Source organism: Notamacropus eugenii, chromosome 1 (genome assembly GCF_028372415.1).
Source record: "Notamacropus eugenii isolate mMacEug1 chromosome 1, mMacEug1.pri_v2, whole genome shotgun sequence".
Lineage (NCBI taxonomy): Eukaryota > Metazoa > Chordata > Mammalia > Diprotodontia > Macropodidae > Notamacropus > Notamacropus eugenii.
This window is the reverse complement of record NC_092872.1, coordinates 248,866,516-249,010,694: the sequence shown is the minus strand read 5'-3', so window position 1 is coordinate 249,010,694 and position 144,179 is coordinate 248,866,516. Positions and strand designations below refer to the sequence as shown.

The 144,179-nt window shown below is 43.5% G+C and overlaps 2 protein-coding genes and 1 pseudogene across 3 annotated transcripts; 1 reads left to right on the top strand and 2 right to left on the bottom strand.

Moving 5' to 3' along the window:
* Positions 1 to 42,023: 42,023 nt before the first annotated feature.
* Positions 42,024 to 42,747, bottom strand: LOC140517332 (vesicle-associated membrane protein 4 pseudogene; annotated as a pseudogene).
* Positions 42,748 to 46,665: 3,918 nt separating this feature from the next.
* PKD2L1 (polycystin 2 like 1, transient receptor potential cation channel) lies at positions 46,666 to 133,980 on the top strand. 2 transcript variants are annotated; one of them, XM_072628469.1, is made up of 16 exons: positions 46,666 to 46,748; positions 107,053 to 107,378; positions 107,894 to 108,007; positions 118,739 to 118,866; positions 119,309 to 119,562; positions 121,064 to 121,288; positions 121,458 to 121,686; positions 124,905 to 125,075; positions 125,401 to 125,582; positions 125,980 to 126,100; positions 127,256 to 127,354; positions 127,573 to 127,694; positions 128,398 to 128,524; positions 128,624 to 128,742; positions 133,026 to 133,101; positions 133,464 to 133,980. In XM_072628469.1, exons 2-16 carry the CDS (start codon positions 107,123 to 107,125, stop codon positions 133,611 to 133,613), a joined length of 2,373 nt encoding a protein of 790 aa, XP_072484570.1. In that variant the 5' UTR covers positions 46,666 to 46,748; positions 107,053 to 107,122; the 3' UTR covers positions 133,614 to 133,980. The 2 variants fall into 2 exon arrangements, with proteins under 2 accessions (XP_072484570.1, XP_072484571.1); XM_072628470.1 differs by lacking the exon at positions 121,064 to 121,288.
* On the bottom strand, positions 51,281 to 67,286 carry SCD (stearoyl-CoA desaturase). Its single transcript, XM_072628471.1, has 6 exons — positions 66,713 to 67,286; positions 65,324 to 65,615; positions 61,251 to 61,381; positions 59,521 to 59,726; positions 58,371 to 58,603; positions 51,281 to 54,723 (listed from the first exon to the last, which is right to left on the bottom strand). The coding sequence occupies exons 1-6, from the start codon at positions 66,737 to 66,739 to the stop codon at positions 54,524 to 54,526; spliced, it is 1,089 nt and encodes a 362-aa protein (XP_072484572.1). The 5' UTR covers positions 66,740 to 67,286; the 3' UTR covers positions 51,281 to 54,523.
* Positions 133,981 to 144,179: the final 10,199 nt, after the last annotated feature.

Genomic DNA, 144,179 nt, shown 5'->3' with positions numbered 1-144,179 from the left:
CTCTAAAGAGATATTTTGCTCTATAGAATGAAGTGTATTTTTATAGTCAATAAATAGTAAGCATGAAGGATCTTGTATTTTGCTTATCCTTTAATCAGCTGGTGTTGATCAAGATATGATCTACTCTGCAGTATTACTTAACATCATAGTCTGCTTGTTGCCTATGAAGCCCACCCGGATGGGAGTTCAATACTCATATCAAGAACTCCCTTGATGTAGATCATTTGCCTACAAATTTACATAGATGGGAAAATTCGTATATGAGATGGTAGTTATCGGTGTTCTCTTGATTACCCAGCACTTAGCTCAGTACTTATTACATAGTAGACGTTTAAACGCTTGTTGAATTGAACTGGTAACATTTTTGGAAGGTAGTAATAAAGTCTGAAATTGTTTCCATGACTTTGTATGTTCTCCTACTTCAGATACCTTTGAAATCAATCACCCAATGCACTCAAAACTGTGTCATACCTTCTGTACATGTGGTCTGTTCCATTTATTTCCTCCATCTTTATTTCTTTACTGCTCTTTCCATTTCTTCTATAAGGCTTATTATTAGTATTCAAATGAGGTGGTTCTACTCTCAGTGGTGAAGAGTTTGCTATAAAAAAAATCTTTAGAATGCCCTTCCATCTTTCATCTATTTACTGTCTTTTTAACTTTTGTCTTTTAATGCCTTCAGGATAACTTAATTTCATCTCTTGCCTTTCTTTTTTTCTCATTTGGCTTTGGGAAACCTATTTTCCATTCCTAGAGATAAATCTGCATTGGTTTTGTTTTATTTTTAATATTTTGATTGCTTATTCATTAATAAAAGCATTTATTTTTATTTGTTTATTTTTGTTTATTACTTATTTTATACATTTATTTTATAAATAATATTTTTTCCTCACTACCATTCTCCAATTGAATAATGAAAAATCCTACATAACAAGTATGCATAGTGGGAAATGCAAATTCCCACTTTGTCCATGTGAAAAATTGCATTTCTCATTCTGCAAATATTATTTTTCCCAGAAAGCATAACAAAAGAGATATTTCTTAGCAGTTTTGGATAAGATTGCTGCTTTTTGTCCTTCATTCTCAAAGAAGACCATGACGTCAAGGACAGGTAATGCCATAACATGCAAGTGAATTGGATTTAAGTGATGAAAGGCTATGCAAAATCACCAGCCTCACTTTTACCTCTGGAGCCATGTGGGTCCAATGACCAGATATAGATCAGGACAACAGAAGATGGCCTGGGATGCTGCAGGGAACGTTGGCCTTTTCAAGCTAAAGTCTTTAACAGGTCTCAATTTGCCTGAGGGAAAGTCTATTCAGTGATTAAGGCTTAATAAGAAATGAGGCAAAGAATGGCCTTAAAAAAAAAAAATCTGTGAGGGGAAGACCCTCAGGGTTTCTGGGCAAAACAGAAACAACTGCTATTTACATTCATTCTGAGCCAATCAGAGCCCAAACAATGACCAAGTAGGGCTAGACCTGGTACGTATTATTGACTGATCAGTGAGAGTGAGAGTGATTTGGACAGCCAGAGAGATTTGGGGTTAAGGCTGGTCTTTAAGAGAAAAGGGGAAAAAAAGTTTCAGAGATTAAAAATTTACATTCCCTTTGGGGTGTGATATCCTATGTGGACAGAGGAAAGAGAGAGAGAGAGAGAGAGAGAGAGAGAGAGAGAGAGAGAGAGAGAGAGAGAGAGAGAGAGAGAGAGAAGGAAAGGAAGGCAGACAAATTTTATACACACATATACATACATAATAGCAGATATAGAACAAAATGGAATCAACTAAAAATCCAATTTTGACAGCCTCTTTTGTCATCTTTGCCCATCTGAGGGGTGTGAGGTAGCATCTCCGGATCACTTTAATTAGTATCTCTTTAATTGTTAGTGATTTGGAACATTTTTTTTTTTTCCCATATGGTTGTTGATAGATTGAGTTTCTTCTTTTGGAAACTGCCTGTTGATAGCCTCTAACCATTTATCTATTGGGGACTGGTTCTCAGTCTTATAAATTTGAATCAGTTCCCTATATATCTTGGATATGAGACATTTAACAGGATAAAAAAGTTGCTACAAAGGTTTTAATTTTTTTCTTTTTCCTATTTGCTTGTTTCCCTTCTAATTTTTGATGAAACAAATGGTTTGGGTCTTGCCAAGCTCTTTTGAAATTGTTTCTTCCCTCCTCTGATTCTTACTTGTTAATGATTTAGTATTGCTTACAGTTTTTTATCATAATATAGAGGGTCTTCAATAAGTTTGTAAACCAGCGTTGGCCTGAACTGATATCTCTCTACTTGGCAAATAGATGGGGTTTGTTTTTAAGTTCTTTTAATCCCTTTATTAAAGTAATTGATTTACATCGTTAAACTTCCTTACAACATTATCATCAGATTAAGTGTCTTTTCATTCTATTTCCCATTTTTTCATTTTCATCAACTTGTGTAAACAGGTCATTTTGGTGTTGTTTTAAATGCTTATCATATTTTTTCTCTACATCTTAATTTTTTCCCCACTTCTAGCTTTGTATTAAATGTGATCTGTGCTCTAACAAGTTGGTGCTCTGACATCCACAGACAACTAAATTTATGAACAATTTCCACATCAGTATCACAGATTGTGATGCATCATGTTAATGTAATGGAATATACTTGTGATATAAGAAATGATGAAGATGAAGGTTATAAAAAGGCATTATACGAATCGATTCAAAGTGAAATAAGGAGAACCAAGAAAAGTACTGACACAATTTGGTTATTATCAAACAATGTAAATGGGAAAGAGCAAGTTAACAAAAAGAAATCAAATGCTAGGTGATTGTGTATAATAAATAATGATAATATAAAGCTTCCTTCTTTGCAGAGGTGGGGGATGGGGAAGGTAGACCATAGCCTATGCTATCAGACTGATAATTTGTTAATTTGACTGAACTGTTTTCTCCACCCACCCCACTTCTTTTTTGTTGTTATAAAAGCCCCTCTTTGACTAGAGGAGGAAGGGGAGGAGGGATATATTTGGAATATAAACTGTAGTGGTGGAAAAAAGGTATTAATAAGAAGTTGAAAAGAAAAGAATGGCAAAGATAAAGGCTTTATTTAGATAGGAGACAATAGCTGTCTCTTTTTCTCTTTTTATGTCCTGGGGCACCCAGGAAATTTAAGATTTGTAACGCATATTTACCTAGGCTTAGAGGCAGATGGGGATAGGCTCTGGATGGAGAGAGAGGCTCAGATAAATAAAACCTAGCCCTTAGAGGCACGCTGTCCCCTTGGGGCAATGAGACATATTTATGCAAACAGAGAATTAGATAATATTGTCACGTGCTCTGTAAGTGAGGCAAACAAGGATGGAAAGTTTAGAAGAGGAGAGATTAGTTTGCCTGAAGTCATCCTTGGGAGCTTCCCCTGGGAGGTAGGACTGGGAATGGACTTTTAAAGATTGGAGGATTTGCATCAGCTGGAGTGGGGAGAGAGCTGGGAAGGCTGAGGCAGAAGTGAACATATTGGTGGATGGACAAAGACCTATTCACATCCTTTGGGACTGAAGTCTAAGGGAAGCTGGGGATGAAGGTTTTCAACTGGGACTCTTCCACTCAGCCCTGTGTGTTGGGAGCACATGAACCAAACAGAGGATGGTGGCTGATGATGGAGGTGTCTTATCAGTATATCCCGCCCAGTGATCAAAAAGTCCTTAAACTGATCATTCATCAAACAAAATAGAGCCTATGTTGGGAAATCCATTTAGACATCTTTAACTTAGTAACCTTGTGAGGCTTTGCTGCCTTTGAGTGCAAGGGTGAAGGACTCCTTCACTCATACCCTATAAAGGGAAGACCTGAGGGGTGCTTCCTTCTTCTCTCCCCTTAGGCCACATAGAACCAGAAATGGAGTTTTTTGTTCCCTCTTTTCTGTTCTAGATGTAAAGAGTGATGTCTCTAATCTGTTTGGGATTACATGCCACAAGAATCAGGAAATCCATGAATCCAACCCAGATGCTGTAGCCAGACCTGGAGAGAATCTAGCAAGATCTTGAGCGGCTGGGTCTAGGACTTCCACCCATCAGCTAGGCTCCCTCCACCTTCACACTCCCATACATACACACCTATATCTGTGTATGTGTGTGTGTATATATATGTGCATGTACACATGTATATCTCCAGATTGGAGATTTCATTCCCTATACCTAGAATACCTATATCCATCTATGTATCTTTCCATCTGTGACATCTGGGATACCACGTGTGTATATGTGTACATACTGTTGTTCAGTCTTTAAGTCATGTCCCTTCTAACTCCTTTTCAAAAATATTTTTTCTTTCCCCCCCAATTACGTGTTAAAACAATTTTTTTTAACATATGAGGTTTCTTTTTTTGAGTTTCAAGTTCTATCTCTCCTCTCTCTTTTGTCCCCTCCTCCCTCATTTAGAGGGTAAGCACTCAGATATAGGTTATGCATAAGAACAAACAGAAGCATGTGCAGTCATATAAAACATACAAGAAGCATGTCCAACTCTTCATGAGCCTATGGATCATAGCATGCTAATGCTGTACATAGGGTTTTCTTGGAAAAGATACTGGAGTAGTTTGTCATTTCCTTCTCCAGCTCATTTTACAGGTGAGGAAACTGAAGTGAACATGATTAAGTGATTTGCCCAGGGGCACACAGTTAATCAGTGTCTGAGATCAGACTGGAACTCAGGTTTTCCTGACTCTGAGCCCAACACTTTATCCACACCTGTGTGCACACACACATACATAAATACATATATGTGTGTATAACATATATATGGTGTGTATGTATATATACACATATGTATGTATATACATTTATAATTATGCACAGATGTGTATGTATATACATTTATGTGTGCACTATACAGTACACATCTATGTGCACACATGCACTTGTGTGTGTATGTGCATATATAAATGCTTGTGTGTGGCTCCACTCACAGGGCCACAGGGCCTACTGCATTTAATACCACCACTCCCTTCTCAGGTACACTGAGGGATGTATATGTGTGTGTGTGTGTGTGTGTATGTGTATACATATATATGCACATATATTTATGAATATATATATTATGTGTGTATGTGTACACACACATAGACAGGCAGGAAGACAGATAAACAGATACACACACTCTTGTATTGGAATTGATCACCTAGTGATACTGCTCATGTGTAGATATCCCCTGGATATTGACAGCATTCAGATGCCATGGAAAGGATGCAACTCATGCTCTCATCTGGGCTGGCAGTCTTCCTCTCTCTAATGATTCTTAGCTGAGAGTTCTTGTGTGCCCACCCCAAAATTTGGTCTACCTGTCTTTGGAGACACAGTCAACTTTGGATTGGTTGCATGCTAAGGCCAAGTGTCAAACAGCTGGCTGAACATCCTGGTCTGAACATACTGGGGAGGGAAGTCAGTTCTTAGCATTCTTAAGAGTATTCCCTGGGGCTGTGAAAAAAATCCATATGATCCTTTTCATACTGTGCTTTATGCATCTGCACACAGTTTATTCATGCTTGAATATTTAGATGCTGTAATTTCAACATTAGCTAAATGTGTGTGATGTACCTTGACCATATTGCAAGATCCAGACATTTTTATCTACGGAATGTATGATTACAAATGGTTGTTGCACTGAGGCCATGGTAATCAGTTCCAGTACATAACTCACCTCTCTTCTTGGGGAAAATAAACAGAGATGGCCCTGCCAACAACTGTGTAAGCTAGGCAGAGCCTTTCTTTCCATGTTCTCAGACTGCATCTTCTAATCCTTTAATGCTTTCATGTGTCCATTCAGAAGGAATAGACAAGGTCGGGGTCTATGGGATCTATTGTGGGATTCCCTTTGCCTGGATAGAGCCCTCCTAGAAATCTTAATATTTACTGGGAATTCTCTGCCCCCTGTACCTCCAGCCCTCTCAGGAAGCTGAACATAGCTGAAATGACTTTCTGGGCATGTCCTAGAAATTCTTTCTTTAGAAAACTACAATGACTTCAGTTTTATTCTTTGTCTCGACCATGCTTCCTACCCTCTGGATCCACCTTCCTACATGACTTTTGTAATTGCACAAAAGGACACTGATCTGAAATCATACAGCCATTATGTCCTCAACACTTCCATGGACTTCTTCTGCCCAAGACACATTCCTTTCCTTTTCACTTTTAGAGCCCCGAATCCACCAATACTTGGGTCCTAGAATTTCAGAGGATCGTAGTTTTAAAGCCAACTCAAAAGTTACTAGCTCTAAGTTACTTTAGAGAGGAGAAGGGAAATAAGAATTTAGTAAGTGCCTACTATGTGCCAGGCATTGTGCTAAGCGCTTTACAATTATTATATCAATTGATCCTCACAACAGTTGTAGGAATTAGATGCTATTATCATTCCCATTTTACAGTTGAGGAAACAAGCAGACAGAAGTTAAGTAGTAGTAACTGTCATTTATATAAAACTTTAAGGTTGACACATATTTTCTCATTTGATCTTCATGGTAACTTGTTAACCCTTCTATATACTACACCAGAGGTTCTCATGTAGACCCATGGGGACTTCTAGGATTCTTTCAGAGGTCTGTAACATCAAAATAAATCAGAATTATATTAAGATGTTTTCATTTCTAATTTCATTTCAATAAAGCTAATCAAAATAAACAAAAGCTCTTTGAAAGTGTCCTCAGTAATTACGGAGTATAATGAGGTTCTAAGACAAAATGTTTGAGAAGCCCTACACTACACTGTAACCTCACTTTTTGCCCTGGAGAGGGGACCCGGGCTATCTGACCTCAATGACAGAGGACCTGTTTCCCCATTCCCAGGGCACATCCTGATTTTTTGCCAACCTCACTACCAGGACTGTAAGTGTCTGCATGTTTCTCATGACCTTGATGAAAAACTGCCCACTGGTAAGTTCATATCTACAGGTAAACCCAATGGTCAGAGATGCTTCCATGAATGCATAAGTCACCATAGCCTTAGCACTCCCATAACCTGGAAACCTATAGTCTTCTACTAGGCTCCAATCACTGAGGTAATGGATTCTGCAGTGCCTGCATCTGCTTAATGATTGCTTGTTTACTTGACCTCAACCACTTCCTCTTTATGCTCAAAAATCTGGGTCTCTCTGATGGGTTGCTTGGGTGTTTGTACTTGGACTCCAATCCCAAGATCACATTTCTCCCTAGTTTCAAAACACTATCCCTGACCGTTTTCTCCCCAGTCCAAGGACATTATGACTAGCAATAACTCATGCGTAGGCCCCAGTAAGACAAACTACCTTTCCCCACAATTACTCATGAACGGTTACTCAGGAAAATAAACTATCTTTCCCAAACACAAGAACAAGTTGACCTCTGAAGAAATTCTCTTGCAAAAATAGGACTATCTTATAACCACAGAAGATTTATCATGTATTAATTCCCAAAGTTATCATATTCAATCCAGAGGTCAAGTTATAGACATTGACTCTCAAAACTATTTTGCTACAGATGTAACAGACCAAAAATGCACGCCTGAGAAACCTCTTCCCCTGGTTTCCAGTAGTGAATGATGCCTGTGACCAAGGCTGCATGTTATCACCTGATTAACCTATCTGCCATATAATCCTCTGCTTTTCCTGTATAAGCTTTAGCATCACTTCTGTTAAGTTGCAAGTTCCTTAGGGGATGCAAGTTCCCTAAGGAGCTCTGCCCATGATAATGGCATTGCAATAAACCTTTACCACCTAGACTTAAAGAATGCTTGAGTCTGTGAATTCATTCCAGACAAACCTCTCCTGTACTCTGGTCTTTGGAGGGGTCCCTGAACCTCAAACCACATTATCCCCTCTCTACCTCCTTTTCCTTTTGGCCAAATGATCATTGAATTGCACGAGCTAGTCTGCAAAATTCAGTGTCAAGTCACCAAATATTTATTAAATACCTACACAATGACAAATGTTTACCACATGCAATATTACTTTTGGTACTATGTATATAAAGGTAAAAATTGTGTAATATTCTCTTCCATGAATCTCTTGGATTTAGTCATCTGTTTTCTTTCTCTCTTTTTTTTAAAGCAATCAGGGTTAAGTGATTTGCTCAGGGTCAGACAGATAATGTCTGAAGCTGATTTTGAACTCAGGTCCTCCTAACTTCAGGGTCAGTACTCTCTCTATTATGACACCTAGTTGCATCAGATTTAGTCATCCAACCAGGTCTTTAGAAGTCAAATTATTGGGGGAGGAGCCAAGATGGCGGAGTAGAAAGATACACATAGGATAGCTCGGAACCCACAGCCCATAAAATACCTGTAAATAAGAACTCCCAACAAAGTCAGGAGCAGCAGAAGCCACAGAACAACTGAGTGGAGGAGATTTCTGTTCCAGAGAGACCTGAAAAACTGACATCAAAGGTCCGTCGTGCACCAGACCCAGAGCAGAGCCCAGCCCTGCCTCGGCCACATGGCACCGAGAGGAGCAGATCCGAGCAGGCTTCAGGGACAGAATCTCCAGCAGCTGCGCAGGTTCCTCCACCCACAGGTGCCAAAGGTCAGTGAGAGGGTCTTTTCAGCTTGCAGAGAGGGGAGTGGGGTGTCTCCATAACTCAGGCCCCCTTGGGAGGCAGCAGCAGAGGCAGCAACAGACAGGGGCTCCCAAAGTAGGCAGGAGCTCAGATCCATTGTTGAAGGTCTCTGCATAAACCCCCTGAGGGAACTGAGCCTTGTGTAGAGGCCCTGCCCCCACCTGAGCACCTGAACTTAATCTCACACTGAATAGCAGCCCTGCCCCCACCAAAAGCCCTGAGGCTGGGAAGCAGTATTTGAATCTCAGAACCCAAGCGCTGGCTGGGTGGAACTGGAGGCATGGTAGGTGTGGAGAGGACACTCAGAAGTCAAGTAACTGGCTGGGAAAATGCCCAGAAAAGGGGGGAAAAAATAAGACCATAGAAGGTTACTTTCTTGGTGAACAGATATCTCTTCCCTTCCTTTCAGATGAGGAAGTACAATGCTTACTATCAGGGAAAGACATAGAAATCAAGGCTTCTGTATCCCAAACATCCAAAATAAATATTCCATGGGCTCAGGCCATGGAAGAGCTCAAAAAGGATTTTGAAAATCAAGTTAGAGAGGTGGAAGAAAAAGTGGGAAGAGAAATGAGAGAGATGCAAGAATAGCATGAAAAGCAGGTCAACACCTTGCTAAAGGAGACCACAAAAAATGCTGAAGAAAATAACACCTTGAAAAATAGGCTAACTCAATTGGCAAAAGAGGTTCAAAAAGCCAATGAGGAGAAGAATGCTTTCAAAAGCAGAATTAGCCAAATGGAAAAGGAGGTTCAAAAGCTCAATGAAGAAAATAGTTCTTTCAAAATTAGAATGGAACAGATGGAGGCCAATGACTTTATGAGAAACCAAGAAATCACAAAACAAAACCAAAAGAATGAAAAAATGGAAGATAATGTGAAATATCTCATTGGAAAAACAACTGACCTGGAAAACAGGTCCAGGAGAGACAATTTAAAAATTATGGGAGTACCTGAAAGCCATGATCAAAAAAAGAGCCTAGACATCATCTTTCATGAAATTATTAAGGAAAACTGCCTTGAGATTTTAGAACCAGAGGGCAAAATAAGTATTCAAGGAATCCACAGATCACCTCCTGAAAGAGATCCAAAAAGAGAAACTCCTAGGAACATTGTGGCCAAATTCCAGAGTTCCCAGGTCAAGGAGAAAATATTGCAAGCAGCTAGAAAGAAACAATTCAAGTACTGTGGAAATACAATCAGGATAACACAAGATCTAGCAGCTTCTACATTAAGGGATCGAAAGATGTAGAATATGATATTCCAGAAGTCAAAGGAACTAGGACTAAAACCAAGAATCACCTACCCAGCAAAACTGAGTATAATACTTCAGGGGAAAAATTAGTCTTTCAATGAAATTGGGGACTTTCAAGCATTCGTGATGAAAAGACCAGAGCTGAAAAGAAAACATGACTTTCAAACACAAGAATGAAGAGAAGCATGAAAAGGTAAACAGCAAAGAGAAGTCATAAGGGACTTAATAAAGTTGAACTGTTTACATTCCTACATGGAAAGACAATATTTGTAACTCTTGAAACTTTTCAATATCTGGGTAGTGGGTGGGATTACACACACACACACACACACACACACACACGTACACACACATACACACAGCATGGAGTGAATTGAATAGGATGGGATCATATCTTAAAAAAATGAAATTAAGTGGTGAGAAAGATATATTGGGAGGAGAAAGGGAGAAATGGAATGGGGCAAATTATCTCTCATAAAAGAAGCAAGCAAAAGACTTTTTAGTGGAGGGAAAAAGAGGGGAGGTGAGAGAAAATCATGAAGTTTACTTTCATCACATTCCACTAAAGGAAGGAATAAAACGCACGCTCATTTTGGTACGAAAACCTATCTTACAATACAGGAAAGTGGGGGATAAGGGGATAAGCAGGGTGGGGGGGGATGATGGAAGGGAGGGCAATGGGAGGAGAGAGCAATTTGAAGTCAACACTGTTGGGGAGGGACAGGATCAAAAGAGAGAATAGAAGCAATAGGGGGCAGGATAGGATGGAGGGAAATATAGTTAGTCTTACACAGCACGACTATTATGGAAGTCATTTGCAAAACTACACAGATGTGGCCTATATTGAATTGCTTGCCTTCCAAAGGGAATGGGTGGGGAGGGAGGGATGAAGAGAAGTTGGAACTCAAAGTTTTAGGAACAACTGTCGAGTACTGTTCTTGCTACTAGGAAATAAGAAATACAGGTAAAGGGGTATAGAAAGTTATCTGGCCCTACAGGACAAAAGAGAAGATGGGGACAAGGGAAAGGAGGCATGATAGAAGAGAGGGCAGATTGGTGATAGGGGCAATTAGAATGCTCAGTGTTTTGGGGTGGGGGGAGGGGACAAGTGGGGAGAAAATTTGGAACCCAAAATTTTGTGAAAATGAATGTTAAAAGTTAAATAAATAAATTTAAAAAAATAATAAAACAAATGCCAGAAAAAAGAAAAAGAAATAGAAGTCAAATTATTTTCTAGCCCTCTCTCATATTTCCTCCTATAAACCCTCCCTAAAATATGTCAATTAACATGATCTTTTCCAAACTCAAAAAATTCTTATCTCTTGGAATCTATGATTTTAAGTGATGAATGAGATATTATGAAATAATAATAGATTAAGAAGTTCTTCTTGTTGACGAGATCTGGTTCCAAATCTTGTTTCTAAGAATTATTTGCTATATGAACTTTGACTGACTACTTAACCTCAAAGTGCTCTTGTTCAAAAGAAAACTATTTAAGATCCTGAGTTACAGAATAAGTTATTTGTTGGCATCCATAGGAGTTTCTACCATACCAGTGGAATGACTATAACCCAGAACTTCAGGAATAGTTTTAAAACTATTCTTGACAGTTTCCGCAGAACTCTTGACAATGAAAACACAGGTAGTGTCCATGAGCAGTGTAAGCTGTCCGGACTGGCTCATGAACTTTCTTCCCTGAGCCTACAGAAAGGCTGTGTGTGACTTTTACTACCAAGTGAAGAAAGGTTTATCTGTTACCCACCAGTAACAGGTACTTTTTTCCAGTCACTAATCTAGTGTCTACCTGGAGTCTTTTCTGGCATGTGCGTAAATTTTGTTGTTGTTCAGTCATTTTCTCAATTGCGTCTGATTCTGTGACCCCTTTTGGGATTTTCTTGACAAAGACACTAGCATGGTTTACCATTTCCTTCTGTAGCTCATTTTACACATGTGGAAACTGAGACAAAAATGGTGAAGTGACTTCTGAGGCCATATTTGAACTCAGGGAGAGGAGTCTACCTGACTCCAGACTGGGAACTCTACGCACTATACCACCTAGCTTCATGAAACCACCTTCTAAAAGGCATTAGTGTCCTTTCACTTGCCTTCAGAGGGCATTCTGCTTGTAGATTCCTTAGATTGCCCCCACACTTTACTTTCACACACTATTACCCACCCCCATCTCCAACTGCCATCAAACCTACAATTTCAAGCTGTTGGATTGTGCAGCTTCAGAATTTAATACGGGGGTGGGGGTCAGGGAGACAGATCAGATGGGATATTACTAAAAATATTAAAAGAATGAAATCTATATCTCTAGTACTCACACCCCATATCCAGGCTTCTTTTCTTTCTTCATAACTCCCCTGGTACTATAGGGATCAGGCACTCCCAGGAAGAAGGTACTCAACATACAGTGTTCACATTCTTTATTGAACATAAAAATTTCAATACTCTTACATGAGACCATTTACCTTCCTTGATTTCCCTAAATTTCCTTTTCTTCATTCTAGGGGGCCTCAACTTATATTCACACTCCCTCAAACACTCTTACTACTCAGTTCCTTAATGTCTTCATTTCATGTGACCTACTTCACCGCACTTTAGATATACATAATGATAGTCATACACTTGATCTTGCCATCAGCCATAAAAGCTCCATTTCCATATTTATGAATTCTGAAATTCCCTTATCTGATCATGACCTGTTATAATTCCACCTCAGTGTCTGCCTTGCAACCCCAAACCCTACTCTTCAATCTCTCCATGGTCTCCAGTCACTTGACCTTTTGCTTCCTTCCCAGCCATCAGCCCTGCATTGCTTACACTTTTTTCCCTTCCCCATCGTGACTTCTTAGTGAACCAATTAAGCATTACAGTGCGTTATTCTAACCAGAAACTCTGATGGTCTTCTTCCCCCAAATTGATTTTTTGTAAAGACAAATTAGGCCATCTTTTGCCTCAATTCTTACCTAGCCTATAACTTCTGAATGGGTTTCCACCCTGTCTTAATTTTAAAAAAAAGTAGAGTGTGGTAAGAGAATGAATGTGCTAAGATCTGCTCACCTCCAGAACTCTAGATTTGGTGTAATCTGCTTCTGCTCCCCTGCTCCTCTTCTCTTTTCTCAAACCTCAATCCAATCAGATTTTTATCCTTTCGTTTTTTTTTAATCCCTCTCTAGTTAAAGTTTATTTTTCTTAAGCCTAATCATTCCCTTAATCTGTCCTCCTTCATATTCCTTTCTTCCCTTTCTTCTCTTTGTTTTTCTGCCAAATGAAACATATTTCTATATAAAACTTTTTGTGTTAATATGATTGTGTGTGTATTCTTTCCTCCTTCAACTTCAGATGAAAGTAAGGTTCAAATATCACCTGTTTGCCTCTCCCTTCCTTCTTGCTTATATATTCTTCTGCTTGTGTGACTTGATTATGTAATACCATTTCCCTCACTCTCCTTGTCATCCTTTCCCCCAACACCTTTTCATTCTCTTTAAGATTGTCAAAATGTAACTAAACCACTCTCGAGGCCCTCTGTCTTATTAATTCCCCTCTGTGATCCCTGATAATAATAAGGTTCTGAGAGGACAAATGTCTTATCTCCCCATATTAGAATATAATCAGTTTATCCTCTTTAGTAACACAAAATTGCTCACCGATGCTTATCCTTTTCTGTTTCTTTTGACTTGTGTTTTTATTTCTAAGTTTCTATTCAGCTCTGATTTTTTCATCAGAAATACTTTGAAACACTCTATTTCATTATTTATTCATATTTATCATTGAAAATGACATTAAAGATGAGGCGTTACCATCTACTTAGTGGCTATACCCTAAGGATTGTAGCATCATTCCATCTGAACTGTAATCATAGGTATTATGTCCCTCCTTAAAGCTCTATGAGCTTCTAGAGAGCAGACTGTCTTATTTTTCTGTTGGTGGCTCCAGTACTTAGCACAGTAGTTTGCATGTAGTAAGCACTTAATAAATGTTTTATTCATCCATTCAATAAAGGTCCATTCTTCCCCTATAGGATTTTACTCAGTTTTTCTGGGTAAGTTATTCATGGTTGTAAGCCTATATCTTTTGCCTTCTGGAATACCATATTCAAAGGACTCCATTCCTTTATTGTGGTGGCTGCTAAATCTTGTGGGATCTTGGCTGTGGTTCCTTGATACTTGAATTTTTTCTTTCTGACTGCTTGCAATATTTTTATTTTGAATGAAAAAATACAAGAAAACATAAAATATCACATAGCAAAAACAACTGAACTGGAAAACAGAGACAATTTAAGAATCATTGGACTACATGAAAGCCATTACCAAAATAAGAGCCTAGATATCATATTTCAAAAAAATCAAAAAACAAAATTTTCAAGGTCTCTTAGAACCAGAGAACAAAGTGAAAATTCAAAAAATCACTGTTCATCTGAAAGAAATCCCAAAGTGAAACTCTTAGGAATCTTATAGTAAAAACCCAGAGCTTCTAGGTCAAATTAAGGAAAGGAATAGTTCAGGAGTGGGAAACCTGCATTCTCAAGACCACATTTGACCTCAAGGATGCAGGTTTCTCACTCCTAGAATAGTCTTAAGCAAAATAATCTCTAACTAAGGCTTATTTCTAAGAAGGCCTTAAAAAAAGAAAGACTAAAAACTTGTTTTGTTGATCTCTGTGGGGGAAAGAGACAACAAACCTAGAATACTGGAGCTGAACTCACTCCTTCCCTCTCACCTCTGATTTCTGCTTTACAAAATGGAGGCAGGAAATAAAGAGGAGGAAAAGTATATGAAAATAAGATAAAGGGAAATACAAACTTAACACTCATATTATGAATGTGAATGAGATGAACTTACTCATAAAACAAAAGAAGGTAGTAGAATGGATTAGAAAGTAAAATATAACAATATGTTGTTTTCAAAAAATATTTGAAATAGAAAGATTCAAAAAGAGTTAAAATAAAGGGCTGGAACGAAGTCTATTTTGCTCTGGCTGAAATAAAAAGGGCAAGCAAGGGTCATGATCTCAGACAACAACAACAACAAAATGGACTTAATTTAAAAAGATAAATGGGGAAACTACATTTTGCTGAAAGATATCATAGACAATAAATTAATATCAATTATAAAATATATATACCAAATGGCATAGCATTTATATACTAAAAGGAAAAGTTAAGTGAATTAATACTATAATAATGGAAACATCAACTTACCCCTCTCAGATATAGATAAATCTAATCATAAAAAAGAGGGGAGTGGAGCCAAGATGGCAGAGTAGGAAGATGAACCTGCTCTAGCTCTACCCCCATAGCCCATAAAATACTGGTAGAAAATGACTCTAAACAAATTATAGAGCAGCAGAAGGCACAAAAAGACAGTGAAAGAGATTTCCAGCCCAAGACAGCTTGGAAGGCCCATAGGAAAGGTCTATCACGTCAGGCTCATAGTGGAGCACAATTCAGGGCAACACTGGTTTACAAACTTGTTGAAGACCCTCTACATCATGATAGAAGACTGTAAGTAATACCAAATCATTAATAAGTAAGAATCAGAGGAGGGAAGAAACAATTTCAAAAGAGCTTAGCAAGACCCAAACCATTTGTTTCATCAAAAATTAGAAGGGAAACAAGCAAATACGAAAAAGAAAAAAATTAAAACCTTTGTAGCAATTTTTTTATCCTGTTAAAAGTCTCGTATCCAAGATATATAGGGAACAGATTCAAATTTATAAGACTCAGAACCAGTCCCCAACAGATAAATGGTTAGAGGCTATCAACAGGCAGTTTCCAAAAGAAGAAACTCTATCTATCAACAACCATATGGGGAAAAAAATGTTCCAAATCACTAATAATTAGATTGGTTAACACAATGGCAGGTGGGCTATATTAAAATGAGGGTCTTGGAGTGCGTGACTGAGGTCACCCAAATCTTGCAAAGGGATATCAATTTCCTTATCAGCCATCTTGAAAGAAAGAGAAAATCAGCATTTTCATAGACCTATCTGAGAAAACACAATGATTAGGAAGATACTCATTAGTTCAAACTTAGAATTTCTTTTATTTTCTTGGCCTGGGTAAATCTCTAGATTTCCCACACTGGTTGGTTTCTGGATGAGAGAGTAGAAAAGAAGGAAAACCTTGGTCCTGATTCAATAATTAGTTACTAAATATGAGTGAAATATTCATTTCTCACAGTTTATTGCTTATTGTGATTGATTGCTGTGTATTATGAATATGTATGTACTTTTGAAATGTGCATGAGTTGGGTCCTGTATGTTGTTAGGCATGCTATCACTGTAGTGTTCTGCCAGGTGATGGTCTGTATAGTGCCATGTCTACCATTTATGGGCATTTGTTTTATTTCCATTTCAACAGTATTAAAATTAAGTTACCTAGGATGCCATGAAAATCATCTTTATTGTTTTAAAACACTGATGCTTGTGGTTATGCTGTATACATAGAGGGTTTGGATTTGCCTGGGCTAATCTTTGCGAGGGATTCCAAAGAGTTTTGGCCCAGGGGAGAAATGTCACCTGAATCTCAATAGCTCCTTGGAATAGGACTCTCTCCCTCAGTAGAAATCAATATCCTATGCTTACAGAGGGACTATGTGAGGGGTAGAGTTAGAAGGAGCAGAAGAAAGAAGAGCTCTAGAGTCTCTTCAAATCTGATTAAGGATCTTTAGTTTTTTGGGGCTTTGAGTGTGTTTCTGACTTCCAGATTCAAGAAAGGAGATGGATGATGGTAATGCTACTTAGGGTTGCCTAAAGAAAAGACTCCGGAATGAAGCTGTCATGAGAGGAGCTAACAGTCTCCACCCTTTCCCAATTCCCAGTTTGACACACTAGAGACTTTGGAGAACTTCCCCTTGGGTGAGATCTACGACTCTTCTTTCTTTTGGTTGAGATGAGCTACCTCCCTCCCAATGGGAGAACTCCTGTACTCTGTGTTGTCTGGTATATATTCTCCTAGGTATACTTTTTCTAATTTGTTTTGCTATGATTTGGATAAATGAATCTCTTGACTACTTACCATATGTGTTCATTATGGAACTGGTATGTGGTGGGATAGGAGTCAAGTCTTGAATATAAAACTTGGGGTTATGCTTCTCCTTAATTAGTGAAACAGCAATCAGAAGTTAGCATGAACTATATCCACTAGACTAATAATATTTAAGGGATGAGATAGATATAATTCCAGCCTGGTACCCACTCTTTCTGAGGAGAGCAAAGTGTCTAAGCTTCTGCTGGCCCCAACCTTCTGCTTCCTTCCTGGCACTAATGAAAGTCTCCCTTGGAGAAAGGTGGGGAGAAGACACTAGAGATGACTATTTTTTCTCTCTGATCAACACAATACCTTCATGCTATGTGTAGGGGATAACCCTCACAACCCAAGACTTCCTAGGTTTCTCTGAAACCATCTCCATAGTTTCTTATGACTTAATAGTATTTTATCAAATACTTTAACCATAACTTATTTAGCCATTCTCTAATTCAATCAATAAACATTTATTAAGCACCTACTACTTGTCAGGCACACACACACACACACACACACACATATATATATAGACAGAGATGATAAGGCATGATAAGGTACTAGACACTGAAGTCATTGCTCAAGCTGAACTGCCAAGTATTCAAACTATGCTTCAGAGAGAGCAACTCTGATGGGCTGGGCACGTAGTTTGAATGCAAAATGTATGCTTGCCAAAAAGACTATTTTATGGAGAACTTGCACGGGGCAAGTGATCACATGGTGGCCAGAAGAAATGATACAAGGACACTCTCAAGGTCTCTCTCAAGAACTTTGGATTTGACTGTGCAACATGGGAGACATTGGCACAGGACTGCTCAGCATTGCGTGCCCACATGAGAAAAGATGCTGTGCTCTTTGAGCAAAGCAGAATTGAGACAGCACAAAGTAAACGCAGGATGCACAAATTTGGGATCTCCACTCTAAATATTCAAATGGACTATCTGTGCCCAACCTGTGATAGAGCATTCTGAGCTCATATTGGTTTGATCAACCACAGTCAGACACACTGAAATTTCACTTTACAATGGTAATGTCACTTTGGTCCTCTTTGAAGACAAAGGACAACAACCAACCAACTACAGAGAGAGAGCACAGGGTGAGTTGATTAAGAAGGGATGATATCTAAAATAAATAAAATTAAGGAGTGAGAGGAATATATTGGGAGGAGAAAGGGAGAAATGAAAGGGAGCAATTTATCTCTCATAAAATTATCTCTCATGAAAGAGGCAAGAATAAGTTTATTCAATGGAGGAGAAAAGGGAGGAGGTAAGAGGGAAAAAGTGAAGCTTACTCTCTTCACATTTGGCTTATGGATGGAATAAGATGCTCACTCAATTTGGTTTGAAAATCTATATTATACTACAGGAAAGTAGGGGAGAAGGGGACAAGCAGGGTGAGAGGGATGATAGGGAGGGCAAATGGGAGAACGGAGTAATAAGAAGTTAACACTTATGGAGAGGGACAAGGTCAAAAGAGAGAATAGAATAAATGGGGGGCAGGATAGGATGGAGGGAAATATAGTTAGTCTTACACAACATGACTATTATGGAAGTCTTTTGCAAAACTACACATATATAGCCTATATTGAATTGCTTGCCTTCTTTGTGGAGATGTGTGGGGAGGGAGGAAGGGAGGGAAGTTGGAGTTCCAAGTATTAGGAATGAATGTTGAGAAATGTTTTTGCATACAACTGGGAAATAAGAAATACAGGTAATGGGGTATAGAAATCTACCTTGCCCTACAAGAAAAGACAGAAGATGAAGATAAGGGAAGGGAGGGGTGTGATAGAAGGGAGGGCATATTGAAGGAAGGGGTAATCAGAGTGCAAGACGTTATGGGCTGGGGGAGGGGAGAGATGGGGAGAAAATTTGGAACTCAAAATTGTGTGGAAATGAATGTTGAAAACTAAAAATTAATAAATAAACATTTAAAATTTAAAAAAAGAATGAATGCTAAAAATTGTCTTAGCATGCAACTGGAAGTTAAGCTATACAGGCAATGAGTATAGAAATCTATTCTATCCTACAGGAAAATAGAGGGGAAGGGGGATGGAAGAAGGGAGTACAGACTGGAGGAAGGGGTGGATGGGGTACATGTTGTCCTGGGGTGGGGGGTGGGGAGAGATGAGGAGAAAATTTTGAATTCAAATACTTGTGGAAGTGAATGTTAAGAACTTAAATAAATCATACATTAAAAAAAGAAAATAAAAAAAGAAATGAAAAATTTCAATAGAATTTTAGGAAATATAGCTATAACAGACCTTTGAAGATTATTGAATAGGAATAGAAAGAACATTTCTCAGTTATGCATGTCACCTTCACAGAAGTCAATTATGTGTTTGTGTATAAAAACCTCACAAGCATATGCAGAAAAGTTAAACGCATATTTCATGATTCACAAAATGATAAAAATTATATAAAAGGCCACTGATGAAATGATTAAAATTAATTGGAGACTAAATAAATCAATCCTAAGTTTTCAGGATGTCACTCTCTTCTGGTTCTCATCCTATCTATTTGATTACCCCTTCTCTTTATCCTTTACTGGGTTGTCTTCCAGATCATGTGTTCTAATCATTCTAATGGTAGGTGTTCCTAGAATTATATCCTGGGCTCTCTTGTCTTTTGCTTCTATATGACTTCACTGGTGATATTTTCAGCTTCCATAGATCATTTCTATGTTGATGATTCTCAGATCTACCTATCTTGCCTAACCTCTATGTTGACCAATAATCTTAAATCTCCGACTGCCTTTCAAGCATCATGAACTGGATGTCGAAAAGATATCTTAAACTCAACATATCCAAAACCAAACTCATTATCTTTCCCCCTAAACCATACCCCACCTTGTTACCTTCCCTAGTCCTGTAGAAGACAACAGTATCCTCCCAGTTTCTCAGGCTCTTAACCTAGGAGTCACCTTGAACTTCTCACTATCTCTCACCCCCGTCCCCATTCGATCTATTACCAAAGCCTATTCATTTCACCTTTTCAACATCTCTTGAATACTTCCCTTTCTTTCCTCTGATGCTGCCATGATTATAGTATAGGTCCTAATCACCTTACACTTGAACTATTGTAATAGTCTACTGATAGATCTGCCTGCCTCAAGTCTCTCCCTACTACGATCCATCCTCCAATCATTAAAATGATTTTCCTGGCATGTACAGGATGTTCAGAGAGGACTAGCACCTGTGATGTGAGGACTTTTTGAGCCCTTTTCAGGGCTACTCATCCACCTTTGATATTCCTCTCTTGAATTGGAAGCCAGAAACACACCCAAAGCCCAAAAAAAACTAAAGATCCTTAATCAGACTTGAAGAGACTCTAGAGCTCTCCTTTCTTCTGCTCCTTCTAACTCTACCCTCACATAGTCCCTCTGTAAGCATAGGATATTGATTTCTACTGAGGGAGAGAGTCCTATTCCAAGGAGCTATTGAGATTCAGGTAACTTTCCTCCCCTGAGCCAAAACTCTTTGGAGTCCCTTGCAAAGATTAGCCCAGGCAAATCCAAACCCTCTATGTATACAGCATAACCATAAGCATCAGTGTTTTAAAACAATAAAGATGATTTTCATGGCATCCTAGGTAACTTAATTTTAATACTGTTGAAATGGAAATAAACCAAATGCACATAAATGGTAGACATGGTACTATACAGAGCATCACCTGGCAGGACACTACAGTGACAGCATGCCTAACAACATACAGGACCCAACCCATGAGCATTTCAGAAGTACATACATATTCATAATACACAGCAATCAATCACAATAAGCAATAAACTGTAAGAAATGAATATTTCACTCATATTTAATAACTAATTATTGAATCAGGACCAAGGTTTTCCTTCTTTTCTACTCTCTCATCCAGAAACCAACCAGTGTGGGAAATCTAGAGATTTACCCAGGCCAAGAAAATAAAAGAAATTCTAAGTTTGAACTAATGAGTATCTTCCTAATCATTGTGTTTTCTCAGATAGGTCTATGAAAATGCTGATTTTCTCTTTCTTTCAAGATGGCTGATGAGGAAATTGATATCCCTTTGCAAGATTTGGGTGACCTCAGTCACACTCTCCAAGATCCTCATTTTAATATAGCCCACCTCCCATTGTGTTAACCAGAGTTGATTGGCACTTCTAGGAACAGCTACTCTTCAAAGAGCATATATAAACTGTAAGCCCACCACCATTTGGGGTATTTGGTCCAAAAGAAAAAGCCAAATGACTGTCCTTTTATTAATAACATGCTGGTCTTATTAACAAAATGATTAAATTACCCAGAAACTTTTAATTTTTCAGTCATCACAGAGTATTACTTATTGTTCACAGTAATGTGTGTGTTCATCCTTTGTTGCCAAAGAAGACCATACCATCAGAAAATAAGCAAACCTAGCTATCTGCAACAATTGGTTCATTGGTTGTTGCCCTTCATTCTCAAAGAGAACCAAAATGACATCACTATGATAAAATCAAGTTTCAGCGTATCTGATTATGGCTAATCAGACCCAATATGAGCTGGGAATACTCTACCATAGATTGGGCACAGATAGTCCGTGTGAACATTTGCATGTCCTACATTTCCTTTGAACTATTTCAGTTCTGCTTTGCTCATAGAGTACAGCACCTTCTCTGATGTGAGCATGCCATGATGAGTGGTCCTGTGACAGTGTCTCCCATGTCACACAATCAATTCCAAAGTTCTTGAGAGTGTCCTTGTATTACCTCTTCTGACCACCATGTGATTGCCTGCCCCATGTGAGTTCTCCATAAAATAATCTTTTTGTCAAGTGTACATTTTGCATTTGAACAATGGGACCAGACCATTGGAGTTGAGTTCTCTGAAGCATAGTTTGAATGCTTGCCAGTTCATTTGGAGCAAGGACCTCAGCGTCTGGTACCTTATCCTGCCAGGTGATCTTCAGAATCTTACTAAGACAGTTCAAATGGAAGCAATTTAGTTTCTTAGCATGGTGCTGGTAGACTGTCCATGTTTCATAGGCATACAACAATAAGGTTAGTACAACAGCTCTGTAGACCTTCAGTTTGGTAGTCAGTCTAACACCTATTCTCTCCCTTACTTTCCTTCAAAGCCTCCCAAACACTGAGCTAGCTCTGGCAATGTGTGCATCAACCTCATTATCTATGTGTGCATCCCTGGAATGTACATTACCAAGGTAAGTGAACTAATCCACAGCATTCAAAACTTCTTCATTTGCTGTAACCAATGGTTCCATGTATGGATGGTGTGGTGGTAGTTGATGGAGCACTTGTGCTTTCTTGGTGTTAATTGTTAGGCCAAAATTAGCACAAGCAGCATAGAACTGATCCATACTTTGTTGCATCTCAGCTTCAGAGGCTTCATTGATTGCACAGTCATCCACAAACAGAAAATCATGCACCAACACTCCCTCCACTTTGGTCTTGAGCTTGTAGCCTTTTCAAATTGAAGAATTCACCATCAGTGTGGTAACTAACTTTGATGCCATGTTCATCCTCATTGAAAGCATTTGACAACATGGCTGAAAACATCATGCTAAAAAGCATGGGAACAAGCACACAGCCCTGTTTCACTCCACTGGTGACTGGGAAGGCATGAGAGCTTTGTCCACTATCCAGAACCCTGGCAAACATGCCATCATGAAATTGACATACAATATTGACGAACTTCCCCGGGCAACCAAATTTTGACATAATTTTCCATAAGCCCTCATGACTAACAGTGTCAAAGGACTTGGTCAGGTCTACAAACATTGTCTACAGACCTCTGTTCTGCTCCTGGCATTTTTTCTGGAGTTGTCAGGCAGCAAACACCATATTGACTTTCTGAAGCCACACTGACTCTCAGGTAGATGGCCATCTTCCTGCTGAAGGATCAGTCTATTAAGGAGGACTCTAGCAAGAATCTTGTCAGCAGTGACTAAGAGAGAGACACACACACTCACCCTTCCTTCCCTCCCCCCCGCCCCCCACTGTCACAGGACAATCTATTAACTTAACCTTTATAGAGATGGACAACAGAGGCATTCTTGAACTCCTTGGGGATAGCCTCTTCTTGCCATATAATCTGGAAAATTTCAGTCAGCTTTTGTATAAGCAATGGTCCCCCTACCTTGTAAATCTCAGCTGGAATGGAATTAGCACCAGGTGTTTTGCCACATGAAATGAGCCTAATGGCCCTCAAAGCTTCTTTCTCAGTTGGAAGTTCAGGTAAGGAGGGACTAACTTCAACCTGAGGTAAATGGCTAATGACCTCAGCATTGATTCATGATGGTCTGTTGAGAATACTATGGAATTGTTCAGCTCAGCTCTCTAGGATCATGTCCTTATCTCTAATCAGTGTGGTTCCATCCGCACTGAGTAGGTGAGTGCTATATATAAATACAACTATATCTACATCTATGTAATGCAACTTAACAATAAGCAATAGTATATTTAAAAAAACTCTTAACAAATAGATGTTGTTGTAAGTGACCATAATACAAAATGTAGTCAAATAAACATAATAGAAAGATAAAAATAAGCATACTCAAACATGCAGTAATTCCCATGTACAGCAGTAAACACATGTACATGTAATTATATGAAGGCACATTTCACATGTGCAATTTCTCAAATGGTTGTCTTGATACATTTGCAACTATGTCTTCTGGTTTACTTTATATCATAACTTAGCTGAGAGACTGGTCTTGTCACTGACAGATATCTTAGCTCCTATATCAGAGCGAGTAGTTACTGGCTGACCTTCAGGATCATTATAGACTTGTGTGCCAATGTCCAGATTAGTCATGTCAGGTCAGCTAGTGGAATATTTGAGCTCTGTGGGTTGAATCTGTACTCCAGAAATCTGAAGGAGTTTTGGGCAGGAAAAGTGATGGAAACACACTGATTAGTGATAAGGACATGATCCTAGAGAACTGGGCTGAACAATTCCATAGTGTTCTCAACAGACCATCATGAATCAATGCTGAGGTCATTAGCCATTTACCTCTGGGATCAGTTCTCCTCCTTGTAATAACATATGTAGTCTCCTTCACCAATCCATCACTTTCTGTGACCGTCTAGGTCAGAAAGCCTTTGTATAGATCGTGGGCCATATCTTTTCCTCAGTCTTTGTCTAATGAGTCTCCATCAGTTCTCTCCACCTACTCATTCGAAAGTCCAACTAACTCTCCTATGGGAAATTGATGGTTTCAGTGAATAATTCCAATAGGGGCCCCTCAATTCTCTAGGGCTGCTTTGTAAATAGGTAAGTTGCCCAGTCTCTCGATAACTTTGTATGGGTTGGCTTTCCAAAGGTCAGCTGATCTGTGGGTGCCTTGAATGCCAAGGTTTCTCAATAAAACTTATCTCCTTCTTGAAGATCTTGACAAGGTACTCTGGCATCATAACTTTTTAAAATTTTGTTTCTGTCACAGATCTTCTGAGCTAAAGATGTGGTTGGTTATTAGGCATCTCTTGGTTTCTCCTGCAGCTGAGAAATAGACTGAGAGCAAGTAGTTGTATTATCACTTCCTTCATCTGAGATACCAAACCACAGGTCAATAGGTAGGCATGGTTCTCACCCAAACATGAGCAAAGTATCACATAAATCATATAGCATCATTCCTGGTGGGATTATATGTATATACTTGAAATGATACGTTGACCCCACTGAATCTTTTGTTCTGATCTCAGTGTTCCCATTGTGTTCAACAGCGTAGGATTAAAATATTCACACTGTGGATCTCCTTGAGGATGATAAGAAACAGTCTTAGATTTGTTTTATATCTGCCAAGGCCAACATTTCCTTGAGCAGCTTGATCTCCAAGTCTCTACCTTGGTCAAAGTAGATTCTGGCAAGAAATCCATACACTGAATAACACTTTTTCTATAACACCTTAGCAACAGTAAATACTTTTTAGTTTCTGGTTGAATACGCTTATGTGGACTTAAATGGTCAATCACCACCAAGATATAACTCATATTTTGACTATCTCTTTCCATGGATAGAAAGTCAATACAGACAAACTCTAAAGTCTTACTGGTACTTATGTGCTCCAAATACGTAGCAAAAGTCAGTAATGTTTTTCCTTGAATACATCTGGCACAGTTTTCAAAACTTGTTCCTCTAACATGTAAGAGGCACAATCCTCCCCGTGTAACTCTTTAGTTTCTGGGGAGAGGAAGAGGATTACTCCTAGCTTAGGTCAGTTCTTATAGACCACATTTCCAGTTCCAAGTCCAAAATTTCCCTCAGATTCAAGTCCCAAACACCCTAGAATCTTAGCTCCAGTGTCACCCATGGCACAAAGTCCTGTCTTTCCCATTAAGGTCACCTCTGGTACCTGAAACTGAGGACACACATAAAACAGAAATAAACACTCCCAGTCCCATTTCTCAGAGTGGGGATGAAAAAGAGATGAGTAGGGAAGGCAAGTCCCTACTTTAGAAGCCCAGATAATACTTGTATAAACTGCTCAAGAGTAAAGTGGATAGAACCAAGGAAACAATTTTATATGATAATAATATAAAGATAATCAACTTGGAATGTCTTAGCGCAATCTAGTCAACACAATGACCAACCATGGACTCTTGATGAAATAGACAGACTACCCACCTCTTGATAGAGAGATAATGGACCCAGTGTGTAAATCAAGACTTTTTTTTTATGTTGCCAATGTGGGGATTTATTTTGATTATAAATGTTTGTAACAGGGGATTTTGCGTTTCTAGCTTTTTCAATGGGAGAGGGGCAAGGAGGAAGGGAAAGAAAGGGGTTATTCTTTTTCAAAAAAAGAATTCAAGATTCAAAAAATAGTAAAAAAAAAAAAAAAAAAAGAAGAACTTACTGTAGCAGAGTTTCTTACCCTTTTTTGTTTTATAGACTACTTTGGCAATCTGGCAAATCTGTGGACCTCATCTCATAATATTTTTAAATGCACAAAATAAAATACATAAGATTACAAAGGAAACCAATAATATTAGGATAATTATAAAAAATATTTTAAAAATAAGTTCCCAGACTCCAAATGAATCCTCCATTAATCCTATCCAAATTAAGAACCCTAAAGTTCTTATAATTTTCAGGTGCTTCAGCACGCTCTCCTCTCTTCTGTTCTGTCCCCTTTCCAGCTCTCCTTTATGAGATCTCTTCCCCAATCAAGATGCAAAGTGCTTCAGGGTAGCGATTGTCTTGTTTCCTTGTGTTTTCATCTTAACGCCTGGCATATAGAAGTGCTTTTAAAATGTTTTATCTAGCACTATCTATCCTTCTCTAGGAGTCAGGTGGCACAGTGGATACAATGCTGGGCCTGGAATCAGGAAGACCCAAATTCACATTCTGCCTCATACACTTATTAGCTGTACGACCCTGGGCAATCCATTCATATCTGTTTGTTTCAATGTCCTCATCTGTAATATGGGGCTGATCATAGCAGCTACCTCCCAGGATTGTTGTAAGGATCAAATGATTTAATGATTGAAAAGTGCCTGACACATAGTGAGTGCTTTGTAAATATCAGCTATTATTATCATCTTCCCACATAATCTATGATCCAGTTAGACAGGTCTGTTTTTTATTCTACATACAATCTCCCAACTCCCTTTTCATTGACTACCCTCCATTCCTGGAATACTTGTCGCTTCTCTTCCATCTCTTAACTTCCCTGGCTTCCTTCAACACTCATCACATCTCCCACCTTCTGTAGGAGACTTTTCTCAGCTCCACCCCACTGCTGGTACCCGGCCAATGAGAACACCTTCCAGTCGCTTGGTATCCAGTTTACATGTACCGGGTTCTTTTGCACATATCTCGAGTTAGAGTGAATTCCTTGAGAGCAAGGGGGCTGTTTTTGCTTTTCTTTCTATCACCAGCTCTTAGCCTAGGACACAGTAGGAACTTAATATATGCTTATTAACTGGCTGAAATGATTTATCTATTCAGTCACACAATAAGTTAGTGATAGAGCTAAGAACAAAACCCACATCTTTTGACCCCTATACTGCCTGTTATCTCTTCCAAGAAGACAATGCCCGAGGGTAACTTCAATTAGACACTGTTAAAGTTCAATAAGATTAATTAGGCAAATTGGGATTAGATTTCCAGAACATTTCCTAATACATTAATCTGTTTATAAAATGTTTTATCAATGAAATTAGCTCAGTACCCCTTCAGCAGGGGCGGGGGGGGGGGGGGGGGTGCGGGAAAGGAGGGAAGCCAGCTGTGGAGAAAGACCGTTATGGAAAGTTCTTCTCCAGTGACCAGAAGGTGTTAAGGCTGAGGGAGGAAGACCTCTCTGAATTGGCCCTGGCTTTAACTTGATCCCAAATGACCCAATATTCAGAATAACTCACCCTTACATACCAAAGCTACAACATGAAATTTTCTTTCAGCTTCTGCCTACAAGGCAGTCTTCATGTGTAGCATTCATGAGAAGTTTGGGCCAGGCGCCAGTCTGATTTCTCTTTTTTTTTTTTCCAAGATGAATAGGCATTTGCTCAGAAAGGAATCAAGGGCCTGGGAAATATTCCTACCACTAGAAGACAATCATGGATTGCTGTTAATTCAGTTTGGTCCCAGAACTAAAAATCTTTGCACAGAAAAGGAAGAGGCAGTTTGACTTGATGAACCAAAGATCAAGAATTCAGGATGTTCATTCTTCATTTTGGTTCACCCTTTTCTTCCTGGACAGGGGGCTCCTTTCTCATCTCTGCCACTCTATACCACAAACATGGCCACATGCCATGATCACGCCATTTGAGATTGCAAGGACAAAACCACATGGGTTCCAGTTAAACCGCAACTCTATTTTCTCTAAAAGAGAATGGCAGAGGAGCAGCTAGGTAGTGCAGTGGAGAAGAGCACTGGTCCTGAAATCAGGAGGACCTGAGTTCAAATGTGACCTCAGACATTTACTGGTTGTGTGACCCTGGGTGAGTCACTTAACCCACATTCTCTTAAAAAGGGGGAGAAGAGAGGTAAAGAAAGCTGACTCTGAAATTAGATGAGACCAGGATTTGAGTCCCATTTAAAAAAAATATCGATTAGCTGCCTGATCATGAAGAAAATACAATCACTTTGAGCCTCAGTTTTCTCATCTGTAAAATGAGGACCACCTGTAGTTCTTTCCTCATTGGTATATTGCTGAGGAGTAAATAAAATAATTTCAGTAAAGTGCTGGGTAATTTCCCCAGGTCTATTTCCTCATTTGTAACATGAGAGGTTTAGATTAAATGTCTCTAAGGTGGGATCTTGACTTTGAAGCTTCATATTATGTTGTACTGCAGGAAGCAGAAGCCTCACGGTCAGAATGCAGAAGGAAGGGAGCAGGTCTCCCAAGCCTCAGGAGCAGTCTATCAAGAGTATGGGAGGAATCATTTTAGCCTGGTTTGAAGAGAAGGTGCCTGTTTTCTAGCCTCCTTTTAAGGAGCTGGCTAGGCTTCTGGGGAATGATTACCGTACCTAGAATAGCTTGTAGTAGTTTAAATTTTGTTATTTGCATTTTCTGGGTGTGGAAACTGATGGGGGAGGGAAAGTAACCTGCCAGTGGTCACACAGCCAGGAGGTAAATGAATGTGGTTGTGGCAGAATGGGGGATGGGGTAGACAGATGCCCCCAGTACCCACTTCTGAGCAATGAAGGAACTTGGATCTCTCACAGAAGAGGTGGAAAGCAGCGCCCAAGACCTCTTGGGTTTCTCAGTGGCCAAACCTCTTATACCTTCCTTAAGCTGAAGGTTCCCATCTAGGGCCCTCCAGGACATCCTTAAGGTTGCTGCTTTTTAACTGGCCTTTCCAGAGGTTCAGCCAGACAAAACCATCTGCACCAACTATCTTATTACCATTTTTCTGGATGGCATTTCCACATGGCACCATGTTTTCAGAGAAGCAGGGGAATAGACAGGGCCTAACAGTCATAGGAGGAGATCATCAGCCCTTGATAGTTGGTAACAGACTGGGTCTTCAAGCTTGGAGAGCCATTGATCCCCCACTGGACTAGGGAATAACTATGTGAAAATTGCCTGTATGGTCAAGTCCATGAAGGGTTTCCCAGTATTGTACAAATCCCTACATTGCCCTTAATCTGGAAGATCCCATCTGACTGAAAACCTTTTGTCGCAATAGTGTTGGGAGATAGAGGTGGAGGTGGGGAGCTATCTCTCCCAGTAAAATAAGGAAGCCTAGGGAACATTCATCTCTCTCCTTTTATAGAGAGAGGGATTGTTGCTTCCCATGACTACTCTCAAGGGATTCTGAAATTGGAATTGTTCAAGGGTATGTGAGCTAAACTCAGGAAGACCTGAGTTCAAAGCCAGCCTCCTACACTTACAAGCTATGTGACCCTGGGCAATTTGCTTAACCCCATTGCATCCAAAAACAAAACAAACGAACAAAAAAGAGTGTATGGTCCCAATGGAACACTCAGATGTCGAGCTGAGTTAAAGGTAGGTGATAATGCCAAAGCATTTGGAGGCTAGCCTCTGAGTCAGTCTGAGGCAGCTAGGGGGAATCAGGAAGACATGAATTTAAATCCAAATTCAGATACTTATTAGCTGCGTGACCCTGGGCAAGTCAGTTAACTTCTATCTCATTTCCCTCATGTGTAAAATGGGGATGATAATAGCACTTAGCTCACAGGATTATTGTGAAGAACAAATGGAATTATAACAGTAAAGCACTTAGTACCCTGCCTGGCACAGAGTAGGTACTTAAAAAATGTATGTGTCTTGTATACCTGCTACCCCACCTGCCATCTACTTGCCTGCCTACCCATCCATTGGTTTGCAGGCTTGCCCACTGACTATCTGCCTCTTGTCACAAGATGCTGGTGACATGTCAATAAATCAACAAGTATTTATTAAGTTCCTACTGTGTGCCAGGCATTGTGCTAGACAATGGGGACACAAGCACTACATCTAGTACATGCACATGTGTGTATGTGTGTGTATGTGTGTATATGTGAGAGACAGTGAGACAAAGAGAGACAGAGAGAGACTGGATGAGAAAAACTGTGGGAAAAGACTATCTCTGGGGAGTACTCTATGTTCTGAGGTGAGGGAAAATTCAGGCTGAATCTATGCCATACTCCTTTGAAACCCCAGCAGTAGCTCTTAGGTCCCAGGTGGTATCTCCAACACCTTCTCTGCTGTTTGCTAACCAAGGTTTAAGAAACTTATTTTATACTAGGCAACCCAAATGAACCACATCTGAAGAGAAGGGGACATGCTCTGCTATACCAAGCACTCTAAGTCGCCTCCTTTTCTTCATGACATCCTGCGAGTGGGGGTAGGAAGAAGGGAAGGGTGTTTCTCCTCCTACGGAAGGGGCCCAGTGGTGATGCTGAGCTAGCTCTTTGAAAGAGGGAGTGTGGATTTGTGAAAGAGGCAAGAGTAAGCCTGGAGGGCCAGCTTTTATAATGTTACGTAACATGGTGATTGCGCCTAGGAAACAGGGTAAATGGCTTTGAACTTGGAGAAAACAAGAAGCCTTTCTGAAGTCTTGGCAAACGTCAAGAATACATAACTAACTCTGTTTAGCAATAGTTCGAAGGACGTAGAAGACCCAGGTGTTTGGGAGAATGGGAGCTAGGTGGTGCCACCTACCCACTCACCCCTTATTATTCCATCAATTCCTTCATCCAACATTTCTTAAAAACCTGCCTTGTGCAAGGCTAGGCACAGAAAGCGCAAGCAAAGATGGAGAAGTTGGCTTCCCCCTTTGGGAGCCAATAGCTTACAGGTCACCAAATGCTTTCTATTCAACAACTCTATGGGATAGGTACGGTAAATATTATTATCCCTATTTTATGAATTGACAAACTGATGTTCACAGAGACAGAGAAAATACGCATGGTATAACGATAGAACTAGATTTGGAGCTCACTATAGATCCCTTCCTCACCCATATCTGCTAGGCCTGGAATCAGGAAGACCTGAGTTCAAATCCAGCCTCAGACACTTACTAGATGTGTGACTGGGCAAGTCATTTAACCTCTTTGCCTCAGTTTCTGCATTTGTGAAATGGGAATAATAACAGACCCTACCTCCCAGGATTGTAATTGTAAACAAGGTAAGAACTGTAAAACATGTAGCACAGTGCCCAGCACATAATAGGTGTTACATAAATGTCAGCTATCTTATTCCTGTTATTATTTACTTGGTTCATGTTTTGTATTTATGTATCTGTACCCATATTGCTTCTCACAGACAGAATATAAATTCCCAGGGCCCGTGAGTTGGGAATGGCTGAACAGGTTATGGTATATGAACATGATGAAATACTATTGTGCTATAAAAAATAGTGAATGAGGTGGTTTCAGAGAAACCTAGGAAGCTTTGTATGAATGGTTGCAGAGTGAAGGAAGCAAAACCAGGGGAACAATTTATAAAATAGCAAGAATATTAGAAAGACAAAGAACTTTAAAAGACTTAGGGACTCTGAGCACCACGATGACCAACCACAATTCAAGAGGACTTGAGACGAAACATGCTATCCCCCTCCTGAGAGGGATGTGAAGGACTCAGAATCTGTCTGTCTGTCTGTCTGTCTGTCTCTCTCTCTCTCTCTCTCTCTCTCTCTCTCTCTCTCTCTCTCTCTCTCTCTCTCTCTCACACACACACACACACACACACACACACACACACACACAGATGGGTCAATATAAATACGTACATATTTATAATGGCATTTTGTTTTTCTGACTTTCTCAGTTGGGCTGAGTAGGAGAGAGAAGGAACAGGAGGGAAAGAAGTGGATCTGAAAAAAACATTTAAAGATAAAAAATCTAAGCCACGGGTACAGTGACTGTTTTCATTGCTGTCTATGCATCCGCAGCACTTTAGGACCTGGAAGGGAGTGAGGGCTCCGTTACTGTTTATTCACAATACTATAGGATCACAGATTTAGAGCCAAAAGGACCTCTGATATCATTAGGTTTACAAATGAGGAAACTGAGGCCAAAGTACTTTGCCCAAAGTCACATAGCTATAATGGGAGCAGACTGAGATTTGAACTAGGGTTCCAGGTTAAAATACTGACTGCTATTTTCCTACATGGATGATCACAAGCGAGTCACTTTTTGTTGTTTAGACCTCACTTTCCTCACCTGCAAAATGAGGAGTGGATTGGTAGAGATTCTGTTTAAGGTCCCTTTCTAAATCTATGACCCCTTGGACTTGCTCAGAGAGCAAGGTTGAGTTGATCGTGAAACCAAGACTCCAACCCAGGTCTCCTGACTCCAAATTCCTTGCTCTTTTCACCACACTGCCTTTCTTGTGCAATGGGGATCTTCATATGCACCAAACCCCCTCATCTGGGCTAACTGATGGGGTGAGCACATGAGCCAAATCCCCATACTCTCAGAAGAGTATGTAACAGCCGCTTCTGGGTCTGTACCCTCCTACTCCAGGAGGGCAGATAAGATATGGTTATCACAATAGGAGACAATTTAAAAGTGATTCAGGAAAGACAAAAATAAACATTACAAGATGACCAGGATACCATGAAGGAATGTTACTTTGAAAGACTTAAGCATTTTGATCAATACAGTCACAAATCTTGACTTCATAAGTCTAGGTTCATAGGAGCAGAGATTTAGACCTGGAAGGGGCCTCAAACACCATTCACTTCAACGGCCTCATTTCAGGGAGGCCCAGGAAGCAAAGTGATTTGTCTGTGGACACAAGTAGTGTCAAGTGTGACATTTGAACCCAGGACCCCTGACTCTAGAGGCTCTTGCCAGAGAGGTCCAGAAAGATATCACCAATATGCTGATTTGTTTTGTCTGATTATACTTATCTGTCACAAGGGAGGCAGGGTTGTTTGGAGCCAGGGTAGAGGAAGAGTGAGTTATTGGATAGTGACAAAGATGCAGAGGAAGAAGAAGAAGGAGAAGGAGAAGAAGAAGAAGAAGAAGAAGAAGGAGGAGGAGGAGGAGGAGGAGGAGGAGGAGGAGGAGGAGGAGGAGAAGGAGGAGGAGGAGGAGGAAGGAAGGAAAGAAGAAAGAAAGAAAGAAGGAAGAAGGAAGGAAGGAAGAAAAGAAAAGCATCAATAAAATATTTTTTAAAATAAAAGGGAAAAAGTTTGGAAGGGCAATTTTGTTACTACTATATTACATTTATATACACTTTAAAAACTATGTGACAGAAGTTCCTAGTATTATATACAGTTCTCTTCTTTATTTTCTTTGTAATTTGAAATATTTGTGTGTGTGCATGATTAAGTTAATAACTTCTGGATTGTTGTTTTTTTTAATGTTATAGAAGTTAAGAACCAGGTGAAGTTTCTTTGACTGAGATGGGTCTTAGGGATAGGGACTGAATTTAGGATTTCTTTGGTATAGGGAATTCCCAGTTGAGGAAACTTCATTTACCAGCTGAAGTTGGTGCCTTGTCTTCCAATTGATAATCTTAGAGGGTTGCCTAGAGCATTGAATTAAATGATTTGCCCAGGGTCACACAGCCAGTATGTGTCAGAGGAAACACTTGAATTCAGGTCTTCCAGACTCTGAGATCAATTTTCTATTCACTAGGCTAGAGTGCCTTAAAAGATTGGTCTTAAAAGGACCGTTAATATTTGGCTGGCAGAGAGGAGGACGGAAAGTAGGTGTTTCCTCATCTGCCCAATGAGAGCTTGGTTAGATGACTGCTAAGGACCTTCTAAGTCGAACTTATTGGAATTCGCCTTTCTTTGTAACCCCAGTGCTTAGCACAGGGCCTGGCACATAGTAGGAGTTTAATTAATACTAGATGACTGACTGGCTAACTGATTCTAGGAACTCTGGACTCAGGGGTCCTGGATTAATTTCGTCTGTGCAATTTATCAGCTTTGGGGGCTGAGACAAATCACTTAACCTCTCTGAAAATGCATTTCCTGGTCTGTTAAAGGCAGACATAATATTAAGTGGTCCTAGCTATTTCAGAGAATTGGGAGAGAGCACTCCTTATCAGCCTCTAAAATCCTATGACCTTTGGCTTCCCTCCCCCTCCCTCACCTGTAGAGAAATGATTATTTCCTTGACCTCATCATTACCTACAAGTATTCTTCTGGCACAATCCTGAAAAGCTTCCTTCTGATTTTAACCTCTTAAAATTCCTCTTTGTCCTCCAGTCCTTCCATTTCTCTCTGATTTCCCAATCTATCACCACTCCTGCTCTGGCCTCCCTTTTCTTCCCTTCATGGTCTTGACTTCATAATTAGTCATTTCAGCTGAATACCTAATCCTCTATCCAGGAATCCTTGTCCTCTCAAAACTCATGCCTTGTCAAATTCCAACCTTGCTGCTAAAAAAAGCCTACTGATTGGCTAGGTCTCCACATGTGTGATATCTAATCTTATCTGGGCCCTCACTGTTCCATAGCCATCCCTTTATTGTTACTTAATAGACTCTCATAGTCCTCACAGTGGTTGTTCTAAATCTCTTCTCTTTGAGTCCCCTCCACCACTGCCTCTCATCAGAGGGCCTTGCCTCCTCCTTAATAGGGACAAAAGAGGCTATCTTTCTCTACTACCTCAAAACCTTTGTGCAAAATGCCTTCTTCTCTCCCAGTTTATTTCAATCTCCAAAGAAGAGGTGGCTTTTCTCCATGCTAAAGAGGAAATCTTTACCTGTGTCCTTGATCCATTTTTCTCCTGTCTCCTCTGAGTGCTTGCCTCTTTGGCATCTTCCTCTCTCATACTCAGTCTTTTCTTTCAATCCCTTTCTCTTTCCCCATTTTCTGCAAACTTACTTGGGCAAGTCTGATTGATCTAAAAGCCTTCACTTGATTTGGCCAGCTCCTCAAATTATCATCCTATATCTCTCTTCCATTGCACAACCTAACTCCTAGAACAAACAGTCTACATCTATCTCACTCCCACTCATTTCTCCTTTTTTCCATTTCTGCAAAGTTACCATCTATCTCTTAACTTCTAATCTGATGACTTCTTCTCAGTCATCACCCTTTTTGACCTTTGGTCAACTCTTAAGATTGTCCATCATTCCCTCAAGGCTCTGTCTGTCCTGGACCCTGTCCTCTTTTCTGTATGTGAGAGAATCATTCTCAGGTGATTTCAGCAGCTCACCAGTCATCTCAACAGCTTGGTGGCAAAGTGGAGTGAATACTAGAGTTGATTTCAAGAAGACCTGAGTTCAACCCTGACTTAGATACAGCCTAGCTGTGTGGGCAAGTTACTTAACCCTTATGAGTCTTTTCTATAAAGCGGGAAATTTTTCCTCTTCTGTAAAATGGGAAATTTTTCCTCTTCTGTAAAATAAGAAATAATGGTACCCTCCTCAAAGGATTGCTGCGAGGATCAAATGAGATATTATATGTGTAAAATGCTTTGCAAATCCTAAAGTAACATGTAAATGCTGGCTATTATTATTATCCCTACAAAGATGTCTCCCCAATCTCTCTCTATAACCATTCACTAGCCTGAACTCCAGTGGTCATCACCAGTAGCCAGTTGGATGTTTCCAACTTAGCAGATGCTAAGAGGTTTGGGAGAGGAGGCAGGGTATACACATGCAGTGTTTTCAGGTGAGAGTTGAACTGCCCTATTTTTTCTTTACATAAAAAATATTACGAAAGAAGTTGGACTGAACTAATGGCATCATTTATTCAATCAAAAAACTTTTTAAAAAAGTATTTACCATATTCCAGGTACTGTGCTAGGACCTGAAATACAAAGATAATAATGAAGAGTCCTCACCCTGGCACTCTGTTTACATCACCCATCCCTTCTTCTAAGTCTTTCAGAGATCTGAAGATGGAAGGGAATTCAGAGGCCATCTTGTTTAATCCCCCCATCTTAAAAGATGAAGAAACTGACACTCAGGGAGGTTAAGTGATTTGTTCAGGGTTATATAGGTAGGAAACCAAAGTGGTAGCATTTGAACACAGTTCCTTTGACATTATACCTAATGTGATTTCCACATACCAAGCTACCTTCTTATACTACATTGCCTCCCATCAGCCCATTGTCTCTTTCTACTGTAAATTTAAATCTTTTACTTGCTATTCCAAGGAAATAAAAATATTCCTTGCTCCTCATTGTCAATTTCTGTTGATGCCCTCACCCAATTACCTTGTATTGTATTTTGTACATTAATACTTCCAAACACAAACTTTTCTTACATGAAAAAAGGAAGGAAGGAAGAAAGGAAGGAAGGAAGGAAGGAGAAAGGGAGGAAGAAAGGGAGGAATAAAAAGAAGAAGAAGGAAGGGAGGGAAGGAGGGAGGAAAGGGAGGAAGAAAAGAAGGAAAGAAAAAAGCATTTATTAAGTACTTATTATGTGCCCACACTGTGCTACAAAGTGATACAAATACTGAGCAAGTAAAACAGTCCCTACCCACAAGGAGCTAGCTTATGTTCTATTGTAGAGAGCATAGAAAGAGGAACTAGAAAGGAGAGTAGGTAAGGCATGAACAAAGCAGCATGGTAGAGAAATGGGCAAGGAGGGATATAGAGGCTTGGTTCTGGGCAACATAAGGTCACACACACCCCCTTCAGAGTCCAGGGTTCCAGGGGGCACAGTCAGGTGGGAGGGAGATGAAGAGAATGTCCAGAATTATCCCAGCAGCTTGATTTCAAAATGGCCAAGAAATGTGTATACTTACACAGGTACAGACTGCCTTCTCTAATGGAATATAAACTCTTCCAGAGGTTGATTTTTATTTGTAACTCCATGGCCTAGCCTAGTGCCTGGCATACAGTAGGTGCTTTAAAAATAAGTTTGTTGATTGAATGATTGATTCCATCAGTCCATTCCAATTTCTTTCATCAGTTTCCTAATCTGTAAAAAATTATATTGGACTTAATGATTTTTAAAATATCTTCTGTTTGGAAATTCATGATCCTATGATCTCCCCTTTCCATATTTTCCATTCTTTACCACCTATTTAAACAGATTAAGCAATTCACCTCTCCCTGTCTTCACTTAATTATTACTTCCTTTGCCCAGAATACTTTGCTCCCATGCTTGCAAACCTTTTTGTCCCTTGAATCACACATCTTCTAGGAAGATTAAACAGAAACCTTCACCAAAATATTTTAGAGTAGATTATACTTTCTATACCACTAACTCAAGTGAATTGACAAGCATTTGTCAATCTACTGTATGCCAGGCACAGCGCTAAGCACTAAGGATACAAAGAAAGGCAAAAATTCCATCCATGTCCTCAGGTAGCTCAGAGTCCAGTGGAGGAGACAACATGCAAATAACTACGTACATGCAATTTATCTAGAGGGTTAATGGGAGGTAAACTCAGGGGGAAGCTCCTTGCAGGATTTGGATAAATACAGTGAAAAGGCACCCAGTCACCTGCAAAGGATAGCAAGAAGGCCAATAATTTTGGATCCTGTATGGAAGGGATCAAAGTGTTCCAAAGATTGGAAAGGCTGGAAGGGACCAGGTGGTTAAAAAGCTTTAAAAACCAAAAGGAAGATTTTTCTATTTGATCCTAGAGGTAATAAGAAGACACTGGCATTTACTGACTAGGAGAAAATGACAGGGTTAGACCTAGACTTTAAAAAGAAAATCATTTTGGCAGGTGAGTGGATTAGAGAGGGAAGAAACTTGAGTCAGGGAGACCAATGAGAAGATTCTTGTCTCAGCATGTGGTAGGACCTACACCAGAGGGATGACTATGTGAGTGGAGGAAAGGGGACACTTGGGAAAACTTTTCTGAAGGTAGAAATGACAAGACTTAGCAACTGAAGGCAAAGAAGTCTGTCTGGATTTCCAGACAGAAGTCTGCACAGTGTGCAAGTAGTCACCTAAGAATAGTTCCAGATGAGTGGGGGAGGGTCTTGGGCAGCATATTGGGGTGTAGCCTTCACCCTTTGTGGAAAGTGGTGCTAGGATCCCATCTCTTGGCACTGCTTATTGGAGCCAAGAAAGCATCATGGATAGATGCCTTTAGGGATATTAGCCAGGACTCCAGGGGTCCCATTTCCAAAGGAACCGCTGTGGACTATCATTACTCAGTATTTCTACCCTACCCTAGTGTATTTCTCTTATCAGGATAAGCATTCACATCTTCATAAAGTATGTCAAAAGGAAGACTCCTTTTGCCAATGACAGAGAACATAGTTTGTGACTTTGCAGAAGCCTAGTGTTCTATAAAATGTTTCCTTCCAATCACCCATCCCAGGATTCTGCTCTCAAGAGCCATATTGGGAAATGGAGCCCAGAAGTGAGGCAGAAGAGTGCCTTGGAGTCATAATACCTAAATTCGAATCCAGGCTCTGAGAGAGTACCTGGGTGTGTCCCCTACCCACCCACCCACCAGTTAAGGAGCAAACACTTTGGGGAGCAGAGAGGAATTTGGGGTGTGAGATACTGTTTAAAATAAACTGTTTATAACACAGCTATGGTTATTACAAAGATTACAGAGACTAATCATCTTGTTATCTGACATCCTAGTTTATCTTAGAAAATCTATTTTTTTTAATCAAAGAAGCAAAGTAACAAAGCGGGAAGAGATCTTAGAGTCCACTATCTAGTCCAATTGGTAACCAATCAAGAAGCATCCTCCTCCCTCCACCAATGACCTGAAAATGGTCCTCTAGCCTCTCCTTGAATACCTCTAGGGATGAGGAACTTACTACCTCCCAAGGCAACCCATTCCACTTTCAGACAGTTTTAATGGTTAGCAAGTTTTAAGGGGGGTGGGGGGAATTTCCTCTATTCAACATCCACTCAGTGCTCCTGGCTCCATCCCCTGGGGCCAAAAAGAACGAAGATGATCCCTCTTCCACAGCAGATTTCTTCAAATGCTCAAAGCCAGCTCTTGCAGGTTCACCTCAAGCTCTTGCTCTCCTACACTCATCCCTTCCTTCAACCTATCCTTAGGTGAGATAGTTTCTAATTTCTTCCCCAGCTTCCTCTGATTGTACTCCAGTTTGCTAGCATCCTTTCCTTCATGCCATCCAGACTGAACCCAATATCCTAAGGTAGTCTGACCAGGACCAGGACACAGTGCACTGGAACTGATGAGGGCTGGAAGAGAGGTATGAGACCCCCACAAAGACCAGGGTACCAGAGGCAAGTTGTCTGGAGAAGAATTCACAGACTCAGGCATTGTTGAGGTCAAGGAAAGATTTATTACGCTTTTCAGCAGGCAAAAGTTCTTAGGGAATCTGAAACCTTAGAGGGGTACAGGTAATGCTTATATAGGATATTCTATAGTACCACTTGTGCCAAAGATGCTAGCTAGGTGTTTTGGAGTGAGATTAGGGAGTGGTTAAGAAGTGGTCAGTTCTTAAAGAACTTTAAGTTCTTAAAGAAACATGCACTTTTGGTATTTTACCCAAAGTTCACTGGGAAATAGCCCAAGGCTGGTTTTAGGCCTGAAACCTCACTAAGTCAACCAACTGTCAGGGCTAGTTCAGAAATACCAGGTTGCTCTCATCAATGTCTTGTTAGACAAGATAAATGTAAGAAAGTATATGTATGTCTAAGTCTAGGATACATATGACTGATCAGTGAGTAGCAAATGTAATGACCCAGTGCACGGCTGGTTCAAACTCATGAACTCTACAGGTGCAGCTGACTACTATAGCAGGAAGGGAGATAGCGATTGTTGCTGGAGCAGGCTGAGTCCCTGGGCTGGAGAGAAACTGCCTGAGATAGTATTTTGAGGCTAGGGAGAGGTGATTTTTTAAAGAGAAATGTGATTTTAGAATTGGGGCCCAAGCCTGTGCACCCACATCAGAACCACCTCTTCCACTTGGTATAGACACTCTATTTTTATTACCACAGTCTAAGATAATTAAATGATAGCTAGCATTTGTAGAGTGGCAACACATTTTACACTCATTCTGTCCTTACAACAATCCCAAGAGGTAGATATTATAATTATCCCTATTTTATGGATAAAGAAACTGAGGCTGAGAGATGTCAGTGACTTGCCCCTGTAGCTAGTAAGTATCTGAGGCAGAATTTGAACCAGCTCTTCCCAACTCCAACTGCTTCTGACAGTATTGTCTTGTTTGTCTCTACTATGTCACACTATGGACCAATACTGAGTTTAAAGTCCACTAGAATCCTCAGGTCTGTTTCACACAGATGTTGGCCTACCCAGTCACCTCTCTGCTGACCTGTATTTACACAGCTGAGTATTTGTCTCATCTTGCCCAGGCACCCATGCCAGTGGTTGAGGCCAGGTAGGAGGCTGTAGGAGGGGAAAACCCCTTGGGGGGGAGGGTAGCAGGGCAGAATTTCTTCAGAGCACCCCAAGTCTAGGGGTTAAGGTAGATGTGGGGAGATCAGTTGTGGAGCTGGAGATCAAGGCCAGGTGGTCACTGCTGGATCAAGATACCAGAGTGTAAGGGAGCTGAGGGTCTGGCTATCTTAGCTGCTCTCCCCAAAGAGGCTTCTTGTTCTAGTGTTTGCCTTTTCTTGCACAGACTGGCCAGAATGGTGTTTGGCCTGATTTGCTGCGTACCTTCCTGCCTCACTTGCACTAATAAGGCAACAAGGTCAAATAGCATCCATCCTCCAAAACAGCTTTCCCTTCTCCAACTTGGGCCCCAGCACACACATGCGCACCCATGTGCACACACATGCACTAACCTGTACACATGCACAAAGACACATGCAGGGTGCGCACACAATCACACACATGCACACACACACCTCAAGGCCAGCACTTGATAGGATTACAATGCCAGAAAGGCATTGTGAGAAAGTGTCTCTCAATTCCAAGGTGTGTAAATTGGGTGCTATGCCACACCTCACCTTCTCTCTTGGGGCCTCTCTACCAGTCCTCTGGTTCTGGGGACAGTCCTATCATCTCTCTGAGACAGTGGATTTTTCTTGCCCATCCAACATTAGCCATAGTAGGTTGGGCTCTTTAGGGCACAGTTTGGCTTGGAATGAGCCCCTCATAACAAAGAATAGTGGAACACAGATGATCTGAGGAGAATAACCCCAAAATACGTTGTAGGAATTACCACCTGAATAATGGCAGAAAGGCTCTTTCTGCCAATTTCCAAGGTCTATTAGTGTGATAGGAAGGTAGTCAGATATGATCCCATTTGGACAAGGATTCCCCCCTACCCTCTAACCCTGGGGGAATAATACACCAATCTGTCTGGTGTATCCATGGTGTAGCCAGCTCATATAGTAGTCCTAAATACCTCCAGGTAGGTGCTGTTGGTAGAAACTGGGATAACGGTAGGAAAAAAACAGAGAGTGGACTAGTGGATTGAGTTATAATGAAATGTCATGGTTGGCAATAGTTTAGCCTAACTATTCTGACAGTAAGGAAGGAAGTAGTAGAATTACCATTCTAGAGATGCATTAGTGACATCAGTCTGTCCAACCTACCAGATGATATAAGGAAAGAGAATAAGCACATATTAAGTACTTTCTATGTGCCAGGGACTATGCTAAATGCTTTTACAAATATCACCTCATTTGAACTTCACAACTGTGTGATGTACCTACTATTATCATCATCCCCATTTTACAGTTGAGGAAACTGAGGTAGAAAGATGACTTACCCAGGGTCACACAGCTAGTAAATTACTGAGAGTGGATTTGAACTGAGGTCTTCCTGAGTCCAGGCCCAATGTATTATCCAAGGGCTTTTTAAACTTTTTCTACTCTTGACCCCTTCAGAGTTTCTTACCTTGTGGATCTCGACCCCTCTCTTCACTATGCCACCTAACTGCCTATAATAAAATGTGGAAAGGAGTATCTTTACCTGGAGGCCCATGAATACTACAGATCTTGACTGGAGGAGATTTGAGAGGGACAGTCATGAAGTTGGAAAACCACTTTCAGGAACAGATGATGGGAAGTCTGAGGCAGGAAAGGAAGTTAGGGTCAAGATAACAACACCAAGATGGCATCGTATTTGTTTTTAACAGGCAAAATAGGTTTACTGGAATTTCTTTAGTCATAGCTGAAAGTAGCAGTGTTGAAAACATTACTTTCTCCATAGATATATGGGAGCCATTTCTAAAACCTAGTTTTTTTACACGAGAAAAACTATACATTTTGTAATCATTAACTGAATGGTTACCATCCCTTTTTGCATAAAGTTTCATCTCAACTCCCACGCTATCCCTAAACTTGATGAATACAACAAATTCTACCCCCTCTAGTTTACAATAGGGAGTTGTGTTAAATTATAAATGTCATCATCAATGTTTAACTTTGTATACAAATAATGTATTGGCAAGTATCAAGTTTCAAATTAGGCTCCTATAATATGGAAAAGTAGATGTTTCTGTTTTAAAAATAAATTAATGACAGCATATTTTGGTGAAGGGAAGGAAGCTAATCAGGGACTTGTCAATGCTCCAATTTGAACTGGACACTTGCCTCTTTTCTACTTCTTGAGGAAAAATACTTTTGAAGGTCATATACATATTTCATTAAATTACGCAGCAATCTTTTTTTTAATTGTCCCAGGGTTTGTTTTGTTGGAGATCTCTGGTCCCCCAATTCAAGACGAGGAATGAGAATCACCAGTAAAGGGCTATCAGCCACTAGAGCCACGATGGCCTTCATTTTGCGTCCATGCTACCACATTGGTCTTCCAACCTCTTTAGATCTGTTGCTAAAAGCTGTTGCGTTATCTGATAAGCTTTCTGATTTGTCTTGTACCTCATCCAGACTCTCTCCTCTTTCAATCATTTGTGCAATATTGTCTCCCATGACATCAGTTACTTCAGTCACCTGATTCTGTACACGTCTAATTTTGTTGTTCCAAGGTCCAAATTTTGGGCGCGATAAGCCCCTTAGGAAAAAATCCTCTTATTTGGCTGAATCTTTTTCCAAAAGATTTCTCCTTTCACTTTTCATGGAACCAGTAACATCATCATCATTTAGGTGGAGTTTGAATTTAGGAGGCATCTTTATTACTCAAAGAGTTGGTTTCCTTTTCCCAACTTTAAGAGGCAGATATATACCACCTGGGCATCCTCCCTGGCTTCTTGTTGCCCCCTTAGAGCCAGGTCAGGCCAAGTTGGGCAGGGGAAGGGAAAGGGAAGAAAGAGAAAGGGAAGAGGAAGAGGAAGGGAAGAGGAAAATGGCTGAGGGGGTGGACCCAGCATCAGACTTTTTGCTCCTCCACTGTTCAACACCAAGGTGGCATCATATTTACATAGGTACACGTTGTTTCCTGCAGCAGATCATATGCTCTTTGAGAGCAGGGGCAATTCTGTTCACGTCTTTGAATCCTTAGCAATTGGCAGTTTCTGGCAAATAGTAAGTGTTAAATCAGAGGTGGGAAACCTGCTGCCTCAAGTTGCTCTCTGGGTTCTCAGGTTTGGTTTTTTGATTAAATCTGGTTGGATGCATCAAAGGGCCACACTTGAGGACTTAGAGGGCCACATTTGGCCTCAAGGTCGCAGATTCCTCATCCCTGTGCTAAATAAATGCTTCTTGGTTGTTTGATACTCTTGATTTCATGCCTGTAAGTCTTATCTCCCCAGACAGACTGTAAGCTCCCTGAAGTTTTTGGTTTTTAGCCCAGTGCTACACAGAAAATTACAGTCTCAGGGCTGGGAGGGACCCTAGAAGTCATCCAGTCTAGCTCACAGCTGAACATGAATCTATGTACACCAACCCTAAGAAGTGGTCATCCGGCTGCCTGAAACTCACTTGATGTGAAACAGTTCACATAACTCTTCAGGTAGTTCTAATTGTTGGGATTTTTCTTGTATTACGTATGCTCCTTTGGAGATTCTACTTATCCACCCTTTGCTCCCTCCCGCCCTCTGAGGCCAAGCAGAAAAGTTAAATTGCCTCTTCCACAGGACAACCCTTCAAATACTTAAAGACAGCCATTATAGTGACCTAAATCTACTCTACTCCAGACTAAACACTCCCAGTTTCCCTAGCCAGTCCAGCTGAGCAAGATAGTATCCCATCCATCTCCTGAGCTTTTAACAGAAGTAAACTTAATGGGGACTCCTTGAAGACAGAAAGGAATTCCTAAGGCTAGGAGTCAGGAGGTATACCTGGGCTCCATGTGTTCTCCTGCATCTGAAACTGTACCACAAAAGTTGATGAGAACTTATCAATCTTAGTACAGGCACTGTGCTAAGGGGTGGGGAGACAAAGAAAAGCAAAAAGAACTCTGATATCAGAGATCACCATCCAATGAGGGAGAGATCATACAAACACTGTGAGCAGCAAGAGAAAGTCAAATTGTTTATAATCGGAAAGAAAGACACTACCTTCAAGGGGCATGTTAGTCATGCCAAGGATATAATGGGCAAAAAGATCCCTTTGATCTTTAGCATGGAGCCTGTTCTTTGGGTTCTTTGGATATGTGTGTGTGTGTGTGTGTGTGTGTGTGTGTGTGTGTGTGTGTGTACTGCAAGGAGAAAGTGGTTCCTTACACAACAGATGAGGTCTTGATTGTCCTTCATTTTCAAAAAAGACTGCGGATATCACAGGTGATCTCTTAACTTATTTATGAAATGGATTTGAATGAGGTCCACTTGTGCAAAGTGTGTATTAGAAGCCATAAACCTGCAGGGTTTCTCCTAGAATCCTGAAGAAAAGAATAAAAATATTTTCTTTCTTGGGGACCTAACCTTCCAGTTCCATGTGAACCAAATGAGAGGCCCAGGGAAGGAATTTGTACATTAGATTTTACTTTCCTTCAGGTACTCTATTATCCAGCTACACTGACACTTTGCTTTCCTTAAATAAGACCTTTCAGCTGCCCACCTCCATGCCTATGCACTGACTGTCCCTCACACCTGGAATGTTCTCCCTCCTCTCCCGGTTTCCCTGACTTCTTTCAAGACTCAGCTCAAGCCCTATCTTTGGCAATAGCCCTTTTTTTATCTCTCAGCTCTTCCCTCTATGGCTTTTGTCCAATTTATCCTGTCCATAGATTGTCTGAACATCGATTTTTGCATGCTGTTTTCTTCCTTCCCTCCTTGAAGGATGGCTGAGATCATAATTTTCCCTTTCTTTATATCTGATGTAAGGTGGTTTCCAGTCCTCTCACTAGCCTAGTCATCCTCCTGGGCATGCTCTCTAGGCTAGTCAATATCCTTCCTAAATTGGTGCCTGGAATCTGATCCAAAACTCTTCAGATATGGTGCGAGTGGTCTGAGCAGGGCAGAGTCCAGTGGGACTGTCAAAGCAGATGCTCAGTAAACATGTTGCTCACTTATCAAAACCCCAGCTTATAGAATGGGTGTGTTGGGAAACAGATAGGTAGTCTTCCTGAGTCCCTGGTCCTAGAATGTCAGCCTTGAAGTAGTCCTCGACCCAGGAGGGGACACTTCCCTAAAGCCCTCTTTGTAATTAAGGGAGGGCATAGGGCATGGGGAAAAAATGCAATTCAGCCTGGGCTTTAGGTACTAATCTCCAGAAATTCCTGTTTTCTTGCCTGGATGAGAGTTAGGTCCTTGTTCTGGCTTTATCATCACATGGTTTTCAGTTTGGGCACCACCATGCTCACTGAGACTAGACTCAGAAAATCTTTGTGTGCCTACTCAGTCTGTCCTACTCCTCACTGTCCGACCTTGCAGGTCCTGATGGAGACCTTAATGGAGGAGAGTAAAAATATGCATCGAACAGAACTCCCTACTGGCCCTGCTGTCCTTCTCTGTCCCCCAGGGCACCAGAGGTTGAATACTGAATAAATAGTGCCCCTAAGGAGCATTACAGTCAGGAAGACCAGAATTCAAATCCAATAAATTGTGAGCTCCTGGGGGTGGAAGTGCGAGTGGGATGCCCTTCTTTGCTACCTCAGTGGTTAATACAGGGCTTGGCACATGGTAGGCACTGGGTAAATGTTTACTGACTGAAATCCTGCCTCAAGCCACTAGTTTTGTAACCCTGGGCAATTCACTTAGTTTCTCTAAACCTTGGTTTTCTCATCTGTAAAATGAGACCAGTTAAAACACTTATCTTAAAGAGTTATTGTGTAGATCAAAAGAAATCCTATATGTAATGTGCTTTAAAAACACTAGCGTGATATATAAAAGTTAGCTGTTACAGTTTTTGTTCCTTCTGATTCCAAACCTACTATATCTCCACAAGGACCCTTGCCCACATATAATAGTACAGGGTGTGGCAAAAGTCTTAGTGTAGTTTTAAGTTAAGACTTTTGGGAATATGTGGTATATGTATATATATATATATATACACATATATGCAAAGTACTTTGCAAACCTGAAGTGCTAGATAATTATCAGCTGCTACTATTCACTGCATTTGATACATACCATGACCTTGTAAGATAAGGGCTATCCTATCATCCCCATGAATAGAAAGCTTGTGAAATAGGAGCTATCATTATCCCCATTTTACAGATGAGGAAACTGAGGCACCAAGAGAGCGGAGGATCACAGGAAGCTTGTCTAAGGTGGGATTCGACTGCTCGTCTTCTCGACTCCAAGTTCCACACACTAGGGCCACACAACAGCATATTGACTCTTCTAATGCAAAGGTCACTGGATCAATCGATCAGTCCGTGTGGCACGAGGCAAAGACACCTGGATGTGGCCGTAGCCAAGTGTGTCACTTAAAACTCTCTTGGCTGAAGTGACCAAAAGGAGGGACTTCGAAGGTCCCTTCCACCTCTAAATCCATGACTCTATTTAGACTGTGAGGCCTTGAGAAGAGGAACCGGTTTTGAGGCTTTTCTTTGTACCCTGCCTGGAGGGTTGAGCACCAGTACAGGGCACACAGGAGGCGCCCACCCCGTTTAATGAGCTCCTGCTCTGCGCCAGGCTAAGCACTGGGGATACAAAAAGAGCAATTAAGTAAAAGACAGTCCCTGGAAAAAAAATCAGACACATCAGTTCTGAGCAAGAAGAAAGGGGGCTGCGCTGCCGTCCTCCCGGCTCGGACCCCGAGGCGATGACTCTCTGGGCCGCCGGGACTTCCCAGCGCCCGGGGAAGGAATGGCAGGTGTCATTCTTTACTCTCGGCCGGGCGGGCGGCTCCTAGCAGGTAAGGCGAGGCTGGGGGGCGGGGGTGGGGGCAGTCCCCAGAGAGGGGCTGCCCACAGAAAGGGGGCTGGGAGCGGTTTGTCCGGGAGGCCCGGAGCCAGGCATGTCCCCCTGATTGGAGCAGCCGGCATCAGACAAGTTCGCCGGCCGCTGATTGGCGCTGCCTGGGTCAGGCGCTGTAGGCTGTTGTAAACGTAAACATGACCGACAGTAACCTGGGCCCGGGGACGGGGTGGGGGTGGGGCGGGAGGGGCGGAGGGGGAGAGCGGGCCCGCCTCTCCATTCATTTCCCCAGCGGCCCCGCCCCACCCCGCCCAGCCCTGCCCGGCTGCCGCTGGCTCGCAGCCCACACCCAGCCTGTCTTTGTGTAGCGGAGCTTCGTGCGCGGGGCTGATGCTCCGCCGCAGACCCCGGGGTCTCGGCAGGGCTGGGGGAGGGGAGGGCCACGTGTGGGGGGGCCCCCCTGCACTGGGCTCTGGAACAGCCGATTGGGGAAGCAGGGCCAAGTGGTGATAGCGAGCTAGCAGGCTTGCCCCTGGACTTTTTGTCCAGAAGCCTGGGCTTAGCACTCAGCGTGCTTAGCGCTGAGTAGGCGCTCACTAAATGCTTGTTATCTGGGTATAAGGGGGCACCTGCCCCTCTCCCTACCAGAGGGACCCTCGTTGGGGGCGATGGTGGTTGAATGAACACCAGGCTGTTAGGAAATTTGACTCCATGTGGCTTTCAATAAGTCCTGTCCACCCTATTGGCCTCAGTTTCCTCATTGGAAAATTGTGCCCCAAGACCATTAAAGCCCTTCCCGGCTTTGAAATTCTAGCTGTGCTATCTAGGCCTTCTGGAAGAGAGAAGGAACAGTGTATTTCAATATTAGAATATCCCTCATGAACAAACTGCCTCACTGTCTTCATCTGTAAACTTAGGGGTAGGACCCTTTGATGACCCCGAAAGCCCCCCTTCCAGCCCTAGAGCTTTGCTCCTACAATTTGGTGATGACCCTATTTTCGTGGTTCTTCCTCCTCTCTCCCCTTCTGGCAGCAGTTCTGTGGTCAGCCAAGAAGCCCCGAAACCTCTAATTAGCTCTAGCTGCCCCCAGCACTCTGGTCAGAAGAAACTGGGAAGGGGCCTTTTTGGCAGCTCTCAGGCTGAGTCAGCAGGGCAGAGCTTGCACACTGGCCCTTTGTGAACTGCCTTGAGGCAGACGGGGAGGCTGTAGCAAGGCTGGGTAGACACTAGGCACTGGGCACTGGGTAGGGACAGCTAGGCAGCTTGGACAAAAAAGCATTCTACCTCCAACTAGCTAGCTCTCCCATCGCCAGATCTCTGCCCTGCCTGGGCCTGCTGTGGGGGCCTGAGGCTTATGGCCTGTAGTTCTAAGTCAGCACTTTTCTGGGAGTGTAGAAAGTTAACCAGCAGTCACAGGACTCTGCCCCCACTCTCAGTGACATTTCACCCAGTTCAAAGCAATGGTAGGGTATGAGAGGATGCCCTCAGTTACTGAGTAGTCAACAACAGGAGCTGAGAGCCCTCTTTGTCCAGGGCCCTCCCTGTGGAACTAGGTGGGGTAGGCAGCATTTATAATAGAGGCGTTTATAAAGGCACCCAATCTGATGGGGAAGGCAGGAGCCACACAAATCCAGTACTATTCAGAGCAGCCCAAGCCTCAGCCAAGCCAGACTCAGATGGCATGAGATGGGAGGCACGATCAGAGCAGAATCACAGATCATCACCCTCTGAAGGACCTTAGAGGGCAGCATGGAGGTGGTCACAAGCACCCTAGATTTGAGTCTTATCTCTGAACACTGCCAATTTATTTAACTCCTTTGAGTCTGTTGGGTTTTTTTCATCTGTAAAGATGAGGTGGTGTCTTGCTAGTGAACAACTTCTATGTTTGGAGTAATTTGTCCCCATAATTCACGAACGTGGACTCTGCGTTAAGACCTCCTACTTGTAATTTTGCAGAGCAGGTTCTCATGTGTAATGGTAGGACAAGATCTGCCCCCACTCCCACCCCCAGCTCCCTACACCGATGCAAGTTAAAAAAAATCAGACAAGGTGAGAAAAAGATGATGTAACCTTTAGAAGACTAAGTAAATGTGTTACTTCTATCTAATCCAACCCCCTGCCCAATGGATGAATCCCTTCTAAAAACCATGCCTGCCAAGGAGTTCTGTTTGGAGACATCTAGTGATGTGGAACTCAGTTACCTGGCTAGGTAGCCTTTTCTATTATTCGACAGCTACCATTGTTAGAAAGTGCTTCCTTACCTTCTGCACAAAGCTGTTTTCCTCCATTGTTTTCTGGATTTAGAGTTTTGAGAGGGAGGAGACTAAATGTAATCCCGGTTCTACATTGTAACTCTACAGCTGTTGGGGGAGAACCCTAGCATATACCCTTTTGAGTGGGAGGCAAGGAAAGCAGGGCTTCCAGAAGGTCCTAGGGAAGGGAAAGGAAATATGAATCTATATAGTCCCTACTGTGTGTCAGGCACTGTGCTTTATTTTTTTTTTTTAATACAAATATTAACTCATTTGATCTTAGAAGGAAAAAGAGTAGTTCTTTGGCTAGGGAGGACTTAAGCATAAAGTGATGAAAAGAGGACATGTAGGTGTGTATGATGTTATACATTGTATATACACACAATATACATAACATTGTACAGAAGGCAGTGTTAGGTATTAGGACTAACACTGTACTTGGAATGAGATCGCCAGACTTTGAACGCTGACTCAGCCATTTACTAGCTACAGGACTGATTTCCCTGGTCAAGCTTCAGTTTTCCCATCTGTAAAATGGGGCAATAATGTACTACTCCCTTCATAGGCAACATGGTGTGAGTAAAATTCTGTATAAACCACACGTCAGACTTGTGAGCTGTGCTTTTTTCTCTGCTGGCTTTCACTACAGCTTTGTGAGAAGGTAGGGTGGAGGATGGCTAGTGAAGGCAGCCCTAGTGATTGGGACTGCACCTTATGTTAGGACTTTCACGGGTCCAGGGCCCTGAAGCTTGGCCTAGGTTGGCTGAGGGGCTGGGGTGGATAAGGGAGTCTGGCTTTCAGACCTTCAAGGGGAAATCAAGGACATCAGTGGCCCTTAGCAGAACCTTTGGGGTCCTGATTCCCCATCCTCCTGGAGCAGGTGGGTAACACTAAGATGTGCCTAGGTCCTGTGCCAGCTGATGAAGAGACATCAATCCTGGTCTCCTGAGCTCCAGCTCTTGGCCTGACTCTGACTGGCCTACTACCCCGCAAGATGCAGTACTGTCCTTCCTCTCTTTGAAGTGAAACTCAGGCTCTTTCCCTGAGGGGCTGGGGAAGATTAGAGCATCTGCCTCCACTACCCAGGGACTTCTACAATTTCCCTAATTGAATGCCCCAGTGATCAGGTGAAATTGAATAGAGGAGGTTATGGTCAAAGAATCCAGTTTCTAGGGGCTGATCTGTTGCTGGTGAGCTGGCCTATCCTTGCCTTCAAAGCAGACTGACTCCCCTCTCTCCCCTGGTGCTGGTCCTCTGGCCTCACCCACGAGAATTCAGTCCTCTTTATTCTTCTGTGGGCTCTCAGGAGGGCTTCCTATATTACCTTGGCCACTTCACAGCCTCCATTTCCCCTACATATTCTGCTTCCCCAATTCATTATCACAGAGTAGGCCCACAAAAGTCTACTCAGGGACATGTTCTCAGACACATGTAGGTTTTTGTACATGAGCACCCACTCACGTACCTGGATGCACACACATCCACTTGAATGTGCATACTCACACAGTATGCATACAAGTATGTCTGTGTTACCAAGTGCTCACTGAAGTACAAAGGCAGTCATACCCACTACCCAGCTACATTTAGGGGGCAAACTCTGGCTTCGAAGTAAGCAGTCGACTTTGCGGTACTGCACGCCTGTATCTGAACACTGTGTTCACGTGTGTGCTTCTATATCCATATTTATATATGGCTAAGTAGGATCAGGATGTATATGAGAGGCTCTGGGGGGGGGGCTGATAGGAGCAGGGAGGGTCCCGTCCTAGCCCCCCAGTGAAAGCTAAGCCTGTTCCCTTTGCATTTTGTGCCCCCCACCCCATCTCTGGTTCAAGCAATGGCATAATTTTCCTTGCCCAGTTCTCTACTCTGGCTTCCTCCTGGGGGGCAGTGTCTGGGAGGGCTAAGGGCTAGGCAGACCCTCCCTTTCCTCAGCTGAGCTTCCCACCTACAGCCCCGGCAGTCCAGAGATGAGCCTCTGGGCTGGGAGGGGCAGGCAACTTCCCAGAACCAGCTGGCTGGTGGGGGGGAGGGAGGGGCAGGGGAGACTTGCTAGCTCGAGTTACGTGTCTGCCGGCAGGACCTTCGCCCAGCCTTCATTTAACCTAGAGTAACCTTTCCTCCAGTCACCAGGTCTGGGAGGGAGCAGGGCAGAGGGGCTGGGTCAACTCTGACTGCTACAGTAGGTTATCCACTCTTAAAGGGACAGGATGCAATTAGGGCAGTTCCCTAGCAGGGAGAAGGTGACGGATACAAGCAACAAATCCCTCCACAGGACAAATTCAGATTCACTTCACTTTTATTATGAACAAACACAATCTCAGATCAGTAAATGACTTCAGAGTCAATATTAATAGAAATTATTCCAAAATTATTCTTTGCAGGTCACAGATACTACGATCCAAAATAAAGGAAAAAAATTCCCAACCCAGGAAAAGGTATCCTGCTCATTTTTCCATAGCAACAGAGTTGCTGAGCTCTCCAGCTTCACCTCCCCCCCCACAATCCACCCCCTTCCCAACATGCTCAGCTCAGCCACTCCATCTCTACCTCGAGCCAGGCTCCTAGAGGTCCATGGCATCTTGTAAGAAGCTTCCTCAGCTGAAGGATTCCAAGGTGCTTTACAAACCTTAGTCCCACCTCACAACTGCCCTGTGAGGTAGGTCAGTATTATTATCCCTATTTTTAACAGACAGGGAAACTGAGGCACAGAATAGTTAAGTGACTTGCCCAGAGTTACACAGCAAGTCAGTGGCAGAGCTTGGGAGGGGAGTCCCTCTCCCTAAACCACTCTAGTAACACATCCATCTTATTTCCTTCCATTTCTTGCTCTGGCTTGTGTGAGCTGAACTTTCAGGATACAAGCAAACCAAGGGGAAAGTTTCTATTTTAAATGCTGCAACCATTTTTTTAAAATCTAAAACAAAACAAAACAAAAAAAAAACCAAACAACACCTAAATCAAATACATTCAAATTACTTCCACCTGCCATGCGGGCCCCTTAACAAGAAAGCCCCCAGAAAAAAAAACAAAAAAATTTTTTTTTTTCTAAACTGAAGCACAGAAACGCAGTCCTACAAATTGTCAATTCTCCTGCTGGGTCTGGGTCTCGGCTCTCCCACCAGCTGCTCTCTCTAATCAGAGAGGCTGTAAAGAAAGCAGCAAGTAGGGAAGTGGAGGCAGACTCCCCCTCAATACTGATTAGAACCCACAGAAGGCACCCAGAGGAACTTGTTAGCCTGTCCACAAAGCAAGGAGTAATGGAAATTCAGGCTCTCGTCAGTCCTAAGTCCATTTTTAATTGTTTGTTTCTAAATAGATTTCTTTGCTTTGAGCTTTGTCCTCTTCTGATAGCGTTCCTTCCCCGACAGTCAAGAAAGATGCCAGGACTCCACCTGGTCTTGTGCAGGGTCAGAGTATGGATCTCCACTGAACATTTTTAGAAGAGACAAGCTGTTTTCATTGTATTTATTTTGCGATGTCTTTTGGGATTAAAATACCCCACAGACCTCCCTTAAGGGTAGGCCCACACAGGCCAGCAGATCTAAACTAAACATGGACATTTCTATCTATTTCTTTCCTACTGGGATGAACAGCTCAGAAGTCTGGGTTTCCAAACCAGTCTGAACCTTCTACCCAGGCCTGTTTATTCTTAGAACCCATAAAGAAAGCAAGCTGCCCTCTCCCACCCCTACCCCAACCATGGGGCTGGCATTTCCAGTAAGACAGCAGCAAAGCCAGGGAAGAGCAGGGGAAGGTGCTTTGAGATCCCTCAAGTACCAGTGGTGGGTTTTCCTACACCTGTTTCTCTGGCTAGGTGGTGGCAACATTTCCTTAAGCCAGTTGGGCCAAAAACTGGTCAAGTGTGACCTTTACACCAGCTCTGGCAGGCAAGAAGTTAGAGTGAGGTCTTCCAATGATTTCCCTTCCAATCAAGAGAGTCACTCAGTCCCCTCCCTAAACCCAGGCAGAAGCCCTGTCACTCAGCAGCCCTGGGCTTGGCTTGCACAGTTAACATAGAACACCCAGCATGCCAAGGATGAGAGGGAAAATGATATTTAAAAAAAAAAAAAAAAGGCCTCCTCCCTCTTCAGTGACTGCCTTATTGGGATGACATTGGTGTTTAGTTGGGGATTAGCTGAGTTTCCATCTGACCCAGGGATATTCCCCCGGCAGGTTTGCCAGCTCTGCCTTGAGTCAGCAGGGTAGTGGAGCAGTGAGGGAAGGAGAACAGATGCAGGTCAATTGAATGGGGCAGCCACATTAGAGAGGGAGAACCTGTGGTGCTCCCTGGCCCCAAGCAATTCCAGCCAAGGCTACTGCTGCCTGCCCAGAGACAGGAGGGGCAAGGGGCTAGGGAGACTAGGGGAAGCCAAGGGTCAGCCCAAAATCCTTACTGTGCCACCTCAGGCAAGTTTTAGGTTCTGGAGAGTATGAGAGAACAGTGGGAAAGGATGGATAGGATGTGTATGCTGCAGAAGGGACCGCCATGGATGCACCTACAATTGATGTTCAATTCGTTTCATTTTCTATAGGGAGAGGAAGGATCTTGGACCCTTCAGACCTGATCTGTTTCTAAGCCCTGCCCCTAGCCTTTTGGGCTCCTGCTCAGTAGTGAGGGGCAGGGGAGCCAACACACTCATTCCTCCTCCTCTTCTCCCAATTCTCCTGGATGAAGGAGGGGGGAACGTTGAGGTTGCTTTGTTTTACTTTTCCAATGAGTTCAGTTTCCTTAACTTTTCCCCCAATCCCTCTCCAGGTCAAGCCAATTTCATTAGGAACTGGAGCTCCTGTCCCATAGTTCCCTAGGTGTGCTTAATGCTGCCTTGCCCCAAGCTTTATGGAAGCATCCCTTTTATGATTTAGCATCACTCCAGCCTGGGGTTTCCCAGGCCTTTGGGACACAGAGCAAGCCCACTTGGTTGAGCAGCGGGCTAGCTGGATGGTTGCCAAAGAATTGTCCTTTTTTCTCACCCCCCTCCTCCCCAATCAGAGTAGGCATGCTACTTCCCTTCCCCCTGCCTCAGTTTCCAGGAGGAAACAGCAGCCAAGAAGAATGACCCTCCACTCTAGCTGGTGGGGAGTGAGGCCTGCCCTGAAAAAGCTGGGAAAGTGGCCTTGATTCCTTTCTGGGTCTACTCCTCACCCCCCCACCTCAGGGAGGGCCAGAAGGAAGAGAAATCACTGAGGGGGAAAGGTCACCAACAGTGACACTACAGAAAGAGAGCCCCCAGCCCAGGGCACACCAGCTGCTTGCTTAGGAGGCAGTGAAGGTGGGAGGGGAAAGAAGAGAAGGAAAGAGCAGAACAGGGGAAGGAAAAGATAAGGAGGAAGAGAAAAAAAAGGTCTCAGCATTCACAAAGGCAGAGTTGTTGGCTTTCAATACATTTGCACTGTAAAGGAATACTGTATTGGAATGGGTTAAAAAATCATCTTTAGCATCTGGTAGCATTATTCAGTAGTTAATAAAGAGAATATTAGACCTCTGCCCAGCTGGCTTGGTGGGGGGGTGAGGAGGGAGGCCTCAGCCGCTCTTTGAGCTTCCTTCACCGGTTCTAGAGCATCTGGCAAGGATGGTGGCCTTGGAGACTCTCTTCCGGTCGTAGGCCAAACCCAGGAGACACATGCAATCAATGAAGAAGGTGGTGAAGTTGATGTGCCAGCGGTACTCACTGGCAGAGTAATCATATGGGAAGGTGTGATGGTAGTTGTGGAAGCCTTCACCTGTTACAGCAAGAGCAGAGAAGCACAGGGGGTGAGCAGGGCATTGGAAGGCCAACCGAACCCCAACCCTTAGGGAGTTATGGCTCAGCAGACAAGGTGAGAACTGCCCTCTGACATGTGGAGGATCATGCCTTCCCTACCAACCAATCAATCAACCAACATGCACTGGTACTCTATCTACTAGGAACCAAGAGCCAATGTAGACAGCAGAACAAGTATATACAAGATATATGCAAAGTAAATACAAGGTACTTTGGGGTGGAGGAACTAGTAAGAGAAGGGCCTCAGGCAGGAATGGACATTTGAGCTGAGCTCTGATGGAAACTAAAGGAAGAGAGTAGAAGGGAGGGCATTACTGGAATAGGTCACAGCCTGAGTGAAGACCTGGAGTTGCCTAGAGCTGGAATGTAATTTCTAAGGAATGGCAGAAGACAGTATGACTGAAATGTAAATGTGCAGAAAGAACCAAGTGCACTAAGACTCAAAATGTAGGTTATGAAGGGCTTTAAATGTCAAGCAAAGGGGTCTGTATTTCATCCTGGAGGCAACAGGCAGCCATTATAGGTTATTGAGCAAAGGTATGACCTGTACTTTAGGAAGGAAAAAAAATCACTTTGGTAACTGGGTGAAAAATGGATTTAGAGAGATTTGAAAAGCAGGGAGTCCAATTAAGGGATAACTGAAGTAGTCCAAGTGAGTATGTGATGGCCTGAACTAGGGTAGTGGCTATGGGTGGAGGGAAAGAGATGTGGACTCAACCTCTCTGGCCTGCTATTTGAAGTAGAGAACTGGAAGGAAGAGGACAGGGATACCTCTGCACTGCAAGGGGAAAGAGAGCTCTGGAATCCCTGCCTGTAGCTACTGCTGGCTCAGCACATGCTGGCATGGTTATGCACCCTTCTCTAAGCTCCAGGTTCCCTGGGGAGCCAGTCCTGGGTCCCAGCCAGAGAGCTAAAAAGCCCCACTAAGCAGAGATTCTTGGGGCAGTAAAGGCAGGTTTCCTCTTGGCTGAATAACAGTATGACATTTACACAGTAAACACACTATATTTACATAGACTATTGTTTTTGATCATTAAAACCTAAGAAGGTAAGAAGGACTAGAGGCATTATTATCCTCTTTTTACAAATGAGGAAACTGAGGCAAACATGGTTAAGTGTCTTGCCCGAGGTCACACAGCTACTATGTGTCTGAGGCTGGATTTGAACTTGGAAAGATGAGTCTTCTCTCATTCTAGCATTCTGTGCACTGCCACCTAACTGCTCAAGAAAAGGAACTTTAGAGGTATTAGCTCCCTCTTAACCAAAGATAATTAATTTGGGCTCGAAGAGGTTAAGGCATAGCCCAAGATCACAAAACTAAGTGTCAGAAGTGAAATCTGAACCCAGACTTTCCTGATTCCAAATCTAACACTATCCACTAGTCCACACTGCCTCTTCCAAAAAATCCTGATTTGTATAAGGTTTGCTGTCTGTAGGCAAAGGTTTCCCTGAGCCCAGAAACAAAGATTTCTAAGTCCTTCCCATTGCCCTGGGCCATGGCTTTCTTTTCCTGTTGGTGAATAAGGGTGAAAATACTGACCTACCTTGAAGGCCCTACTGCTGCTTTAATACAAGCCCCAGACTGATAAAAGTGTCCCAGCAATAGCAATGACACTATTAATAATATCTGAGGGCAGGAAATCCTGGCTAAATGACAGGACCGGAGATCACGAACTATACTCTGATACTTGCTTATCTACAATGTGAACCCCATGAGAGGGAGGGATAACTCCAGGGCCAAAGGTTGAGGTTGCTCAGAGGGATATCAGTGCCAACGTGGAGAAGCAAAGGGGACCTCTAGGGAGCTGGAGGTGTGGAAAGCACTTCAAACAAGGGCTGGCCTAGGAGGACATGTGCAGAGGGGCATCTCCTCCTTGGTGGACCAGGGGCAGAGAGCAAGCTGCAGGGCAAGATTTTTGCCCCCATCATGGGTAAAGAGCATCAAGGAGTTGGTGAACATGAGGTGGATCGTTTGCCCTGACACTCCCAGACTTCTGTTTATTGTTTTAAGTGACATTCACATACAAGAACATAGTAACAGAGCCAATGCCAAAAGAAGACTGAAAATTAACATGTTAACATTGGGCTTGTGGTCAATGCCTAGGAGAGGTGGAGGCAGCAAGGGAAGAGTCCACAGGTATGCCCAGAAGACAGTGAAAGGTGATGCCAAGGTGATAAAAACCAGGAAGATGAAACAGGAGCAAGAGCGCAAAACCACAGCCAAAAACCATCAGAAAGAACAGGGACGTTGTAAAGGGGGATGGGGGTCACAGAAGGGCCCTTAGAAGTAATCTAGTCCAATCTCTTCATTTTGTAAGAGCTAGAGATGAAGTAACTACCTGTCTCTCCAGCCATATGTGGCAGAGGTAGGATTCCCACCTAGATCTTCTGACCCCCAAAGCCAGTCGCCTTTTCTATTCCCTTGGAGAGGGGGACAGGGAGGGCAAAGTACCTGTAGCTAGGTAAGCTGCAGTTGGAGTTCTTCAGTGGAAAAGTGACACTAAAGTTTACCTCACTCATTTGACAGATGCTAACACAGAACTGAGGCACATAGATTAGGCCTTTTGGCTAGGCCTGTAAAGTAAGGCTAAGGTGAGTTGGAAGAGACAAGCAATCCCTTTAACCTTGACTACTGGGCTGAGGCAGAGGCACACACCCTGAATGGGTGGAAGGGGCAGCCAAGGTGGGAGGGACAAAGAATAAGGAAGAATGGGATGGCAAGGAGAGGGACATGACCACAACCAATTGATTTGTGTTCTATCACCAGTGAGTGTCATGGCCCCTGCTCCATAACCAAATCAAACTGTGGGGATGCTGTGGAATTGAGGGACCATTTTTGTAAAGGATTAATACATATTAAATAATAACAACCTATATGCATAACATATACAAAAGAAACTTTCTGGTCAGTCCAGATAGATAGATTCCCCTCATGGATGTTGTGCCCTTTGGAAAATTCCTCACCCAAGTGAGGCTAAGGCTAATCCAAGACAAAGAAGGCTGTATTGGGGAGAACGAGGCAAGTAACCAACTTCATTTTGCACATCTGTACATACCTAGGTATCCACTCTGGAGATATCCAATATGAATCCAACCCTGCTATTTTGAAGATGAGAAAACTAGTAGAACACGAGTTACCTTGAGGTCAGGGACTATTTTGTGTTTATCTCTGTACCCCTGAACCTAGCACAGTATCTGATACATGCAGGAAGCATGCTAAACTGAGCCATGGCAGAAATGTTAGATGGCTTGTCTATAGTCACATAGAGCTGGGCTTCCAAACCAGGTGACAGACTCCCAAACCGGCGGTTTTCTTATTCTGCCATACCAAGATGAGAGTCTTGGGATTTCAGGTGAAAGATTCTTTCACCTACAGAGCAACAGAATTTGAGCTAGAAGAGGCCAACCACCACCTGGTCTAAACCCCACACCTCTCCCTTTGCATTATGTCTATAGGCCCAGGATGAGAGAGATCCTCTGGAAAGGATAGGCCCTACTTGTCAAGGAGAAACCTGAGATGCCAAGCTGGCAGGCAGGTTCAGCCCCCCCAGTACAACCAACCAAGTAGCCCAGTAGTCTTGTCCTCCCTACCTCCTGGGAACATACCTGCTGCTCCCAAGGCCACCAGGATATTCTCCCGGGGGTTGATGTTTTTGTCATAGGGCCGGGTGCCATACATATGAGCAGCACTGTTCACCAGCCAGGTGGCATTGAGCACGAGAGTATAGCGCAGGAAGGTGGCGACATACAGGCTGTGAGCAAAATGCTCACCCCAGAAGTACCAGGGGATGAAGGTGGGCAAGATGAAGCACATGAGGAGGATGCCCGGCTTGTAGTATCTGTCAACAGAAGATGTGGCAACCTGAAGTCAAGGGTCCCTCAGCTCAGCTGGGCTTTCCTCCAACCTCACATTTACATGAGGGATGGTGGGATAGGACAGGAGTAGAGAGGATAATATTACGGGTCCTTGCTCCTGGGCTAAAAAGGACCTCAGATTGTCTAATCTCCCTCCTTTATTTTACAGAGGAGGAAATTGAGGCCCTGAGACCCAGGGTTACCCAGGTACTATGGGAGATAGGATTTGAACCTAAGTTCCCTGGCTCTGGCTCTCTCTCTAGGAATCACACTGCCTCCACTGTTGCTCCTGGGTTTCTACTTCTTCTTACCCACCTTCTTTTTACATATAGCCCATGGAAGTGTAGATCTCTTCCCATCCTGGAGACCATCCAGGCTAGAAGCCTCATTCCCCACCCAGGCCCGGAGTATTATCCAAGAGGCCAAGACCTCAGCCACAGAAAGTACTGTGGAATAATGAACTAACTTCCATTTCTATACTGCTTCAAAGACATTATCTGACTCTTCTAACTCACACTAACCATGTGAGAGAGGTATTTTATAGGTGAGGAAATTGAGGTTCAAGAGAAATTAAGTGACTTGCCTGGCCAGTATCATATGACTTAGGCAGTAAATGCACTCGTCTTCCTAAAGACATATCCACTATGCAGCATTTCTTAAGCACTTACTATGTTCTAGGCATTGCACTAGGAACTTTACACATTCAGTCCTCACCAACAACCCTGGAAGATAGGAGCCATCATTATCCCCATTTTACAGATGAGGAAACTCAGGCTGACAGGGTGACTAATCCAGGGTCTCATGGCTAGTAAACAACTGAGGTCAGACTTGAACTCAGGTCTTCCTGATTCAAGGCCCAGGCATTCTCTCCACCAGCTCCCTTGGCCCCCCTTCCACTCACCTCCTCTGGAACATCACCAGCTTCTCAGCCTTCAGATCGGACAAGTCAAGCAAACGGCCCTTCTCAATGACATCTGGGTGTTTTCGCACTAGCAGCCAGCCCACATGGGAGAAGAAAAACCCCCGTCGGGCATTATGAGGATCGGCATCTGTCTCAGAGAACTTATGATGGACACGGTGGTCACGGGCCCACTCAAAAATGTCATTCTGGAGGGAAAAAAGAGAGATGGACAAGCATGAGATAAGGAAAAGCACGAAATTGCTGGGAACCCTGCTAGCTCTCCTTGTCCCAGAAAATTGGATAAGGCAATGCTGGACAAAGGTCCCACTAGACTAACCTAGACATCTCCTATTGCCCAGACAGCTGGCCCATCAAACTGTCCTGAGAACCGTCATTCTACTCTAAGCACCTGGAAAAAGAGAGGGGCCTCTACTGGATATGTCAGTTCCCTAGATCACAGGACATGCTACATAATTGTTCCAGTCCCTATTCAGTGTGTAGACATCCTGCAGGTCCTCCCAGATGCCCTCCAGAAATGAAGGGCTGAACTGCATAACTGAGGAGAGTAAGGCATATCCAGGACGCATGCCAGGCAGGGGAAATGGAATGGATGTTTACCTACTCAATGTTCACTCTCCTGGATTTACATGCCTATAGCTTGGAGCCTAATAGTCAGTAAAGGTTCCTCCCTAGCCTTTGGAGGGTCTTGCTTTGGAAAGACTAACTCTTGACCTGGCTGGCCTGAGAGCAACGTACAGTTTCAGACAGGTCCAGTAAATAAACTGGAATGGTAGGCCTTGTGATTACACAGATCTGAGGGGGAATTGGACCTCTATGAGACCCTTGGCTCATTGCCTCTGCAAAAGGACACCCAATGGGTAAGCTCTCCAAGAGTGGAGTACATACCCATCTGTCAAAGGCCTGACCCAGTGAGTGAGGACAGAGCAGAGTGTGAACCCTGGATGGAGTCCCTTAAAGCTAGCTTATATAAATGCATAATTGGATATAATCCCAAGGCTGGGAGAGATGTTGAAAGAGCCACAAATCCTTTGTATCATGTACTCCTTGGGTAGCCGGGTGAGGCCTATGGATTCCTTTTCAGAATGTTTTTAAATGCATACAATAAAATATATAGGATTACAAAGGAAATCAAATCCAAATACAGTTATCCACATATTTTTTAAATAAATGCAAAGCCCTCAAGTTAAGAAGCCCCTGCTCTAATCCCATTGAGACTCACCCAAAAAGCCAATATGGACAGAAAAGTTTAGGTTTTTTCTAATTAGGAACCTCTCAGATGTGCTTTCCCTTGCTTTTTCCCTCATTAGAATATAAGCTCCTTGAGGACAGGCAGGGGCTATTTCACTTTTGTCTCTGTAGCCCCAGTGCCTCCCACTGTGCTCAGCAAATAGTAGGCACTTACTAGATGCTTATTGTTCTTCCTAAGACAATAGTTGTACAGCACTTAACACAATGCCTGGTATACAGGAGGTGTTTAATAAGTTTATATCCTTCCCTTCCCTTCCCCTCCTCCTATATCTAACACCAGAGCTCTGTCTGTCCTGGGGAGCCCTCTAGGGTTAGAGAAGAAAACCCGGTGCCCTCCTAGAGGGGAGGAGGCCTCTGACTCCACACTGTCAGCCTCTGGATGGGACCTGGAGGAGCAGTGGTAAACAATAAATGGGAACATAAGGTAGGCCATGTCGGGCCAGACCCCGATAGCTCCTCACCTGGAAGGCCATGGTGTTAGCAATCGTCAGAAAGACTCGGAGGGGCAGGCGTGCCTTGTAGGTTCTGTGACTCCAGAGGCGGTGGGCTCCTGCGGTGATGCCCAGGGCGCTGATCATATAGTACACAAATCCTGTTTGCCAGAAGGAAGGAGTAAGTCAGTGTACATTTCTTCTTTGTACATTGCTCTGAATGCACATTTCCTTCAACGTACATTTCCTTACTGTACATTTCTCCCTTATAAGAGGAAGAAATGGGAAAGGCCAATCTTAAGGGAAAGGTAGGCCACTGTTGAGGTAGTATTCACTCTGACCCAGATCTGTTTGTAATTGGTACCTTAGGTTTCACTTCCCTGGAGCTGAAGAATCTCCCAGCCACCTCCCAAGGGCTTGATGGAGGCTCAGGAGATAATATCAGTATCTCTGAGCACTGAGAGCTCTAACAAAGCAGGCAGAGGAGAGCAAGCCCTCCCCGAACCCAGCTCTGAAGGCCTGCTGCAGAGAGAGGCTGCAGCTGGGGGTTGCTTTGGCCTCACTCAGCTGTCTCTAGGCCACAGATAGGGCTTCTCCTCCAAGTCTTTGAACCCCACAACCAACTTTCTCCATCAGCCAGCCCACCCTCTTTAAAGGCAAAGCTATTTATTTCCAGACAGTGCTTGGGAACAGTTTAGAAATGTCAGCTTCACACATGTGAAGCCTCCAGGACTGAGTGAGAACAGAAGCCCCACAGAGTTACCAGGCACATTTTCTGCCTAAGAATGGGCTTGCTGGGTTACCCCAGCTTCCCAGAGGACAGAGATCTCTGGGAAGCCAAGAGAGGAACAGCAATTAGCAGCTGCTCATAATGTTTAATCCTAAGGGGGAAAAACCTGTCAGGCAATAAGCCTTCACTGGCTACTAACTTATGATACCAGAGATTAGTCAAGGAATACCAGGAAATTAGTCAAGAGGCAGTGTGGTGTTATGGATAGAGTGCTAGACAAGTGAACCAAGAAGCCCTGGGTTCAAATCTCACCTCAGGTACTTACTAGCTGTGTGACCTAGACAAATCATAAGACCTTTGTTGAGTGGAACGGTGGTGGAAAACTCCTAGTCTAGAGTCTGGAGCATCTATATTCAAATCCTACCACTACCATTGGGTGATCTTAAATGAGACATGTCATAGTCCTGGGTCCTTACTTTCTTCCTCTGTAAAATGAAAGGGTTGGACTAGATGGCCTCTAAAGTCCCTTCCAGCTGTTGATTAATGAGCCTATTATCCTCATCTGTAAAATGGGAATAATAGCCCCCTCCTCCAAGAGCTCATGTGAGATTCAAATGAAAGAACAGCTGAAAAGCCTTTTTTTGGCTATACAAATGCTAGCTGAAACTTTAACCCAGTCCACTTGTTTCTTTCCCCAAGGACTTTGGGGTTCTCCTTAAAGATACATGGAGTCTTCATGGAATCCTGTAGATCACTCCAATCCCTAGTTCTTATCACTCAAGAAGACCCTAAGTGGCCTCTAGACACCAAGAGGGAAGACTCCCCACAGGGGGACAAATCCAAATTACTAAATTCATACCAGAAAGAGGAGCAGGAGGCCTGGCCTTTAGGGCTAGGAAGCTCTAGTCTCTCCATCCCGGATATAGTCCTCATGCCTTACACTCTCTATACACCAAGCCTCAGCCACCTTGACCTCAGCACACTCTCACAGGATGGAATACAAACCCATCTGTGCAGCCAGGGAAATCAAGGCACAGATCATGGGTAGACTTGCCCAGAATCACACAGTGAGTCAGTGGGTAAAGCTAGGAATAGAACCCAGGAGTCCCGTCTCCCACACTCTGGCTCTTTTCTCTTGCAACACCCACAGAGTCTGTCAAAGGAATACTAAAACCCAAAGGCAAGGCTATTAGAATCCCTGGGGAGAAGATCTCAGGATGGGGGGGCGGTACACAAGTATCATTGAGTCAGCACTGAGCACTGCCAGGCACAGCCCAGCCTAAAGAAGCCTTAGTCAGGTTCTTTTTTTCTATGACAGAGAGAATGAGGTATAAATGGGCAGGAAAGGGCTCTTCAAGCTTTTCTACAAAGGCTACCTGGGTATTGCCTCCTCTCATCTTGCCTCTCCCAGCTGCCAAGCCCATCAGGGTAAAGGTGTTCAGGTCCCCAGATCCTAGTTCCATCATAAGCACAAATGAATCTCTCTTTTCCACCTCCATGCCAGGCACTAGCTTTTCTTCCTGGGGTAGGGCAGGGCAGTGCCTCAAACAGCCCCAGTAAAATAAGAGAGCCTTTTCCATATCAGGCCATACCATTTCACACCCCCCAGGGTCCTCCAGATATGCTGAATGATGCCCTGCTCCCCAATAATGGGTCTCCCACAAGCTCCTGGCTGGAAAGAAGACCCTTAGGAGGCTAGCTCATCTTCCTCTCTTTCCAGGTAGAGCTGTCTATGACTCTATGGTTCCCTTTGGAGATTCCTCCCAACCTTTGTCCCATCTTGCCAGGAAGACCCAGCAGAGATGGAGCATAGCTGCTGGGCTCTTCCATGTCAGAACTTTTCCTGGGCCCAAGGCTGCCTAAGGCTGGTCTGCCTGCCTGCCTACCTCTCCTGGGCTTCCCATCCCATCCCTGGGAGCCTCTCTTGAGTCTACAGAAGAGACAGGATTAGGTTACTGTCCCCATTCTTCAACTGGAGAAAAAAGCCTTGAAGAGAGAGCTCAGGGCAGTGTTTCCATGTTTGCAGCAGAAGGTGGGATCCCCCCAGGCCAAAGTTCCCAAATCTCAGGAAGCCTGAGGTGACACCAGGGAGCAATTACCCAGTTCCCGGACCCTTACAGTCACGGGAAACCTGACCTGCTAAGAAGAACAGATGTCTTTTAGTGCCTTAAAGTTTGCAAAGCATTATGTCTGGAGTTTACAACAATACTGGGAGGCATTATTAGCTCCATTTTACAGATGAAGATGCCAACATTCAGAGAGGTAAAGGTATAAGCGTGTAGTCACAACTGCTAAGAGGCAGAATTCGAATATGAACCTGCTGACTCCTAGGTCAACACTTTATCCACTATCCCTTCTGATCCCACATCCACAAATGGGCTTTCTAAGTCGTCTTTTGGCTCAGCCTTTCACTTTATACCATAGGTCCCCCTCTCTCTTCAGGACCTACAATAATAATAGCTCAACTCCCTTCAGGTCTGGATAGAAGGATCCTAACACCCATATCTGCCAGCTTGTGGCCTCAGAATGGGAGGGATGGGGCCACCCCTGTGAGAGGCACATGTATGAGGCCCTGGGACCAGCACACACAGATGGAGGGCCCTGAAAAGCCCCATCAGAGATGGCAAGGAGCTGAGATGCTTCTCTTAAAGCAGCCCTTTGTTACTTAGCTGGCACAAGGCCTGGGGTCTGCTCCCTGCTCCTCTTGGCTCCCTGTCCTCTCCAGGCCTGTCTTGCTTGCTCCAGGCCAGCCTGGCTTGCTTTGGCCCTTCCTCCAGGGCAGCCAAATCCCAGGGGCCAGGGGTGGCAGTGGGAGATGGAGACAGTAGGGAGAGACGTGGTTGAAGCAGGCAAGATGGAAGGCTTTGGGGAGAGAGGTTCATGAGGTCTGCTGCTTTTGAAGACTAATTATATGCTGAGGCACACCCAGCCACCACAGTCATGTAACATGGATATGGGAATCTTCCCTGAGCCTCTCCCCACTAAGGGGAATCAGCCTGGCTCTAGGGGGCCTGAACGAAGGACTCTTTTCCTGGCAGAAAAGAAGGAAGGGATTGAGGCACAAAGGACCTAGAATCAGAGAGCATTTCATGGTTTTCAGTGTATTTTATGCCCAGGATTTCATTTCTGAGGCACATGGTGGGTACCTACCCTGTTCCCTCAACAGCAGCCAGTGCCAAATTTCTTCCCCACCTCCCTACCATGTGGCTCCATCCACCTCCAAGCCAGGCCACCACCTCAGGGCTCCCCTTTCCCCACAGCAGGGATTGAGAGGGCCTACTCCTGCACCCAACAAAGGAGATCTGCCTCCGGGACCAACAGGAGGCTCCCTCTCCCTTAGTAATAGGAAGGTCAGAAAGGTCAGTCCACTTACCCCACAGCAAGGTATAGATATGGGAGGAAGGCAACAGAAAGATCCCGTACAGGGCTCCCAAATGAAGCATGCCCATCAGGATGATGTTCCTCCACACATATACGAATTTGGGTTTGGGGCCTTCCTTCTCTCGGTAAGTGGGGTCAAATATATCATCCCGCATCTCATAGGTGATCCCCTCTTCATGATCAGCAGGTGCTTTTGATGTTGCCTTGGTCACTCCATTCTGCAGGGCTCTGGAGGTAGGGGCTGTGATGGTGGTTGTGGTGGTCATGGTGTAGGAGGGGGAGATCTGGGGACCAAGAAAAAGAAACCCTACAATGAGCCATCCTGGAGGGGTTGCTTGGTGTTGTGGTAAAGAGCGCTGAATTGAAAATCAGGGGACCTGGGTTTGAATTTTGACTGGGCCATGAACACTGACCAGGCCGAAGTTACTTCCCCTTTTTGGGTTTCAGTTTTCTCAGTGAAATGAGGGTTTGGACTAAGTAGCTTTTGAGGTCCTTTCTAGGTCTAAATTTATGATCCTGTGGGCTTGATTACCTCTGCTACAGTCCAGAAACCCAGTAGGATGGGCTCCTAATAGAAGCCAAGTTCCCGGAGGGCAGGGGCAATTCTTCTTTTGCCTCAGTTTCCCAAAGGTCTAGCACAATTCTTTGAACAATGAAGGAAATTATATATGCATTTACACAAAGAGACTCATATACATAGCTAGCTATAGATAGATATACATAGGTATTACATAGATATATAGGAACATATTTGTAGAATTGATTTGGCTCAGCTCCTGTCCCCTGAAACAAGAAAACTCGAGGGGGCTCTGGGAAAAGAGACTGTAAAAGTAGAGGGTTTAGTGCAGAAAGGAGGGGATCTGAGGACTCAAAGGGATTGGGGAGGGAAGGAGAGGAGCTTAGAGAGATAGTCAAACACTGTTTCGTCTTGTATCCCGAAAGTATCCTAAAACCGGGGGTTCCTCGGTTGATGGGGCCAAGACCCCCAGCTAAGGAGGAGGCCAACATCGTTCTAGAGAGATAAAGTCCTCCCTTCCCAAAGCGTGGTGCTGGGAGGGAGGGTCTGGTGCAGAGGCATGAGTAGAGCTGGATCTATTAATGAACAAGCATTCGATAAGCATTAATACAAAGTATTCTGTTGAGCCACTTGCTACTTGTGTGACCTTGGACGAGTCATTCATCCTCTTTGTAAAATGGGGAGTGGGGTGGACAAGATGGTCTCCGATGTCCTTTCCTGCTCTAAATGCCAGTTCCATCCTCGCCTGCACAGCGCTCTCCCCCACGCACACCCCAGACCCTCCCTCCTCTTTCCCTCACTGGCTGCCAGTTCTGAAGCTCCAGCGACACCAGGGGCGCCACGGCTTTTTCCAAGGGGCCTCACCTCCTCCTGTAGCAAGTGGGCCGGCATCTGGGTTCTCCCGGAGCAGGACTCGCTCGCTCGATCTTCCTGGGCTGGAGCTGCCGAGGGAGAGGGGGGGCACTTGGAATCAGGATTCGGCTTTTGGAGAACACAGGCCGCCCCCGAACACCGCACCTTCCCGCCCAGTCCCGCTGCTGCTGCCGCCGCGCGTTCGGAGCCGGGCTGCGTGCCCCGATCGCTAGCGCTCTCTCTCTCGGTCTCGCTCGCTCGCTCGCGGAGCCTCTCGCCCTTCCAGCGAGCTCTCTCCACGTCCACGATCCAGACGCGTTCTGCTCTAGCCTCTCCGACCGGGAGGATTTAAAGGCCCTAGCTGACGCCCGGGGACCCTGTCCTGGATTTCCTCAGACCCCCTTTTATCCTCTGCCAACTCGAGCCAAAGTGCGCAGTAGGGGCCGTTGGCAGAGGCTGCCCGGCGTGGAGGGTGCGAGAGGGCGGGCGAGGGGAGGAGACAGAGCGCCGGGGCGTGGAGAGGGCCGGGGCCGAAGAGCGGCTAGCGCCAGGGATGCAGCCGCCGCCGCCGCCGCCGCCGGGGAAATGCTAATGATGCCTCCGTGCGCCCCAGCGCGCCATTGGCCGAGGGGAATTTGGTGCCACCTTAGTCTGCCTTCGCCATTGGCTCGGCGCAATCTGCTGTTCCCTCTGCCGCGAGCGAGCGGCTGGGCCCCGACCCCTCGCTCACCCGCCGTCCACCCCCCACCCCGAGTCCCTCCCTCCTTCCTGCCTGCCCTCCTCCCCCTGCCCCCCCTTCCCAGCCTCCCGCCTTCAGACCGGCCAGCGGACAACTGTTCCCCGCTGCACGTCCTGGTGGGGGGGGCCCTCCGAGGGAGGGGCAGGCCTGGGGTCTCCGAGGGGGAGGGGAGAAGGGGGGGATGGGAGAAGCGGGGGATGGGAAGAGGTCTGAGGCTTGGACCGCCCGCGATCCCGGGCCCGAGGGGCGCTCCCCAAAGTTTAGCCTGAAGCCCCAGAGTGGCGTCCGGCGCCCGCTCAACATTCCTGCCAACCTCTGCACGCCTGGGCAGAAACGTGAAGGCGACAGGGTTTGGAGTCCCGCAACCGACAGCAAAGGGGATCCTAGAGGGGTCACCCCCCCAAAGCCCCTTCCTCCGAATCCCCGGGTTACTTCCTCCATGCTGTTCCCCCTGTATCCCCCTCCTCCCCAGGGCAACAGCATTGGCCCCGCCAAAGCCCCCCCTCCTTAATGCAGCCCAGTTTCACAGCCCACAGCTAGGACCCGGTGCCCTGCGCTACAGAGACCAGCTGGTGAATTCAGACATGCGCATACCATCCCGAACACCAGCTCAGCGGGTCTGGTCACACACACCGGACCAACGAGTGCACACGATCGCATTCTCACACTAGGGTATACGCGCACCCCCCGCCCTTTACATTCACATACCACTAGACACACACACAGACCCTGTTACAACTGATACACTAGTGTATACACCCTGAACTCGGACGCTCACGCCGGTACATACTGTTTTATGCAGAGGGTTTATTAGTCTCTCACACACTAGTGTCTACACACAGATCGGTGTCAGTCCGAGACCATAGTTAATTACACAGGCCAAGTATATACATGGACAGAAACACAAACATTCCTACACCGGCGTATAGATAGAGATGCTATTATACTCTGGACAGCATTGTACACAGTCACAAATCCCAGTATGGACAATCACCCCAAGACCAGTATACAAACACAAGATACACAGAGCAAGAGCCCCAAGCATGCAGTCACGTTCACACGTACTCCTAGGCACATATTCTTCTGGTAGCAATGTCTCAGAGATTCTTTGGGGTTCTGGAATGTCACCCCATGCTCTTTTCTTTGTGTTCAAGGTTCAGTTAGCAAATCTCCCTAGTGCAAAACCAGAGAATGCTCAGAGCTGACCCCTCCCAGTAGAAGGGCTGCCGTGTGAAAACCGCCCCCTCTGCCCCCCTCCAGTGTCCTGCCCTGTCCTGCCCAGAGCAGGGGTGTGCTACCAAGCTGCCCAGTGTCAGTGCTGTACCAGGACAATGACGCAGGGAAATGACAGTCTTTGATCTCTGAATGTAGAGCAGCCACCCAGAGGGGTATATGCATTAGAGGGCCAACTCCGCCCCCTCCTCCCCTCAAGGAGCCCCTCCAGGATCCATCTTCTTATTCAGATTGTGCCCCGCCCCCTCAGCAATTTGGTGAAATGGAAAGAGCGTGGGGAAACTTAAAGTAAGAAAACCTGGACATGAGTCTCAGCTCTGCCTTTGTGATTTAGGGTTAATTATTCTCTGAGCCTCATTTTCTTCATCTGCCAAAAGATGGAATCAGATTAAAATGATTTCCCGTAGTAAATCCTAAAAGGCTAAAATCCTTCACTGAACCCTCTTCTACACCCAGCCTCTTTGCCAGTGGCTTCTGCTGAACTTGCTCAGTTATGAACCCACTACCCACATTTCCCATTTCTGCCTCCATATGGTACTCCCCAAGCTGTTTCCCACCCCAGGCTGAGGTGAGATGGCCTTTGGATCCTGTGTAGGTTGGGGCTCAGCCTCTGAGAGAGAGGCCCCAGATCAAGGAGATGCCAGGAGCTTGCTAGTCATATCTTCCCAAATGCAAGACTATCCTTTCCTCCCTTGGCTAGGACTATTCTCAAGGTCACACAATCCTTCAGGGCCAGTTACAAGGATTCGGGTTTTCCCCATTTGTGTTTCTCACAAGTTTAAGGTCCCTGGAAGAATGTCGTCATCTTACTCCTCAATGACCTGAAGAAATATCAAGTCATCTGTACACCACCACCACCTCCCCCTCTTCTAACTGTCCTTTTGTTCCTTCTCCCTTCCAGAAAGCATTGAGGGATCTCCTATCAGGTACTTATCTCTGGGGTAAGTAAGTGACATGGAGGTTAGCTTTAGTTAGGATAAGGTTTTCCTCTCAAGGTCTAAACGTATTCCTCCCTGTTTTTCAAGGAGATTCTGAAATGGGCAGGCAGTACCCTAAAAACAGATGATCTCCAGGGAAGGGCTCTCTGAGGCTAGTGAAAGGTTGCTGCTGTTCTTGTACTTACCAGTGACAGAGCAGGAAGTTTTAGTCTCATTGGGATCTTGGAGGGAGGTGGAAAAGGGAAATGTTATTGTTTGACTGACTTTTCATGACCTTATTTGAATTTTTCTTGGCCAAGATACTAGAGTGGTTTGCCATTTCCTTCCCCAGCTCATTTTACAGATGAGGAAACTGAGGCAAATAGAGTTAAATGGCTTGCCCAGGGTCACACAACTAGTAAGTGTCTGAACTTGGGAAGAGGCGTCCTAGGTGGGACTGAAGTGTTCAACACTCCTTTGCATCAACAGTTGGAAACAGCAGGAGAGGTGTGGTGGAGGCTTTTGATCTGGTATCAGAGATTTGAATCTGTACTTTGCCACTTATTATTTGTGTGATTGTTTCCCAGAGATGAAGGAAATGGATTAGCTGATGGATTAGCTGATGTCAGTTTCTCCCAGTTTGAAATCTTTGGATCCAATACTTTGTGGGGAGGGAGAGGGAATGGAAGTGAGAGAGACATGGTGTCTGGTGGGAAAAGCACTGAATCTGGTGTCAGAAGACTTGGGTTCTGCTATTCACAATGTGACTTTGGGATAATTATTGAAGCCCCCCATTTTTGCCTACAGGATTTAGCATTGAATCCTCAGTCCGGCGGTCAAGACCCTCCATCTGCTGTCCAGCCCTATGTCCTTTTTCTAGGGAAACAGCATGGAGCAGAGTCAGAGGGCATGGCTCCAAATCCTGGCTTAGCCCCTCACCAGATAAGTGGAATTCAGGGGAAGTGTCAACCTCTCTGGGACTGTGGGAGTTAGAATCAATGACCTTTGAGGTCTCTTTCTGCTCTAAATCCATGAGCCTACTATTCTAGATGTACTCTATAGCTCCTGGCTTGTCCTCAAGGACTTTACTATATTTATGTTGACAACCTCTCTGAAAGTCCAATAACTCAATTCTTCAACCTACTAAATTCTAATTACCATACTTAGACTCACACTGATGTGATCACACCTTAGACCTCATAGTTTCTAGATGTTGCATGACCTGACCTATGAGATCCCACCCTCCAACCATGACCTATCCCATTAAATTAGATGCTCTGTTGCTTACACTAAATAGACTCCTTGCCCTTCCCATTGTCTTTGGTCACTTTGTCCATCTCCTCCCTGTTTACTCCTCTTATACTCTAATTTCATTTGCCTTTTCACCCAGTCTTGATCCCATGATTTGCTGTTTTCATGTTTGTTCAGCTATTACATGAAAATGCCTCACACCCCTTCCTCCCATGGCATCCCATCCTTTCTAACCTAAGAATTCTTATCCCTTTGTAACTCCTACCACCTGATTCCTCTGATTCAATTCTGGGATGCTGAGCATTACTTGAGAAAGTAATGGAATTGGGATAATTTGACCCCAAACCAAGAACAGTCCAAGACTTTAGCTGGGCCCCTGCTGCTGCTCATCAGGCCTTCAGTTTCACTTAAAAAAATCCCATTCTCCAATACCATCTCCAGTGCTCACAGCAGATGCCCTGGTCTCCTACCTTCCTGGGAAGATTGAGGTCATCTCATTGAAATGCTTCCTTTCCCTATTCCTCAAACTTTCTTAACATCATCACCTTCTCTCCTCCTTGCCTCATCACACAAGAAAGGATAATCCTTGTCCTTAAAACGAATCCTTCTACCTTTTACCTTGATCTCATTCCCTTTTACATCCTCAGTCTCTCCCTCTCCCACAGACTTCTTCCCACCTTTCCACAAACATGTTCAGATTTGCCCAATGCTTGTCTTGACCTTTCTAGGCCAAGTAGGTGTTGGGCCATTTTTCTATTCCCTTTCATGTCTATACTTCGTTAAAAAAAGAGTTGGCTATGCTTAATATTTTCACTTCCTCATTATCAATTCTTTCTGCAACCCCTTGCAAAAGAACTATCATTTCTACCATGCAATTGAAACTTCTTTCTTCAAGATCAACCATCTTGTAGTCACCAAATCCAGTGGCCTTTTCCCAGCCTTCATCCTCCCTGACCCACTTAGCAGTATTCAGTACTGTTGGTCCCTGCTCCTACTGGCTGTTCACTTCTCTGTCTTTAGAAACACCACACTCTTGATTCTCCTCCTACCTTTAACCATGTCCATTTCCTTTAATAATGTCTCCCTCTCTTCTTGATTCCTTCATATGGATATTTCCCATGTGGCTGTCCTTGGCGGCCTCTTTTCCTTCTAGTATAGTTATCTTTGTTGGTGTCTTACCTTTTTACCAGATTCTAAACTACTTAAAGGTGGAGACTGCCTTTTTTCTAAACCTTGTATTTCCTTTAGTGCATATCTTCTGGAATCAGGAGGTTTTAATAAATGTCTGATTTTGTTTTGTTTTGTTTTTTTGGGGATAGAATTTGTATTCTTGGACCCTGACTTAAGATAAAGGAATGGTAGGATACTGGCCAGGAATATAGGCAGGCCATCCATCCATCTATCTATCTATCTATCTATCTATCTATCTATCTATCTATCTATCTATCTATCCATCATCTACCTATCTATCGCAAGTGCATGCAAAACTGTGGTGGGCCTGTTTCCAGACATCTTGATAGAAAGGTCCTAGAAAGGTCCTTTGTCTCTCCTTTTTTTCCCTCCCTCTACTTCAGAGCCCAAGTTGGTGTCCTCTGACTGCTTCCTGTTGGCCATTACCACTAAAGGATTTGTACTATGTTATAACCAAAGTTTTTAAAATTGGTTACTGAGCCAGAACTCCAAGAAATATACTAAAGAGGTAATTCCCTGCCCTCAGGACTCTGACCCTGAACCTACTCCCACCCTTTGCCTGTGAAGTGTTAATGACAACTCAGAGCTCTGGAGGGTCTGGGAGAGAGATATAGTTCCCTACCACCTGGTCAAGAGAAGTGAGTACATGTCCTTCTAGGCGTCTGTGAATAGAATGAAGCCACTGCTCATTTGTGTATTTTTTCCTTTGGTACAGGGTCCTGTTTTCCTTTGCCATTTACTAGCTAGATTTCTTGCTCAAAGAACAAGCCTTAAACCCAATTCACTCTGGAGCCCAAAGATTGGACCACAGGTCCCCACCCACCCTCCTAGCACAGAGTGAATGTAAATACTAAATAGTAATTGTTTCTCTTTTGCCCAGGAGACCTAGGGGTCTTCCCCTCCCAGTTTGATTTTTTTTTTAATTAAAGGGGCTGTCCCTTGAGCAACTACTTAAAGAGGCCTATTCATTGAAAAGGGGTATCTCACTCAAAGTGAGAATCTGAAAAGACCTTTGCCTAAAATGGTCAGAGTCTCCTATTGCATCCTGGACCATTTCCAGTCATCCTGATGAATACCTGACCACTTGACCCAGATGGCTCAGGAGGAGAAAGTGAGGTTGGTGACCTTGCACAGCCCTCCCTTCCTCAAATCAAAGTCAAGTGCAAATCATGTCATCATCTTAATATCATGGTCTTCTTTAAGACCAAAGGACAAACACAGCAGGACCCTGTGAGATTTCAAAAGGCAGCTGCCTTCTTTCTTCACTTTCCTGGGTACCTGAGCCCATGGCACTTGGATAGTGGCTCCCAGAGCAGTTGTAGCTGTAAGAGCAGTCCAAAGGGAAAGAATTGCCTGAAGAGATCAACAGCCAGAAGGAAGGGGCCCATGTGGCACTGATTCAACCTGTGTTCAATGAAGGTAATTGTAAAATGGCTAATGAGCAACCCTCACAAAGAAACTTTATACAAATGTTCTGACTAGGCTTGAATATTAGCTTCTCTACAGATTATAATAATTTTGTGATTCTTTACTGTGAAATAGTTCCATTTCTGTGTGGGAATCAAATGGCCTGTTCTATAGTTATTTCACGTTTATATTCCTGATCTTATATAAACAGGTATCAATCACAAAGAAGATATACCCAGGCTTGGAGGGTACCTTGTGAATTAGAGAGATAAAGTGGGACTAAGTCCTTTGGGTGGAGCTGCCTGGGGGCAAGGGGAGAAGTCCCTAGCAACTACTACAGTGTTCTTAGAAGGATGACCACCAACCAGATGAGGCCAAGCCCAGACACAGTTTGCCAGAAGATATCTATCTTGACAGAGGGGTAGTGAAGAGCCATGGTGAAATGCCAAATGCCTATTCAGAAGTCCCACAAAATATTTTATGTTCTGATGAGGTTTAATTCTCAGTCTCCCTGAAGAGTATGACAATGGTTAGAAGTGAATATACTGAATTTTGTTTTAAACGCTTGTGAAAATTTGTGCTTGTGAGAGTTTTGTGCCTTTCTTAGCATAAATGAAATAAATACCTGTCCCATACCTGATTGATGTTACAACATTGGATACTTTTCTACTCCCCTCCTTGAGGAGACCGCAGAGCCAAGATCGAAGTTTTAAGTAAAGTGTTCCTGGGGTGCTTGGATAATGGTTTAATGTGCATGGGAAAAAAAGGGAGAGTCTAATTCCTTGCTTGAGAGGCCAGGCTCCCCCAGGACTGAACTGGGGTTGACCACCCACATAAGTCCAGAAGAGGTGGGTCTCCTCAGTGCAAAGGGATGGGGTATAATGCCCGAGATCACCCTTGCTTCAGTTGCTTGGGCCCAGGATTAGTTCTTAACTGTTAGAAAGAACAGGCAGAAAATAAAAACTGAATGTAACAAAAAGATAAAGATCAAATGACACTCAAATGAAGAGACATGAGAGGACATTCCCAACCTACCCCTTCTTGGAGGAACGGAGTAACCACAGGTGTTCTCCACATTGTTTTCAGACTTTTTCAATGTGTCAATCAGTTGTGCCGCCTTTTTTTTCCTCTCTAAAATAAATACTGTTTGCTATATGGAATGGCCCTCAGAGGGTGAAGGGAGGACACATGGCATACTATGGTGTAGGAAACAGAGAATATCAACCAAAACTTAAAGGGAAAAGAAAAAGAAAAGAATAAGTAGGATTCCATGGTCTCCAATTCTAAAGAGCAAATTTGGCTGAAGGTGGATGGGAAACTCTTTAATGAACTTTGGATGGTAGAAACAGTTCTAATGAGCAAGGAAATAGGGAGCTGTCAGAAGAAAATGGTGTGAATGTGAAGATAACTCATTAACCAAGTCGCATTATAAATAACTTACATAGCAGGTAGATTCAGGGGCAGACAGCTTGAGTATAAATACTATAAAAAGAGTTGCCCTATAAAGTCTTTTCAGAATAGTGTCAGGATGGATCAAGGAAATGAATCAGGGGAAAAACCCCCAAAGCCTCCTCCTCCCAACACACCAGTCCTCAAGTTGACTGAATGGCAGGGGCAACTGAAAGGGCTTTTGGAAAAATCCATGTATCGAGTAATAGGAAAGTCAATGAAGGGATCAACCTAGTGCCCAGAATGGACTGATCAATGAAAAGGGATGACACAGAGAGAGGGCACAACTACTCTACCCATCTTGTTTGTTTTTTCTTTATCAAGAACAATCTTTGGACTGGGAAAGAGAAAACAAAAAATGTATAACAAGGGGCTACACACCTAGATAACTGATGAGAAATGCTAGTGCTTTCCTTATGCAAATTACCTTTTGCATAAATAAATAAAATTTATTTTGTTTATATTTATATATTATTTCTCAAATTAGAATGCAAGCTGAGGGTAGTGGCTGTTTTATTTTTGTCTTTGTATCTCTGGTACAGTTCCTGGTATACAGCAGGCTTTTAATAAATGCTTGTTGATTTATTTATTGAGATGGTAAGAAAACCTCTTTCAACAGTTCATCACTGGGCAATTATGTTGAGGAAATAGGCCTGGGGAAATTAAATAAATTGCTCAAAGCTATCTAGGTAGAAGGTAGGAGATTCAGAAATCAAACTCAGGTTCTCCCAACTCCAAATTCCAAGTTTTTTTCATGGCACCACGCAGCCTCCTTTGGGGTACCACATTGGAGGAAAAACATTGACAAGCTGAAGGGTGTCTAGAACAGGGTGAGGAGGATGTAAAAGGATGTGAAAGTAAGAATGGATTGAAGGAAGTGGGATGTTTAAACTGGAGAAGAGAAGACGTAAAGCAGTCTTGAAGGTCTGTCACGTGTAAAAGAGATCACATTTGCTCCACTTGACTTCAGAGGGTAGATCTAGGCACAATGGGTTGATGTTGCAGAGAGGCACCTTTTGGCTGGAAGAAAAACCTTACTACTTATTCAGAGTTGTTCAGAAGTAAAGTTGGCTACCTTAGGAGGTAGTTAGAGGTCTTTTGGCAGAGGGTGAATGCCTGCTTATGTATGGGTTGGACTAGATAGCGTGTGGGGTCCCTTCCAATCTGAGACCTTGATTTGAAAAAAGACTTTGGTTCAACGCCCAACCACCAGGTTGAGGAACCTGGAGCCTAGAGAGATTAAGTCACACAGATAGAAAGTATCTGAGTCAGCACTTGAACCAAGGTCTTTCTGACTCCAAATCCATGTTCTCTGTCCATGAGGCCATGCTAATTCTAGAATGGGATTCCTTGCTCTGAACTGATGAAAACTGGCAAGTTAACTCCATTCTTTGGAAGCATGATGAAATGACCTTAAGTTTTCCATATGAGAGCCTGCTTTCCCCCTTTCCCATGGGGGCAGTAAGTCTCATTCCTTCACCCCTTCTTTTATCCCCTCCCTCCAATTGCTTAGCTCACAGCTGTTGCTTCTAGAGTTCATGCCCAGTTTTGTTCCTGTCTCCTTTTCTCTGTCTTCCCCCATAAGGTCAATTATTCTGCAATCAGGTTTTGGCAGATTAGAGTCCATGGGCTGAGTCCAGGCCAGACGGAGACTCTGCTGTGGTGATGGCCAATGCCTCCAAGAGGTTAATCTAGGTGCCGGTCAGATAGAGGTGGTGTGAGGAAATGCAGTGCCATAACTCAGTGAACTCAGCTAGAGATCTTTAAGGAAACAGAGGACTTCTTATCTCTGTTTTCTGGGCAGAAATAAGCCTTCTTGGAACTAATTTGGAAGCTTTTCTCCTCTTCACTTGTATTCTTAAGCCTTATACTCTTCCTCAGAGAGACACCTGGGTTAGGGGGGTGGGCAGGAAGCTAGAAGTCAGGAGATGGTCATCTCTGGGTGCCAGCCAACTGGGAGTTAGGCCTTTTAGGCTGTGGTGAGGTGAAATTGCCAGCCACCTGCATTGGTCAAAATTCATGTGAAGGCATCAGAATATTTTAGCCCTTAGACTGACAATCATGGAGAAATAGGAAGGAACAGAATATCCCTGTGAGTATGAGGAAAGAGTCCCATCTCTCTTACTCCCTGCCCCCAAGATGGGGCAGTGGTAGGAGTGGTGGGTTCCCACCTTCCAGGACCTGGGAAGGGGCAGTAGACTCCTCTAGGCATCTATGACCTGAATGGGTGGGGTTCCCTCTTCTCCCCAGCCCAAGATAGCCAAAGGCTAGACTGAGGGGGTTTGTTTCTATTCTGCTCCTGGCTTCTCATGGTAATGACTCATGCTTGGCAGTGAATGCCCTGGGTTGCCACATCTGGCACCTGGGCTGCCACTCAGGCCTGGCCAACAGCGCATAAGACAGAATGCCAGCACCTCCCCCAGGGTTGGGCTCTGCTTAGCCAGGTCTCCTGAGGCCAGTAGTAAATTTTTGCCTCTATCTGCTTTTGCTCAAGACCCAGCAGCTGGCATGTCAGCCATCTCTTGACCTTTACTTTCAGAGCCAGAGCATCTCAGGCTGCTCCTACGCTGAGTCTGACTCTACATAGCATCTGCCCACTGCCCATCTCCTTTCTTCTTTTCTCATGGAGGCTATTTGGGAGGGGGGGTGCTCAGAGGCGGGTGAGGATCCTAATTTTGGAAAGGAAGGCCTTGGGAGGCATTCAAAAAGTCAAAAGGGTAAGACTTTGTGACTCCAAGACCTTTTGCCAAGGAGGGCACTGGCCTTGGAGTCTGGAGACACGTGGAGTAAGGATACCAGCTTTGAGCCTGAGTGAGCCCCCTAATTTGTCAGAGCTTCAGTTTTCTGTGTCAGAGGTGGGATAATAATCCTCACCCCTCAGGGCTATTGCAAGCTCTTAGGGAGGCACGGCTAGTAGGCTCTTAACCCTTGTCAGAAAAGGTCTGGGCCTAGAGTTCTGTCTTTAAACCTAGCCCTGTCACCAAGTCATGCTTTTCCTCCTTTCTCCCCTCCTCTGTAATGAGACCAGTTTCAGCTTCCCCTGCTGTTACCCTGAGGAGTCTGGGTTGTCTCCAGGTAATGTCTCCAGAGCAGTGTGCAGCCTTCCCCCGTCCCCCCCACCCCAGCTTCTCCAGGGTCCTATAGAGCCTAACACTAATCTATCACCTTGTACAAATAGAGAGCCTGCCAGGACACATTGTCCTGTGTTCCCATTTCCTGGTGAGTTCATGTGCTTACCCATCCTTACTTCCCATGGTATCAGGGCTCAAGATCAGTGCCATCTGCATGTACGCACACACACAAACATACACAAATCTTCACTATGCGGCTCTCCCATGGATCTGACAGCTTTTTATTCCTTAATATACATACATATGTACACACATACACATATACGTACATATATACACAATACACATATACATACATACATACATATGTATGTATGTATGTGTGTGTGTGTGTGTATGTATATGTATATTTGCCTTTGAGACTCCGAAGTTAGCCAGGCTTCATCACAGAGAGAAGGGATCAGGTTTCTCCATGGACCTCAGAATCCTCCCTGAGCCTCAGTCACAGATGGACAGACAAACTGACTGAAGAGAAACAGACAGGAGGATTTGGGGTGGGTACCCTCTCTCCACTGGCAAACATATCCAGGATCTCACAGAAGAAACAGGCCTAAGTGTCCTAGGTCGTTTTGCCCCAAGTCTAACCCTGAGGCAGCCAGGTCCTTTCCCAGTGATGGCTTCCACCCAGCCCCTTATGCTTCCTCCCTTTGGAAGTTTGAGATCCTCTCCTGAGGGACCCTGGGGCAGAGGACATCAGTGCTCTTGTGGCCAGGGAGAAGGCTGCTAGTTAGTTTTTCTGGGCCAGAGACCAATAACTACAAATGTTTCTAAGATCCAGGGCAGTTATAGTTTACAGGTGTGAAGTGCTTTTAACATTTAAGTTGTGAGACCAAGGACAAATCACTTAACTTGTCTTTGAAGTTCAGTTTCTTCATCTATAAAATGGGAGTAATAACCTTCCCCCTCACACACTCTATGTTGTAGCCAAACTTTTTATGTACGCTGGGGTGGTTCCTTTTAAGAAGGCAGAGAGCCAGTCATGAGGAGCATTGGAATCTCAGATTAGGGTTTGGATCATTAACATTCCTTTTTTTCTGCCTGAGGTATAAAAAACCTAGTCTTTGGGGAATGGGTTTGAGCTTTCTGTGAATTCCCACTTCCCTGCCCTGGGGAATGTAGAGACCTGCTGAGCAGGGGTGTAGCATCTGTTTGAATTAGAGATAAGTATTTCTTCTGGCTGTAAGTAAATTTTTAAAATTGAAATTTATGGTCCGTGAATATTTTATAGATCCCAATCCCAGACCTGAATCCTTGGATCAACCTGAGCTGGGCCTGGTTCCAGAACACTGGTTTACTTACTGTGGTTCCCTATACAAGACATTCCATCTTCCAACTTCCTTTACCCAGAATTCTCTTCCTCTTCATGACCTGTAATGTATACAGTGCCTAGCACATAGTAGGTGCTTAATAAATGTTTATTGATTGACTGTCTCCCTTAAAGACTCAGATCACTTCCTATAAGTGCCTTTTCCTAGTTATTAGTGCTTTCTCTTTGCCGCCCCCCCATTACTCTGTATTTACTTATACATTTTATTTTTATGTATCTGTGTAGTTATTCTCTAGTAGAATGTAAGCCCCTTGAGGATAGGGACTATTTCATTTGGGGAGGGTTTGCTTCTTTACTGACTTGAACTTCGTCAAGTAGTACCTAGCTTACCAATGTTGGGAGTATCAAGTGAAAAACTTCTGTGTATAGCATTTTATAAACCTTAAAACACTATTGATGTCAACTATGATTATCTCATTCATCTCATCTTTTTCATGGAATAGAGAGAGAGAGTCCTAGAAGAAGTCGCTATCCTATTATTATTTTTTAAAAACATGTTTTATGAAATATTGTAGGGATGGTGAAAATAACTGTTCTTCGTATTTGAATCCAAGAATTGAAATGTAAACTCATCTTCTGTAGATTCATCTTGAGGACCACTCTCATTGCACATAGGATGATGAGATGAGAGGTATTTCATCCTCTTCCCATATAGTTTGAATTTCTTTCACTATGTCTCTAGTTTTGAAAAGTTTTTCATTCTTCATTGCTGAGAGATGATGATCATTTGGTTTGATGATACCTATTTAAAATATCGTTATTCCATTTTTATAGATCAATGTGATATCTGGGTGATTATGGGAGACAGCTTTATCCGCCATAATGCTCTGGTTTCAGGACGTTGTATTCACTGAATTCTCAAGGGAATTTTGAGATTTGTATTTATAATATGGGGATTTGTTGTGTTTATAAAAGATTATAATCTACGGATTCTAATCATCCCATGTTTTTGTAGTATTTGCTAGGTGCTAAACTTTGGTGACCTATAATGATGCATTGCACAGTTTCTCCTTCAGTCATCTGCATTATCAATAAGTTTAGACTTTGTAAGGATAACCCCCTATAACTTCTGATGGCTGTGACCTACTCCTAGATTGCCATCATAAACTCCTATGTCAAATCCCCATGATTAAACAGATCCACATTACTAAGTCATTTGTGCAATACTTTTTTGTCAACATCTTATTGGAAGAGTTCATGTGGGATATTGTCTTTAGAGGCCCTTTTGATTCCATGCTTGGATCTCAGCTATTTCATGGGCTCCTTCTGAGATAACTGACATATCCATTGACCTGTACTTATCCCTCATCAGCTTTTCTGGGGCTTAGTGGCTTGATTGTTTCAGAAATACTTTATCATTTCTCTTCCTCCTCTTTGATGAGGAAGTATTAATCTTTCTATTGTGTTTGTCCTTCATTCTCAAAGAGGACCATGACATCAAGATGATGACATGACTTGCAATTGACTTTGATTTGAGTGAGGGAGAGCTGTGCAAGGTCACCAGCTTCACTTTCTCCTCCAGGGTTATCTGGGTCCAGTGGCCAGATATTCATCAGGACAACTGGAGATGGTCTAGGTCCCAGTAATGGGAGACCCTGGCCAATTGAGGCTAAGATCTTTTCAGATTTTCACTTTGAGAGAGATAACACCCATTTCCCCATTCCATGAATAAACCTCTTTAAGATGGCCCCTTTAATAAAAAAAAAAAAGTCAAACTGGGAGGGGAAGACCCTCCGGGTTCCAAGAGAAACAGTTATGGTTTAGTATTTGCATTCACTTTGTACTGGGAGGGCAGGGACCTATTGTCCAATCTATGAGCTCTAGAGTGAATTGGGCTTAAGGCTTGGTCTTTGAGCAAGAAATCTAGCCTATAAACACAAAGGAAAAGAGACAGCTTTTGGGCATGGAAGTGTACCTTCCTCTGAGCAGAGCACCCCAGCTAAGGAAGGAAAGGAGATGAGGGGAGGTGAGGGGACAGGAGAAGAGGGAAGGGAAATGAGGGGAGGGGGAGAGGGGAAGGGAGGGGAAGAATCACTGCTACTCACTCACAGATTGTGTTTGTTCTTCTTTCTCCAAGAGGACCAGAATGACATCAGAGACATGATGACATGACTTGCAGTTGACTTTTATACTAAATACTACTAATCTTTCTGTAGTTGCTGTAGGATGAGAAGCCTGTGCTTTTTAAATATTGTATGAATTTTTGTTAGGTTCCCAATCTGCTATCATCTGTTTTCTGTTTCCAAAAGTGTATGTTGACTGGTGTTGAGTTATTGGATTCTGAGGCATGAGATTCTCAGGGGTGCACAGAAGAGACACAGTATTCCATGGGAGCAGGGTAGTTAACTAAGTATACATCTATGACAGAAGGCAGTTACCCAGGCAGGCAGTTAGCTAGTCGGTCAGTCAGTCAGTTGTCAATTGATGAGCACTTATTAAGTTATCACTGTGTGCCCTCAACAGAATGATTTCTGATTTCCTGCCAGGGAAGGCCATGAGCACATAAAACAGCTTTCTGGGAGCTGACCTTAAAGGTGAAAAAAGTTTGCGTGCCTCCATCTTCCCCTGACATGGACAGGAGTTCCAAAACGAATGGTCATTGGGGTAGGCACCTAAGGACTACATAATTTCCCCTCCCTTGATCTGCTTCCTCATGGTTAAGGGCCCTGAGGTGACTCCCACATCCAGAATTATTATGGACCAACACCTCCTTATCCTGCCTCCAGGCAGAGCGTCCAGGACTCCCTTGACTCCAGTCTTGGATTGGGATCCAAATTCTTGCTCTACCTCTCTATCCCTTTTTTCACTGGCTGGATTCCTATTGGAGGATCATCCATCTAGAGCAGGAATGGGCCATGAAAGTCCTGTGGTTCCATCCCCTCATTTTCCACTTAAGGAAACTGAGGTCCAGGGATATCAAGTGACTTGCATGAGATAGAACAGTTGATGTCAGAGGCAGGATGTGAAACCAAGTCCTCTGACTGCAGAGCTGTTGTTGCTCTATGCTCGGTTCCAGGCTTTCTCCAGGCAAAGGGTGAAGTCATCCTGAATCATGTTGCCCTGCGGTAACCTCCTGGCTTACCTTTATCTTCCTTTACAGGCTCAGATAATCCCAAGTAACCAGTGCTGGGAGCTCCAAAGGGCAGCTAGCATTAGGCTGCCATAGGATAGGGGGAGCCCAAGGACCAACGCATTTGTTTCCCCTACGGGAGATTTTCTGACTAGGACCCCTGAGTCCCAAACACTGCTTTCTGGAAGTTTCTTACCCATGATCCCAAAATACTTACATGAGTTTTCAGTTCATGAGCACTCAATGAGTATTTGCTGAGACCCTCTCTGGGCCTTGTTTTCCCCTAGGAGCCTCATGATGTCTGGGGGAAGCCATAAGGAGCAAAACTGTTCATGAGAGGAGCTGGTGGGGGAGACAGCCAAGGGTGCATATGAGGAAATCTCATGGAGATAGTGTAAAAGTTCTGCCCCTGGGTTTAAGGAATTAGTTTCACAAGATGAAAAGAGCAGAGCTCAACAAGAATTTCTGCCAAAAAGGTCTGGGTGTTTGGGTAGACTGTCAGCTCAGTATGAGTCAAGTTTATGACATTATGACAGAAGCTAATTTAATTTTAGGCTTCACTAGGGGACTATAATGTCCAGAACATGAGAAATGATCGTCCACATCTTAAAAAGGGCACTGCCAAGCTGAAAGTCATCTGCTGCCAAGTAGAAGAGGAAGAGGATGATGAATCCGTCCACTGGAGACCATTCCATTCAAGGATCAGTTTAAAAAACAGGAATAATAATTCTGGAGAAAATCCAGGCAGATATGAAAGCTGTCTTTACGTCCTGTGCAAGGAAGATCGAAATTGTTTTACTTGGTCCAAGGGGGAAGAATTTGAGACCAATGGGTAGAAACTTCAGAGGGGAAGATTTTAGCTTTGTTATAAAGAAAATTTTCCTAACACTTAGAGGAATTTGAAAATGGAATGTAGTCCCTCCAGCAGGTTTTCCATCTCTGGAGGTCATCAAATGGAGGCTATGGGACTATTTGTCAGGACAATGAGGAAGGCATTCTTTGTCAACTCCAGGCCAGATTAGATAGACCTTGAGGTCCTTTCCAATCCTCTGATTCTAAATTCATTACCCTCAGAACCATGAGCTGAAATGTGGTGAGAGTTTCCCTCTTGAAACTCTGGTTTCAAATCGACTCAAGATTATGTAATCAGCACAAAAACAAACAAACAAAAATACAGAAAACTTTCTCTGTCCCCAAGGAGTACATTTTACCAGTTGAAATAACACATATGCAGATAAATAAATATTTTGTTCTGTATATTTATGCACACTGAGGTTATCTACTCAAATGTCTATATTCTGGGCAAATAGGGTTTGTGACAAATGAAATTTCACTTTTGTTATTGACTTTTCCTTTTGATTAAGCGGTGAGGGTGTGTAGTGTGGATTGTAAGAGTCTTATATGGTCTGAGAAGGCGTATAGGAGGAGGTAGGGAAAGAGGTGAACCCTGAGAGAAATATAACTTGGAGAGGTGAGGAAAGGACAATGGGAGAGGCTGGGATTCCAAAAAAAAAAAAGAAGGAAAAGAGACAGGAATGGTTGTAATACATACCCAGGAGATAATCTGAGGGGGAGAGGGCAGAGAGAAAACTGGGAATGGCAGAGAGAAGACTAGGAATTACAGAACCCTAGGTCTCGGTCAAGAAGTGACCTGACCTGAGAGGCCATCTTGTCAAACTCTCTCTCATTTACTGATCGAAAAACAAGTTAAAACAACTTGCCTAAGGTCCCATAGGCTGTAAAGGGCAGTGGCAAGATTTGAATCCAGATCCCCTAACTGGAGAGCCAATGCTTTTCCCAATGAGTCATGCTGTCTTATATATAAGAATGTTTCTCTCTCTTAGTAGGGAACCTAGGTCCCTTTTCCAGAACAGATCTGACCTTTTAGGCCCTACGAGTCACCCCCTGAAAACCTGACCATGGGCCCTGGCCTACCTAAGTATAAAGCAGTCAATTCCCCATGGCTCAGAGCTGGATGATTTAGTAGTTTTCCTTCCCTCCTCAACCTGGATATCATGCAAGGTCAAAGCTGCCCAGAAGACTAGAAGGAAATGGCATTCTTTCTTTGGCTTTGGCCCTGTCTCTCTCTTTGGTTTTGAATCAGGTCATTCTGGGCTGGTTTCCAGGCTGTTTCTTCAGCAGTCTATACCCTTGAGCAGCCTGGACCTCGAGTCCAGAGTTACTTTGCCCTCCTTTCTCAAGACATTCAGGGTTTGAGATGCAGGAACAGCTGGAGCCTATGGCTCAGTCTTCATACTACATAATTAGCCACAGAAATCCATTTCTTCACCTCTTACTGACTGAAACATCAGAGATTGGTTCATATTGGCACTGTCCCAGGCCTGTCTTCCAGCTGAGACCAAGGCAAGGAAAGTGAGTGGACCAAAGGTGAGTTTCTACAAAACCCAAATCTGAGTACCCACCTTACCCCTTCTCCCAGTCATCTAGGACCCTGTAGCCTTCATTGCCTTGAGCTAGAGCCGAGGTTGGTGTTGTGGTCAGACCTGACTCACCATATCCTCTCCATATAGCTTATGTGCCTGGTATCACAGAGATTTCATATTCCTATAACATAAACATACATGAAGGAAGTGATATATGTATACACACACATATGTGTATGTATATATACATGTGTGTATATATATATGTGTATATATATATATATATAAATATAAATATATGAACATACACACACACTCTTTCCTAATCCCTGGACAGCTGTGATCCTTTCCACTCAAAGTCTAGAAGTCATACTACCCTTCATAAGATTACAACCTTTAGAACTGAACAGAGGTGACCCCTTCATTTTATTTATTTAGGATCTTTTTACATTAAATTTCAAGTAAAAGTTCCACCTTTTCTTCTTCCCACCTCCATTCCTCATTGAGAAAGCAAGAAAAATCAAACTCTTGTTACAAATGTGAACCATCAAACACATTGAGTTCCCAAACTGGCTGTATTCTCTCAAAATGTGTCTCAATCTGCACTCAATCAACTGTCTATCAGGAGGCAGGTGGACTATTTCATCATTAATCTTTTGGATTGTGACTTAACTTCTTAATTTTATAGATGAGAAAGCTGGGGCCCAGAAAGGTAGATGACTTACCCAAAGAGCTATTACATAATAGCTGGATTCCAAACCTAAATCCTCTAGCTCAAAAATCTAGTCTTTCCCCCATTACATCCCTGACTGTCAAAGAAGCATTCAGTGTGGGATAAAAATCCAAGTGCTCTGACTCCAAATCCAAGACTCCCCCCACCCAAATCTCAGAAGTTTGTTCCTATATCCCATTATGAACTTAATTTCTTCACCCCAACTCTAAAGAGCTAATTCTTATCCCAGGCAGGTCCTGGTCCTTCTCAGCCCATGGAGACTTATGGCCAATTCCAAACCAAACATGTCATCTTCTTCATTAGGGAGCTGGGTCTCTTTTTTTCACCATTCTCTCCTCGAGTACACTATAAGGTCAAAAAGAGCAGTCGACCAACAAAGATAGCCTCTCCTTCTCTTGGGTGCCCCATGGTGCTCAGCTAAGATCTAGCTTGGGGCTAGATCTATTTGGGGCTTAATGAACACCTGACTTCTTGTTTTGCTGTGAATGATGTGTGTGTGTGTGTGTGTGTGTGTGTGTGTGTGTGTGTGTGTGTTCTGGCTGTATGTTTCTGTATCTGTAATCTTCTATCACTGCTTGCCTGATACCTTTATGAGAAGACAGGTTTCTTATGAGCTTACTCATAGACCGTATGTTATTTTATTTTTGTACTCCTAATCCCTTACAAACAATACAACAAATGCTTAAAATATGTTTGTGCATTTGTGGAATTCATTAAGCCTTGGGGAGCTGTTTCCCATTCCAATGGAATCCTAAATCCTTCTCTCTCTTTTTTTTTTTTTGTGGAGAATTGTAACTCATCCAAGATGTGTCCCACCCAAGACAAATGCTGACATTCATTTTTTCCTCTAAGATGCCATGTCTCATCAATAAATATGATTCCTGTCCACTTCCTAGAGATTGTGCCTCATCTCAACTACATCCTGTCACCTTCCCCTCAATACTTGGGAATCTGTGTCTCATCCCAATCAGATTCTGACTCCTGCCCTAAACCCGGAGAGGAGGTGTTCCACCCTACCTAGAATCATACTCATTTTCTTTCATCCCCCCTATTCCTGGAGGTTTTAAAAAAAAGACTGGATCCCCATGTCAGAGGTATCTGTAGAGGGTATTTTTGAGCAGGTGTGAGTTGCTATCCCTCCTGAGGGGAGTACCTTCCATGAGAGGAGGGTGGTTTTCATTCCCCAGCTGCTAGAGCTGGAGGTAGGAATCCCCTCTAAGGGTATCTTCCATTAATTTTCTATATATCTTATATTTATCTAATTATTTAGATGTTTGGCTTTTCTATTAGAATGCGAATTTCTATTAGAATGTTCAGCACCATGTCAGGAACATAACAAATGAATGTTCTTTGTCCTAGAAGAGAACCATGACTAACAAATGCTTAATGATTGACTAAATGACCTCTCAGTGCTCAGCTTGGAAACTGTGACTGTCTTATCCTAGGTTTCTGTCAGATCAGTAGCCATCTTACTAGTTCCTAGGGATCTGTATCCCATCCCAACCAGACCCTGACCCCTTTTCTCCAATCGTTGATGAGTTTTGTCCCATTCTGGCCAGATATAAACCAGTTTCCCCACATTCCTGGGGATTTGTGTCCAATTCCAGTGAACCCTTCATTTCTCCATCTCCTAGAGGCTGTGCTCCATCCCTGCCAGGCCCAGTTTCCTCTTTCTTGACTCCCAAGAGCCAGCGCTGCCCTCTCTCCCTGCTCCCCCAACCCTACCCATCCCTTCCCTCTTCTATCTGCAGTAAGATTAGACATGGTGATCCTGTTGGCTTTGGCCCCTTTCTGGGCTTTGTAAGACCACAGGAATCCACGGGGGGAGAAGCTATGATGTGAAACCATGATTTCTCCCATAACATCTGTGGGAAGGAGACAGGGTGTGACTCTGTCCTTTTCCAGGCCAAGGAAGAGAAAGAGTTGGAGTCTTGCTGACTAGCTTACAAGTCCCATGGGGTTAAGGGAAAGGAGTGGAAGGTTTTGGCTGGGTTAGGATATAGCTCTCCAGGGGCTGGTAAATTTTTGCATCTGGTTATGATAGGACATAATCTGATCTCATTAGAAACTTGTTCTATATCTGACACAATTTCTAGGCCCTCAAAATAGGGAGGGTTACCACATAACTAGATAGTTCCCAAGAGAGAGAAGGGCCTACAGCCAGGGGAAACTGACACCATCCTATGGCTCAAGACTGGGTATTAACATTTCCTTCTGTGTAGCAAGGATTTAGTCAGGGAATAGATATAGAGGAGGCACTGAGTTTCAGCTGAAGGGCACTGAGTATAATGTAGAACAGGAGAGAAGACCTTTCACCAGGTTACTGAGCATAGGTGGTTCAGGCTCCAAAGGGAAACTGATCTGAACAATCTTCTCTCCTGCCTTCCACCCGAACTGTCCCCTTTGCTGGTGTGGATGGCTCCTCTTGAACAGAGGAACAGACCTGGAGTTGTTAAGTCAACAAACATTTCTCATTCACCTACTATGTGCCAGGCATGGTGCTAAGCACAGAAGATCAAAATCATCTCTGTCCTTAAGGAGATTACAATCTAATGGAGGAGATCACAAGCAAATAATTAGGTATAAAGCAGAGATATACAGGATTCACTGGAGATAATCAACCGAGGGAAAGTACCAGTATTAAGGAAGGCAGGGAAAGTCTTCTTGCAGAAGGTGAAATTTTAGCTGGGACTTGAAGGAAACCACATGACAATGGTAAAGAGAGACAGTCAATGAAAATGCTCACTAGCCAGATAGTGACGTGAAGGAGAAACATGGATGAAGCCAGTGACACTGGATCTTAGAGTAATCAGAGGAGAGTGAGTTGTAAGAAGATTGGAAAAGTAGGAGGAATTATGAAGGGGAAAGGGAAAGCATGGACATAGCACCTACTGTGTGCGAAGCATTTTACAGAAATTATTTCATTTGATCCTCACAACAACCCTGTGAGGTAGGTGCTGTTATCATCCCCACTTTATGGTTAAAAAAACTGAGGCAAACAGAGGTGAAGTGACTTTCCCAAGTCATACAACTAGTAGGAGTCTGAGGACAAATTTGTATTCAGGTCTTCCTGACTCCAGGCCCAGCACTCTTTACCATTTAGCTAACCTTAACAGCCAGAGGATTTTATATTTGATCCTGGAAAAAATAAGGAGTTTCTTTCATAGGGAGGTCATATGGTCTGACCTGTGCTTTAGGAAGAGATGTGAATCAGCTGGGGGTTTTGAGAGACCCCCCCCCCCCCTCCAAGTAAGGATGTTGGGTAAACTCAACCTGGTAGTTTTTAAATTATTAGGTGCCAGAAAATTTTCCTCTTTTAGACCCAGGGATGGACTGAAAGAACAGCAGAGATGAGGTGACTGAGGAGAGAAATGATTTGTTAAGGGAATTTAGATAGAAGAGACGACTTCTCAGGGTCCCTGCCTTCCCATCCTCTGGTCTCTGCAAACCTGAGTCTCCAGTGACAGTGGGGGTGAGCTCTGCTGCCATCTGGTGGTCATTTTGTGTCTGGTGCCATAACAGTTCCTCTACTAACTTAAATGCGCGCTGGTCAGAATGGAGAAAAGGCCCTGTCTGTTGTCCATGTCTTTCTCACTGCATTGGTGGTAAACTAGAGGATCACAGCTTTTAGAACTGGAAGAGATCTTCAAGACGATCTATTCGTCTATTCAACCATTCCATTTTTACACGAGGAAACCAAGGCCCAGAAAGAAATGACTCTGTCAAGGTCATATATGCCGTAAGAAAAGAGCAAGGATTGGAACCCAGTTCCTCAGACTCTTAATCCATGACACCAGGCTGCTATGTAGAAAAGTAATGCTTTCCTTGAACTCTTTCTAACTCACTGAGACAGGGAGGGCTTTGCACAGTTCTCAGCAAATAGTCCATGTCACTACAAAACAAAGCAACTCTCCCCTCCTCATTCCCCATCTGTTGTGCCTATTAATACCCTCCGTGGCTCCTGTCTTTAGGACATGAGTCTCTTTACCCAGATGCCTGGAGAATACCTGCTAGGTGGCTAAGTGGATAGAAAGACTGCTGGGGCTGGAGTCAGGAAGATGAATTCATATTTGACCTCAGGCACTCACTGGCTGTGTGACTCTAAGGCAAGTCACTTAAATACTTATTTTCTTTTCCCCCTCTGTTCCTCCCCCTCCCCCTTCCTCCTTTACCCTCCCTTCACCTTCCCTCCCTTTCCTTTCTTCCTCCCTTTCTCCTTCCCTCCTTCTTTCTTTCCTCCCTCCCTTCCTCCCTCTGTCCTCTCTCCCTTCCTTCCTTCCATCCTTCCTTCTTCCCTTCCTCCCTTTCTTCTTTTTTTCCTTCCCTCCCTCCCTTCTTTGCTTCCATGATTTCCTAGGGACCACCAACCCAAGGCACTGAGCCAGGCAGATTCAGATTAAGTCTGATGAAACAGTCAGAAAGTGATATTTGGATTGATGGAATTTTTGGGGGGGAATCTGGAGTAGGCTGGGGGGCCACACACTAGCTCAGCTAAAACATGATCATTGATCATCCCAGGATAGGAACTTTTATCCTAGGATAGGTTGTTTGCCTTAGCTTTCCTGGGTAGGGGTGGATTAAAATTGGAAGGAATGGGCCATTTTTCCAAGGTGAAACCAAACTTTGCAGGTGTTGGTGATGACAGCCAAAGGCCAGGCCTAGTCCTATTGGGAAAAAGGGAAGGTGGATAGAGAGAAGGAATCTTCATTGTTCTAATAAAGCTGGACCTTGTTCCTTAAACTGTAGCTCCATCTCAGTGGTGCTGGCCAGTTCTGCCTTTTCTCCTGGTGGCATCTGTATTCTGTGAATATTTAATTCAGGCAGTGGTCAAAATCTAAGAGAAAAAAGCAAGGGAGAAGGAGAGGGAGAAAAGAGACCACTATGTGTCAAAGAGTGTGGAATGCTGTCAAATGCAAATATAAAGAGCCATGAGGGAGAATTAAATATGCTGTGGGTACTCCTCTGAAGTATGTCATGAGTGTCTGTTTGACCTGTCCATTCATTTATCATTGAATAGATTACAGACCGATGGACACAGGGACATTTGGACATGGAAAGCAAATTGGGAACCTTGAAAACAAAGGAATCATACAAAGAAAAAACATAAACCAGTCAGAACTACGAAATGTACAAGGCAGCAGAGAAAGGAAAGAAAGGGATACAATGGGCCATTTGGGTGAAGAAATCAAGCCCCACCAGGATTCATGAGCTGGTAGATATTCCATGGTGATTCCCTCCAAATTCCCAAGATGAAGTTCCATCAATTCAAATGTGATTTTCTGACTGTTTCATCAGACTTAGCTTGATCCTGTCTGGTTTGGTGTCCTGGGATGGTCCAGTGGCTCTTAGGAAATCGTGGAAGTAGGAAATCCTCCATAACTCTTCTGGGAGGGGAAGGAGTGGCTCAGCAACATCTAGAGGATGCTCTCCAAGTATCTTCTTCCCTCAAGATGGCTGGATAGCCATCAGGACATCCAGGTTATGCACTTTGGCAGAGAAATGGGAGTGGGCAGACTTTCCCTTAACAGTGACTTTCCTCATTAAGAAAGGGGACAGAGGTCCATATATGAATGGGTTGCTGAAGGCAGGAGCTATTATTTTTCTGGGGACCACACTAATTTCTATAGCAAATTACACATTTGAAAATGCTTTCCTCACTGCAACCCTGAAATAGAAATAGAAATACAGTTCATTTTGCAGATAAGAAAATGGAGCCTGGGAGAGGTGGGGTAGGGGAAAGAAATGGCTTGCCTACCATTACATTAGGAATAAGTGATGGCCTAGGGCTTTCAGACTCTTGGTTCTATGTCCTTCCCACTCCACCATCCTACCTCAAACACTGTTTTCACCCTTGACCCCTAGTGCAGAATCAAAACCTCAATTTTATCTTAAGCTCATCAGACCACAGATTCCGAGCCAGAAGGGACTATAGAGATTATCTGGCCTAATAACCCTCAGAAAAGGAAATGAAGGTCATACACTGACTTGCCCAAGATCTCCTCCGTGGCATGGTTAGAGTCAACTCAAAATCATAGATCAACATTTTCGCATCTCCAGTGAGAGTCCTGATTTTCTCCTCTGACTTCACAAGTTTAGTGATGTCTTTGAACTTGCCTTTCTGGAACTGTTTGGAATGGGGTGTAGGTGCTTCTGGAAGGGCGAGACCAAAGGGAAGACTTCATTCTCTATTTTGCCACCTGGGAAGTAAGAAGGCATAATGAGGTGACTTCCGAATTCCTTCTGACTCCCTCTGTCCCTCCTTTCTCTGAGAGCCTACAAACTTCTAGGATTCAGAAAATAGAACAGCCCATCCCCCAGACAGAACATGGATGGAGTTAGCCCATGAGATTGCAGGTCAGTTGGAGGAAGCTTTTCTCTCTTTCCTCCTCAATACATACCTTGACTGTTACAGAGAGATTAGTTTAAAGCTCATATCTTCAAGAAACTGTTGTTGTTTATTTGTTTTTCAGTTGTGTCCAATTCTTCATGATCCCATTTGGGGTTTTCTTGGCAAAGATGCTGAAGTGGTTTGTCATTTTCTTCTCTAGAAGATGAGGAAATAGTCCAAGAGGGTTAAGTGACTTGCCCAGGGTCACACACCTAATAAGTGTCTGAGGCCAGATTTGAACTCAGGAAGATGAGTCTTTTTGACTTCAGGCCCAGCACTCTATCCACTGCACTATTTAGCTGAGACTTCACTAAACTGATTCAATAAACAGGCTTATTCCTGGTCCCTTCTTCCCATGGAAAAGGGTAAAATTTAGGGGAACAAGATAATTCTATTCCCTTTCATTAGGCACTTGTCTCCTTACAAAGGATTTCTTCTTCAATTGCTTACCACTATTGTTATTATTTATGAATCTCTTTCCCTCTCTCACCTTTATATAACATAGAATCAGGAGGCTGACAAAATAGTTGTCTGATATGATTGAGCGCAGTGGATGGGGAGCCATGAGGAAATTTCGGTCCTAGAACAGATGCGACACACATTTTGACTTTGGAGGACTGTTGTCCAAGGTCTGTCCCAGAGCCTCTCACCAGATGAATCACATGATCACAGAATTTGAGAGTTGGAAGACACCTCAATGGACATTGAGTCCAACCCATACCCCAAAGGAACAAGTTGGTTTAAAGACCCCAAAGCAGCTCCTTCCACTTTGAGAGAACTCTAATAGTTAGGAAGTTTTTCCTGACATCAAAGCTAAATCATCTCTTTTTATCTTCTACCCACAGATCTTGGTTCCACCCTCTGGAGCCAATTGGGACAAGGCTTTTCTTTCTTCCATATGACAGACTTTTAAATACTTCAAGTCCCCCTAAGTCTTCTAAACCGGAATCTTCTCTCCAGACTAAGTATCCCCAGCTTCTTTAGTGAGCCCACTTCTAATGGGTCAGAGCCAGGGGCTCTTTGGTGAACATAGAATCCAAGCATAGGGAACTGGATGCTCTTGATTGATGTTTTCATCCCACCACGAATAGTCCTCTCCATTTAGGGATATTTCTGTGCTCTGTGGGATCCTGATTGGGGAAAAGCCACAAAATACAGTAAAAAGTGAAAAGCCATTTAATTAAACTCTGTGAAAGGTGGAAGCCCAGACATAGTGACCTGTTTAAAATCACAACTTAGATACTGAATCATAATTCAGACACTGAATCATAACTTAGATATCAACACATGACCAGTACATGATCAATATTGAACCTTGAGTGCCTGAGCATTTACCCAATAGCTCTGGGTAAACGCCTGGATGGCTGGGAACTGGCTTCAATACTAAGTATAAACTGAATTATTAGCCAAAACATTAACTAAGCAGAAAACCCCCAAATATCCACCAATCCACAGTGAAGCACCCTATGGCTCCTCTTCCCTTTGTCTGATTTCTATAATTACCATGGGAATTTTTTTCCTGGGGATCCACTGGTAGCCGCCCCACATTGCCCATTTATAAGTGTTCATAATAGTTGATTAAACTCCAATAATCAATTTGGAGCCCCTCGGCCTCTTGCTTTGGTATCAAACTCACCCCACAGTTATGGGGGAAGTACAGGGTTCCCCAGCCAAGGGAATTACACAATTTATAGGTTCACATTTCCAACTCTCCACCCTTCCACTAAAGACTGACCTACAGATCCTTTGTCAATATTCTGTATCAGACTTAAAAAGAAAAATTTCTTCTGTTACAATGTTACCTTACCTTTACAATTTCCAAGATGATAGCCTATTTCTATTTGCTTCTTTCTAGGGTGGTTGCCTCATGGGGATTTAGGGAGACATTCTGCTACACATTTACAAAGAATCCATCCAGCTATATCCCTACTGGGACAATCTCAGTTGATGGTTGGAGAATCTATGATATGTTAGGGACCTCAAAGGTATTTCTGGAATGTAACAGTAGCTCTGTTACTACCACCTGAAATCTCTTAATCTTTGTGGGCCTAGAATTTCCTTGTCCATAAAATAAAAGGATTGGATTAGATGATCTCTAAGATCCTTTCCAGCCCTAAAGCCCCAAATCCATGATACTTGTCCAGATCTGTGTTACTCTGAAACATTTTTTAGCTACTGTATCATATTGTTGATTCATATTAAGCTTATTGAATTGTCTAAACCCTTCCATTCTGGACTCCTGAAGGTTATTGGCTTGAACCTAAAGAGCTGTACTTAGTATTTCTTCCTATTCACATGTTTGTGCTGGAGTCAGTTTGAATTGGCTCATGAAATCCAGATGTAAAATTTTCAGTGTATTTACACCTTAGAAATTGGCAAATACTTTAAATCGGGGCTTGATTTGTTGTTTTGTTGATTGTCTAATCTTAAGAAAGTGGTGGAAAAAATGTTATGACAAAGATTAAACTTAAAAATAGGTCATGTTTATATTTTTTCTCTAGAATTCTGGTTGTTAAATATTTACCAGCATACTCTTACCTATTCAATTTCTTCTGTTCAGTTTAGGCCATCATTCCAGCCTGTTGAATTCTTTTTGGATAATGACATTGCCATGTAACATATTAGTTATCCTTTCTAGTTTTTTCAGGTGTAAATGTAGCAGATATATGTTCTATGGCCTCATCCAAGCCATTGATAAGAAGGTTGAACAGCAGAAACAAGGACAGCTTTACTAGAGATCTCTCCTTCCTCTACCCCTTCCCCCACTGACATGGGATGAAACTTATGACTAGAATGTAGATTTGGAAAGTTGTATCTCATTCTAAAGGAACAAGGTAGGTAATGTCTGAGTAGTAGTAGTAGGAGTAGTAGTAGGAGTAGTAGTAGTAGTAGTAGCAGCAGCAGCAGTAGCAGTAGCAACAGCAGCAGCAGCAGCACCCATTAAGAAACTGTAGTCATGAGAAGAATTTTAAGAACCAGAGAGAAAAAAAACATAGTGGAGAGGTTTTGGGAAAAGACCATTAGTTGCCAAAAGAGAGAAATTTTATTGTCAGAGTATTCCCTAGATTGACCCGACAGGAAAATAGTTCAGGAGACATTTCAATTCTGGCACATGTGGCATGTACCAGTAGTGATGGGGGAATTCCAATTACAGGGACATCTAGAAGACTCTCCTTACCAAAAGCACTAGGTTGTAAACTCCTGAGGACAGAGACCATGCTTTTGGTTTTCTTTGTGCCTCCTGCATTTAGAGTAGTTGTCTTGTACATAGTAAATACTTTGTAAATGGTGTTGAATGACTGACAGAGCAGTTCATTTCTTGAATGAGATGAACAATAATTTCATCTTTCAAAAAGTAGAAAAAACATAAAGGGAAATTCTGTTTTAGGTCTCATTCTCACAAACTAGTTAATGGGGTAGAAATGGTGGGACTCTTGGGTGGAAGCTATGACCTCTCCAGTGTGGAATTAATGATAAAGGAGAAGGATAGACACAATCTGATATGTTCCCTTTATTTTGGGGATTAGGGATAGATGGTATGTAGGTTAAGGTCACCATAGAGGGATGAGAAACTCTTAAAAAACAAAAATTTGAAGGAAATAAGAAACAATTCTGTTGAGGTAGAAAAGGAGAGTTGTTTAAACAGACAGATGTGGATGCACCAATCAACCAATTTATAAATTTTAAAGATTTGCACATAAGGTAGAAGCAAGGGCAGGTAATGGAAGATAGATACAAAAGGGTGCCATGAACCTGTAACCATCATATCAAGAATGCTAATGGTCATTTTGGGCTGAGAAGTGAGGAAAGAGAAAGATAACAAAAAAAGCTTGTAATCTCTTTTTAAAGTGTGTTAAAATTGTGTCCTATTCTGGTCCCTCTAACCACTGCTCTCTCCCTTCCAGTCAGTATAGTAAGTACAAGGAGAGCAATAGTGAGAAATAAGATTGCAAAGGGGAACCTGGATTGAAAACTACATGGAAAAAATAGTGACTAGAAAGTTAATAACAAAAGTTAACGGGAGATAAAAGGAAAGTGTCAAGTTGTCTTTGATCAGTTGAAGTCCAGATGAGTTACATCTTCGGGTACTAAAAGACCTGTAGATGTGATTGCTGAGATATTATCAGTGATCTTTGAAAGATCTTGGAGAATGGGAGAGGAATGACAAAGTTGGAGAAGGAAAACAACTTTGATTTTCCAAAAAAGGGATATACTCTAAGTCAAGGAGTTTGATTTCAATTCCTGGAAAAATTCTAGAATGTCTTATCAAAGGGATGGTTAGCAAACAGAGGAAGCATTTGAGGAAAAAGAAACAGTGACTGCAAAGGGTCACCCTGGCTTCATCAAGAGCAAACCAGGCCAAATTAACTTTTATTTGGTTGTAAGACTCTTCCATCAGGGGAATATATTGCAGAACCTCCTGAGGGAGACCCATAATCATTCAAAAGAATTTAATCTAACTATCCATATGGAAAAAAAGAAAAAACAACTAAGTAGTCTATACTATGATATGTTATCCTTGACTTCTCCCTTTCACCCCACACCCCCTGTTTCCAATCTGTTTCCAAGTCTCATTTATTCTACCTTCACAATATCTCTCCAATATGCCTGCTTCTTTCCTCTGACACTGCCGCCGTTCTGGTGCAGGCCTTCATAATCTCATGCCTGGACTATTGTGATAGCCTTCTGGTTGGTCGCCTAACCTTAAATCTCTCCCCACTCCAATTCATTTTCCACTTATCTGTCAAATTAATTTTCCTAAAATGTAGGTCTGACCATGTCACTTCTCTTTCCCCTCTACCCTGGCTCTGCTACCTGTTCCACAAAATTCCAGTGATTCCCTTTTACCTCCTGGATTAAATATAAAATCCTCTGGCTTTTAAAATACTTTGTGACCTGGTCCCTTTTTCCTTTCCAGTCTTTTTACACCATACTTCCCCACCCAGCCTTATATGTCAGGATCTGGTGATACTGGCCTTCTTGCTACTCCTTACACAAGAGACTACAGTTTTTGATTTAGGGCTTTTTCACTGACCATCCTCAATGCCTGGAATTCTCTCCTACCCCACCCACACTTCCTGGCTTCCCTTAAGTCCTTGCTTAAATCTCATCTTCTATAAGAAGTCTTCCCTGGTAGAGTCAAGATGGTATATTAGAGGCAGCCCTCCAGCTGAAGTCTCAACGTTTCCCTCCAAACAACTTTAAAATAACACTTCAAATCAAATTTTGGACTGGCAGAGCCAATAAAAGGTCAGGGTGAGGCATTTTTTCTAGCCTAAGAAAACTTAGGAGGTCTACAGGAGCAGTCTGGGGTAGGAGTTTATCAGGAGTGTACATGTGCTGTGGCAGTAGCAGCAGCTTTGGAAGCTTTCTGCCCAGAGACACTAAGGGGGTCAGTCAACTGGTTAGAAATATGTTGCAGGGAATCTGTTTCTGGCACTGAGTACAGCTGGTGCTGATCAGCAACTCTATTGCCCATACACAGTTCTAGGTCTCAGTTCTAGGGTGGAGAGAAGCACTGATAGTTGGTCACAAGGGAGCAGGGACTCTGGTTACAGTTCAAAGCAAAGAGGAATGCTAGTACTTGTAACTGCAGGGTAGTTGGGGCCCTTCCTGGGTAAAGACAAGATCATAGACCAGGAGAACAATGACCACACCTCTTCCTAGATCACCTGGAAGTACTGAAAACATTCAGATCCCTAGAGCTAGTGCAGAAAACGGCATCCCCTTGGTGGGCTACCCTAAGATGAGGAGAGTCCAACTTTAACATAATGTTCAAAGTAAAAAAAAAGGGGAGGGGCTGGGAAAATGAGCAAATGACAAAAAAAAATCATGAAAAACTATTAATGTGTCAGGGAATAGCAAGAAAAAACTCAAAAGAGACAATAATGGTGGGGGAAGCTACAACCAAAGTCTCAAAGAAAAATGTAAATTGAACTCAAGCCCAACAAGAATTCCTGGAAGAGTTAAAGAAAGAGAAAAGAGTGGTAGAGGAAAGATTTGGAGAAGTAATGAGAGTGATGCAAGAAAACTATGAAAAGAGAATTAACAGTTTAGTAAAAGAGCTCCTCCCTCGTATCAAAGAAAATAACACCTTAAAGAAAATTGGCCTAATGATAAAAGAGGCACGAAAATTTACTGAAGAAAAGAGCTCCTTAGAAAGCAGAATAGGCCAAGTGGGGAAAGATGTTAAAAGTAAAAATAGAATTGGGCAAATGGAAGTTAATGACTCTGTGAGACATCCAGAAACAATAAAATTAAGTCTAAAGAATGAAGAGAAAGGAGGAAAAAAATGAAATATCTCATCAGGAAACTCACATGGAAAATAGATTGAGGAGAGATAATTTAAGAATTATGGGACTACTAGAAAGCCATAATGAGAAAAAGGGCATAGATATCATATTTCAGGAAATTATTAAGGAAAATTGCTCTGATATCTTAGATTTAGAGGGTAAAATAGAAAACAAAAGAATACACCAATCACCTCCTGGAAGAGATATCAAAATGAAAAAGGAGAAAATATTATAAATATACAGAAAAAAGTAAAATATTGTGGAGGCACAATTAGGATAACATAAGATTTAGTAGCTTCTATGTTACACAAGTAGAGGGCTTGAAATATAATAATCCAGAAAGCAAAGAGGCTAGGATTTCAAAGAAGAATAACCTACCCAGCAAAACTGAGTATAATTCTTCAGGGGAAAAGAATGATATTTATTGAAGTACAGGACTTTCAAGAATGCCTGATGAGAAGAGTGCCCCAGAATAGAAAATTTAACATTCAAACACAAGATTCAAGAGAAGCATGAAAAGGTAAATAGGAAAGAGAAATCATAAGGGACTTAATAAGGTTAAACTGTTTAAATTCCTATTTGGAAAGATGATTTAGAAATTTATCATTGTTAAGAAAGTTAAAAGGAATTTCCATAGACTGAGGCCACAGGTATGCATTGATTATGTTGGAATGATCTCCAAAAAACATGGAAGGGTGAGAAAGAGGGATGCACTGGGAGAAAGGGAGAGGGATAGAATAGGGAAAATTTTCTCACATAAAAGGTTTGCAAGGAAGAGCTTTTACAGTGGAGGAGAAAATGGGGGAAGTGGTCAAAGCTTGAATTCCATTCTCATTAAATTGGTTCAAAGAGGGAAGAATATTTATACACACTCAGAGAATGTAGAAAACTATCTTATCCAATAGGGAAATAGGAGGGGAAGGGGATAGGAGATGAAAAAAGGGAGAGTGGATTAAGGGAGGCAGTGGTTAGAAGCAAAATAGACTTTTGAGAAGGGATAGGATAAAAATGAGAAAAGAAGAATAAACAAAAGAAAATGGAGTGGAGGGAAATACACAGTTCATAATTGTAATTATGAATATGAATGGGATGAGCTCACCCATAAAAAGGAAGCAGATAGCAGAGTGGATTAGAAACAAGAATCCATCAATATGTTGTTTGCAAGAGACACAACTGAAATAGAAAGATACACGCAGAATCAAAATAAAGGTCTGGAGCAGAATCTAATATGCTTCACCTGAAGTAAAAAAAAAAAGCAGAAGTAGAAATGATCTCAGACAACACAAAAGCAAAAATAGACCTTGTTAAAAGAGATAATCAGAGAAGCTACATTTTTCAAATAGATACTATAGACATTATATCACTTCTAATATAAAAATTTTTATAGCAAATTTCTTGTCATATTAATTTTTTCAATTCATGAATTTAGTTTAGTTTTCAACATTCACTTCCATAATTTTAAAATTTTCTCCCCCTCCTTTACCCCTCCCTCCCAAGACAGCATGCAATCTGATATGGGCTCTACACACACATTCCTATTAAACACATTTTCCCATTAGTTATGTTGCATAGAAAGACAATAGTCATTTCCCAATTTATAAATGGTCAAAGGATATGAATAGGCAGTTTTCAGAAGAAGAAATCAAAGCTCTACTCATATGAAAAAATGCTCCAAATCACTATGGATTGGAGAAATACAAATTAAAACAACTCTGAGGTGCTATTTCACACCTATCAGAAATGCCAGATACTGGAGGGGATGAGGGAAAATAGTCATCCTGATGAACTATTGGTGGAATAGTGAACTGGTTCAATGATTCTGGAGAACAATTGTACACAGTAAAAGCAATGTTATAATAATGTTCAACTGTGAAAGACTTGGCTACTCTGATCACTACAATGATCCAAGACAATTCCAAAGGAAAAAAATGCCTTCCACCTCTAGAAACAGAACTGATAAACTGTGAGCGAATATTGAAGCATCTTTTTCTCACTTTTTTTTGCAATATAACTAATTAGAAAATATGATTTGCATGAATTCACAGGCATAATTGATATTACATTGCTTAGATGGAGAAGGGATGGGGGGAGGGAAAGAATTTGGAACTCAAAATTTAAAAAGAAAATAGTTCTATTCTATTGATAATAAAAATTTTCCTGAAACAGAGGGAATGTTTCAACAACATTCCCCTGGTAATAGAGGCAGTGTGTCCTAGTAGAAGAGTAGTCATATTAATAGGCTTAGAGTCAGAAAAACCCCTATTTTGAAATCCTGCCTCTGGCATGTATTAGCTTTGTGACTTTGAGTAAGTTATTTAAAGTCTATGTACTTAGGGAACTCCCTAGGATAAATCTACTAGGTCTTATATGGATGGCAGTGTGCTTTGAGGGGAGGGAAATCTGTTCTCACACCAGGAATTCCTCACAGCAATACTTCTTATATATTTGAGGTGATACTAGATGTACAAACCATAGAATCCAGAGTCTACAAAGGATCCAAGGAGAAGTTCACTGAAAGGTCAGTGGAAAAGGAACATGGTGGGTGTGAATGGGCTGCAATATCTATTAGTCAAGAATTACACAAGAGAGTGGTGTAAAGGTTGTCATTGGACAGATGTACTATGGGAAAAGAAGACAGGCTGGTCATGTGGCAAGAGTGAAGTCTAGCCAATGGACGACCTATACGTTACATTGGTATTCATTCAATGTCATGAGAACTAGAGGAAGGTTTCCAGAAAGTTGGCTGGACCCATTATTGATGGGAAGAAATTATTAGAGTCAGGCAGGGTTAGAGGACATGGATGCCTCGGGTGTTACTGACAAGATTACAGATCTGTCATGGTATGCAAATATTCTTTACTCCACTTATTATGTACACATCATCACTGGATATAAGCTATGACTTAGAACCCCCTCATTACCCTTTGGGTCATTTACAAGTTTAGAGGTTGTGGTATTACATTTGCAACCACGTAGCATCACCTAGGGAATCTATTTTTTTAAAATGGAGTTTTGTGCCAGATAACAACTTGAGAACATTCAAAATATAGTGACCCAGCTTCCCAGTTGCTATTCAAACTGGGGTAGTGAGATGGATAGAGCACTGGGCTTGGAATCTAGAAGACTTGAATTCCTGAGTTCATATCTGGCCCCAGACATTTACTAGGTGTGTGACCCTTAACCCTGTTTGCTTCAGTTCCTCCTCTGTAAAATGAGCTGGAGAAGGAAATGGCAAACCACTCCAGTATTTTTGCCAAGAAAACCCCAGGAGGGATCATGAAGAGTCAAACACGACTAAAAATAACTGAATAACAACATCCAATCATCTCTCTTCTGGTTAACTGCTGTGCCTAACTCATTGTCTGTCTACATCTGTTCCAAATATAGATGTATTGGGGTATTATTTCACTGGACTGACTTTCCAACTCTCTGTTTGTATTTTCTTTGAAGTTCAGGGTGTTGACTTTTTCCCCTGAACTAAGTGAATGATATATGTGCTTGATTAAAGTAGATTGTTGACCCCTCAAAAGTTGCTTTTCTTTTAGACCAACAGATCTAAGAACCTGTATAGCAGATCCTCCTGTGTATGTCAGGGTCCTTGCTATTACACCTGACCAGCTTCTCTTTGGTAGGAAGGTGAAATTGAGTGATGAGGAGTCTGAAAACTCACCATTACTTACAGTGAGCTATGGTTGTGCTGTTTCAAGGAACAGTGCTGAATCTCTCATAGCATCTCAGTGTGTTTTATCACCTTTATGAACCTATGAGACAATGTGAAGTGGAAGATTTAAGAAGGTAGATGAGTGAACTTCCCCTACCTATAGTAGAGGCTGGCCACTACTAGAGAACTTTGGTTATGTTTATTTTCATAAAGTGACTCAGCTTCACAAGTCCTTGGGGGCTGGTTTGGGGGTACAGTGGGTCATGACTGCATTCATAGCCCTGGGAGGCTTCCCTGGTGAAGGCCTCTGTATTTCCTATAGTCATCAATCTTGAAAAGGAAGAGAGGGGAATCATGTGTGTGTGTGTTTTCCCTCCCCCAAGTAACCTGTGGTGCTCCCACTACATTTAGTCACTTCTAATTGGCTGGTGGAGGGGTGGAGAGAGTCAGACTTCCTGGAATTAGGTAAAGTCCCTGATTTCTTGAAATAACCTGGCTTGCATCTCTGATATAGCACCTGACAAGAGATGAGATTAACCCCATCCACCTTGGGTTAGAAAAATCGAGATTATAACATCAGTGAACTCCACACCTACTGTTTGACATATGCCCAGACAAGATAAGAGATGCTGGGAGTCACAGCACCTGGCATTTTTTTCAAGTGGACAATGCATGCATCAGTTATGTGTGTATGGATTGCATTTAAGGGGGAAAAAAATCAGGATTTTTCAAGTGGACATGGAACAGAGAAAGGAATGTAATTTTCAAAAGGAAATTGATCAAGGGGGTTTGTTTGAGCAGAGCAAGCTTGTCCATACCACCTGAAAGTACTGCATTTAAAACACTAACAGGGAATTAGGCAGTCCAGCTGTTGTGGCCTGATATCCTTGAGACTTTGCCTTTGTCTTGAGGCATATTCACACGGAAAGTCAGAGGCTTTGCCAACAGACTGAGTAAGTGGTGCACTCTCTGGGCTCCCATCAAATGACTGAGGCTGGGCCATAGCTTGAGTAGAGACGTTAGGAACTAGGGAGGATCTGGAGGATAGAAAGGAAGAGGTCTCCAAAAACAGATAGGTACATGTTTTCTTGGTGGGTATATGGCCCCCTCAGGAAGGGCCTGAGACAGCAGCTCTAGTTTTAGTTGGTGACCAGGAAGGCCAGGACCAGGAACCCAGCAAGGCCTGTAGAAAGTGATAGAACAGGGTATCACAGAATATTAGAGTTGGAAGGTCACCTAGGCCAATCACCTCCCTTTTTGGATAAAGAAATTGAAGTAGGGAGGGGTTAAGTGATCTCCCAAGGTCACATAGGTAGCAGAGTTGAGGAGCAAATCCAAGCCCTCTGATTCTAAATCCAGGGGTCTTTTAATGGAGGGCACTCAGAACCACAGAATCTAAGATCTGGAAGAGATTTTGAAGCCAGTAATCCCTTCTAGAATATCCCTATCAAGAGGTCACCCAGCTTTTCCTTGAAAACCATGAGTAAGGAGGAAAATGCCAACTTCCAACTATGGAGACCTGTCATTGAGCTGCTCACAGAACAGTTTCCACACATTGCTACTAGCTGTGACTGCTAAGTACTATCTCTGTGACTTTGGACAAATCAGTCAGTCAGTCAACAAACATTTGTTAAGTGTTTACTATGTACTAGTCTGTGTTCTAAGCACTTACAAATGTAAGCCAAAAAAAAAAAAGTCCCCCTGCCCTCAAGGAGCTTCCATTTTAATGAGGGAAGAAAACATATAAAGGGACCTGAAAAGTGGGGAATGGACAGAAGAAGGTAACCACATGGGGGCAAAGTCCAGAGAATAAAGGATGGCTTGCTAGAGGCCTTTTCTCAAAATGGAGCTTCTAGGAGGTGAGCACTGTGGGGGAGAGGGAGAAGGCAGCTGAAGTAAGTCACTTAAATTCTCTGAGCTTCAGTTTTCTCATGTGTATGTAACAACCTCTGCCAAGGGGTTAGCTGGTCACAAAAAATCGCTGAGCCTTATTGTTCTCCCTGGTTACCTTAGGGAAGATAATGCTATTAGCTTGGACTCCGAAATTTCTTTCCAGTTGGGTCAAAACATATCAGATTCTGAGTTTGTAGTCCTCACCAGGACTTACAGGAAGTATTTTACCCTGTTGGTGTGAGTTTGCTCTTGGTCTGGCCCTTGATGTTTGCTGGGCCCTGTGGCTCCCCATAGCAGGGTATACACATATTTATGTGTGCATGTATGTGTGTGTGTGGACATATATATATATAATATACATACCTATACATACACACACATACACATATATATACATATCTATTATCTATCTATCTATCTATCTATCTATCCACACACATACACACATCTAGGTCAAAGGCCATAGCTTAGGGTCATTTAGCATGGGCTGAGAGAGGTGTCAGAGGTACTGGGAGGTCAAAGAATGAAGCCAAGGTCAAATCAGAACAATTTAAGAAACATTTATTAAGCAACAACTCAAATGCCTTATATATGCAGAGTTGGAGATAAACAGATGAGAAGCAAAATAATGCCTGCCCTCAATGATCTTTTAGTCTAGTAGAGGAAAAAAATGTGTATGCAAACAAATACGAGGCAAGGTAATCCACCAACAAACATTTATTAAGTTCATGTGTTATCTGTCAGGCTCTAGGTGAGGCTCTCGATATCCAAAGAGACAGTGAAAAGTCCCTGCTCTCAAGGAGTTTATATTCTAGTGAGGGAGGGGAACTTGTACACATAAAAGTAGATACAAAATAAAAGAAAATAAATACATGTCAGAGGATTGGGGGAGAGTCACTGGGAGATGAGGTAGATCAGAAAGGTTTCATGTAGAAGGTGGTATTTGAGCTAAACTTGTATGGAAATGAGGGGTTCTGTGGGGCAGAAGTGAGAAGGGAGTGCATTCCAGGCGTGGAGTCAGCCACTCCAAAGGCAAAGTGAGAGGCAGAACCTCATATGGGGAACAGTAAACAGGTCCATTTGGTTAGAGCATACAGTTTTAACACATCATATCTTAAAAACATGAAAGGTGGACTGGAAGCAGATAGGAAATGATGAAATACATGGGAAAGGTCATTCAGAGAAGCTCTGTGACCTTGGGGAAATCACTTCCCCTCTGTTTGCCTCAGTTTCCTCATCTATAAAATGGGGATCGTGACAGCAGCTACCTCCTAGGATCATTGTTAGATCAAATGAAGCACAATACCTGGCACATAATAGGTGCTACGTAACTTTTATCTCTCTCTCTCTTTCTATCCATCAGTCTCTATCTGTCTGTCTATATCTACCTATCTCTGTCTATATTGATCTCTGACTATCTTTATCTGTCTATCTCTGTCTATGTATGTATGTATGTATATATCTATCCATCATCTATCTATCTATCTATCTATCTATCTATCTATCTATCTATCTATCTGTCTGTCTGTCTGTCTCTCTATCTATCTACCAATCATCTATTATTATTCATCAGAAGTAAAAGTAATCTGTCTGGCCCTAGGTTGAGTACCACCTAAACTTTTAAATCTATTACTTACGTCATGTCATGGGTGCTAGCTAGGGTTTGCAGCACATCTCCCTGCCATTGGCTCCTTCACTACCCTAGATAGGAATGGAGCCTTGGCATCACAATGCATCCCCTGCTGCCCTGGGTACTGGCACATCTGGGCATGCAGGATCAAGTTTATTTTTCTGTTTTTCAGTTCCAGGCTGCTTCTCAGGCAGTCAATAAGGCAAAGGCAGACTTGTGGCCCTCTGCTCAAGTTCTGTAGTCCCTTACTGAGCTAGGCAGCTCTCAGCTCTCTCAGCTTGAGTGGGGAGGAAATAGAATGAACACATCAAGTTTTTTTTCTTCCTAGCTTTTTACAAATTAAAAAACACCCAGTCCCACTGGACACAAATTCCCATTAGTGTTCACAAAAGATAGTATGTTTCTTAATACTGTGTGTTCAGAATCCTCATACTATCTCTGCTCTCTTTCTCCATCCTCATCTCTTTCTGCTTTCCATGCCCATCCCTGGCATTGTCTCCATGGCTAGCTCTATCTCTGCCCTCTGTCTCCTTCCCCGCCATTCTCTCTTTTTCTCATGCCTAAATAACCACCTTCACACAACTGGAGTTTATCCTTATTTAGAGTATTTTTTGGCTGGCCTCTTTCACATGGGAACATTTTATTCTAGGCCAAGGACAAAGCAGGACCCTGAACTAAGTCTGAAGCCTGGATCAGACTCCCTGAATTCTGAGTGTCTCTATGGTTTCCCTCTGGCCACCCAAGGTCTGCACTCAGAGCCTTCTTCCTGCCTGGTTAGGTTTAGCTAGAGGAAGGAGTCCGGTTTTCCTGGGTGGAGCCAAGGGGGTAGGATGCCATCTCCCAGCCTAGGAGGAGGAGGCCCCTTGACTATCTTATCTCTTTTATCTCTTCTCAGCTGATGTCTTCTTGGGCAACCCCCTCTGTTGCCGTGGGCTCACTCACATCCTCACTCACACCTTCCACTCACACCCATTCCTCTGCTCACTGTCCCCTGGTCTAGAGGACCGTCTTCCCCCTCTCTCCCCACCAAAGAGACAGTACAAAAGGCTCCCTCCACGCAATTGGCCAAACCTCAGAAGGAGTGTACCTGTTGGTCTTCCCAGCCCGCCCCCCCACCCCCCCACCCCTTCTCAAATCCATATCGGCCCTTTCAGGAGCTTTTACTCTATCTCAGCTCAGAGCTATGTTGCAGCACCTCCCCCCTACCCCATCCCTTTCTTCCCTGGAACCCAGAAGTCCTTTCATCATCTTTACCAGGGGCATCTCCTCCACCCCACCCCAACCTCAGCCTAGCCTTAGCCCAACCCCAAGCAGTCATTATCCCACTTCTCCTCCTCTGTCCAGCTTGTCCCTTTCCCCAGTCCAGCTCCTCCTACCCATCACCCCAGCTCCACCCCTCTCTCCCTTCCAGTTTTCTCGAATTATTCTAAGAGATCAGCCTGAGACACTGCCCCCCTTGGTGTAATTGATTAGCATCCCCCTTCCTTTTCTTCTTCATAGCCTTATAGTGTAGCCTCTGAGCTTACTTTCCCCCTAAATCCCCAAGCAGGAAGAGAGGTAGTGAGCTCAGCCTCCATTTGCCCAGGCTCCTGGCTGGGCTGGGTTAAGCTGAGCTCTCGGCAGGCCAGCATCTTGCTCCTTTTCTCTTTCTGCAGGTGGAGCGCAAACGGTGAAGCTTGAGGCTTCTCTCTGACCTTTGGCATCACCCCTATTGCATCTCTAGCTATGTGTTCTGTGGGAAGCCCCGGCTGTAACCCTGAGAGTCAGGAGTTGCAGGGACTGGGGCCAAGAGCCTGGGACAACCCAGCTTACAGTGGGCCCCCTTCGCCACCTGCAACCCTGAAGATCTGCACCATCTCTGGTCCTTTACCGAGCCAGCCTGGAGAGAAGCCCAAAGGTGGGCCCTTCAAGAGGGCATATCAAGGATCAGGCATGGACTGCTGTCGCCACATGTGTTTCCACATCTGTCGTGGCATCCGAGGTAGCTGAAGGAAAATTCCCTCCTTCCATTAACTAGGGGAGAAGGAGGGACTGGGAACTGAATAGGAAGGGTGGAGGTGGAAGGGGAATGTGATCTCAGGGGAGAGAGTGTCAGTTTGAGGGAGCCCAGCAGGTTGCTGCTGAGTTATTAGGCTCAGTAGTGCTACAGTGGGGTACTATGAGTTAGGGGGTGACTATAAACTTAGAGTAGAACTATGAGTACATTGGGAAAATGTGCATGAAGGGCTGTGAGCTTAAGAAGTGTGATCTTGACGGAGGGAATATGGGCTCAGTGTGGGAGTGGGGCTGTGGAAGATCAGGGTCTATGCCTGGGCTATATGCCCCCAAGACATCAGCAACCTCTGCTTAGAGCATCAGACCTCTGGGGAAGGGAGGATGGCTTTAGAGGCAGACCAGTCTTGGAAAGGGGGCACAGAGGGCTGGGAGGGATGGATGGGTCAAAGCCTGTGGGATTCTGCTTCTCTTCCCCTCTCAGTATGTACTTCTGCTCTGTAGGACTTTGGGGTACAACACTAACAGAGAATATGACGGAAAACAGGGAACTTTATGTCAAGACCACCCTGAGGGAGCTGCTGGTGTATGTGGTGTTTCTAGTGGATATCTGCCTGTGTGAGTAACAGCTAGATGTAAAACGTCTCCCGCAAAGTCTTTTAAAGTTGAGATTCAAATGTTTTCTGTTCTGCAATGTACAGGTGTAGGTTTTGCCTTGTAACCAGGAGCTCTGGGGGCAATTAGGTGGCACAGTGGATAGAGTCAGGGGGACCTGAATTCAAATCCAGCCTCACATACTTACAAGTCACTTAGCCTCCAAAAAAAAAAAAAAAAAAGAATAGAAGCTTTGTAAAGGAAACGAAAGTACAGGATTTCAGTAAGTATTTATCAAGCAGTAGTGCAAGAATCCTGCTGGGAAGAGGAAGGCTTCTCAATTCAGTGCCCAGCACAGTGTCTGGAACATAGTAGGTGCTTAAGAAATGGTTGTTGATTAATTGATTATTGATTGATTGATCTAGGACTGGAAGGGACCTGGGAGACCATCGAGTCCACCCCCCTCCATAAATATTTGAAGAAACTTAGGCTCAGGGAGGCTTAAATAACTCGCTCAAGGTCACTCAAGTCTTATTTTTAAAGAGTAGAAAATTCCTGATGGAAAAAAAATAGCCTTGAGGATTTCACCTTAAAATCAAGAACTGTTAACCCTATAAGGTATATTAGATATTTTTCAGTATAATGAAAACCTCACTTTTTAAGTATAATGAAACCTCACTTTTTCAGTATAATGAAACCTCACTCCTCTCAACCCCATTTATAGATGAGGAAAATGAGTCCCGAGGACATGCAGCTGGTTAGAGTTAGTTCTCAAAGTCGGCCCTCTTGACACTTAATCTGGATTCTTTCCTCCATAGTACAGCTGACCTGAGGGAATTTGATTCCAAAGTACTCACTTCAGAAAAAACTGATCTAAGGTCTAATATCTAAGAGGAATTGGCCAGGAAACCAAGGAACAGAACATGGAAAGAAATTTGGTTCCGGTTCAGGGTTGTCAGTAGATATTCATCTAACAGTATCTAGCCCACAGCTCTCCATCTTTTCCATTTTGGGGTAGATATTCATCATTCCAGATTTAGTCCCTTTCTATGGTACATAAATGTCTTAAAAAGCTGCTTCTGCTAAACCATTTTAAAAAAAAGATAGGTTCACATACAAGTCATTGTGAGGACCAGCTGCTCAGCAAACACATTTGGGTGAGTCTGGGTGAGCTCTTATGGGGACAAGGGAGGAGCGCCTGGGGCCAGAAATCAATGGTCCCTGGGGATTTTCCCTCAGCTTTCCTGTTCTCACACTCATCTGGAAACTCATTCTCTGTGGCTGTTGGGGGTGAACATTAGCTAGAGACCACTTGGGTGCAGGGAGTGAAAAAGCAAGCGATGGGAACAGCAGCAAGCTTAAAGTACAATATTCTTTCAGCCAGTGATGGATGGATCTATTGTACTTAAATATTCACTCTGAGGGCACGTTTTGTCCCAGTTTTGGCTTCTGGCCTTCCCTTCTCAACTACATTCTTTTCAGTTCTGGCTTCTCAGCATTCCATTTCTAGCTTCAGATATAGTGTCCTATAAAGAACAGTATAAATAGATACTCAGAAGTGTGGACATTGTGGACATCACACACATGCTCTGGGACAGTCATTTGGACTCTCCAAATAAAGTGCTGGAGTCAAGAATACTCATCTTCCTGAGTTCAAATCTGGCCTCAGGCACTTACTAGTCGTGTCATCCTGGGCAAATCACTTACCCCTGTTTGCCTCAGTTACCTCATCTGTAAAATGAGCTGGAGAAGGAAATGGCAAACCACTCTAGTATCTCTGGGGTCACAAAGAGTTGGACAAGACCGAAAATCACTGAACAACAACTTACTATTGGTAAAAGCTGTTTGTAATTCTTACACAAAGTACCTTCATGTTACTTCCTTGATGTTACAATTTTGAAAGGTTGCTCACAGAGTGGGGTGGGAATGGACCTAGGTGATTTGTCAGGGAGACTGAATATAGAAATCCAGCCATCATGGAGTTCCTGGGGGGTGGAATTCCCTCTGATATGAAGAATTTAGTAGATAGGCTAGGAAGGGGCTTTGAAATAAGAAAAGTCAAAGGAGCTTATTCCTGGGGGAGCTAGAGAAATTCCAGGGAAGATGGCACCCACCACTAAGAGATTCCATGACCACCAGTAAGGACAGGTCCAAATTTAAGCTAATCATAATCATAATAATAGCTGACATTTATACAGCACTTTAAGACTGACGAAGAGCTGTATAGATAATGTTGTATTTTATCCCCACAATTACTCTGTGAGGTAGGGATTATTAGTATCGATATTTTACAGAAGAGGAAACTGAGGTTGGGAAAGATTAGGTGACTTTGCCAGGGTTATACAGCTAGTCATTGTTTGAGGTAGGATTTGAACTCAAGTCCAAGTCCACCACTTCTATCCCCTGTACTGCAGAGCTGCCCAATGATTAGTGAGGGATCTGAGCTCTTCACTAGAGAGGAAAACCAGCAAGGTCCAAGTTGTTCAAGGTACATTAGAGAAATGGAGTCAGGTAGAGAGAAACAGTTGGAGACAGGGGGAAACCTCTGCTAGCTGACTCGGTTTGTACAGGAGCTACATTTATTCCCTAGAGACTCTCTGGAACAAGTTGCTGCTTGATGGGTTTGGGGTGGGGAGGGAGCCACCAGCAGTCCAGGCTGGAACTGGAAGGGCATAATGTACTCTAGGACAGCTAGCATGGCATAATGGAAAGAAACCTGGACTGGGTGTGCTTCAGTCCTGGCTCAGCAACATGCTGGCCCTGGGTTAGTCATGGTCAAATAGCTAAATGCTGTCATAAGTAAGAAGAATGATATTTGGCATCCCAGGGCAGCAGAAGAAACCATTTGTGGAAGTTTCAGAGAAGTTAGTTTTCATTTAACAAAAGAAAGCTTGTTAACTAACTACAAACTGTCCAAAACCAGAATGGGCCTTTTGCTGGAGGTCTTTAAGCAAAGATGGGCAGCCCCCAGTAAGGGATTTGGGGGTGAGAATTCCTACTCAGTCCTAGGTTGGATTGAAAGATCTCTGATGTTCTGTCTAATCCTCAGCTTCTGTGAGGTCATTGCCAAAGGCAGGGCCCAGGTCTCCCTAGACAGATGGAGTATCTCCTGCACCCTTCCCATTCCCATCTATCCCCATCCAAACCTAATTTTCTGTTGTTTGCATTAGGGCTTCCCTTTGTGTTCCTGGGGTGACGGATGGAAGCTTTTGTTGGGGGAGGAATTGTAAAGGTCTTTGTGGGGGAATAATAGGTATTTGTTATCTTCTAGGTGCACCTGGGAAGCCTGGCTTTGTGTTGGGGGAAGGTTCAGGGCCTGTATAAGGCCAGGTCTGGTCACCATGGTGTTGAGAAGAAGTAGGGCAGGAGGAGGTGCTGTGGGCTTTTGGTGATTCATCCTTAAATATCAAATAGTGGCAAGTCAATGTTCTTTCCTAAGATTTAGAGCTGAAAGTGATGCTACAGATTTATCTTGTTCAACCTCCTAATCTATTGATATGGAAACAGACCAAGAGGGAGTGGAGGGACTTGCCAGGCATGACAAATGGCGGCTTGGGCTTCCACTCCCAGCTCCTACCTCTTACTTACTCATCAATGACCGATCTTTCACTTTCCGGATGTCATTCTTGTAAGATGTTGGGTTGCACACAACCATTAGGTTACTGACTGCCAACATGTCTCTGTGATGACTTTGCCTCATGTCCTTTTGTTCAGTTTTTTTTTCAGTTTCCCTAACCCTGGTTTCCTACTTCTGGTTCCTCATTCATAGAGGTTCTCATTGGCTATTCAGTTGGTTCTGGGTTGGATGGCATTTCATGGGATCATAGATTTTATTACTTTTTAATCTTTAAATTTCATTTTATTTTCACCTTATCTCTGTCCCACTTCTTTCCTTCCCCATTGAACAAGCAAGGAAAACAATACCCCTGTTACAAACATTTATAGTCAAGCAAATAAAATTCCTGCATTGGTCATGTTAAACATGCATGTGCACACACACACATACACACACACAGAAAGAGAGAGAGAAACAGAAACAGAGACAGAAAGACTGATGTCTCAGTCCATGCTCTGAATCCATCATCTCTTTTTGGGGAGGTGGATAGCATGTTTCATCATTAGTCCTTTGGTGTTGTGCTTCATTATTGTGTTGGATCTTGGAATTTAAACCTGGAAGGACCTTGTCTGTTCTGGCTAGTTGGCTCTGCTTCTCTTGCTGTCCTGCTTCCGTAGGCTCAACTTGAACTTTATTCTTTTTACATCCTTGTATCTCCTCAGTGATGAAGTATGGGAAGAGGAAACATTCCCTTTCGCACATACATAGTGAAGATTGTGCCTTTTCCAACCAAAACCATATAAACCAGAATGAATGAGTATAACTTTGTAAATACCTGTGACTACATGGCTAGGGTATGTTTCATTAGCTGATGCTTTGCTGCTTCCCTCTCAAAGCAGCCAGCATAACCAAAGAAAATCAGGGACAGGAACACCTGCACACTGGTGATTTGTTTTGATTTGGCAACTCATCTTGGTGGTACATCTAGGACTGTAAGGAAGTTTCTAAATAAAGAAACTCAGGAAATGTGACTTCAGTAATATTGGGATTCAATTCCTAAATACTTTGTATTTGGGAAGGTTTTTTTAATTTCTCCCCTCCCCTCAGTTTCTGATGCCACAGGGTTTAGCATCTGGGAAATTTGTTTTGTCTTGTTTTTCTGGGAGGTTTAGGATCTTCAGGCAGGAGATTAATTTGTTTCCACCTCTCTGGAGGAAGTTGAGAGGAAATAAGGGCTTGGTCAGACCCAGACTAGGAAGTTTGAATTGTTTCTGACTTCCCAGGGTTTTTTTAGCAGAGATACTGGGGTGGTTTGCCATTTTCTTCTCCAGCTTATTTTATAGATGGGGAAGCTGAGGCAAAGAGGGTTAAGTGACTTGCTCAGAGTCTCATAGCTAGTAAATGTCTGAGGTCAGATTTGAACTCAGGAAGATGAATCCGCCTGGTTCAAAGATCAATGATCTACCCACTGTACCACCTAGCTGTCCAGAATAGAGAATAGTTGGAGATAAATGTTGGCCACGAAGGATTTTATTTATTGAGCATAGATAGGCCTGATCTCTCTTAGATTTCCTACTCTCCCACAATATGTTCTTCACTCTTGAATTTCTTTTTCACTCACTTTGCAGCAAAATAAAGGAAATTAAATCTATTTTCATACTACATCACTCTATGTAATAAGTAATTTTGATATATTTCACATTTAACATTTTAGAAGGGAAGAAAATTACTAGCATAAAGCTTCATTCACAGAATTCATCACACACAGAAACAACCAAGGGTTTTGCAAGGCATAGTTTAAGTAACGTGATCCAATTGAAATTAATTCATTTTACAGATAAGCAAAGTGGGGCCCAGAAAAGGAACTATGGGGATAACATCACAAAGCTACTTAGTGGAAAAGCCAGAACATCTTTCAGCTAATGTCTGAGGCTTCCTCCCTATTTCCATCTTTAAAAAATCTACATTTTAGGAAGAGAGTTCTCTGACCAATATTCTATTTCACCTCCTTTCCCAACTCTCTGCTCATACCACCTGATCTCCCATCCATTTCTTTGGCTTGTGAATCCAAAGATTCCCTTACATCCTGGTGCCAACCATAGCTACTGTCATTAACTTGTCTCCTCTCACTGATTTTACCAAGCTTGGATATCAATGCTCTGCAATCTTACTTCCCTCTAGTGGTGTTTAGCAATTGGCTCTGGAGGAAAAAAATTGCATGAAGGGAACATTTAAAAGTTTAATTTGAATCACTAACATTTCTTCTATCACTCTCTTAAATCTAGACAAATCAACAAAATAATAAATAAAGCCTGGATTTGCAATGGAAAAGCTCACTCTGAAAATGTAACAATTGATGTGCTGGAGAGCCTGCTCCAGCACACCCCTGCTGCCGTCTTTACCAGTGAACTGAAATCCATTCCTCTGAGGTCATCAATGACTTCTTCTATTGACAAATCTAAGGGCTTTTTCTCACATTGTATCCCTGTTAAATACTTGGTCCATCCTTTCTTCTGGGTACTCACTGCTTCCTTCACATCTTCCTGGTTCTTTTCCTATCCCTCTGTCTACTTCTGCTGATTCATGACCATTCCAGTAGCACACTCTTTCTTGCTTAAGAGGAGTGTCCTCATCCTTTATCAGGCTGGGTTCCGGTTTTTCAATGTGGCCATGGCCAAACTTTTCAGGGTCTCTGTAGCAAACCTCAATTTAGGGAGAGTGGCAAGAATGAAAATGAAGACATAGAGACTGGACAGTTCATTCGGTCAATAAAATTGAGTGTATGCTGAGTCCTAGTGCTGATCCACATGGTGGGATTCTAGGACCAGGAGGACAGTGATGACAAGCCTTGACAGTGAGCATTGAGGTCTCTGAATTGCACAATGGCCACATGGTAAAAGTGATGGAGGTGGAGGTGGAAGTGTGGTGGGAGGTACAAACAGACCTAGACCTAGATTGTTAGAATGTGAATGGATTCATATCACATTCTATGCTGTTGGGGGGGGAAGGAAAGTGACAGGTGAGCAGTCTTCCTTTTGGGGGGTATGAAGGAAAATTAATTCATACTAAACCTCTGCCCCTCAATGATGCCCCTTGTCAGAGTGATCCTTCTGGCACGAACCCTCAGAGTCAGGTTAAACTTTGATCAGACTCCTCATCCATTCTTTTCTCTCATGGGCTTCAGGGATTTACATCTTCTCCATTCTCAGTTCACCACCTTTAATTCTGACCATAGTTTGTCTTCCCCCTGTTTACCTATGGGATAGAAATATAATCTCTCAGCTTCTCCTCTTCTCTTCTCTTCCCTCCTATTCCCCATAAAAGCTTATTAGTCCTTAGTAGTTCTCAAGAGATGTTCTGTTTTGTTCAAGTAACAAAGAAGAACTATATGTAGCCCAAATATTTGCATGAGGCTACCCTCATTGGTGGAGAGAATGATTGATTACTTGTGCACTCAATACTTCAAGCCTGTGTGAGGGAGAAGTGGGAAAGCTTGGAATCACTAGTAAGATTCACCTACATCTCAGAAAACTCAGATTATTGACTAGTTGATGTTTATAAAGGATGGCTTCTTTTAGGATCCCCTCATCTGTCAGGACAGAGGTTTGGGGGTCATTGTGTCTTCCTGGCTATCAATGATAACCAATAAGGAGTAATGGGATACTGAAATAAAACTGATAAGAATCTTTGAAAGAAGTAATGATGATGCTTTACAATCCATAACTGTTGAGAAGGGAAAAGACCAATCCAACTTTAGATTTAACAATTTTTAAAGTGTTCAGAGAAAGAATGGGTAAGGTCCTATGATGCACAATTCTTTGGGGGAAATTGATATAAGAAGCCTGGGAATCTTTTAAGAATTAAATTCTGACAATATAAACAATTTTGATGAGGAAGGGGAGTTGTCTAAAGAGAGCGATGTGAATGCAGAAGAAATTAATCTTTTATTTAATAAAAATGAGTACAGGATTTGGAATTAAGGGCAGTTGATGGAGGATAAATACTTAAAGAATGAGCAGTCTAGTATAATGTCAGAACTGCTAAAATTCAGAAGGCATCACAGTCGATAATAAACATTAAGGACCATAAAAAAAGAGGTAGATTATTTTTACATATAGATAAGGCAGATTATGGCAGTCCCTAATCAAACTTGATGTATCTCCCTTATACAAGCTATATTAGGACAAGAAAAAGGTCAGAGAAGTGATAAAGGCAGATAGGACGATGATAATGGATGATTACCTCACTTTTATTTTACTTTTATTTACCAAGGAGAACATTTTGGGAATTTAATGGATGGAATAAAAAGAATTAACAGGAAACTGAAACTGTAGGTAAGTGAGAAGCTGGTCAGAAGACACTTAGCTGCCCTTAATGAATTCAAGTCATCAGGCTCTGATTAACTATATACCAGAACGATGAAAAAATTGAGGATATAATTAATGAGCCATTGGCAATGAGCTTTGAAAAAACCCTGCAGACTATGAGCTGTCTGTCATACAAGATGACAGGATATGGGAAAATGTTATCTTGATTTTCAAAAAGAGGAAGAGATTCTTTAGACTATAGGTCAGTGAGTTTGATATCGATCCCTGGATGCATTTTAGAACATATTGTTAATAGGACGAGCATTTAGAAAGAAAAGCTGATGTCATCTAGAGACAGCATGTGTGTGTGTTGGGGTGGGTGGGTAGAGGACAGGAGATATGCTCAGGTTACTGTAGTTCTCTCTTGGGCCAGGAATAGATGATGGTAGACTAAGGCAATTCCTTCCTTCCTTCCTTCCTTCCTTCCTTCCTTCCTTCCTTCCTTCCTTCCTTCCTTCCTTCCTTCCTTCCTTCCTTCCTTCTTTCCTTCCTTCCTTCCTTCCTTCCTTCCTTCCTTCCTTCCTTCCTTCCTTCCTTCCTTCCTTCCTTCCTTCCTTCCTTCCCTTTTCTTTTGTTTCTTGTTGGGCAGGCTTCCTAGACTGATTCATTTAGAGAATCTGTAGAGAAGTTATACTTGGATTTCAGAGAGTCAGTTGACAACATTTTTTTCACACTGCTCTTACAGACAAGATGGAGAGATGTGGGCTCAGTCTTAGGTAAATTGAGATTCAGAACTGGCTAGATGACTGGTCCAAAGAGTAATCAATGATTGGTTTTAATCTTGAGAGAGGTCTCTGGTAGAATAACTAGGAATCTGTCCTTATCTAGTTAAAATCAGGATTTTATGAAAAATGACTTTATAAAGATAGGCATGCTTATTAAATTTGTGGATGACACAGATCAACAAGGAATAAATTAACATTTCATACAAAATATCTTAGCAGGCTAGATAGAACACTGGGCTTAATCTTATGATGAAACTTTATTAAGATTAATGTAAAGTCTTATTTTAAAAACCAGCTGTACAAATAGAAGACACAGAGGCATAGCTAGATGATGATTCACATAAAAAAAAAGAAAAGAAAAGATCCAGGGGCTATATTGTCCTAGAAGCAAAAAATGAGCCATCCATATGATAAGACAACTAAAACAATCTAATATGTAATTTGACAAAAATTGATAAAGTGATTTCTCTGAATAAGGCCCTGAAATATCATATCTAGAATAAGAAGCTAGTCTCACAACTCTATGCCTTCTTCAGACCACATCTGGAGTATTTTGTTGAGTGTGGGACATGCGATTTTAGGATGGCATGGAACATATTCAGAAGAGAGAAGCCAGAGTTAAAAGGATTCTGGGAGGTATGCCATGGGAATATTAGTTGAAGAAATTGTGATTTAATTTTTTGGAAGAAAGAAATCAGGATGGGGGAGGGTTAGGATATAACTGTTGTCAAAGTATTTGAAGAATTGTCATGTGTATGAGGAATTAGACATAGAATCATAAATTTAGGCTGCAAGTGAGCTTAAGAAGCCTTAACATCCAAACCCCTTACTTCTAAGGAAACTGATGTCCAGAGAAGTTAAATGATTTGCCCAGGTTCACATAGATAGCACATAGAAGAGCCAGAATTTAAACCGAGATCCAGTTAACTCCAAATCCATCGTTCTTTCCACCATACCATATTTGTTCTTCTTGGCTCCAGAAGGCAGAAGTAGAAGTAATGGGAAGTAGATTTCTGATCCAAATAAGGAAAAAATGTCCTTATAAGTAGAGCCATCCAGAAGTTGAATGAGTTGCCTTAGAAGATAGGAAATTCCCCATTCTTCACTGGTTGTCTTCAAGCAAAAGTTGGATGGGAGATATTGCTAGGGATGTTGTGGAGAAGACTCCTAATCAAGAACTGATTGGCCTAGAACTCAGAGGTCCCTCACAAATCTGAGACTGTGTGATTTTTAGGCTGACCCACAACAAGGGTATGAAAATATACAGGATCCTAAAGTTCTCAAGGCTCAGCATGAATCATGAATTTCTGTGGGCTCTTCCTCCTCATCATATCACCTTGCTTCCTCAGGACCTCTCAGAGGAATGACGTCTTTTTCTCCAAATAACTCCAAACTTTTTTTGGGCATCATTGGTTTGGGTTCTCTGGATTGAGCTCATTGGTCAATTCTTCTAATTCCAGGCTTATCCCCAGCCAATCAGGAAGCATTTTGTTGGCATGGCTTCTTTGTAGGGTTCTACCCATCTAATTATATGTCTCCCCTTCTATTCCTTAAAGTTGGGAGGGAGATAGAAAAAACTAAGAGAGAAAGTTTTTCCTATCACATCAAAAATCAAATAAACAGGTCATTCTCAAAGTTGACAGCCAAACTCCCTGACCCCAGGTTCTCAGTGATTGCCCAGGATAGGGAATAGAGGTCACCAAAACTCTCCGGCCTCAGAATTTGAGTGGTAGTGAAGGAGAGAGGGTTGAAGGGCCCTATGACTCCCTGGTTCAGACTCCCAGTTTTGGCCAAGGACAAGGGGGTAATTCCAAAACCTAAAGGAAATAATTTTAAGAAAAATATAAGGCAATTTCCTTTCTTAAAACTTATAGAACCCATTATCTCAAGAGATGGTATAGTCTAGAAAAAAGAGACAGCTCCAGGATGAGTAGAAAGAAATTCCAGGACAAGAAATCATAAGGACATATTGATGGATGTTTGAGGGAATCCTTGAGAGGAAAGGCCTGGCCTCCTTAATTTATCCACTAATCCCTTCCACCCCTTCATGGATAGACAAAAATGTCCAGGCGAGGACCAGAAAACCAACTTCTCTGTTGCTTTTCAGTGACTTATGGAATGACCAGTTCCAGTGCTTATTACTACACCAAAGTGATGTCAGAACTCTTCTTACAAACCCCATCTGCTACTGGAGTCTCCTTCCAGACTATTACCAGCATGAAAGACTTCTGGGGCGTGAGTTTGGGCCTTTTCCCAAGGGCCTAAGATCATAGTAGGGAAGGGAGGCAAGGCAAAGCATTGGGTCAAGAGCTACATGGGTTTGGTTTTAAAGATTAGACCAGGGACAAGTCTGTTCCTCAATCATCTGATAGCCATGGGTCACAGGAATCAGACTGATGGGGGCAGGGGATGAGCTCAGGTAATCATCCTGTTCCCTGCTGGAGGTCTTGAAATAAAGTCTGGGTGACTACTTGTCAGATAAATTGTAATAGGTATTCTTTTGCAGGTGTGGGTTGGATTGGATAGGCTTTCTAGCCCTGAAATTTTGTTATTCTGTAATCCTTAGGTGTTAACTACTCTAGGTTACTCTGGGTATCAGACTGGGGAATGGGTGTTAGATTGGGAAGTAGATGACCAAGTCATGCCTCCCCCAATCCTGGGCTTGCCCTTGGTTCAGTTTGCCCAGGGCCCATTGCTTGATAGTCTCTATTGGAACAAGTGGTATAACAACCAGAGCCTGGGCCAGAGCACACACTCATTCATCTACTACGAGAATCTACTTCTGGGTGTTCCAAGGCTGCGACAGCTCAAAGTGAGGAATGACTCGTGTGCTGTACATGAAGATTTCCAAGAGGACATACTGGGCTGTTATGATGTCTACTCCCCAGACAAGGAGGAGAGGCTCCCTTTTGGACATCTCAATGGCACTGCGTGAGTGTGACCCCTTTGTCCTGAGCAAACAGAAAGGGGATTTTCATCTAGTCCAGGTGCACTGAAAGATGAAATAGAGTCAGGCAAGAACAAGTTGCTTTTTTTGAACTTTGGAGAGTTTCAAGAGAAACAGCTAGAGAAACAGAAGTAATGAGGGGACCCTTGATTTGGGGGGTGATAATAGGGGATGGGGGGAAGAGGGTGGAGTTATAGGGATGAAATCATGGGGAGTGGGGACAAGATAAGGGATAGAGGCAGATGGGGAGGATAGGGTTAGCATTACTTCATCAAGAATAGGTTATTTCTTCATTATCATCATCATCATTTTATAAAATAAACCAGGAGCTTTGGGGAATGTCAAATTTAAGCAAAACATTAGGTGGATTTGGAAGTGGTTGAATTATTAGACCTAAAGAAAAATGATTAATGGATCAATGTCCACTTGGAAGAAACTTTCTATTGGAGTGTCATAAAGACTTTTTCTCAGTCCTGTTCTGTCCAACAGCTTTGTCATTGGACGAAGGTATAGATGGCATGCTTATAAAATTTTTAGGGAATATAAAACCAGGATGGATATTAATATGTATGACGGAATTGATATTCAAAAAGATCTCAAAAAGTTAAAATGATGAGCTGAGTAAAGAAAAAAATGAATTCATCAAGGATAAATGTAAAGTTCTAAGTTAGGGTTCAAAAAATCAATTGCAAAATTCCAGAATGGGAGAAGTGTGTCTTGACAAGCATTAATGTAAAAAAAAAAACCAACCACCTTTTTGTAATGGACTGAAGCTCAATATGGTTCAAGAATGTGACATGACAGTTGAAAATCCTCAGGACTAGGGAAATAAGTGTCCTCTTGCTCTCTTTATTAGTCAGAACACACCTAGAGTATTATGTTTAGTGCTGGACAGTATGTTTTAGGAAGGACATTAAAAACCTAGGGCAGGTCCACTGGATGGTACCCTAAATAGTGATGAGATCAGAGATTATGACATAGCAAGACTGGTTGAAAGAACTGGGGATGTTTAGCCAGAAGAAGAGGAGATTGTAGGGTGGTGGGGAGAGAGATGATAGCTCTCTTTAAATATGTGAAAGTCTAAGTGGAAAGATGGATTAGATTTATTTTGCTTGGCTCCAAAGAGCAATACTGAGAGTAGGTAGATGTTCCCGAAAGGTAGGTTGAGGCCCCATCTTGAAAGACTTTCTAACAATCAGAGCTATCCCAAGGTGAAATGGACCGCTTTGATAGGTGGTTACTTCCACATTACTGGAGAGTTTTCAAGCATCAATTTAATGATGGGATCTTGGAAGGGATATTATACTCCAGGTAGAGGGTTGACTATATAGCCTCTAAAGTTCTCCACTCTGAGAAATTGTGATGCAGTGGCAATAGCAGAAGAGGTGCATGCAGGAATGGGGGGTGGGAGAGGTTTACTAGTAGGAGGTGTAGCCACTGTTAAGAGGAAGGACTAGCCCTCCCACCTACTATCATCCATGGCAGGTGGACATACCATTCAGAGGATGAACTGGGGGGCTCCTCTCACTGGGGCCAGCTTACGAGCTACAGTGGTGGTGGCTATTACATGGACTTACCAGGGCCCCGTGAGGCTAGTGCCAACGTTCTGCGTGGCTTGAAAGATGGGCTGTGGCTGGACCGGGGGACCCGCGTTGTCTTCATAGACTTCTCTGTCTATAATGCCAACATCAACCTCTTCTGTGTGCTGAGGTGGGCCCAGATCCCCAACTCTGAGATCCCACATCTCCCCCTGCTTGACCTATCTACTAGAGACCCTGTCTCCTTCTTGAAACCTTTCCCTTTCCCTAGGCTTTTTTCTTGGGGACTGCTGGTCATAAGGGGCCATATCTCACCTATCTCATCTCCTGTCATCTCCCAGGTTGGTGGTGGAGTTCCCAGCCACAGGAGGGGCTGTTCCATCCTGGCAGATCCGCACGGTAAAGCTGATTCGCTATGTGAGCTCTTGGGACTTTTTCATTGTGGGATGTGAGATTCTCTTCTGCATCTTCATCTTTTACTATGTGGTGGAGGAGGCCTTGGAGCTGAGGATTCACAAGTTCCATTATCTGAGCAGTGTTTGGAACATACTGGATATGGTAGTCATCTTGGTGAGGAGGGGCATTGTGTGTCATGCTGGTGGGATGAGGAGGGAAGTGTTGGCCACCTGCTGGCCAGGGGGTAATGGAAAAGGGTCACAGGTCACAAGTCAAGAGCAAGAGAGAACTTCCATTATGTGGTCCAACCCCTTTGCTTTACAAATGAGGAAATGAAGGCCCAAGAAGTCTAAGGGACTTAACCAAGATCACATAGCTAGGTGGGATTGTGCTTGGAGGCCATTCCAGAGGCCCAGAGTAGGACTTTTTTTTCACTTCCCCAAATCCTCTGACTTCCCAGTTGTTGCTCTTGTGAACATCCTAGACATGGTACCCATTTTGCTGGTCAGCACTTTTCTTGTGGGTCAGGATTTCCACATAACCTGTGTGACCCACCTCATAGCTTCCCTTGTCCAGAATCCTCTGAACATTCTGTGGAGCTTTTCCTTCGTGTCCTCTCAGAGGGCCATTCATTGTTCCCTTTGCTCTATTTAAAAACAAAAATCTTCAGTTCATCAATTTAACAAACTTTTACTAATCAGCTGTTGTGCGTCAGCAATAGTGCTACAGCACTGATGATACAAACACGAAATGAAAGGCAGAAAAAGAGAGAGAAAGAGGGAGAGAGAGAGAGAAAGGAAGAAGGAAGAGTGAAAGGAAGGAAGGAAGGAAGAGAGAGAGAAAAAAGAAAGAAAGAAGAGGAGGAAGGAAGGAAGAAAGAGACCTGCCTACAAGGAGTTTACATTCTACTGAGGATAAAAGCAGCGTGTCCATAAGCAGTCAGTGAATTAACACACTTAATATGTGCCAGGCATTGTGAGAAGTACTGCAAGGACGAAGAAAGGCAAAAATACTGTTCCCTGCATTCAGAGAACTTACAATCTAACAGGGGTTGGGGGGGGGGCAATCATTAGGCATACACAACATTTATCATCTCAGAGGGAATGCAGTGGCAGCTGGGGCTGGGAAAGTCTTCCCTCCTGCACAAGACAGGGTTTGTGGTTACAGAGAAGCCAGTATAAAATATGACTAACGCAACTGAGGGGGTGGAGAGCATTGACAACTAGGTAAATCAGGAAAGGCTTCTTGTAGGAGGTGGCCTTAAGGGGGCATGGGTTTCCAGGAGGTAAATGTGAAGAGGGAAAGCATTCCAGGCATTGGGGGAACAGAAGGGGATGATGGGATGTCATCTATGGTACCTACTGTGTCTTGCCAACAAGGAGGAAATGCTACCCCCAAACTACCTTCTTCTACTTGTCTGTCTGTCTCTCTAGCTATCCATCATCTATCTATCTATCTATCTATCTATCTATCTATCTATCTATCTATCTATCTATCTATCATCTATCTGTCTATCTATCTATCCATCTACCTATCTATGTCTATCCTATCTGTGTGCATGTATGTATGTATATAGCTAGTATGTGTAATTTTTTCCATATGGTTTCTTCTCCCCTTTATTGTGATGTGATCTCCTGGGTAAGGACCCTGTTTTTGCCTTTCTTTGTTTCCCCAGAGCTTATTACAGTTCCTGGCATGTGGTAAGTGCTAAATAAATGCTTGTTGACTGACTCTCTCTATCCCCTGTACTTGAGGCCTCCAGGTTTAATCTCCTCACAGCCAGTAGAATTTAGGCCAGCCCAAAGCCATAGATCAAAGGAGAAGATGAATGTAAAGTACTTTATAATCCTTAGAGTACTCCACAAATGTTGGCTATTACTACTAAAATTCACCTTGGGACCCACCTCCTCTAGGTCTAGATTCCTTGGACCCCATCCCCACCTCCAGGGCCCTTGAAATTGGTCTCCAGTTGGTTAAGTTTTTGGAGAAGGTAGAAAACTCACCACTGCCAGTCTAGTCTGGGGGAAGTCCATTGCCCAGGTCTCCACTCCTGGCAGGGATAGTGCTGCCCACATCCACATGCCAGGAATTCTGCACCAAAAATCTGGGTTCTGACAAATTTGGTGCATTGGACCCAAGGAAATCAAGGCCTCTGATCCTCCCCCATTTGTCAGTACTCTCACCAGTCTTTCTAAGGCTCCCTGTGTCTACCAGCAGGGTGGGGCCAGGACAGCTATCCAGAGTCCTGCACTTGAAGTCCAAGCCATGAGATGCCCAAACCTGTCAGCATGGGCTGAAGCTCCCTTGCCTGTCTGTAGTTTTTCCCTCCCCTTCCTCTTGGTAACAAGGTCATGCTCTCTTCTTGTCTTCCACTCATCCAGCCAAGTACGACCCTCCAAACCATCAGCTTGTCAGGCAGAGTACTTTGTCAACCCAGAGCTGCTAATTGAACCCCTTCTTTAGGCCTCCTAACCCCAAAGACCTTCTCTGGTAGTTTATGCATATAATTAGGAAATGATCTCTTCCCTTGCTATTTGTATAACATTGATAGAGCAGCCCCTCAAATGACCAGTTCAGCTTTGAAACTGTTCATCTTCCCACAAAGGGCTTCTTTTCTCCACCAAAGGCATGGTCCCATCAAGTGTGGCTGCTGCCAGTCTTCCAACAATGAACCAGTGCTGTGTTGAATCTTAAAGCCCAGTGGATACTGCTCAAGGAAAGTGAACATTTCTTACTACTGTCCCCAGAAGATGGGCAGGGATACATTCATAGATTCCTGTGGTGGTGGAGCCACAAGGAAGGCAGGGGAGAGGGTGTTAAAGCTACCACTAGAGGCTACATCTATAGAACTGTACTGTCCTTTCATTCAGAGGTTAGGCTTCTTCTGTGCTCTGTATCCCCTATCCCTTCCATCCTACTCGGGGTGATAGGAGAAGGTGGAGAACTAACTTTGTGGTGCTAGAGTTACTGGTGTAAGGGTCCCCTGAACTCTAACTGCCAGGATTCCCTGACCTCTGACACAGACACATGAGAGAATAGGAGAGGGTTCAGAAAGTGCTTTTAAGGACATGGTCAATGCTGATCTTATGATAAAGATCCATCAGTTTCAAACCCCCTTACGTCATCTGCTGTGGGCATGTGGCAGCATGAGTGAGCACATGAGACTTCTGTTCAGACACACACAACCTAGAGAACACAAAGTAACCAGGGACTGCTGAAAGGGCTTAGAGGCCCCTGACACTGACGATACATGTAGCCTTCTAAGGGAAAGGGTGGTTATGAGTTTCCACTTGTGCGGTAGCAGTAACTAAAGAGACTGGGTGCTCATATCTGACTCTCATGACTCCTCCCGCTCCTGTGACCCCCTGACCACCCTCTTCATCTTTCCCCAGCTCTCCATTATGGCTGTGGGCTTCCATGTGTTCCGTACCCTGGAAGTGAATCGCCTCATGGGGCACCTCCTAGAGCGTCCAAGTGACTATGCTGACTTCGAGTTCCTAGCTTTCTGGCAGACACAGTACAACAATATGAATGCTGTCAACCTTTTCTTTGCATGGATCAAGGTATGAGCTCCTCCCAGCCCCATAATTGTTCCCTGGGACGCCCCTCCTCACCCCTTCCTTCCAGCCATGACTATCCCAAAATCATTCCCTTAGAGCCTTTCATACAGGTCACACCCAATCATCCTCTGTGCAAGGGCCCCTCCAGGTTAGCCTGTCGCACCTCTGCCCCTCCCATCCATCCCTTCCCCTCAAAGCCCAGCTCCCTTCATACAACACCATCCAAGGCCTCCCCATGTAGGCCCCTCCAGAGTTCCTTCACACAGCACCCCTACAATCTCCCCATGCTTCCCATGTTCCCTCTAAGACCCATGGGCTTCTTCCACAGATATTCAAGTACATCAGTTTCAATAAGACGATGACTCAGCTGTCGTCCACCCTGGCACGTTGTGCCAAGGACATCTTGGGCTTTGCGGTCATGTTTTTCATCGTCTTCTTTGCTTATGCCCAGCTGGGCTTCCTGCTCTTTGGGACCCAAGTGGAAAACTTTAGCACTTTTGTGAAGTGCATGTGAGTGTGTTATCCTCCTGCTCTGAGCCCCGTGGGCTCCTGAGGTCTCTGGGGAGATAGGTCTGAGTACCTGTGTGTCTATGCGTGCACCTGTGTGTGAGAGCGTGGGCATGTGTGCTCCCCAGGGAGCTCTCCCTGAGGGTGCATTTTGTGTGAGTGTGAGTGGACGTGCATGTGTAAGAGTATACACACGTGTGAGTAAAAGCCTGCTCATGCCCCTAACCTCCATCCCCTGCCCTGGTTGCCTCTGGTTGGGATATAGGGTGTTGGCCTGGCTCTTGAGTCAGAAGTAGGGAATGGGGCTAGGGGGTAAAAGGGTGGTTGGAGGTATGGGACCAGGGCGAGGGGAGAGGCTGGAGCTCAGGCCTTTGGGTGAGGCAGAGCCCTGCCCTCTCAGCTTCACTCAATTCCGGATCATCCTTGGAGACTTTGACTACAATGCCATCAACAAGGCCAACCGAGTCCTGGGCCCTGCATACTTCATCACCTATGTCTTCTTTGTGTTCTTCGTGCTCTTGGTGAGGCCCAGGAGAGACTAGGGCCAGATGTGGGACAGGGGTGTAGGGGGAGGAAGGAACTAAAGGCCAGCAAGGGTTAAGGTCCCTATGATGCTGGGTTTGGGGCAGGGGGAGCCTCCCACTCAAATCTGGGTCATTTCTACAATTGTGGAGGAGGAGCTCCAGACTAGCCTGTGCTTAGGGCTTGGATGGGTATGGGTGGGTCAGGGTGTTAGTGGATCAGTGAAGTGTGAGCAGTCATTAGGATCCATAAGGTCAAAACAGTCAATAGGGCCTGTGGGATCATGGGATTTATCTATCTAGAAAGAACAGGTGGTGGTGCAGCGGATATAGCTCAGGGCCGAGAGTCATGAAGAACTCAGTTCAAATTTGACCTCAGACACTTATCAGCAGTGTGACGCTGGGCAAGTCACCCAACCTCTGCTTGCCTCAGTTTCCTCATCTGTATCATAGCCCCTACCTCCCAGAGTTGTTTTGAGGATCAAATGAAGTAACATTTGTAAATCGCTTAGCACAGAGTAAGTGCTATGTAAATGTTAGCTATTAGTATTATTAGCTGGAAAGTTAGGAGGCAAAATGGCAAGGGCACTGGACCCGGAATCAGGAGAGACCTGGGTTTGAATATGGAGAAGGCAGGGGAAGGAATGGCAGATTCTGAACTTTGAGCCTTTGGTCCTGAGTTCAAATCCCACCTCTACCAGTTCTGTCAACATGACCTTGGGCATGACACTTCAGGCTGTTTCCTTACCTGTAAAAAGAGGAGATAGGACACAGCGACTCCTAAGATCCTTCCTCACCCTAGTTCTATGGTTCTATGATTTGAGGCAAATCGCTGAAGTTTTTTGAGACTCAGTTTCCTCTTCAGTTAATTGAGGATTGTGTCTTCTGTAGTTCTGACCTCAACGGGTGGTTGTGAGGGAGTCCTCTGTGTAGGCTGGCTCCTGTCTTCCTGAGAGGTCATCTAGTTCAACCCTCTGGTTTTACCATTGAGATAACTGGAGCCTGAAAAGAAGGAGAGTCAGAATTTGAACCCAGGTCTTATGGCTCCAAATATGGTGCTGAGTCCACCCTGCCTTAGGGCCAGTGCAAGCAGCAGATCTCTTTAGATGATAGGTCAGAGGGTGCAGATACAGGTGCCTGGTCCTTGTCTCCTAGAACATGTTCCTGGCCATTATCAATGACACGTATTCTGAGGTGAAGGAGGAGCTGGCTGGACAGAAGGATGAGCTGCAGCTCTCAGACCTCCTGAAACAGGTGCCCAGCCCTAACCTTGGCCTGAGTTCAGCCCTGGTAACCCCACCATGGTGTCCCCCACCTCCTGCCCCTCAACCTCCAGGCTCCAGGTCCCAGTGACTCCAGGTCCCAGCACCTCTGCATGCCAGCAGGATCCCCCTGCCTTGGGTGGCCTGGATTCACTTTGACAGGTAGCAGGGCAGTCCACTACTGCCCCCTCCCTATTCCTGCTCCTCCAGGGCTACAACAAGACCCTGCTGAGGCTGCGCCTGAAGAAGAAGCGGGTGTCAGAGGTGCAGAGGGTGCTCCAGGGTGGGGAACCACAGATCCTGTTCGAGGATTTCACCAACACCTTGAGGGAGTGAGTAAGAAAGAGCCAGATGCCCATCCTCCAGTCTACCACTACATCATGTGGGCCCCCTGCACCCGCCCATTCATGTGCATGCACGTATACACATGCACACACATGCACACACATGCAAACCTGGCTTTCCTCCTCTAGCCCTGTTCTTCCCATACTCACGGTACTCTCTCCATCATGGAAAGTGTAGTCCAGCCATCATGTCAGGCAGGACCAGGTTCTCTGGGGGTGCAGAGAGGGAGCCTGGTAGAAAGTCCTCTGGATTTAGAGCCAGCACCCTGAACTGGAATCCTAAATCTGCCACTTACAGCTTCTTTGATGCTGGGTCAGCAAGCTGGGGAGACCCTCTCTGGTCCTCATTTGTAAAAAGAGAGGGTTTGATTGGATGGTCCAAAATCTGTGATACTCTATGTAAATGATTATGGATCACAAAGAGAGTTCAGCCTATACAGAATTGTATGCAGTCGTGGGGAGGGAGGGGGGTAGTGGGGGGTAGGTGTGGGGGGAAAAAATCTCAATTGTATGGCAGTGATTGTTAAACATTAAAAAATAATTAAAAAAACAACAAAAACAAAAACAACAAAAAAAAAAAAAACAAAGAGAGTTCAGAGATCAGAGGTGCGAGATTTCAGAATTTACCAGTCACAGCTCTCTTCCCTGCCCTGACCTCTCCTCTCCGTCTCTCTCTCCCCTCCCTGCCCAGACTAGGACATGCCGAGCATGAAATCACTGAGGTCACAGCGGCTTTCACCAGGTTTGACACAGATGGCAATCGTGTGCTGGATGAGGAGGAGCAGGAGAGAATGCGGCAGGACCTGGCAGAGAAACAGGTGACGGTTTGTGGACGGGGGCAGGGAGGAGAGAGGAGTCTAGGGGGCTTTCCGGGGGTCTCTGGGGATGTGAGTGACCAGGAGCGATGTCTGTGCCAGGTGGCGCTCAGTGCTGAGATTCAGACCTTGGGCCAGTCCCTGAGAGGAAGCCAGAAGGATGAGGTGCCCGCAAGGAGAGCCGGGGAGTGCCTCTGGGGGTCTGCAGAGGAATTCCACAGGTATGTGCTCTGAGGGATGCAAGGGAGACTGAGCCCTGACCCTGTTCTCAGCCGCCTTTCCTAGACCTTGTCACTGCTCAGCCCGAGGCTCTGCTATAGGTCTAGGAAATTCAGGGCCCTGGCCCTCTGGCCACACACCACCCAGGACATTGTTCCCCTGCCCCTAGACCATCTCCATCCCTACCCCCAGACGTGCTGTGTCTGTCTCCTTCTGCCTTTTTTTAGGACTCTCCTCTGCTCACCAGCCTTCCTTTTCTGCCCCCTAACACACACGCACACACACACACACACACACACACACACACACACACACACACACTGATATATAAGGTTCTCTATTCCATAAGCACACAGCGTTCACTCTACACCTCCTTCAAGACAGATGTAGCTCTATTCCCAAGGCACAGGGTTCTTACCCCCAGACACATAAGGCTTTGTGTGTGCATGCATGAGCGCACACACACACACACACACACAGACACACATACACACCTCCACAAGATTCTTAATAACTCTCCCATAAGGCACATGTGGCTTCCTGTTCCCCCCACTAAACACATAAGTCTCTGTTCCTGCCCCTCCTCCACCTATCCTAGGGAAATCCAGTATTCTCTCTGCTACCCCTGCTCCCCCTTTCTTCCCCAAAAGACACACACAGGGCTGTCCTCCATTTACTCAGACTGGTCTTTTCCTAACCACAAGTTGCTGGGCTCCCTCCATTCCTCCCTCATCCCCCATACATGACTGTGCTTAGCCCAGACCCATACAGCTGCACTCCTCCAACGTTTCTCCACAGATACACACAGGGCTTTTGTCTCTGGTCATGCACAATTCTGTCTCCATACAGGACTTTGCTTCACCCCCACCCACCCACTCATAGGCCCACAGGGCTCAATCTCCTTCCCTGAGAGATTGGCCCCTGCTTCCATCCCTGCCCTCTCCCCCTCCCCCCATATCCCTCCTTCAAACATTCTATACCTCAAACAAATAGAACTTTGTTGTTCTCCCTCCCATACTCACATTACTCTGGTCCTATTCCCAAATGCACAGGATTTGGTTTTTTCTTCTCTGTGCCCTCCTGCCTCCCCCACCCCTCCCCCCCAGCTCCTTCCCTTCTACACTTACATGGTCCCATGGTCCCTTCCAGACACAAAGACTCTGAGCCTGGCTCCCCGCACCACACCAAGGTCCTTTTCCTTTCCCCAGACACAGCCCTCTACCACTGCCAGACCCGGGAGAATTGTCATCTTCTCCCTTCCTCCTGCAACCTGACCAATGGAGGTTTGTCCTCTCCAGACACACATACCATTCTCCCTCTAGAGACCCTTCCCCCAACAAAGCTCCGTCTCCTGCTCCCATCTCCTGACGGTCAGGCTTTGTTTCACCCCCAAATAGAGACTCTCTGGCTTATCTACACATAGGCTCTGTACCTGCTCAAGACACTCTGCCCTGCACTCCTCCCCACCCTCCCTTCCTAGAGACACCCATCTCCAAGACTTCTTAACTAGAAAGAATAAAGATTTCTTTCCTCCATTGACAAACATCGATCTGACACATCTACCACACACAGGTCACTGGGCCCCCAAAGTTCCATGATTCCTTCCTTTCCCCCAGACACACAGGTCTCCATTCCCTGAAGAAACACAGGTCCATCTTTAGATACCCACTACTCCATAAAGCCTGGGTACATCAGGCTTGTCCCACCCTATCTCCTACCTTCTCCCTCACTTCCACTCTCAGGGTGATGTTCTCACATTGTGCCATCCCTGACATGAAGATATTTGCCACCTGTTACACATGCACAGGCCTCTGAAGCATGCGTGGAGACCACTAAATGCCCCATCTCTCACAGACACACAAAGTTCTGTTCCCAACCTTCTTCCCCTGCCATCCATATGCAAGTGTTTGCTGCCTCTTCTGCTCTCCCATTTATCCAGAAACTTACCCTAGGAACGCAAGGTACCCCACAGCCCCCACCTCCTCATTCCTAGGTATCCCTAGGTGCCCTATAGCCCCTACCTTCTCATTTTAGCTAAACAAGATTCCATCCCCTTCCCTTTACTGTTTTCCTGTTGTAAGTAAGCAGAATAACCAGAGAACACCTTGATCAATTTGATGAGTTCCCCAATCAACCAACCTAATGAGATTTCAGGGAGCTATGCTTCAGATACAGGAATTTGTAAATTATTGAGTGTACAAATTCCAGATACCCTGGAATCTCTTCACTTCTTGGAAACACTAGGCTCTGTCTTCCACCCCAGAACTTAGTAAAAATCTGTCACCTTCTTCTCACCTCAATACAGAGGAATGTCCTCCCTAAACACAAATGGTTCAGACCTCTGTGACTGCTCTTCGCCAAACACTCAGGAGTGGGGGTGGGCGGTACTATGTCTCTTATCAAAACTCTAGACTTTACATCTTCAGAGGCATCTGATGGTTCAGTAGCTAGAGTGGTGGAACTTGAGTCAAGAAGCCCTGAGTTCAAATCTGGCTTTAGACACTTACTAGCTATGTGACCCTGAGCAAGTCACTTAAACTCTGTCTCAGTTTCCTTAGCTGTAAAATGGGGATAAATATCAGCTCCTCCTTCCCAGGGTTGTTGTGAAGATTAAATGAGCTGATGGTTTAAAGCATTTAGCACAGTGCCTGGAACATGGTAGGTGTTTAACAAGTGCTTCCCGTTTCCTTTAGACACAATTGCCTTTATCCTCTATACAAGGCACACTCTATATTCCCTGTCCACATAGGATTTTGTGCCCTCTCCTGCTCACAGACCCCTTCCCCCCATCACACAATATTTTTCTTCCAGGGACAATGTCCTCCTGCCTTCAGATATACAATGTTCTGTAAGCTGCCCCTCCCTAGATTCACATGGCTCCATTCCTTTGCATGTTTTCATGACTTCCCCATCCCCAACATCTAGAACTCTGTTCCTTGCAGAAATAACCATCTCTCTCAACCCTCTGATGCCTAAGAATAAGCAGGGTTATGCCCTTGTGTGACTGTCCTGTGCAGAATTGGGGAATTTCAGGGTTGGAAGTCACCCCCATCGCCATCTAATCCAACACACAGTTCCAAAAGGATTCCTTTCTATGACCTACCTGACAGGTGACATTGAGCTTGGCTTGAAGACCTCTAGGAAGAGGGAGTCCACTGTCTCTCCAGACAGCCTGTTTCACTTTTGAATAGTCCTCAGAGTGAGAGAAATGGTTTTCCCTTACATCCAGCTGAACCTTGTACGGCTTCTACTCATTGCTCTAGGTTTTGGCCTCCAGGGACACACAGAATATGACTCATTCTTCTTCCATACAAATCTTAGACCTAGTTATCATATCTTCTCAGGGCCATCTCTTCTTCAACGTGGCGTATATCTGAAGTTCCTCACCATTCTAGTTGACCTGCTCTAAATAGTTGTCAATACCCTTCCTAAAGCGTGATGCCTGGCACTGACTGCAAAAGAATCCATATAAAGTATGACGGAGACAGAGCACAGAGGGATGACACAGACACAGGGCTCTGCCCTTCCTATAGATGTATGTCTCTGTCTGCTCTCTCCTCAGGCACAAACAACTGCATTCCACAAAGGACTCTGTCTTCAATCCCAAAGTCCTCAACCCCAGACGTACAGGAATCTGTGCCCTCCTCAACACACAAGACTATGTGCCCCCAACAAAACTATCCCACCTGTAAATAAATGCACAGCTCCATCCTCTCTCTAACACAAATGACTATCTTTTCTTGACTCCCTCCCCAGACACACAAGGATCTGGGACACCTCCTGTCATTCTCAAATCTGTTCCCCCTTCTGGACACATCTCTCTGTTCCCTCCAAGTCATAAACAGAACTGTCCTCTCTCCCAGCCCCATATGCTTCCCTTACCCCAAGACACAGATAACTCTGTTTCTACTCCCGAACCACACACCCTCACATCCCTTTCTCATTCTCTAAGACATAAATAGCCTTGTCTCTAACGATAGCCAGGGTTGAATCTCCACCCCCAGACACAATGCTCTGCCCCACAACCTGACATTAATAACTCTTCATCCCACCCTCTGCCCTCAACACACACAAGCTTCTGTCTTCCCTTGATGTGCAGGGCTTTGCCTCCCCACCAGAAATGCACAGCCCCATTCCCCAAACAGGCTCATAAGACTCATTAGATGAACCTCTGAGCTCCTGCTCCCCTCAACCCCCAGGCACACAGGGTTTTTCCCTGATTCTGATGCATATGATTGAGTCCCTTCAGGCTCATAAGAGTCTGTTCATCTTCTCCAACCCTCAGGCTCAAGAACCGGGTGGAACAGATTGAAAATGTCTTGGGGAACATCATATCCCAGATGGATGCTGCTGGTTCAAAGGTGAAGGCCTGGGAGAGGAAGGAGCCATACCCCTCCCTTTCTGGCACAGTAAAGAACCCTTCCCCTCAACTTAATGAAAATGCCCCTTTATCACCTGCTCCCTAGGGCTTCTGGGATCCAGGTTATAGAGCTCAGCAATGTCAGTATGTCCATACAATCTCTTCCTCGCTTTATCACATCTCAAAGAGAGGATAGCTTGGGGCTTAGATTTTCCTAGTCTAAGGGCAGTTTGCTGTTTCTAGAATGGGTTGGGATCAAGTTTCTCGTTCCCGGTAACCCTCACAATGACCTTTCTCTCTCTCTCTCTCTCTCTCTCTCTCTCTCTCTCTCTCTCTCTCTCTCTCTGTCTCCCCCCTCCGCAGCAGGGAGAACGGTCTGTCTGGGAGCAGCTTCAGTCACCTCCGATGCTGACCCGGACCCCAACCTTGACTTTGATCTCAGGGCCTGGGGAAGCCCAGGATAGGGAGAAAACTGGAGAGAGAGGGCCATCACGGCAATTGTTTCCACCCTAGGCCCTGCCGCAAATGGCCTTCTCAGAGGACCCCTCTCAAGACACTGTCCGTTTCTAGAGTAGTTTTTCCACCCCCATTCATGTGTGAGCTCTCCTCGGGCCTGTGTCTCTGTGTGTGTAGTCTCCTGTGTCTATGGATAGCAGTGTTAAATGTAGCTCTGACTCTTTTCTCTATGTTTCCATGTATAACCATGTGGCAGGTACCCCTCCCACAACAATCTCCTATCCCATGTAAGCTTATGACTGTGCTGTGGTCCTGGCCTTGAGCTGACTGCATGGCTCATGTTTGGGGGAAAGTCTTCTATTCTGTTTAGCAGAAAAGAATCAATAAAGTGTGTAATAAAGTGAAGACAAATCTCCTTCCTTAACGTTGTCTCCTGCTGTGGCTCAAAGTAGGGATGGAGAAGGGGAAAGCAGAGAAGGGGTTGAGGGGCTGTCAGAAAAGGCCTACAACAGTCATCACTAACCACATAATAATACAATAGGGGTTATTGTTGATCAGTTGTTTTTGATTCTTCATGACCTCAGTTGGAGTTTTCTTGGGAAAGATACTGGATTGGTTTGCCATTTCCTTCTCTGGCACATTTTACAGATGAGGAAACTCAGGCAAACAGGGGTAAGTGACTTGCCTAGGGTCACATAGCCAGTAAGAATCTGAGGTCAGATTTGAACTCAGAAAGATGACTCTTCCGAACTCGAGGCCCAGAGCTCTGTGCACTATGACGCCATCTAGCTGCATGTTTTCAGATAGCCTTCAGATGGCAAATGCACAGAATTTGCATTTCTAGATCATGGCTTTTTTGGAGAAATAGAGTATACTTAACAAGTACTAGTAAAAATAGATTCACCTAAAGTCTTGCAAATCTGCTCAAGAGGGTTTTAAACCAGCAAGGAAAGGGAGGGAGAAGAGCTAGCTATGAATGTTCACCACTAGATAGAGTGCAGCTACAACCAAGGGAGAGAAGCATTAAGATGCCCAGTAATTCACAGGTGACAATATCCAAGCAATAAGACCCATGTCCTCAGATGTCTAGATACACAAATATACAAAGTTCAAATAACGATCAAACTGGACCAGAGATCCTAGTGTGAGAAGGTAAATCTGACCTCCTAGGTATCACTGAGAACTGGTGGGTTGGGAATACGGCTCTGGAGACTCCTGGATGATGGTGGTGGCATTAAATAGGCATTACTAAAAATGGCTGGGATGTCAAAACTAAAGGCATCAATAAAATTTTAAAAGAAGAAAAAAAGAAAAATGACTCTGGGTGTGTATACCTATTCAGAAGGAACATAACAGATAAGAGGGAAGCAGAGGGGCAGAAGAGCCCTGCATATCAAGAAGATATAATTATGGGAAGGATTTGATACTTTCTGCATATTTCAGCCAATTGTGTGATGGTAAATATGGATCTCCTATGGAATGTCACTTGGGAAAGTGTTTTCTTCTACTACCTTTTCCAAGGATGCCCTTGATGTGTGAAGTAGATTATGCTCATAAAACTTTTATAGAAATAGGAAAATAGGCAATTATCTTTGATTCTCAAAAAACCATTTTATATGGTAAAACAAAATATCACCTCATAGGCTCTCCTCTAACAAGGTGCCTGCCTTGCCTCTGTCAAAATTATATAAGATTCCTTGAAATATATAACAGAAATAATCTTATTCTGATTATTGATATCAAGTGAAGTGTAAAATGGAAAGATGTATGGTTGCCAAGATGTTCACCACTATGATGAAAGCGATCTAGTGTTGAATCCGAGCCAAAGAGGGATTGAGGTTTAGAATACTGCAGAGGCGTCTAGATGAGCTCCACAATCGCTCTAAAGAGTTTGGCCTAACTATTCATGTAGGGAAAAAGCAAGTGGCTCTGATTTAGGAGATGTGTCCACTGGGCAGACTGTGTGGTTGGTCAGTAGTGTTTTAGTCACATCCAACTCTTCACGATCCTATATTTGGGGTTTTCTTGGCAGAGATACCGCAGTGGTTTGCCATTTTCTTCTCCAGCTCATTTTACAGATGAGGAAACTGAGGCATACAGGAGTAAGTGACTTGCCCAGGGTCACACAGCTAGTGAGTATCTGAAGCCAGATTTGAACTCAGGAAGATGAGTCTTCCTGACTCCAGGCTTGGTACACTATCCACTGTACCACCTAGCTGACCAATCCCCCCACCCCCATCAATTTATTAGACCTTACATAAAAATAATACCCAGAACTCATATAGTGCTTTAAGGTTTGCAAAGTACTCTCATATGTTAACTCATCTGACAATGAGTAGGGCCTGGAAATGAACAAGTGGAGGAGAGCTGGCTAGATTTCCTTTGGAAAGTTCCTAAGTTATTTTAGTGACCCCAATTATCCCTGAAACAAAGGCTCATTGTTTTAGTGCTAACAATCATCCAGTGTTGTTGTATGGCTGTGATTCATGGAACATTCTGGTGTTCGAAAAGTAGAAATTGAGAAGCACACAATGGGTAATGGAGAGACACGTGATGAGTATGAGCAGACTGTATACACTACCAAAAAATATGAGAAGTGACATAAAGAACATCCTAATAGGAGGACTTTAGTAAAAGAAAATGGGCTGGTAATGGTAATCCTCTTAACGGAAAGTGAGGAAAGCTCTACAGAAGGTTGGGAAGCCTCTCAGTGTTGAATTTAAGGGAGAGCAAATAGGAGTAACACGAGAGGGTCAAGCATGGATGTGTTGCAATCTTCACAGAGAGAATACTCACATCCATCACACCCACATTGGGTATTGGAGTACCCAGATGAGAAAAATCTAAGAATCTAATGGAATAAATGAAGCAGAAAGAAATGACCCTATTATTCATTTGTAGACATCATTCTTTTTTTCAGTATTTTATTTTCCCCAAATTACATGTAAAAACAATTTTCAACATTCATTTTTAAAACTGAGTTCCCAATTCTCTCCCTCCCTCTCCACACCCCTTACTGAGAAGGTAATAAGGTTACACATGTGTGGTCATTCTTGATGGATTTGTATGTCTGTTTCAATAACACAAGGTGTGTGTGTGTGTGTGTGTGTGTGTGTGTGTGTAATACAAAGAGAAAAATTCCTACCTTTAAGGAGTTTATATTCTACTGGGGAGGGAAAATTTCCAACTTTCAGCCAATTCTCAATTGTTTAGCTGGATTTCTAGCTCTATGTTCAGTTTTCTAGCTAGATTTGAAGTTTTAAAACCAGATTTTACAGAATCTGAGTTGGAAAGGACCTCAAAAGCCATTGAATTCAACCTAAACCTGAATCAAATTTTCCTCTACATCAAAAGTTGCATGTGGTCGATTCAACCTTTGCCTGAAGACCTCAGTGAAAGGCATCCCACTCTACTTTCAGAGAGCTCTGAGGGTTAGGAAGCTTTTCCTGATACCAAGAGAAAATCTGCTTCCTGGCACCTTCCCACCATGGTGCCTTGCTCTGGCCTCTGGGGCCAGGCAGAAGAAATCGAATCCTTTCCATGTGGCAGCCCTTCAGATTCCTGAGCACTCTAACAAGCTCTATCTCCCACTTAAGGACCCTCCACAGATTTCTGTTATATCTTTCAAGGAATCTTATATAATTCTGACAGAGGCAAGAAAAGCCTATGAGGTGATATTTTGTTTTACCATAAAAAATATTTTTGGGGAATTGCCTATTTTCCTGTCTATATGAAAATTTTGTGAGCTTTATCTATATTATAAACACATATAAATTAATGTATATAAATTTCACATAATACATACATATATACATACATGCACACGCATACACACATACATATACATACATACATATGTATATTTTATATATATATATATATATATATATATATATATATATATATATATATATATATATATATCCCTTGGCATAGGTCCTAGAGCACTGGGCCTGGAGTCAGGAATACCTGACTTCAAATCTAGTCTCAACACTGAATGACCCTGGGCAAATCACTTAACCTCTGCCGCAGTTTCCTCATCTATAAAATGCTATAATAATAGCACCTATCTTCCAGGGCTGTAATGAGATAATATTTGTAAAAAAAAAATCACTCAGTGCAGAGGCTGGCATATAGTAGGGCTATAAAAGTGCTTATTCCCTTTCCTCCTCTGGGCTAAACCTCACCAGTCCCTTCAGCCCCCAGCCCTCATTAAGTATACTCCATTACTGGCCAAGAGCCAGTCATTCCTAATCTAAATCAAAGTCCAGAAGTCTAATTCAGTTCTCTGTGGTACCAAGAATGACAAAAGATCGCTGATCCATTCCCATCGAGTATGGAGAGTGGGAGAACTCTGTAGTGACCTGTGCAGGACCTGCCTGTTTATATTCTGGTCATCCCCTAGAAGAGCAGCTGGTCTGGTCTGAAGCATGTCCCTTCATTTTTCCATTTTTTCCCTGCTACATCACTTTGCAGATCATCAGGAAGACTGAAGGACTTTGCAGAGGTGGGGGGCCACGGATGTGGAACACTGCACATGCCAGATTAGTTTTGATGAGCTCCCCCCTCCTCCCATCCTTCCACACACTTTTTTGTTCTTTAGTGGCAACTCCTCAGGAGGGAAGGAGGAAAGCTATAAAACAAGCATTAATTAAACTCCTTTTGTGTGCTAGACCCTGTGCTAAGCCCTTTACAATTAATTTCTCATTTGATCCTCACCACAACCCTTCGAGGTAGGTGCTGCTGTTATCCCCATTTTATAGATGAGGAAACAGAGGCAGACAGAATTTAAGTGACATAAGAGAAAGAGAAAAATGCGTTTTAGAAGCACCTTTTCATAGGAAACAAACCACTACGCGTTGCTCTTAGAAACAGTAGGACTCGGCACATTTCAGGAGGACTGGTGTGACTGTAGGGTTCACACACCCTTCTGGAGATGTCTTCTAGATATCCAGGATGGTGTGAGCAATTCTTAAAGGTCTCTCCACCACCACACCCATCCAGTAACTCTAGATTAGCGTTGTTTCACTGCTCCCTGGACATGCTAAGTGCGATCCTTTCTTGAGTCTTCGCTTATGTTGTTCTCCTGCTCCTCTCTTCCCTCCTTTCCTCCTTTTTCCTTGTCCTGTTCCTCCTCCATTTCTTTATTCTTTTCCTCCTCTCCCTCTATCCAAATCTATCTATCCCAGCTCCAGGATGACCCCCTCCATGAAGTCTTCCTAGACTCCATCAGCCCACCCTGGATGGCCATCTCAATGTTTAGTATGCACAAGAGGTGGCAGGGCTTACTCAAACTCTGCTTGTACCATTATCTCCCATGCCTTGGGCTTCCCCATCCAACAAGGCTGATGCTGCCTTGAGGGTGGGACTCAGAGCTGATCTTACACTTCACACTTGGTACAAGTCCAGAAGCTCAAACCTTCAGCTTGAACTCCATTCACCCCTTTCTTTAGCCTGCTCTCTGGGACTGCAGTCAGTGTGGGAAGGATCTCTATACTCTTATACATTGAGAGCTTGAAAAGATCTCAAGGATCTAGCCCTATCCCCCCACCCTATGGACGAGGAAGCTGAGGCCTCTAGAGGTAACATGACATGCCCAAGGTCAAAGTTTGAAGCCAGGCCCTCTGCCTCCAAACCCAGGGCCTTCTGCCCCTCACCTGAGACCTCTCATGAAAGGAGTCTTGGACTTTGTCTCTTGTTTTAATTTTCTTTGTCCACTTATCTCTCCTACTTAACTCTGAGTACCCTGAGGGCAGAGATCAGATTTTATTCACCTTTCTGGGCCCCTTGTCAAAGAACCCTGCACAGAACAGGAGCTTAGGAAATATTTGCTGAATTGAACTGGGCCAACTGGGAGCCCACCCATAGCTGACATTTACGAGTCCCTTTGCAAAGTGTCTGACATATATTCTCTCATTTAATTCTCACAACAGCCTTGTGAGACAGGAACTACAAGTATTATCCTCTCCATTGTACAGATGGGGAAACTGAGACTCAGAGAAATTAAATGTATGTCTACAGACACACAACCAGCTAAGTGTTGGTGGCAAAATTGGAATCCAAGTCTTTCTGATGCCAAGTCTAGGACTCTTTCCACTCCTGTATGCTTCCTTTCTACACTTTTCTAACTTTTGGGAGCTCACATGGCACTGGGCTAATACTTGACTTTGGGACTTCACAGGGCATTGAATCCATCCCTGACTTTTGGGAGCTCACAGGGCACCAAACACATCCCTACCTTTGGAAAGTCACAGTCTGGCCAAAATTAGGTTGAAAATATTTTGGGAAAGCTAAGTAACAATTAAATCAGAAGAATCAGGTGGTCCTGAGATGAAACTCTCTCTCTCTCTCTCTCTCTGTCTCTCTGTCTCTCTGTCTATCTCTCTCTCTCTCTCTCTCCCCCTTCCATTTCCCTCCCCCCACCTTCTCGATAAATTGCCCTTAAAGGTATAACAGAGCAGCTTTTGTTACTTCACAGCTGAATATCATAGAGAGAAAAATCAAGATGGTGCCACAAATTTGCATAATATATGAACCCAGGTCAGTGGATAAAAATTTAATAATTAAACTTAGAGTTGTTTCTACAGCAGAGAGAGTGTGACAGGGTGAAAGGCGCACTGGTTGTGCATCCTGGCTATGCCACTAATTTACAATGTGAGCCTGCACAAGTCACCTCCTCTCTTCTGAGCCTTCAGTTTTCCCACCTGTAAAATAAAGGGACTGAATGTGATGATTTTTGAAGTCTCTCCCAGCTCTGACATTTTATGTATTGTAATCAGAATTTTAGTCCTGGCTTTGCCAATAAAAAGCAGTGTGGTCCTAGGGCCTCAGTTCACCTTCTAAAAGGATCCCTGTCTATCAGTCTTTTCTATTGTCTATTCCTCATGTAGCTGCAGACAGAGTGGGTCCTGTGCCTCCTTATTGTCTACTAAGGAACCTTCAGAATCCTGGTAACTGTTTGTACAGTGGGTGCACATGAATTTGCAAACTCCCAAACAGCTTCTCTCTATACTACGGCTGAACTATTCAGCACTTGTTTCAAAAAGCCTCCTCAGCTGGGACATCTTTGGCAAAGTCATAGTGAACAATTTATTGAAATTACCTTCTCCGAAGCTGCACTTTGCATGGTCACAAGCCTTTAGTCACAGAGGGCCACAAGCCTTTAGAGAGCAAATCCGTTCCACCAGTCTGCTGTGAAAAAAGAACCTTTACGGAAGCTGCCACTCTGACTCAGTAAGATGGTGAAAAATGGACGAGGTCCTCCATAGGAAAATCTCCCTCGTCATTACAGAATTGAGGCCTCTGCTGGTTCTCTAACTGGTATCTCTACTAAACCCACCCTCACTCTCAGAGCACTCTTTTCTCCCTATAATTGGGAACTAGTTTGGAGATTTTTCTTAATGCCCCCCTTTCCTTACTGCCACTGTGCTCTCTACTATAGTGCCTTACATACAGTACGTGCATAATAAACAGCCACTCAAGTCTTTCTTTCCCAGCTGCCCTTCTTGGGAACCAAAGGGGTCCCATTGCCTCCCTCTGCTGAAGGGATGCTGGCTAGGGCTCTGGTCAGCTCACAAGCAGTGAGTGGCAAGGACATTATTGCATGCTCTGGCTCAGAAGGGCATCCTTTCCTCTCCTTGCCTGGTCCATCTCCAGCTTTAACTTTTCATTCTAGTTCCTCCTTTCTGCTCTCTCTGCCAGGTACAAAAATGGACTCCTTTCCTTGGATGCCCCCCACCCCCCTCATCAAAAGTCCTAACCCACAGGCTATGCTTGTGCTGCCTTCTTGTGGCTGTAAGCAGAACTGAGTGTTCTCTGCAGAAGGCCGTGAGAGTTCCCAGAAAATGACTGGGTTCAGAGTGAAGACGTTCTCAGAGGACATCTGCTCAGTGTCTGCCTGAATAAGAGTCCTCTCTGGGACGTGTCCCCAAAGTGATTAGCCACTCAGTGACTGAAGACCTCTAGGGAGGGGGAATCCAATATAACCCAAGGCAGGAATTCCACTTTTGGACAGCTCTGATATGGATGGATGGATGGATAGATGGATGGATGGATAGGGTGTGTGTGTGTGTGTGTGTGTGTGTGTGTGTGTGTGTGTGTAGACACATACATATATACATATGTACACACATACATATATCCACAAAACCACATATATGTATACATATGTGTGTGTATATATATGAAAGAATGGCAATAACTAACATTTATATAGCACTTACTATTACATGCCAGGTATTATGTTAAGTGGGTCACACTAGCAAGTGTCTGAGACTAGATTTGAACTCAGGTCTTCCTGACTTCAGGTCCAGAGCTCTATCCATTGTGCCACCTAGCTGATTCTGTTTTACTAGCTCTTCTTGGATCCTTTCTACCTAGTCTTATGGGGTCCCATGCAAAAGCCACAATAAAGATGTAAGATGCAAAGTGTTCTGTTAGATTGGGTAGCTCCCAAGGAACAACTACAATCTGGTCACTTTTTTAAATCCAGTCACTTTCAAAAGAATATTTGAATCTCCTTCTTTTAAAGTCTCTGCAGGAACTGGGCTTCTATGAACTGAGTAAGAAGGACTGTTCACACCTGGGTTTATGTTTTGTCTGGAGGTACTGGGTGATATAACAGAGCTGCATCTCCGGTTTCTCTTGACTCTGAGATTTGGCTCTGACGACTTAATGCATACTGTTTAAAATGCTGGCAAAGGCCTGCAAACAGTGAGATAGGGTTTGGTGCTTGGATACCATGACAGTCTATGCCTTTTGTGAGGAAACTGAAAAGAAAATGGAGATCATGCTAACTGAGACCAAAGGACCACTGAGCCTTTCAGGGGTAGATCCAGAGGTGCTGCATTTCAGAATCTCCCTGGTATCTAAAGAACGAATGGGTATCCCCTCAATTTCCAGTTCTTAGCCACCACAAAGAGAGCTGCTGTAAATATTTTTGTACAGGTAGGACCCTTTTCCATTTTTATGATCTCTTTGAGAGACAGTCCTAGAAGTGGTATTGCAAGGTCAAAGGGTATGCACATTTTTGTAGCCCTTTGGGCATAGTTCCAAATTGCTCTCCAGAATGGTTGGCTCAGCTCACAGCCCCACCAATAATGAATTACAACTTTCCCACATCTCCAATATTTATCATCTTCCTGTTTTGTCATATTAGTCAATCTGATAGATGTGATGTGGCACCTCAGAGTTGTTTGCTTTGCATCTCTCTAGTCAATAGTGATTTAGAGCATTTTTTCATATAACTATAGATGGCTCTAATTTCTTCCTCTGAAAACTGCCTGTTCATATCCTTTGATCATTTTTCAATTGGGGAATGGCTGAACAAGTTGTGGTTTATGAATATAATGGAATACTATTGTGCTATAAGAAAAGATGAACAGGAAGACTTCAGAGAGGCCTGGAAGGACTTACATGATCTGATGTTGAGTGAAATGAGCAGAACCAGGAGGACATCATACACAGTAACAACCACAGTGTGTGAGGAATTTTCTGGTAGACTTAGCCCTTCACAGCAATGCAAGGACCTAAAACATTCCCCAAGGACTCTTGAGGCAAAATGCCATCCACATCCAGAGAAAGAACTATGGAGTCGGAATGCAGAATGAAGCAGACTATTTTCTCTTGTGTTATGTTTTGTTTTGGTTTGTTTGTTTTCTTGGTTTCCCCCATTCATTCTAACTTCTCTGTGTAACATGACTAATGTGAAAATGTGCTTAATAAGAATGCATGTGTAGAACCCATATAAGATTGCATGTCATTTTGGGAAAGGAGGGGGAGAAAACTTAAAATTTATATTAGTGATTGTTGAAAACTGAAAATAAATCAAATAAAAAATTTTTAAAAAAAGAATGAATAGCTTAAGATGATCTGAGAAAGACATTCAGTAACAGGGGCCCTTTGTCTTGATTTCAAATGCTCTGGGCTGTTTTCTTGGGAAGATGATGGTTCTCAGTGTTTTCTGGGGCCTCCTCAAATGTAGGTTCTAACTCGGTTTAAAACCACAGATCACATGACCTAAAACAACACTTTTTAGCAGACCAAATGGGGCATACATTAACTCAAAGGAAAGACCTTTAATTCAACAGAACAGCAAAATAGGAAGGACAATCCCCCCCACCTCCCCACCTCCCCCCCTCCCCCCCCTGCACACACAACAGGGCACACTCTGCCAGCACTGGTGGGAGTTAGTCTTCACTCCCATGGCTACACTCCCTGCCCTCTCTCCACACCCACCCCCATCTCCCTGACCCCACCCAGAACACCTGTCACATGTCTGCCTCTAAAGATGCCGCTGCTGCTTCCCTGGAGAGGTCCCTCCTCTTCTCTGTCTACTGACCAACATGACTTCCTTTCCTGACTAAAAACCCTTCTTTTACTGGAAGCCTTCATCTCTTCTTAATTCTAGAGCCTTTCTTCTGTTGATTATTTCCTATTTATCTTGTATATAGTTTGCATATATATGTATATATATGTGTGTATGTATATGCATATACATGCATGCATGCATATATATGTGTATACAGTGTATATATATATGTGTGTGTGCGTGTGTGTGCGTGTGTGTATATCTGTTTGTATGTTGTCTCCTCTGTTAGACTAAGTCCTAGGGGTCAGGAAGTG

What these genes read in the sequence shown, in the direction of transcription:
- SCD (XM_072628471.1), bottom strand. Translation starts at nt 66,739, where the DNA reads ATGCCGGCCCACTTGCTACAGGAGGAG. An exon ending in TATCTATACCTTGCTGTGGG is followed by an intron (nt 61,382 to 65,323) that starts GTAAGTGGACTG and finishes TCTGGCAAACAG; the next exon opens with GATTTGTGTACTATATGATC. An exon ending in GGTGGCCTTGGGAGCAGCAG is followed by an intron (nt 54,724 to 58,370) that starts GTATGTTCCCAG and finishes TTGCTGTAACAG; the next exon opens with GTGAAGGCTTCCACAACTAC.
- PKD2L1 (XM_072628469.1), top strand. Translation starts at nt 107,123, where the DNA reads ATGTGTTCTGTGGGAAGCCCCGGCTGTAACCCTGAGAGTCAGGAGTTG. An exon ending in AGCACTTTTGTGAAGTGCAT is followed by an intron (nt 125,583 to 125,979) that starts GTGAGTGTGTTA and finishes CTGCCCTCTCAG; the next exon opens with CTTCACTCAATTCCGGATCA. An exon ending in TTCACCAACACCTTGAGGGA is followed by an intron (nt 127,695 to 128,397) that starts GTGAGTAAGAAA and finishes CTCCCTGCCCAG; the next exon opens with ACTAGGACATGCCGAGCATG.